We start from the raw sequence: 142,883 nt of genomic DNA on the forward strand, positions 1-142,883 counted from the left end.
CAGGAGGTTTTTTTTTTTTTCTTTTTCTTTTTTTTTTTCTTTTTTCTTTTTTTTTTTTTTTTATTAATTGTTGATCTTAGCCTGCACGGTTGGTGTTCTGTTCAGGAAATGGTCTCCTATGTCAATTCATTCAAGGCTATTTTCCCACTTTCTCTTCTATCAAGTTTAGTGTATCTGGATTTATGTTGAGGTCTCTGATCCACTTGGACTTGAGTTTTGTGCAGGGTGATAGACATGGATCTATTAGCATTCTGCTACATGCAGACTTCCAGTAAGCCAGCGCCATTTGTCAAGGATGGTTTCTTTTTTCCATTGTGTGGTTTTGGCTTCTTTGTCAAAAATCAAGGGTCCATAGGTGTGTAGATTTACTTCTGGGTCTTTTATTGGATTCCATTGACCAACTTCTCTGTTTTTAATGCCAGTACCATGCAGTTTTTATTACTATTTCTCTATAGTACAGCTCGAAATCAGGGATAGTAATACCTCCAGAAGTTGTTTTACTGTACAGGATTGTTTTAGGTATCCCGGGTTTTATGTTTTGTTTTGTTTTTTTATGAATTTGAGTATTGTTTTTTCAGGGTCTGTAAAGAATTGTGTTGGAACTTTGATGGGAATTGCAGTGAATCTATAGATTGCTTTTGATAAGATGGGCATTTTTACTATGCTAATCCTACCATTCCATGAGCATGACTATTCGTTTTCTGACATCTTCTTCAATTTCTTGTTTTACAGGTCTTTCACTTCCTTGGTTATGGTTACATCAAGAAAATTTATATTTATTTGTGTCAGCCCAATACCACCACCAAATAGGAAACTAAGAATTCTTTCCGCTGCATGTGTATCATCTCTTCACTGTCACCATGTCAGGAAAGGTGAAGTCCAGCTGTTGGAGCCAAGGCAGTCTCTACTCATACTGGTTCTGCTTATTTGTGGAAAAATCTTAGTGTCTCAGAAGCCAGCTCTCTTCCTTTAATGCCTCTGAACTTCAGTCCTCTGCGTGAATATTGGGATCAGGTTGGTGCAGCTCTTAGAAAACCCTCAGGAGTTTTACACGGAGTGACACTCTGTTTGGCACTGTGGTACCCTTCCCAGCCTTCTCATTTATTGGCACAGTGTGGTTTTACTTGGCTAGTGTGAGATATACATTTGACAGTTTTCTTGCAGCTTTTTGTTAGATTTGGGGATCTCACCATGTTGTGGCAACTGCACGGGTTAAGATGGCTGGTGTGTGAGCCTGCTACTAACGTAACTAAAACCCTGGTGGACTCTATTGGTACAATTAGATGGACAATGTTGGTGTAACATGTGACTCAGCTGGCCTGCCTTTAGTATCCTCTGAAAACAAACCCATCTGAAGGCAGAAACTGTGAATTGTACCACCCCACGCGCGCGCGGCGCTCTCTCTCCCTCCTTTTCCCACAATAAACCATCTTTATACTAAATATGTTTCAGTGGCATAGTCATCATTATTACATAGACAATCATACTAAATATGTTTCAGTGGCATAGTTAATCATCAACTGCATGCAAAGACCGTTTTCTAGAATACTGTCAGTTTTTCTTTCTCTCTCTTCGATCTTCCTACTTTTCCCCCTCCCCCTCTCTGACCCTTCCATCTTCCTTCTTTTCTTCCTTTCCTCTGTCCCTTCCCTTTACCTCTCTTGTTTTGTCCCCTTTCCCCATCTCTCTTTTCTTATTTTTCTTTTTATTATTCCATTGGCTAGAATCACAGAATGGAATTTACTAGATGCATTGATAAATGATAGCTCTAAGAATTGTTTATATTTTGGGTAATTTTAAAGTGATAAATTAGACATTTGCATTTCTGAGATAAATGCACTTTAATGAGTGTGTGGTGGCATTGGCTTGGAATTACCCCTAGTTCCTGAGAGACTGGGCAGGGAGAGTTGAAAGTTTAAGGCAATTGACACTGTAATGCCCTAAACAAACAGAACAGCTACAAGCTACCAATACATTACAGTTGTTTTTTGCATCTTGCGGTGTTTTGTAGTGCTAACTACCTGGCCAGGATCCTGTAGATGGCCATACTGTTGACATAAGGTAAGAGCTTAAAGGAAACAATGCCTAAGAAATCAGGTGTTGCCTCTTCCTCTTGCCCTGTTGGGACTGTGGCTTTGTGCTTTGTTCTGTAGTTGCTTTAGGACTTTCTTTCCTCTGCAAAGCGTTGGTCTTATCACCTCTTCAGTTCTCTAAGACCATTAGAACAGAGCCCTGAAGAGGCCAGGTAGCCACCAAGCCCCCTCCCATCCCCAACCCCTTCTCCCTGCCCCCCCCCCCCGCCCCAACCCCTCTCTCCTGACTAGGACCATGGCCAAGGCTCAGTTACTGTCAAGGCTCACTTTATTGGAAAGGAATCCCAGTATCCTGGGGTGCAGACACATGGCCACTGAGGAATGCAGCCTGACAGTCCAGAGAGAGCCATGATGTGTCTGGGGAACATTCTCTCTCCCCAGGCACAGGGTTTATTGGCTCTGCAGGCGTTACCTGTCCAACTGGAAAAACCAGTGCTGCTGCCAGGGTCTGGGTAACCACTGGACAAAAGTGCCTCCAGGTGCGGGTAGTGAGCAGAGACACTGGATGGCCCAATAAACAGATTGGACCCGCTGCATTCCGAAGCAGGTAGAAGGATGGGAAGATCCTTGGGGAAAAGAAGGAGTCTCAGACTCCACAGCCTCCCTTACACTCTCCCAGATAGATGCCTCCGGACCTGGAGGAAGTCAGGACTCACTGTCCCATTTTCCACGCCCCTGTCCCCTGTCCCCGCTGCCTCCTATTCAGCTGCCCTTCTTCACAGGTTCCAAGTAGATCAATCAGGTCGTCTTCTTCTGGTAAACCTACCCCTGGTCAGCACTTTCTCTGGGGCATGGAAGTAATGTCAAGCATGTGAATCCCCAACAGCTCCCAACAGAGTCACCTGGAGACATGGGGTCACCTCGAGGATGCCTGACAGGCATCGGCTTGCTGGTCCATCTCCAAGTAAGGAGGGGCCATCATGGCCTCTACATCCACACCTGGACAGCATGGTCCCCTGCTTACCCGGTTTAATGACACCAAAGGAGATATGGTGGACACGATCTGGTCAAGACCCTGAGCTAGCGACTCTGATGCTACATTCATCTCAGGCCTCTTCTGGACCACAGTGATGTCAACATCTATCTCCATTGCTGTTTCAAGAATCCAATAAAAGTAAATAATTATTTTATTATAATAAAATATATCTTGTTATATAACGAGCATATGGCTTGGTTGGTAGAAGTGTTTACCTGGAACACCTGAAACCTTGGGTTCTATGCCCGCCATCATGTAAGCCAAGTGCAGTGGCAACAGGTGTGATCCCAGCACTTAGAAGGTAAAAGGCAGAAGGAGTTCAAAGTTATCCCTGGATAGATAGGCCATCCTGGGCTATATGTACCTTTTCTCAAAAAGGAGAGGTGATGGGTGGCTCACCAGATGAACCTGAGTTTGACCCCAGAATCCATACTGGAGAATTGACTCCATAGAATTGCCCTTTGACCTCGAAACCCATGCTGTGGGATGTGTAACCATGTGCACACATCTTAAGCATACTGAAAATGATAAATTAAAGTATGCACATACTATTAACTCCCCCTTCTAACACCCATAGTATTTTTGTTATCTTTGTGTAGGGGGATGAACAAGAACCAACATGGCCTAGTTACATTTATTCATCTTCTAAACTCTGCTCTGATAAAATGGAGCTTAGTTAACATCCTTGGAGGAAATTACATTAGCCTGGTGTCTTTGTTACTGCTCTATTGCTGCGACAAAACTCTATGATCAAGGCAATTTATTAAAGGAAGCATTTAATGTTGGGGCTCAGTGCTCCAGAGGGCCAGAATCTGTCATCATCATGGTGGGGAGTATGGTAGTGAGCAAGCAAGCATGATGCTGGAATAGTAAAAAGCTTACATTTGGGACAAAAACCATGAGGTGGGGGGGGGGAGAGACAGAGAGACAGAGAGACAGAGACAGAGACAGAGACAGAGACAGAGACATGAGAGAGACAGAGGGGGGAGAGACAAAGAGACAGACAGAGAGACAGAGACAGAGACAGGAGAGAGAGAGAGGGGAGAGAGAGAGACAGAGACAGAGACAGAGACATGAGAGACACAGAGAGAAGCAGAGACAGAAAAATAGAGACAGAGAGAGAATCACTAACCAGGCTTTTGAAGTCTTAAAGCCTCCTTCCTAGTGACATACTTCTAAGGCCACACCTTCTAATCCTTCCCAAACAGTTTTACCAGATGGGAACTGAGTATGTACAAATATATACATAAGTATACAGGCTCAAATATATGAGCCTATGGAAGCCTTTCTCATTCAAAGCATTGCAAATTATTAGTCAAGGAAATGCCCCACACTTTCCCAACGGCCAACATGATAGAGACAAACCCTCAGTTGAGCTCCCTCTTCCCGGGTGACACTGGCTTGTGCCAAGCTGACAGAAACTACAGCACAGACCCTGACAACAGCAACACAGGAGGAAATGTTGACTTGGCTCATGACTTCAGGTTACATCTCATCACTGTGGAGAAAGTGGAAGCACAAGGAACTTAAGCAGCTGGTCACATCTATGGTCAAGAACACAGAAAGTGAGGACATACTTGCTCATGTTCAACTTGATCTCTTTTTTAATTAATTAACTTTCTTGAGGTAGGGTCTCTCTATGTAATTTTAGCTGGCTTCGAACTCACAGAGATCCATCTGCCTCTGCCTCCCTAGTGCTAGTATTAAAGGCATATACTATCACGTCTGGCTTTTTTTTTTTTTTAATGTGTAAGAGTATTTTGCTTGCACGTATGTCTGAGCATCTCATGTAGTAACCCTGGTGCCCAAAGAGGTAAGAAGAAAGAGTTGGATCCCCAGGAACTGGAGATATGGGTGCTTGTAAGCCATCACACAGGTGCTGGGAATCCAACCTGAGTCCTCTGTAAGAGCAGCGACGTCTCTTAAGTGATGAGACATCTCTTCAGCACAAGTTTCTCTGCTCTTAAACAGTTCTGGATTTCTACCCTACAGAATGTTGCTGCCCTTAATGAGTGGATCTTTCCACTTCAATTAACATAATCATGCAACAGGCACTGTGGACCTGAAGCGAGTTTGGGGGGGCGGGGGCGTGCATCTTCTGCTTGCACCTGGGATCGAGCTCCTCTGTTTACAATGAACCGATTGAGACTGACTGGAGGCATTTCACACACATACTCATGAATATGCATGCATGCATATACATAGCACACCACCTACTTAGATGCTTACACACACACACACACACACACACACACACCTTCTGTATGAAACTTTGAGTGCAATGATGCTTTCCTCTGTTTGTTAGATGAAGCTCAGGACAGGATGGGTTTCAGTTTTTCTTTGCAAGTCAGCTGTTTTCCTGTGTTAATCCTGAATTTCAGTCTCCAGTGCCCGCTCTGCAGCCACATTAGCAAAGGCCCTGCTTGGCCAGTGATCCTTTCAGTGCTGTTTCAGAGGAAACAGAAAACGCTCCACTCTTGAGACAGTCTGAAGACTGGTATCTCTAGAGGGGAGGCAAGGGGGTTACATGGGTTTTTTTTTTTGTTGTTTCTTCTTTGGACTCCCCAGCAGCCAGACTTCTGTGCTCAGAGCTTACGAGGATGGCTGTCACTACTGATGTCATCATCTCTCTCATCTTAGGGATCCCAGGTCCTCACTGGTCCCTCTGGCTTCACTGGGCACCTTTAAGCCTTCTCTTCTCTCTCCTCACCCACCGTTGAGGAATGCTGTTGCCCAGGGCCCCTCCGGCATTAATGAGCTATTTCTGCTGGCCTTCCATCCTGAGGTTTCTGCCAACCTTCCCTCACAGGCCTCCCTGAGCTCTGTTTATGGCCACAGCCCGCCTGGGTGGTTCACTCAAGGCCGGGCTTCGAGCAGCATAACCTGCTGATGACTCCCAGCCTCTCTCTCTGTTCCTGACCTCCACTCAATCCTGGAAAGCCCCATGGCATGGAAAATTTAACATACCCAAGAAAAAGGCCTGAATCTCTTTTTTTTTTCCATCTGTGCTGCCATTTGTCTTGTCAAACGAAGATGCAGAGATAAGATGGGTCTCTGTTTTAGTTAGGGTTTAATATTGATGTGATGAGCCACCATAAACAAAAAGCAAGTTGGGAGGAAAGAGTTTATTTGGCTTACACTTCCAAATCACTTTTCATCATCAAGATGAAGATGAATCAGGACAAGAACTCAATCAGGGCAGGAACCTAGAGGCAGAAGCTGATGCAGAGTCCGAGGAGGAGTGTTGCTTATTGGCTTTCTCATGGCTTGTTCAGCCCGCTTTCTTATAGAACTCAGGACCACCTGCCCAGGGCTGGCCACACCCACAATGGGCTGGGTCCTCCCACATCAATCACTAATTAAGAAAATGCCTTACAGGCTTTGTTTATAGCCTGATCTTTTGAGGCATTCTCAGTTGAGGCTCCCTCTTCTCCATTGACTCTAGCCTGTGTCAAGTTGACATAAAACCAGCCTACGCAGTAGCACAGTCTGGTAGAAAGAACGTACACTTGGGAATGAAGGATGGTATTGCAGGCCTCAACATGTGTTTCAGGGAGGGAGGAGGGACAGATGCTTATGTGTCCCAGAGAAAAAAAATGTGCAGGGGTCAGGGGTGGGGAGATTTGGGAGCTTCATTGGCAAGTGCTTGAGGAGTGTTTGGGTTCTGACTGGTGAGCATAGGCCACCCTATGGAGTCAGCTCTATGGAGTCAGACGTGTGTATAGTCCACAGGCTCGCTAACAGTCACATGGACAGGTGTTCAGAGGCAAACAGCCTCACAGATAAAGCAGGCTGCTTTATCAGATTGACCTGGAGGACAGTTTCTGGGAGGTTCATTGGTGATCTGAGTTTTGTGGGACCTCTTTCTCCAGCCCACCCATTTCCAGACAGAATGACAGGAATGGCTGATATAACATCTGTAGTTAACTGAAAACCCCTTCCTCCAGCTGTGCAACCTAAAATCTGCCAAGATGTTCTCTTTCCTTTTAGCCACAATGTGCCCTGCAACAGTTCACTTTCACCCACCATGTTCTGTTCCTGTTTGGATGCACTTGGAAGCGAGGAAAGTGAATGTCTGGCTCTCTCTTGTTCTCTATAATTTATTTTTTAAATTTTTAAAAATTACATTTATTTATTTATTGTGATGTGTGTGTATGCACACAGATGTGTGTGTGATTGTGTGTGTATAGGTGTGTGTGTTTGTGTGTGTATAGGTGTGTGTGTATGTGTGTGTATAGGTGTGTGTGTGTTTGTGTGTGTGCATGCACAGGTGTGTGTGCATGCATTCGCACAGGTAGGTGTGTGTGTGTGTGTGTGTGTGTGTGTGTGTGTGTGTGTGTGCAGTCAAAGGACAACTTGCAGACATTTGCTCTCTCCTTCATGTAGGTCCTGAGGATTGAACTCAGGTCTTCAGGCGTGGTAGAGAGCACTTTTACCCACTGAGGCAGTGAGCAACTTTATATACTGAGCCATCTTGCCAGTCCCCCCCCTCCCCTTGCCACACACACAATTCATTCTTAATAGAACAGAGTTCTGCAGACTGTGGGGTTTCTCTGTTCTCATCCAACAAAACACAATCAAAAATATTCATGGATCTTCCCACCCCTGAGGGACAATTCTTTCTTTGAGGGGCACCTATTGCTTGCCGTGGCCTATACTTAGTCTGAGTTTCTTTTGTTTTTCAACACTTAGCACTCTTTGGCTCACATGATTATTGTTTGTTTCTGCTGTCTCTGTTGCAACAGGAGAAAGGTGTTTGCCCTTTCTGAATTAGCAGCACAGATGGGCGGAGCTGGTATAGGTGTAGGGATGTGGGGTTCCTGCCAGCATCTTCTTAAGGATTAGGAACTAAGGAAATCAGGAGGTACCTCCTGGAAAGCAGTGACACCTCACTTGCTGGGCAGTGGCTTCTGAGCCCCATAATTCATCTGTGGAAGACACGGGCCACCTAGACCATCATGCAGAGTGTCGGGCTTTGGCTGGGCCCTGGTATCTTTGGGGACAGCTCAGGACACAGTGGTGTGCTAACTCCAGGAAGAGCCGGCATTCTATGTCTAAAGGAAGCTGGCTGTCCCTGCCCTTCCCAGAGAAGCAGCTGGGAACCTGATTATAATGTCAAGTCCCCTGGTTTTAAGCAGCTAGCTCAATGGTTTTTAAAATGCCTACTTTCAGCAAAACATGTACATCACTTCACCCATTACGACCAACTGAGAGTTTGGGTCTAGATCAATATCAAGATGATTGATGGAGAGAACTTGGTTCAGAGGTAAAACATTGGCGTAGTATGTATAGAGCCCTGGGGTCCATGTCTAACACTGCAACTATATTTTGTATGAAAATAACACACAAATGTTGATTCTTTTAATTCTTAATTATTCATACTTTTATTTTCTCGGTTGTTTTGGTGGTACTGGGACTTGAGCCTATGGATTCATACATTATATATAAGCACTGAGCCACTGAGCTGTATCCCAGACCCCCGCCCCAATTTTGGTTTGTTGAAACAAGATATTTGTAGGTAGCTCAGGCTGGCTTCTAACACTCAACATTTTTCAGTTGTGTGTTAGATTTCTTTTGTTGTTGTTTTGTTTTTGTTTTTGTTTTCAGGTTCTATGGAGTTACAACCTCACATGATCTTCATTCAGTGATTTGGTCTGGCTGCAAGAGACCGGTTTGCGTGTGTAGTTGGCACGTGCAGCCCTGTGAAGGCTAACCTCACACGGTAAGTCGGCAGGGTGCAAGATACCCAGGTGGGCAACTAGCACTTGCTTCTCGGAGAGGCTAGTATCAAAACAAAATGAAGGAGAGCAGATTTATGCTCAGATTTTTCCACATTCTAGGTTGAAAAACTGAAGGTGGAAGAAGTTTAGGTTGGGTTTTATTATTCTCTGTTCCTGAGTATGCCTGGCTCTTTTCCCATCAGTTGTAGACTGGACTCTACACTGTCTGTTCTCTGGTCCCGGGTCTCTGAGCTATGTTACAAGCGTCCTCTCTCTCTAGCTTGCAGACTATCTCCAAAGGCATGAGCCGATTCTTGATAGTTAGCCTCTTAAATATTTCCTCCTGGTTCCGTTTCTCTGAAGAAAAGATATCCAAGGGGTGTAGGGTGAACACCTTCCACAAGAGAGCTGAGCACACATGCTAGCTGTGTGCAGGTAGACATTAGGGGTCGTGGCAGGATGCCCCAGACACAGTGTCAAAACGGAAGTGAGTTATCCCAGAGACCTGGCTTATGTGCAGGAGAATGGGCCCTCTGGAGCCCACGTGGGCAGCAGTGACTCAACTGGTAAAGGGTTCCTGAGAAAATCCCCTCCAGACTTGATGACAGGAGTCAGTTCTCTCCTACCACGGGGCTTCTAGGAACCGAGCTCCAGGTCTTGGCCTTGGCAGCACGTGCTCAGCCATTTCTCACTTAGTTTAAGCCTGGAGGCTTACTTTGCCATTGAAAAGGCTTTCAGGATGAGCCAATCTGAAGTAAAGTTGGAGTTTTATATGAAGAGACTTTTTTTAGGGTGGGAGTGTTTGCCTAGCATATATGAATCTCTGGAATCCCCAGCATCACATTAAAAAAAAATGAAGATGAAGAAGAAGAAAAAAAAAAAAGAAAGGAAAAGTGGGGTGCACACCTATAATAACCTATAAGGAAGTAGAGGCCGGAAGATAAGAAGTTCAAGGTTACAGACTGGCATAGTGGCACATGCCTTTAATCCCATCACTCAGGAGGCAGAAACAGGTCGGGTTCTGAGTTAGAGGCCAGTCTGGTCTACAGAGTAAGTTCCAAGAGAGCTGGGGCCACACAGAGAAACCCTATCTCAAAAAAAAAAAAAAAAAAAAAAAAAAAAAAAAAAAAGAAATTCAAAGTCACCCTGGGTAGTGTGAGAGCCTATCTGAGACATTGGGGTGGGGATGGGGGTGGGAGTAGGGAGGAGAGGGAGCACCCTTAGGGAAAAGGACAATAAAGAATGGGTGTGGCCTTATATCGAGACACTAGTCCAAGGTGTCCGTCCCCATGAAAAACTGTACCTACCAGGAAAGTGGGTCAGAGGGGAGGACACCCTATTGAGACTTTAGGTGTGAGAAGCCTGGGAGAATGAGGAAATAGAAGGATCCAGTGGGTCTTGGAAAACTACAGACGGATGGACAGGACATTCTCCACCGTTAAGTGGAGAAGGAGATCTGACTTTCACACAAACTCTGGTGCCCTATATTTGACCATGTCCCTTGGATGGAGACGCCTGGTGGAACTCAGAGGAAGGATAATAGGTCACCGAGGAGAGACTTGATACCCTATGCACATATACAGGGGGAGGAGGTCCCCCTCAGTCACAGACATAGGGGGGAGTGGGGGGGGGGAAGCGGGAGGAATGGGAGGATACAAGGGATGGGCTAACAACTGAGATGTAATATGAATAAATTAATTAAAAAAAAAGATTGGGTGTGGCTCCTTGGAGAAAGTCAAGCTTCAGAGTTTTTACGGCAGTCATATAGACAAATTTAATGACTTCTGGAGTTACACCTCAAAGGGTTGCTAAGGAAGTTAAGTGAGATAATGTGGCTTCTGCGGTGCCTTGGTTACAACTGAAGCCTTTGTGGTAAAACTCTAGGTCACAAGGTTGCACAGAAGTCAAGACATTTCGAGAAGAAAACAAAAGTTTATGGTCTTGTTTGTGAGAGTCCCAGAAAACAAAAAAGCAAACAAACTAGGTTTATATCTGGGAAAGGAATAAGGAATGTTTCAGACCTTAAGCATGGTTTGTTGCTATTTTTATCTTCTTACTTGAAAAACCTTCCTATAAAAGAACCTTCAACTGGAGACTGAAATATTCACAGCAGATGTCAAGTGTGCTGAGATCCATCACACCCTGGAGGAGGGAGCTTCTCTTTCCTCTCTTTCTATCCTACCTCAAGTTCACCAAGCCTAGGGATGATCTCTTCCAGACATACTTTACAGACACAGGTGCTAAGCACCTTTCCAGAAAGGGCTGGGGAAGAATGGGAAGGAAAGTGTCCCAGAAATGCCCGGAAGAGCTCACAGGGTTAAAGCAACGTGTGTGTGTGTGTGTGTGTGTGTGTGTGTGTGTGTGTGTGTGTGTGTGTGTTGTGGATGCAACCAGGGTTTTAGGGCAACAATACTTCATGAGTGCCTGACACTAAAGTGGGAAAATGCTCTCGTATCTTTTTGGGGTGGAATATTTAAATTGACACAACAGATCTACAGAAGAAAAATCATTTTAATCCACGTGGGCATGAAGAGGAGTCCTGCAAAACTCCATAAGAGTCTCAGCTTCCAATGCCCTTCTTGCTCCGCACACCCTTGGTCCCAGCTCGTGGAAGGCAGAGTTAGGCCAGCCTGGTCTATGTAACAAGTTCTAGGACAGCCAGGCCTACACAGCAGGGCCTTATCTCAAACTATACAAATCAATCTGAGACTGTGAGATTGTCCTGAGGACCTAGGCTTATACTCTACCAGGTGCTGCTGAGAAGTAGAGATTTGTTTCTTGGGTGGGCTGTGAAGGCAGACTATGGGGCTCCGTGGACGCAAAAGGGGAGGGATTAGGGGAAAAAACCTGGTAGATAAAAGTTGCCATAAATCAGCTCTCTTCCTTGTACAGACGCCTTCTACAAAGAGACCGGTTGGTTTTTTGTTTGTTTGTTTGTTTGTTGGTTGGTTGGTTGGTTTGTTGTTTTTTGTTATCGTTATTTTGTTTGGTTTTGTAGTTGCGAACTGCCCCCTATAAATGGGACAGCGTTTCGGGTTCCTCCAGTGTCAACTGCAGTTTCAAAAAACCACCAGCTCTTTGCTGCTTGGAATGACTGCGCTCCTCTCCTTAGTCTTTGAAGTGCTTCTGCCTCCTCACCTCTGCCCCTCCTTCCAGAGGAGGACTTTGGTAGCTGCAAGGAGGCGGGGCGGGGGAGGGGGGCGGGTCCGGACCAAAGGGATTTTCTTCAGCAGGAAAGCCTGAGCACTCGAAGGAGGGTCCTTAAACCCAGGAACGGAAACACCTAAGCTTAAGGGGTGATGTTGCCAACTAGGTCCTGGCACAGAGACCGTCTTCAAGTCCCCAGCCCAGAGCCTGCCGGGGCTGGAAATGTAGCAGGTCCTGGCCTTCCAAGGGACAGGGTTAGCGTTCCCTTGCATCTCCCTCCTTCAATCATACTGCAGTCCGAGGACTGCGTCGCACTGGGACCCTGGTGTTCCCATGGGTCTGGGCCTTGAGGGTACGCTGCTCCGGAGTCGGGGCCAAGGAAATGCCTGGAGTCCGGTCAGGTCTCTCCGAGTAGGGGAGGAGCGCGCTTTGGGCTTCCCTCTGGGGAAACTCCTCCTCCTTCCTCTGGACAGCCGCTCCTGGCCGTTCCCTCCTCCTGGCCGAGGTGACCTGGCACCTGCGTTTAGGGGTGTCTCCCTGGCTCCTAGGACGCCGCCTCCAGAGATTTAAGCGAGCGTTACTTGGGGCGGACGAGGAAGCCAAGAGCTCCGGCACAGGCGGAGAGGGGAGGGGAGCGCAACAGGTGAGAGGCGCGCGGGACAAGCTCGGAGACCCGGCATCGGGTACCTGCCTGGAAGGGGAAATGGGGCTGACCTGGGTGTCTGCTCCAAGGTGCCAGGCTGGGGCGTCTAGAATACAATGCGTTAGGCGAGGCCAGGGCGCTACAGGTGCGACTGTCTGGGGACTGAAAGGCCTTGGCGCAGGTTCCGGTGACTAGGAGGGGGTCCCCCCAGCGACCCTGATCCCATGGCGTGCAGCTGAGGGAGACCCCAGGGAGACTCCGTAGATTCGTGATTTGTCTAGTGGTCCGGCCGGCCCCTGACTAATGGCTTGGAGAAGGAGAGTCACTTGGGATGGGGAAGCAGGCCTTTTGGCTCTCACACCTTCCTAGGACGCAGATGCAGAGAGAGGTTCGTCCACAGTTCTCTTTGTTTTGTGAAAATCTCGGCGATCCGGCTGGTTACCTGAACTCCTTCCGTTCCCTGGTCCCTACCGAGATGGAGAGAAACTGGAAACTGGCTGAGATGCCGAGGACCGATACAGGCGGCGCTGCAGGGCCCTAGGGACCCTGGCAAGACGCGAACTGTCGGCCACCTGGGGGGAGGGAGTGCTCCAGAGGTCCCGTGCGGTGAACCCGGGGCGGTGTTGCAAGCCTGGCAGCATTGGCTCTGAACATTCGCTGGAAAGGGCCTTGGAGGAGCTGGCCTGGAGGAGAAGGCCGGGCTGCCAGGGGCGAACTGTCAACTGGGAAGAAGGCTGGCCACCTGGGCACGTGGGTGGGACTTGAGATGGTTGGCAGGGTAAGCCAACGTGCTAGCTAGGCAGTGAGGAACCGTGAGCTCAGTTGAAGAAATGAACTGTCCCACGGCTTGAAAGTTTTGTATGTTCATGCCCCAGATGGCTTATGGGTGGGCTTTTGATTGCTGGGAGCCCAGGCTTGTCACGGTCACTCCTAATTCAGTCCACAGAGCGCACAGGCTTCTGGTGGCTTGTTCCCAGGAGGGGAAAGCCCTAGGCAAACCAGGAAAGCAGGGACCCCACAGGTGTTGAGCTTGCAGACCTTGCATGCCAAAGCTTACCTTAGTCCAGGGGCTAAGAAAAGCCGCCTAGCGTTGGCTCATTCAGCTCCAGCCGGCAAGAGCCAGGCACTGTGGAAAGTTCCAAAGGGCAGACCACTTACAAGGTGTTGTGAAAATCCAAAGTGAGGTGGGGTTTGTTTACCTGGTTTGGGAGGAGGGGAAGAGCTTCTCCGGAGGGTGAGGTGAGGGTAATAGCAGCTTCCTTCATCTTAGGAAAGCTGGGCAGTTTCACTGGGGACCTTGGGACTGAAAGATACCTGGCTGCTAAGCTGCTGCAGTGGTGGATGCGCTACGGAAGAGGTGCTTGGGGACCTTTCCCCAGTGATCTTATTGGTCACTTGATGTTAGAATGAAAACTCAAAAGCCAGGTGAGATTTTTTTCTTTAATTCCAGAACTTGGGAGGCAGAAGCAAGCACATGTGGCACTCTGTGATTCCAGGCTACCCAGGGAGACCTTGCATAAAGATAGACGGAAAGAAGGAAGGAAGGAAGGAAGGGGAAAAAACCTGAAGAGTGTCACTTAAACATGAGACAAAGTGCAAGAACTTGGGGGGGGGGTGTTCTCATGGTTAGGACCCGTTTTGGAGGGCTGGGACTCGTGTCTCAGTCTTTGGTCTTTTTAGGGGTCCCTGGCCTGTGTCCTCAGCTCATTCCCCCCTCCCCTCCCCCCAGCAAGCATAAGCCCAGGCATACACCAATCACACCTTTAAGGTCAGCTTTCCAGCAGCAAGGTCTTGGAGTCAAGTGCCTTGGCAGTGGCACTGTAGTCTTTAGAGGAGGAAGTTTGACCAGAGCATAGTGAGTTCTTTATAACCTGTTTTTACCTCAGCTGCAGGAAGGCTGATGCAAAGGTTAGGTAGCTTGTCTGGTGCCTCTATGGGATGAGAGGGGCAGAATCAGGAGAGAGCGCAGGCTGGCTGCCTCAGTAGGTCAGTGCTGTAAGCTGACGCTCTGGGTTACAGGGTCACTGAGCGGCAGCGCAGCTGTCTTGCAGGTGATGAAACCTGGATGTGTGAAGCATGCTATTCCAGGACCATCTTCTTTATTGCCCAATGGACTTCTCCCAGCGAGGAGCCCCGCCTGGGGCCAGGAGCTACCATAAAACAGAAACCAAGGAGCTAGTTAACTATATCACTCTTTCCGTTGAAGTATTGAGGGAGCCTAGGAAGGCTTGAGGGAGGAGGCTTTCATTGCCCTTATCAGGAGTACTCGCTGCAGGAGTTTTTGAAAGCTCTGAAGAAAGTTCTGCAGAACTTCTGGGAACTCCTGGTCAGTTCAAGCAATGGGCATTAAGGGGAGGGAAAAAACCGGGCAGTGATGGCACACACCTTTAATCCCAGCACTCGAGGAGGCAGAGGCAGGTGGATGGCTGTGAGTTCGAGGCCAGCCTGGTCTACAAAGTTAGTCCAGGACAGCCAAAGCTACACAGAGAAACCCTGTATCGAAACCAAGATGAGACTTGATAGCATATGACCATATAGTGGGGGAGGAGGTCCCCCTTGGTCATAGACCTCATAGACCTAGGAGAGGGGAATAGGGTGAAAGCGGGAGGGAGGGAGGGAGGAATGGGAGGATACAAGTGATGGGATAACAATTGAGTTGTAATCTGAATAAATTAATAAAATTAAAATAAAAAAAAAGAAAAACCAAGAGAGAAAAGAAAAAAAGAAGAAGAAGAAAAAAGGAAAGGTGACTGGTCAATTGAGCTGCTGGTCAGTTTGGGTTCCTGAAAGACTGGAAACTGGTTCTGCTGGTGGCAAGGGCAAAGGAAACATCTGGGCATAGGCAGAGGAGTTCCCAGGGAGCTACACACCTTCATGGAAGCTGTCCCATCCACCACTCTCTCCTAGTTGCTCCCCTAGCTGTCCGTAAGGCTAAAGTCACTAAGCCTTACTTGTCCAGGCTCCTTCCTCACTTTCTGGAAAACTCCCCAGGGGCCCTCCCAAGCTGTCCCCAGAACCAGCTCAGGGACCTTCGATGAGTGGAGTTCAGGAGTACCACGATCCTAAGAGCTGAGAACTGCAAAGGCTGACTTGGGGAGCCTTTATGTGCAGCCCCCAAATATAGTGGACCTGGTCATAAAGATGAGTGCTTTCATGTGTACCTCATTCCAGGGGTAACTACGGTCCAAACCTGCCTGTGGATTCTTGGGGAGAACATGATGGTTAAAGTCTTATCTGATCACAGTGGCCGTTCTAAAGGATGACCCCTGGGGTAGGACTGGGGTTCTGGGAGGAAGTAGAGCTGGGCCTAGGGCTGTGTTCTCCCAGCAGGTGATTGGCAGGAGAAAGAGACAGGAACACATGGGGCATCTTGGACAATGCAGCTCTTGGAAGGAAAATCCATGCAGGGTACTGGTGGGCATGTGTATTGTCAGGCACCCACATTGTGCACAAGGTGGACTTTGAAGAGGTCGGGGAGGGGGGGGCAGAGATTCTCCCGGTTCTCAGCAGAGGCCATGGGGAAAGGGAGGAAGTCTGCAGGCCTTGCTTGTGTACACAGGTGAGCCATCAGGCATAGGGGGCGGGGGGGGGGGGCAGGGAATGGGCTCAAGAGGTCGCGTATGATAACAAACACCTAGTGTGTGAAAGGCAGCAGTGGCTTGTGGCTGTGGCAAATCACACAAGGACAGTGGGTGGATGGAAGGCTGTGACTGAAGAACAAAGCGATGACATGGCAGTATTTCCAAGTTAGCTGAATGGGCAGATGAAACAAGTTGGCATTATTATTGTTTGTTTGCCCAAGGTACACCCTTGCTTTGCAAGGGGCACCTAGGCAGGTGGCTCAGAGCTCTTACCTGAGTTCACCTAGGATTTGAACGATCTGACCTCCAGCACACAGGAGACAGGTTTCTAGAGACTGCAAATTTGAAGGTCTTTCTACACAGAACTCTGAGAAGTGTTCAGGTTCACTGCGGACCATACATTATAATGAATCATCAGTGGCTTTTCTGGCCTAGAGCTAGTACGTAGTCATTTTTGTTCTGGAATATTCTGGATCTTGAGATTTGAGGACTTTGCAGTTTCCTAGCAGCTCCCATCCATCCTCAGCTAAACTTTGGTGGGAAACTTGGTTTCCCTGTGCTCAGTCAAAGTGTGTCTTCTGGCTGATTCTGACCCTTAATCCTGAGGCCAGCCTCTGGGTCTGCATGGCCTGAGTTAGGTCACGTCTCCACGGAGAAGTAGCATAAATACTGCAAGGCTAAGCCTGGTCTCTATCATATTGAGCTTGAAGTTGGAGAACACACTTTCACTCAATCTTTACAACACCCCGTTTATTACTCATTATCCTCATTAAACAGAGTGTCCTGGGCAAGGCCTTTCCCCTGCCGTGACCTGAGGCCTTTCTCCATGACCTGGTCTTAGATGTACACTCAGCTGTAGGTACCTATACTCTATGAGGCCACACACTGTGCCCGACTTGTGAAGCTGGTAATGTCCTGGTGTGGGCTTCCCATCCTGGCTGTTCAATGTTATCTTATGTACGTATCCTCTAGAATTTAAAAAAAAATGTGGCATGTATTTGTGCATATGTGTGTCTGTGTGCATGTGTGTGTGTTTGTGACTGTATGTAAGACTCTCTCTATCTCTCTCTCTCTCTCTCTCTCTCTCTCTGTGTGTGTGTGTATTTGTGTGTGTGTGTACTTGAGAGCCTCTGGTCTGTGTGTATATATGCATGTCTCTGTGTGAGGTGTGTGTGTGTATCTGTGTGCATGTGTGTGTCTTAGTATATGTCTCTATGTATATCTGTGTCCCTATGTGTATGGGTGTGTGTGCATGTGTATGCATGTGTGTGCATATGCATTTCTGTGTGCCTCTGTGTGTATGTTTCTGTATGTATGTGTGTCTGTGTGTGGTTTCTTTCAAATTTGCTTCTCTGTTGCTGTGATTAAGCAAATAAAAAACACCATGAACAAAACAACTTCAGAAGAAGAGGGTTTATTTCAGCTTATAGTTTACAGTCCACCATCCAGGGAATTTAGGGTAGAAACATGGAGGCAGGAACTGAAGCAGAGACCGTGAGGAACTTTGCTTTGTGTCTTGTTCCACATGGCTTGCTCAGCCCAAGGGTGACATTGTCCATGGTGGGCTGGGTCCTTCCACTACAAACATCTGTCCTCAGAGACTTGCCTGTGGGATGGACAGTCTGATGGAGGGATTTTCTCAGCTGAGGTTCCTTCTTCCCAGATGACCCTAGCTTGTCTCAAATCGACAAAAATTAAATAGCACAAGCATGTATGTGTGCCTGCACATTTACACACACACACACACACACACACACACACACACACACACACACACACACACAAATATAGTTGTACCTACACATGGATATATTTTTGGTATAGTACAAAGGTAGATTTAAAAAAAATTAGGGTAATTTCCACCCTAAAAAGCTTCTAATCTCCTTGGGACAACAAGGCATTCATAGGGAAAAAAACTCAGATGATGTGGGCCTTCCTCTTCGGAGGTGTTAGTTTCCAGAGCTGGCAGTCCAACAAGCCAGGCCCAGCCACCCCTCTCCAATACACCAGTGAAAGAGACAAGTCATAGCAAAGAACAGAGAAAGGAGATTTATCCAGTGTGGCCACATTGGGAGGAGGAACAAATAAAGGGGTCCTGTGACCCCCAAGTCCATGTTGGGAGTCCTTGCATGAAATCTGTGTTTAAATAGAGGACAGGAAGTGTGGATAAAACCATCCTGGTCAAGATACTGTCTCACATAGCCGAGCCCGCATTGTCTCAGAACTGTGTGAACTCTCTTCCTGGGAAGCAAGTCCCTCTGGCTGGACTAGGCATCAGCCTTTTCCTCCTCCACATTGGGGTTCCTGAGAAGCTCTGGGTTTTTGGAGACAGTGTTTCTCTATGTAGTCCTGGGTGTCCTGGAACTTACTTTGTAGAGCAGGCTGGCCCCGAACTCAGAGATCTGGCTGCCTCTGCCTCCTGAGTGCTGGACTAAAGACATGCACCACCACTCCCAGCTCTGAGGAACTCAATTCTTCCAGGTCCATTGTTTAGATAGTCTAATAGGACAAGTGTCTCTGTTTAAATATCTTCTCCCCTGCCCGGGCAGTGTCCCCATGCCCAGTACCTGTTCATGCTGAATGTCTCAGACCTCCACCCTATTACTACTATTGACCAGCTTCCTCCTGACAGTGCACCGTGTCCTTAAGAGCCATGTTTCTCTTTAGCGTGTTTACTGGCTACACAGCGCGGTGACAGAGTTGGAGCAAATACATAGATTCTGGGCATGCCTTCCCATGTTTAGCAGCTCGAACAGTACCTGGCACTCATGAAAGAGCCAGCACATGTGAGGTGGTGTGTGATGACGTCAGGGGACTTCAGTTATTTGGAGCTATCTCACACTTTTGAACGTAGGCCAGTATCAATGAGCCTGTCCCCATTTGCAGAAGAAAGGACTACAAGGCAGTTTTGTTTGGGAAAGGGTGTTTTTTACGTCACGGGAGGAGACTGGACTGCACAGCGTTGTCTCGTTGCGTGACAGCTTGGCAGGTGACTCATAGCTCACACTACTACATAACACCAGGGTGCTGTGCTCCACTCAGGTGGAGTAGGCAAGGCTGCCATCCTAGGACCCTTAGGAGCCTTGTCTGCATGTGCTTTCTTGACCCTTAAAGGACAGTTCCTGGAAGTGCTTCCTTTATGGCTGGCTTTCCAGGGTCAGAGGCAAGCATCAGGGTTCTCTAAATGACAGGATAGACCTCTTGTTTGGCTCATCTCCTTTCAGTCAGTGCATAGTGGTCACAGCCACATGTGACATGGAAACCCCTGTTTAGAAGATGACCAGGATTGAATTGATTCCCTGGCGTTTTGTTTTGTTTTGTTTGTTTGTTTGTTTGTTTGTTTTGACACACCTTTGCTAATCTTACCTAGCTTGGGCATCTCTCTTCTTATTCTTTTTGGAAAGCTTAGGTTGCGCCCCGCCTCCCAAGTTCATGGCAGCTGAGCTGGGCCCTCTTTATATTTCTGGCTCCCATGTTTTGTGGGTCATGAGATCCCTGGGCAAGATTAGGGGATGTCTGCTGGCTTCTGCTTCCGACGGTGTTCCCTTGACAATTTACGGCTGTGCGTGCTCCTGGCTTCTTCCTTGAGTGAATTTCGAGCACCTAGTCATCACTCCTCTCAGAGGGCTCCCAAGCTGGGAAAGCTGCCAATGGATTGAATTTTCATTTCCTGAAACTTCAACCAAGCCCTTAATTGATGTTCCGGATCAACAAGGTAGAAAGGACTCTGAAGAGTGAGAGCCAGTGCAGCTAGGCTCTTCTGGAAGGATGCTGGGACAGGGAGGGGCCTGGCTAGAAGTTATGGAGGGAGGCAGGGTGCACCAGGTGGATGTTCAGGCTTAGAGCCTGTTATTTACAAAGCGGCAGTACAAAAGACACCCGTGGGCGACAATCGCAGCATTTTTAACAGGCTTAGGTGTTTCCCCTTACGTTTTAAATGGTGATTCTCCTACCCTGTACATTACTCAGCTTCCTTCTTAGACCCAGAAAGCCTTTGACTTTAATCTTAGAAAAATCTAGACTCTCGCAACATGACTTGCTTCTCCTATTTGTTTGATCTATAACTGAGGAAATGAATGACCTGGTGTATTTTTACTGTAATGTTCAGTGCTCAAAGCTGTAATCATCTTTCTTCCCTGCAGGTTGTTGGTTTGGGGGCTTCTTGTGTTTAGTGATCCAAGTAGTAGCCTTGCTCAGGAGTTGAACGGGTGCCGCTTTGCTGCCTTCAGAGACACTGAGCTTTGAGAGCAGGTGAATTTCTTTTTCATTAGCTTGGAAGAATTTACCAGTCTGCAAATGTCCCCAGTTCCTGTCAGCAGTCTTTAGAATTGCTTCTTTGGTGGTGTTTGGGATCATATCCATGGTCCCCTGTGTGACTGGCAAGGACTCTGTCATCAAGCTATGTCCCTAGGTAAAATTAGTTTTATTTGACTACGACTAAGGTAACGCTGCGTACCAACACCAATCATGTTACTGTAACTTTACTCAATGCTTCTCTTTTCTGTCTTGCTAGAGAACTGAGGCATAGGACCCTCCCAGATCACAGCTAGGAAGAGACTGAATCTAGGTTGGGACCCAAGTTCCCCCTAAAGCCTAGTCCTCAGCGTCACAGCTTCTGCTTATGCAGTGCTGCCTAGTGCTTTCTCTGAACCTGTGTGTCAGGCTTTTGTGTGTGTTTGTCTAGTGTAGTATATATATGCGTATATGTTCATGTGTGTATAGGTGTGCACACACATGTGTGCATGTACGGAGAGGTGGATGCTGGGTATCTTCCTCAGTCTCTTCCCACTTTCATTGAGATAGAATATTTTACTGATCCTGGAGCTCACTGAGTGGGCAAGAGTATCTACCCATGTCCTAGGGATCCTCCTGGCTCTGCCTCCCTCACACTAGGATTACAGGTGGGCCCCTCCATGCCCAGGCTTTTCTGGGGATCTGGGATCCAAACTCAGGTCCTCATGCCTGCTCAGCAAGGACTTTGCCCATTGATCATCTCCCTAGCATTGAATATCTGGACCTTATTGGTGAAAGGGGCTTATTGTGACGTTCGAACTCCTTCCAGCCCTCCCTGGCACATCATCTGGTGAACAGGTGACTCCCCAAGATGGCTTCTTAGAATAGTCTTGAAAGGAGTGAATCAAAGCCCTCATCAAGAGAATATCAGTGAAAAGGTAATGCAACAACCCCCACTACAACCCCAACTAAAGCAAGGTGAGGACTAACAGATCCGGGGGCATCTCAGCTGATGGGTGGACCAGACAGGGAGCCAACGGTGAAGAGACTGCTTGGATTCTCAATGCAGCAAGAGAGAATGGGAGCAGAATGTCAGTAAGAGAGGAGATGGGTGGGAGGGACCTGGCTGGCCTGACGGGACAGGGTTCGTGCGGAAGGCAGGCCAGGCTCACCAGGTGTCCTGTGAGGGTGGCAGAGAACCAGGAATCTGCTCAGGTAGTGAAGGGGAGATTCTTAGTAAACTGATTTGTTAAGGTTTCACTAAACCACATTTCACAGAGGTCCTGAAGCTTGATAAAAGAGTCTGTCCTGTAGAGGACAATGATGGGAAAGCCGGCTTCCTTCTGTAAGGGACTTTATGCTGATGGCATCTCTGGTTGCTATTGACTTTTCACACATGGCTACGTATGAAATGACTCAGGGACTTCTTTTCATAGCCACACATCGTCGAGTTGGTCAGAGTACTTAGTTTGGCATTGTTTTCTGTCAGGGTTTGGGATAGCAAACAGATTGGGGGTGGATGTGTAGATCTTGCCCCCTTTCTTCCTTGTGATGAATAGCTGACAGAGCAAACTACAGAAAGAAGAATTTATTAGGGATCACTGCTCAGGAAATACATCCATCATGGCTGGAAAGATGTGGCCCAGGACCAGCTCTTGTCTGCAGTGGTGGGAGCATGAAGCTGCTTGCTGACATCTTAGTACATCAGGAAGCAGGACCTCTAGCCAGAAGTAGAGCCAAGGAGTAGAACTTGCCTGTAGGCCCCAAGTCCCATGCCTATGTTCCAAAGGCTCTATCTATATGCCTTTCCAAAACAGCATCACTAGCTGGAATGCCGTTCGCACCCAAACTATAACAATGTGTTATAAGGACACGTTATTTACTGAGGCTCAGGAAACCCTGTGAGGCTTTATGTAGAAGAGTCAAATGCAACCCGGCTCTGGCGTTCAGTTGTAGGCTACCAGTTCTGTGCAGGTGTCTGCGTGAGCACACCTGTAGAATTCTGTGGAAGGTGTGTCTGATCTAGTCAGGGGCTCCTCTGCTTTTCCCATCTCTGAAAGAGCCCCCCCCTTCTGTGAACATTTGCAGTGAGCCTCATCTTAGCAAATGTGTCCACCATGGTACCCGCTTTGCAGAGATAGAAGCTGAGATGTCAGTTATTTGTCTAAAGATGCTTCTGGGAAGGGACACAGGCAGGACATCAGGTCTTTTCTTTCCTGGCATGCAGTTGCCCTCTGTGAGGTGGCACAGGGTTTTGTTGTTTCTTTTTGGTGGATCTTGAATGTTTTTACCCCATGAACCTTCCTTTTGGTAGATTGTAACTTGGAGGAGCCATTACTGGCAACACCCCCCACCCCAGAACCATATAAGCACTGACAGGCTTGGAGTCCTAGACTCAGCCCTGGGTGCTCCTCTGTAGGCAAGGCTCTCTGCCTGTTTCCATTCCTTCAAAGCCAGGCAGGATCTCCTGGCCACAGTAGTTAAACTTGTGTCCCAGTTCCACTCACAAGCTTCTTTGTACTCCAGAAGAGGACATTGGAGCGCATGGCATAAACATACCAGGAATAAAGAAAGACACAGGAAGACGTAGGGTGAAGTGAAGGCTCAACGCTGGACGGAACGGCAGCTTGCTCTGGTGCAATGTGACTTTCCCCCAGAGACTTCCAAAGCTACAGTGCACTGAAACACTACTGTGTGTGCTTCTTTCCTGTAGGTCACCTGGAAGAAGCCAGATACTCCCCTCCTCAAGCCAGATACTCCCCTCCTCATGCTGCTGCCACAGCCAGGATGGCATTGAACTCAGTAAGTGGTTAATTCTTAACATCTCTGGCCTTTTCTTTGTTCCTTCATCCCTCTGGTATCTCCCACAGGTGTCCATTGGTAATTTTAAAAGCCCTGTGTAGAAACAGGTGGCCCTTTGGACGTCGTTCAAGGTGTTTGTATTAGTCCCAGTTCTTTTGTTGTGAAGAGACACTGTGACTATGGCAACTCTTATAAGCAAAAACATTTCATTGGGGACCTGCTCACAGTTTCAAAGTTTGTTATCATCTTGGTAGGGAGTATGGTGACATGCTTCCGGAGCAGTAGCTGAAAGTTCTCTATTCTGGTCTATGGGAAGCCCATCCCCCATGATGCACTTCATCCCCAAGACCATACCTTCCAATCCTTCTAATCCTTTCAAAGAGTTCCATTCAAACACAGGAGCCTACGAGGACATCCTTATTAAAAGCATGACAGTTATGTTGGAAAGGGTGAGGTGGGGATGGAGCCCAGTATGGCACAGAGTGTCTGGAAAGCCAGCACTGCTGGGCAGAAGCTGGGACTGGTACATTGTGTGTGCTCCCGTCCTCCTTCAAGGGCAGTGGGCATGGATACCAGAGAGGCAGGATGGAGCAGAGAGTACCAGTTTAGGGATGAATGTCTGTGCTGTGCCTGTCTATCAATAACTGGGGGTCAGCCACACCTGAATAAGGCATAGGGCAGTCCATTCCTGCGGGGCGCCCACTACCCAGGGCAATAAAAGCAGCTGTCTTTGTCATCCTCAAGCCTGACCAGTCCATCTTACACACACACACACACACACACACACACACACACACACACACACACGTCACCAGTGTGCCATTTTCTGAGTCGCTGGTACTTAGTTTTTTTCCAGGACAAAGTGCTAAGTGTGTCTTGACATTTCCTGCGGGGAGGGGAGCACATTCTTAGGTGGTTTGGGTCTGGGCCAGGCACTCACCTGATTTTGGAATCTGGAGCTGTCTGTCTAGCTGAGGGAAGGCTTTCACTGTCCCACCACCCACTCTGGCTTCAAACCACAGTCTTTGGACTTTTGAAGGAGAGTGCTAGTGAATTATTAAGCACAGATTACTAACCTTGGAGGGTTCATGCTGCCCTGCTTAAAATCCTCAACCTTTAGGCCAGCAAGACAGTTCTATAACGGAAGAGATGACTTGTATTCAATCTTTCGGACCCACAGGCTGAGAGGAGACAACTGATTCTCACAAGTTATCTTCTGATCCCTGTTTAAACACATGTGCAATGTACACAATAAATAAATCAGTTTTAAAAATCTGAACATTTAGTGGTCCCTACTGAGGATACCTGTTTCCGGTGGATGGTTTCTCTGTCATTCCTGAGGCCCAGGAGAGAGCCTGAGCAGAAAAGGGGCTGGAGAAGTTTTGGGTAAGGAACATTATTAGACATGGATGGGAGTCACTGGGCCTCTAGGAGGGGTCCAGCCACTGAGGGAATGAGGAGAGCGGAAATAGGAATGCCAAGCTATGAAGCCCTGAGGGACTGAAAGGAGTGTGACTTGGGAGTGCAGCCCGGGGAAGGCCCCGTGAAATGGGCTAAGGGAAAGGATTGACATCCTAGCAGAGGGTCCTGTCTTTCACATTGACACAGCACATGTTTTGACCACCAAGTTCCTCTGAAAGGTCACCTGCACCCTCAGCACCAAGTCACACACTTTATAGGGATGCTTACACTTGAGCTAACAACCCCCTGGTGAGAGCAAATGGGTACATGCCTGCCAACTACAGCTGCATAAGGGAAATGGCCCAGGGAGAGAATGGTCAAAGAAGACTGCATCTTGGACTTGCTACTTCTAGAAGTTTCTCAGCTCAGCTGAAAAGTGTGTATTTACCACACTTGAGGCTGCACACCGGATCTGAATGGGGGGGGATCTCTTCAGCAGATGAGCTATTCTGAACTTTGACATCAGCCTAGCCATGATGTCATACCTCATGGCTCACAGAGGAGGAACCAGAGCAATGGGATTCTAGCTCAGTAACTTTTGACCCCAAACTTGTATACATTTTTTTCTTTAATTTTTTTTCCCTACAGAATCTCAATTATCACTCACCTTTTCTTTCAAGAACAAATAATGTCTTATGGAAATAAAAATTAATGCTGATTTTCTAAGCCTTTAGGGTGAGTGAGAGCTGTAACTGATGTCTCTCCTTTTCTCGTTGTTTAGGGGCCACCTCCCGGAATTGGACCTTACTATGAGAACCATGGGTACCAGTCTGACCACATCTATCCTCCGAGGCCACCTGTGGCTCCCAATGGCTACAACTTGTATCCGGCCCCGTGCTACCCATCCTCAGTGCCCCAATATATCCCGAGGGTTACAACACAAGCCTCAACACCTGTCATCCACACACAGCCCATGTCCTCAGGGACACTGTGCACCTCAAGTAAGACTCTTTAGGACTGTGCCACAAGGGACGACAATTTCTGCCTGCTATTGCGGTCTCTTGTTTTTTTTTTTTTTTCACCTTGTCACTAACTGCATTGACAATAGGGCTAGTATTTCCTACCTGCCTTCTACTCTTTGCCTGGTCAGTGAAATGGGCACTAGATTCACCTGTCTTTTACAGGAAGAGACCTTCCTCTCCCCTTGGCTTTTGATGTAGCACCACTGTGTGCTTGCCTAGCTCAGCTGGACTTTTAGGACAAAGTTTCTCAGTCTCTTCTTTCCTCTGTGCTTACAGATGTGTTGTCTTGAACCAATAGTGAGCTCTCAAGGTTGGGAGTGAGCTGTCTTCATTGTTATTGATATGCTCAGAATACAGAGGGTTCAATATTAAGGTACCTCCTGTGACTAGCCAGAGACCTGTCACCACCCTCTTGCCTCTGCAGGTACTTGCCCCCGCAGAAGGGTATTTATCCCTAATGAGGGGGTTTCTTCCCTTCCGGGACCTGCCCATATACTTCCTAAGGGAGCACAGCTGCCCCTCCCACAGCACAATTGCTTTCCCACTCCTGGTCACCTCTCTTATGTTCAGCAGATACCCTGGGAACAGCACAGAAATGAGGTGTCTCCTCCCTAGTCCTGCAACCCCAGAACAGTGCTGAAGATTGAATATAGAAACCAAGTCTTGTAACCTCTCCTTTGGTCCTTTCATTCATTCTTTCTTTCTTTTCTTTTCTTTTTTAAAGATTTACTTATTATGTATTTAGTGCACTGCTTGCATGTACACCCGCAGGCTGGAAGAGGGCATTAGATCACATTATAGATAGTTGTCAGCCACCATGTGGTTGCTGGGAATTGAACTCAGAACCTCTTGGAAGAGCAATCAGTACTCTTAACCTCTGAGCCATCTCTCCAGCCCCTGGCCCTTTCACTCAATGGATTTACTCTCTCTCCGCAGCCCCGTGTTCCTCCACTTTTTAATTAGGCTGTTCTCAGTGTTTCTCCCTGGTGTGAAGGGCAACAGTGGCTCTACTGATGAGCTATTTTTCAGATTTATTTTTACTTATGTGTGTGAGAGCACGTGTGTGCATTACATGTGTGCAGGCGCCTATGGAGGCTGGAAGGTGTTGGATCCTCCAGAGCTAGAGTCGCAGGTACTGCAGGTGTTTGTAAACCACTCCACATGAGTGCTGGGAACTGAACTCGGATCCTCTGGAAGAGCAGTAGACATTCCTAACTGATGGACATCTCTCCAGATGCACATAAGCTTTTTAATGGATAGTTTCTGCTTTATGAAATGAGCACCTGTCTGTGCGTGTATCATGAAGTGAGTTCTGTGGCCTCCCATCACTTCATCTGCAATCATTGATCGGCCTTAGGCCTCCGGAATCTGTACTATTCCTTTCTGCCTCTCCTGCTGCCCCCATCCTATTTAGGTCCCACCACTTGAGCCTCTTCATGGCTCTTCTGTCCTTTGCCCTGCTCCTACCTCTATTCTCTGGCCCTCTTCCCTGTCTCTATGAACCCCTTTAATCTTAGCCCTGTCAGGCTCAGCTGGGTGAGACACAGAACACCTGGCCTTCATTCACCACAGTGGCTAGAAAAAAGCCAGGGCAAAGCCCCATGTTAGGCTGCACCTCCAAAGAGACTGTTTCCCGTCAGTGGCCAGCCCAGTAGGCAGAGGGTCCTGTTGTGCCCTACCAAATGCTCTTACCTTCCAAGGGAGCAATCAGGAAGTGACAGACATGGGAAGAGGAATGTGTTAGCTTTCTATCAGTTGCCTGTATATAGGAAGGGTACACACTAGGGTGTGATTTCTCACTGTAAACATGCACTGTAAAACCTCTGGCTGTGCTTTGATGACCAGGATTTCAGACTGGAGTCTTGGGCTTCCCACCATTAGCCTGCTAGACGTACAGACTGATGCCATGTCCCATGGACTGGGAAGTAATTTTATTTTATTATTTTAATTTTTATTGCACTCACTTTGACAAAGTTTTTAAAATCACATTACTGGGGTTGGAGTAATGGCTCAGCGGTAAAGAGCACAAGCCGTTCTCACAGAGCACCTGGGTTCCTCTACAACTCTAGCTGGAAGGGATCCAAGGCCATCTTCTGGCCTCTGAGAGTGTACATGCATGCACAGGCACACGCGCGCGCACACACACACACACAAAGAAAAATGAAAAAGAGAGAACATGCTGTTGGCATGTAAGACATCAAAACATCTACATTTTTTTTCTAGAATGATCTTAAGCTCTGAGCCCAGGTCCCGCGTTGTGTTGGCAACACTCGTTCAGAGGTCAGGAGTGTAAGGACGTTCTGCTTTGGATTCATCTGTTTGTTTTAGCAACTGTCATGGAGCTCTCCCATTTGAGTGGCAGTGCGTGCACCTGCAAGAGTTTCTTTGAAGAATTCAAAGTCAACAGTCTTGTGGTGCAGAGATGCTGTAGGGCTGAGTCAACACAAATAAGGATGGATGTATACGAACAGTGGCCCAAGACTGAACCCTGCGAGTCTATGATATGCAGACCACAGCTGGTGACAAATTCCTGTTCAGAGGTGAAACTGGGGCTTATTGGTGCAGATATGGTACTGAGCAAACCAGCCAGATTGTGATTCCGCACATGCCCGGACCAGATGTGAAGGGCACCTGATTTAATCTCCCTTACTCACCAGCCAGGTTACTGATTTAGTGTTTGTTTTTTTGCCCCTGCTGAGCTAGGCTCCTGAACATGCCTGGCAAATGTTTACCTCTGAGCCACATGGCCAGCTTTAAGCAAGTTATTTTATCTCAGATACAATGGCATGCTTTGTTGCCCTAAGAGGTAATTCATCAGGCGAACCATCAGGAATTTCTCCTGTGGGTTTCTTGGTGGCTCCACCCTGGTGCCTGAAGGCACAGTCACCCCTCACTGCATTTTGATAAAATCACTGCCTGGTGAGGTTTTCAGACCTGGGCCTCCCCTGTGAGGCTGTGGGGAGTACACGTTGCCCACTTTACCACAGAAGCACAATCCCTGTTGATGGGTTGAGGACCAGTCCCCAGGAACTCTTTGAAAGCTCTTTATACCATTAGCAGGATGCAATAACAGAACCAGAACCATGTGAAAGCAAGCCTTCCGGTTCTAAGCAAATCAGCTTGAGCCTTTTAGATCCAGAGCCCAATCTGACCGTGCCGTGCTGTCTTCTGAAGCACAGTGCTTGCAGCCGGGTCCCCTGGCCTGAAGACACTCTCTAGCCTGGGAGGGTCAGCTTCAGTGATATTTCCCCTGCCCTGTACTCCATCATCTCTGTCTTTCTTCCAAGGGAAGCTCCAGTGGCTGGGACTTCACCTGGAGGGGGAGTTGCTGGGAGTTACCAGGCCCTCACTGTCAGAGGCCAGACTGCAGACCCTGCAGGGTCCCTTTTCTGATATCTGGCTCTTTCTTCTGAACCTTGATGCTACTTTTTTGGCTCAAACCTCTGCCCAGCAGAGCTGCCCCTCTTTGTTATGGCTACAAATCAGTGAGCTGTTGGAAAATAATTCTCTAAAATATTTTATTCTTAGCTGAATTTTTATTTTATGAGTGCCTGCACATACGTCTGTGTACCGTGCACATGCAGTGCCCACAGAGGGTAGCAGAGTGCACTGGGTCCCTTGGAGCTGGAGCCAAGGGCGGTTGAGAGTTACCAAGTGTGTCCTGGGAACTGCACCCGGGTCATCTGCAAGCATAACAAGTACCCTTAACGACTGAGCCATCTCTCCTTTGTTTTCGTCCGTCTGTCTGTTTGTTTTTAACATGTATTTGTTTGTGGGCGAGACACCACAGAGTCCCCTGTTGGATTTGATTTATCCCTCTCCTCCCACCATGTAGGTTCTGGGGACCAAACTTAGGTCATCGGGGTTGGCAGTAAATGTTTCACCCTGCCAAGCCATCTTGCCAACCTCACTGTGGCAACTGAATGCCTCAATTTATACACTTTAGCTTAAGTCCTCGTCATTGTAATTACTGAAAGTGTAGGTAGCAGTGAGTGGCTAGTGGCTGTCCAAACCCACAGGGCTAATTCAGCAGCTTTGGGAAGGGCAGGTGATCTGCCAGGAGCTCCCCTGGCAGCCCCATGATGCTTTGGGGGACAGCATCCTATGACTCATCCTTGTTACTTCTGAAACCAGGCAGCTCTCCTCTGTGAGATTTTTTTTTTTTTAATGTGAACGTTGGCCTTCTTTCAAGACCCTTCCTGAAGTGTCCTGTTGTTTTAAGAGTTTAGTTTTGCAGGACTTCATTTCAAATGGGAGCTTCGGCTTCCACTTTCCCAAGTGATGAAGAATCCCAAATGGTGACCTTAGTGTTCAAACTGACATTTGTACATGTGTGGGCAGCACTGTTTCTTGGGGGTGGGTGTAGCTCAGTGGTAGAGCATGTGCCTAGCATGATTGAGGCTCTGGGCTCGATCCTTAGCAGCACAAAAACAAATGAATAAATCAGCGGTTTTCCCCCCTTTCCTTATGTGGTATGTAAATGGCCCCACATACAGCAGCTAAACTAGGAATTTTTTTCAATTTCATGGCAGTGTGAAACTATACTCGTAAAATCACTCTATTTCTCAGTTTCAGTGTGGTATTCAATGAGGTGCATGCAGAACCTGGTGTCTTATTATGAACAGGGTTCTAGGTGGGTGGCTTTCCCAGCTGTAGGTCATGCAAGGGTTCCTAAGCGAGATTAAGCTGGGCTGGTGGCTATGTGTGTAGCAAGTGCCCTTTGGACTTGGACTTCTGATCGCCTACCCTTCCTGCTTCTCCTCCTCATCTCTGGTGTTTTGGGATAGGACCTTGTGTATTCCAGGCTAGCCTTAAGCTCCTGTCCCTGTCTTCCTCATCTCCTGAGTACTGGGATTATAGGCAGGCACGTGCAGTCATGCCCAGCTTGGCTTGTGACATTTTCAAGTTGAGTGACTCTGTGGGATGCTGAAGGGCATCAGTACTCTAAGCATGATGGGAGGACCCTCTTCTCACAGCACTGACCTGAGCAACCCTCTCTTCTGCAGAGACTAAGAAATCGCTGTATCTTGCCCTCACCCTGGGCACTGTCCTCGCAGGTGCTGCAGTGGCTGCTGGTTTGCTTTGGAGGTTCTGTAAGTTGTGGGCTGGGTGCTGCCGCTGTGTGCACGGCTGTGACCGTGATGCTTCTCCCCAGGCTGGAGGAGCCGCCTGATGCCTCCCAACTTTGTTTTCCTTGTGGGCAAAGCTGCTCCTGCTTCCTCTAACCTGTGGCTTGTGGAAATCCTAAATTAGTCCTGTCACCCAAGTACCAAGCCATGCTGCACCCTGCTGAGCTTCTGAAATTAAGCGAGACGGGTCATGTTCAAGGAGGCGTAGGCATAGCCCGACCCTTGTATTTCACCGCACAGCTGTGGTGACCTTGGCTGGCAGTCCCCCTCCCCCGGGCCACATCTTATAATTGAAACCTCTGTTCTTGCCCTTGTGCTGGGGTGATGCAGACTCATGGACACCCCATGGCTCCTGAGGCCCACTGGATGGCAAAGAGGAGGTGTGAGAGCTCCCCATACCCACGGGTCCTCCCTGTTGGCTCTGCAGAAAGCAGTGCCCAATCCTAGCACTCTCTCTCTCTCTCTCTCTCTCTCTCTCTCTCTCTCTCTCTCTCTCTCTCTCTCCCTCCCTCCCTCCCTCCCTCCCTTCCTCCCCCCCCCCCGTGTGTGTGTGTGTGTGTGTGTGTGTGTGTGTGTGTGTATGTGTGACAATGGCATGCCCCTTCCTTATGAGATGTGTTTTCTCCTGCTCACTGGGCTTGAGGGTGAATGACAAGGCCCCTGTGTGGGCTCAGCAGTTCCTTGAACGCTCAGCCTGACGAGTTTTTCTTCCTTTCTCCCGATCCAATGCCAGGGGATAGCAAGTGCTCTGCGTCGGAGATGGAGTGTGGGTCTTTGGGCATCTGCATCAGCCCTTCTCTCTGGTGTGATGGGATATCACATTGCCCCAACGGAGAGGATGAGAACCGGTGTGGTGAGTTGGCTCTGGCTGAGCAAGCGCTGGGCTGTGTATGTCGTCTGGCCACAAAGCAGCAGCTGGGGGACAGCCAGGCAGGTGCTGAGCGTTGGCTCATGGTTATGTCTCTGGCCCTGCACCACACAGAGTTGATGGGGAGGTGACAAAGCCAGCAAGGACACATGCTCCCGACTACTGTTGGACACCAGTTAGAACAAAGTTAGGGTGCACTATGCTGGGTTTTAAATGAGCTGCCTTTAAGGTCTTTTCCACGGTGACATCAGTGAACAAGTGTATGTGCTTTTTTTTCTTTCTTTTGATTATTAATAACTGACAAGCTAAGCTTGTGTTACATTTATCATGGCATCACCTTCCCTGCCATACACACAGTGAGTAAAAAATATTTTTTAATTTTAAAAATAAAAATGCAAAAGTAAAACTTCAAAGAAATGTTGCCTTGTGCCTGTATCATTAAAAAGCCGGACGTAACAAGTGCTAGTGAGGACGAAGAGAGAAGGGAGCCTCTGAAATTGTCAGTAGGGATGTAATACATCTAGCAGGTAACGCAAAGCAGTACGAAGGCTTCTTGAAACCACTAAAACAGAGTTATCACATGAGCAAACAACCCAGCTTTTAGAAACCACCCTGAGAACCCATCGGTTAGTGCACGTGTGACGAAATGTGGTCCGTGTGCTCGATTTTTGAATCTGGCTTAAGGGACAGTCAGGAGGCTGGGCCCAAGAAAGATACCTGAGGAGCAGTGCTGCGCTTATATTCTTGTTTTGTTGTTTGTTTTTGTTTTTGTTTTTGTTTTTGTTTTGTTTTGTTTTTGGTTTTTTGAGACAAGGTCTCTCTGTGTAGCCTTGGCTGTCCTAGACTCCCTTTGTAGACCAGGCTGGCTTCGAACTCATAGTGATCTGCCTGCCTCTGCCTCTCAAGTGCTGGGTTTAAAGGCGTGCGCCACCACACCCAGCTCATATTCTGAACCTGACCTTTTGACGACCTGGCACTGCAGGCCAAGCCTGGCGTTTGCCGCATGTTGAAGGGATGGTGAGGTGACAGACCCTCTGTGTCCCTGGCTCTGCAGTAGACAGTGAGCTGCTGCCTTGCCACCTGAAACGGCAGCTGTCGTGTCTTGCTCTTCCTCCTTCCTCGGCAGTCGTGGCCCAAGCACTGCCCGAGGCCAGGGCCCCTGTGGCTCCTCTCTGACTTCTTGTTAAGCGCAGCTGCTTCCCAACCCAGGAGCCCCATTCTTCTAAACGGGAAGTTCATATTGTTGTCAGACTCTCCCCAGAGGTCTCCCGGGCTTTGCCGTTTCCGTCAAGTGGTCTCCAGTCCTGGTTGTCCAGAGTGGGTTTTGTATATTCTAGGCTGCTTTCTGCTGAGTTCTCACCTCCATAGCCCTGTGTGAATTAGATTCTGTGGTGTTGGTCCTGGCTTGGATACGGTCCCAGGAAGGAGCGCTGGCCCCTGGGGCCCAGCTGTTGGCCCACTTGAGTGGACTGATGCCTGTTGTGTGCCCCCTGGTTCTTCAGCAGCTGCGTACTGATTGCTCCTGGCTTATGATGACTTCTTCCCTTTCTTTGGGCTACAGCAAGCGTCTTAGGTAAAGAGGGCAGTGTCTGCGTTGAGAATGGCTAAGGTGCCATGCACAGCACGTGTTCCTGTTTCTGTATGTGTGTGAGCAATAACCTTTCTTTCGCTTTTATTGCAACACTGGGTGGAATCCGGGCCACACAAATGGCAGCCAGGCATTCTACCACTACCCTACATTCCCACGCATACTTTTTTTTTTTTTGAGGCAAGGTCTCACAGTCACCCAGGCTGGTCTTACGTCAGGATTCACCACCTTCTAAGGGCTAGATTTCACAAGTGTGCCCCAGTGTCCTGGCATCCAGAGGGTCTCTCTCCAGGTTTAAGTTGTACTTACTCAGATGTTTTAACGGTTAATGTACCCAAAGCATAGATGAAAATCTAAGAAGGGCAAAGGATCTACAGTAAAAATAATCTTAGTGCTAGCCAGGTATTACGGCACACGCCTTTAGTCTCAGCACTTGGGAGGCAGAGGCAGGCAGATCTGTGAGTTCAAGGCCAGCCTGGTTTACATAGTGAGTTACAGGACAGACAGAGCTACATAATGAGACCCTATCTCAAAAAATAATAATCTGGATTCTACTGGCATACCAAACCCACATCACCCAGACCATATACACATGCACACATAATACGCTATACACATACTACATCATATGTCACGTATTCACATGCTAATTTATACCACATAGGCAACATACACAGTCTACATAAACATCACTCACCACATGCACACTCATATATACATGTATGTGTATCAGATAGACACAGCATACTCTGACACATGAACAATCCCCATCACTGCACATACACATATGTATACACATATAAGGCATGCACACATGTATACTCACATATTCACAAAAACTGCATATTTATACCTGTCTGCATACCTCCTTGGGTGTCTGCTTTGAGATTCTCTTTGAAACAAAGCCATTTCATTTTTCATGGGGATCTGAGCCCAAGTCCTTTGTCCACAAGGCTCATGGCTGAGCAGCCCACTTGTGTTGAAATGGTGCTATCACTGGTCACTTTCTGGTGGTCAATCCCTCCTTGTGCCCAGGATGCAATGCTTAGGTTGTGAGTAGACAGTAGGAGGCCTTCTTAGGAGTTGAGTTGCTGGGAAGGCGTTTCTGTGTTTGAGGCTTGAGTTTGTGCAGTTTGCAGTTCTCATATAGAAGGGCAGATGACCTGGTGTGGTGTGTGTCCCATTTAGCATACTTTCACTCGCTCACTCATGTCTGCATTTAAATGTGACAAGTCTAAAAATTTGCATGGAATCTAGGTGTGGTGGTCCCAGCACTTAGGAGGCAGAAGCAGACAGATCACTGTGAGTTTGAGGCCAGGCTTGTCTACAACGCAAGTTCCAGTATAACCAGGGCTACACAGAGAAACCCTGTCTTGGAAAAACAAAATCCAACAAACAAACAAGGGGCACGTGCATGGGGCTTTCTCCCCAAGGTAGGGTGTGTTCAAGCATGCACGGAGCATCAGAGCCCACCAGTCCCTGGATCATCTGACTGGTTTCACTGAGTCTTTCTCAAAACTGTCAGAAGAAAAACTGAAGAACTGTGATGTGACTGTGGTCAACAGCCCTGTGATAAGTGTCTGAGAGTCACTGATGGAGCCAACCCTAAGAGCCTAGAGAAAGAACCTAGCACAAGGGAGGGAGGCAAGCCTCTCGGTTGGTAGTGGCGACATTTTGTTAACCAAATCGTCACCTTGGACACCACAAACATACACTTTTACTTATCATTTATAGCTCTATAAAGACTTGGAAAAAAAATCTAACATTAAAAAAAAAAATCATCTCCCTGGGAGCCCGTTCCCAATGCGCTGCCTCCCTTTTCCCTCCTCGTCGGTGCTGGAAGGCAGCCAGGAGAGAGGACAGCCAACTTTCACATCTCTGTCCTTACCCCCCTGCATGCAGGCAGTTCCATCACTAGCTGTGGAAAACAGTTTCAGCAGCATTTAAGCACTTTAATCTTGAAAGCACCATTAGGCCTGCAGAGAAAGGCCACCCTGCCTCCAGAAATCACCCATTAACACAACACAACACTGGTCACTGGACCTTGTCCCTCCCTGGGAGCCAGAACTGTGAGTTTATCTTGAATTTATCTTCCCCTGCTGTGACCATATGGGTTTTGATATCTCTGGCTGTGTACTTAACACCCAGCATTCCCTGCCCTAAGCCTCCTGCGCCCACACATTCCTCTTCCTGCAGCCTCAGATCTTTGGCTGTCTCCATAGCTTAGCTTTCCTAGAATGTTCTGGGACGTGCAGACCTTTTGGATTGTCTTTGCTCTTTTTGCAATATATGGTTGGGATTTTCGCGGGGCTCTTCATGGATTTATGGTTTCTTTTGGGTACTGAGTGACATCCTATTGCCCAGCTTATAGCACAGTTTTATCTAGTCACGAAACACACATGCTCTGTGATGTCACTCACCCCCCAGTTGGGCCACAGAGTGTTCACTCTCTGGGAGGGGACCTTAGGGTGGTCAGGCTATTTGTCCAATGAGTCAAGGCAGGGTAGAGGAGAGAAATTAGTTAAGGCTAGCCAGATCCTGTTGTTTCCTCTGATCACATAGCCCTGTTCATGTGCTTTTAAACTCTGCAGAAGGGTTATGATGCAGGATGTGTCTTGGCAGCGGAGTCTCTGGTGTGGCACTGTTTTACTAGGTTCTTCTAGTGAACTCCTCACCCCTTGGGTGACCCACCAGTTACCTAGGAGTCTGCTCCGCGTTGGCCACGCTCACCGTTCTACCCTCTGACTAGTCCTTTGAATGCTGGGCTATGCAAATCTCTCTGAGGACAAGATCTGAGTAAGGAAGAGCCTAGCTGCATTTAAATGGGTTCACTCTTTAAGTGAAAGAGCTGATGTCTTTTCAAGCAAAACGTAGACAGACAGTTCAGCATTCATGTACTGATGCTGGGGCTCTTGTCAGGGCCCTGGGTGCTCTGCCAGGGTCTAGGATATAGATGTGAGAGCAATTTGTTCAAAATGAGACCCTGATGGGGACTTGGTTTTGCTCTGTATTTTATTCATTTTTTTAATAAGTGAGCTATCATTTATAGCCTCAAAATTGGTTTTCTTGGGGGCAGTATTTGTTTGTTTGTTTGTTTTGAGACAGGGTTTCTCTGTGTAACAGCTCTGGCTGTCCTAGACTTGCTTTGTAGACCAGGCTGGCCTCCAGAAAGGAGTGTGCCACCACACCCTGCTCAGTCAAAACTGTCCTTGATGAATGTCTGAGCCGTGGTTTTTATACATTTGAACATGAGCAGCCCCCAATATAGTTAGTTGAGGAGTATGCTTGATAAGGTCCTTCTGTCTGCCTTGGTCTGGTCCTAAGAAATTACTAATATCCATGCTTTTGCAAATTAAAAACATTTAGAAAAGTATATGTATATGTGTTTCTGAGACATATGCCACATGAGTGCAGTGTCCCAGGAGGCTAGAACAAGAGGGCATAAGATCCGTAGAGCTGCAGTTCCAGGCTGTTTTAAGCCAACCAACATGGGTGCTGAGAACTGAACTTGGGTCCTCTACAAGGGCAGTATGTGTACTCTTAGTGGCCAAATCATCTCTCCAGCCCTCTCTAGCCTAGAAATGTCATATGCTTGAGGTTGCCTAATCTGTGGGCCGCTGTGATTTTATTTCAGTTTGTGTCATGCTTAAAAGGCCCATTCATGTAGTGGCTCCTGTCAGAGCTTTGTTCCCACTGACAGCTGAATGACTTTCCATTATGTCACTTTGTTGGGGCATATTTCCACCCATGGTGGTCCATGTGTCAATCCATGGTAGTCACTAGTAGGTCATGGGCCATTGTGAAGAATTTATGTCTGAATATCAATTTGGAATTCTTTTAGGATTATTATTATTATTATTGTTATTATTATTATTATTATTATTATTATTATTATTATTATTATTGCAGTGGAGATGCCGGGAAGTGAACCTGGACCTCATACATACAAAGCATGCTCTCTACCACTGAGCTACATCCCCACACTTCTAGAATTATTTTTTTTAAATATATTTTTTAAAATTTTTAATTTATGTGCTTTGGTGTAGGGGTGTCAGATCTCAGAGTGACAGACAGCTGTGAGCTGCCATGTGGGTGCTGGGAATTGAACCCAGATCCTTTGGAAGAGCAGGCAGTGCTCTTAAACACTGAGCCATCTCTCCAGCCCCTAGAATTCTTTTATTTGAGGAAACAGGGATTTATGGCTCCTCTTTGTGTGCAGCCATGGCCTTAGGAAGAAGCTGTGGGCACACGGGTAGTGTGCGGGTAGAACAGCACCTGGAGTTAAGGATTCATAGAGCATCTTTCTCCTCGTACAGTTCGCCTCTATGGACCGAGTTTCACCCTCCAAGTTTACTCATCTCAGAGGAAAGCCTGGTACCCTGTGTGCCAGGATGATTGGAATGAGAGCTACGGCAGAGCAGCGTGTGAAGACATGGGCTACAAGTGAGTATGGTGCCCCAGGAGGGACACAATGCTATCACAATGACTCTGACAGTAGACATGTAAAGACCCATCTCTCCAGCTCTCTGTATGGACCAGGCACTGGATGCTGCAGACACTTGTCACCTTCCAAAAAATGGCTCCTGCCACCAGAGGGCAACCTCAACACCCCGACACTGTTGACCTAGGCTCCCTGTCTTTCCTGGCTACTTGGGAATGTTCATGTAGTGCTGGGGTGCTGGGAGGAGAGACACAGGATAAGGGCAACGTGGCTTCCTGTCCTTGGAGTGTGTCAGATGAGCTGAGCCTTTGTTCTGTTCACTGTAGGTGGGAGCCACTGAAGGCTTTGGGCATGGAGGAGACCCAAGCAGAGTCGCACTTAAGAATTGCTTTCTGCTGGGCGCTAGTGGTGCACGCCTTTGATCCCAGAACCCAGGAGGCAAAGGCAGGTAGATTTTGGAATTTGAGGCCAGCCTGGCCTACAGAGTGAGTTCCAGGACAGCTAGGGCCACACAGAGAGACATGCTCAAAATAACAACAACAAAAAAGAAAGGAAGGAAGGAAGGAAGGAAAGAAAGAAAGAAAGAAAGAAAGAAAGAAAGGATTTCCTCCTTTGTGCAGCAACCAGGGACTGTGGGCAGGACTGACAAGGAATATCTTACTTCCTGGCCAGTGGTTCCAGCATTGCCTGTGTCTTCTGCTATAAGAAAATTTGAAGCTGGATACTTTGTGGGGAATGGGGTTTATTTTAGCCCACCACTCTAGAAGAAATCTGAGATCATGTGTTGGCTTCTGGTGCAGGCCTAGTGCTGTTGCACCTCATGGTAAGAAAAGTGGGAGCGCTGATGAGCATCTGAGGGGACTGGATCTGCACAGGACGACCTACTCTTCAGAGACTTAAGTCAACCCCTTCGTGGCAGTGGAGTTGCTGTGACACAAATGTTACTTAAAGTCACCATTGCCTCAACAACTACTGAATCAGTGTGGATTTGGAGCAGATGGATCAGGTCCAAATTATGGCTCTTGTGAAGACTGGCAGGCCTTATGCCCAGGAAAAGAGTTATGGCTTTAATGAGGATTTCTCTGCCACCCTATGGAACTGGGTGGCTTAGTGGGTTAAGTGCCTATGCAAAAGCTAGCCACGGAGGCAAACTGTAACCTGAGTAGTGGAAGGCAGAGACAGGAGGATCTTTGGGGCTTGCTGGCTAGTCGGCTTAACTGAACTGATGAGAGCCAGATTCAGTGAGAGACCCAGGCTCAAAGTTTAAGGTAGAGGGGACAAGAAAGATGGCTCAGCCGTTCAGGACACCAGCTCCTCTTCCAGAGAAACTGAGTTCAATCCCCAGCACCTACATGGTAACTCCAGTTCCATCTGGCCTCTGAGAACACTAAGCATAAGTATAATGCATAGACATATATGCAGTCAGGCACACATGTAAAATATAACAAAATACTTTTTTAAATACAAAAAATAAGGTGGAGAGCCATTGAGGAAGGTGCTCTGTGTTGACATCTGGTCTCCACACACACAAATATCATCTTGTGACTCAGAGTTTTTGGGTACACAGGGATACTCCTGTATCCAGAACCGGTGGGGATTTTATCATGGGGCCGACTAACATCTGCACACTTTATCAGGCAGTGTGTAATCAGGTACCCTTAGCATCCTGTTGTCCCAGCTCACCCTGGGTCTGAAACAGTGTTGATGGAAGACTCTAAACTTCCAAATCAAGGTTTCTGCGTTGCACAATGGTTTTCACGTGGCATGGCTGAATTTGAATTTGGGTTTTGGTTTTTAGAGCACTCAGGTGTCCCTTCTACTGCAGCCATCAACCAAGGGTGGCTTTATAATGTGGAGAGTGCTCTCTGAACTGATACGCCTGAAGAATTATTTTCAGTAGTATTTTCTGTCTTTTTTTCCAGGAACAATTTTTACTCTAGCCAAGGCATACCAGACAGCAGTGGAGCAACGAGCTTTATGAAGCTGAACGTGAGTGCAGGCAACATCGACCTCTATAAAAAGCTCTACCACAGGTATGGAGGGCTCCGCTGACTTGCAGAGTTTGAGAAGGACGAGGAGGAGAGCCCACAGACACTGCCATCCTGCGTTCATTCCTCTAGACTGTATTCTGGGTGGGGAGTGAGCTCCACACGGGGTGGAGGTTAGCAACCTTGAGTTTACTCTTAGCAACTGTGCCATTTTGCCATTTTGGTTTCACTCTCTACTGTCTGGCCTGCTGTCAGTAATGGCTAACACTGTGAAGTGAGGTTAGACTTTTGTCGTTTTTGTTTGTTTGTTTTTTATTCTCCGGACACTGGGAGGTATATGTACTGTGCTAGGCTATGTGTTGGTTGGCTTTTTGTTACTATAACAAAATGCCTGGAGCAAGCTGCTTTATAAAGAAAAGGGTTTTGGTTTTGCTTTTGCTTTGTTGACTCATGCTTTTAGAGACATATGGCATGGCATGGCTCTCACAGGGTCCCAGAGCCACATCTTAGTATGTCAGGAACATTAAGCTCTGGGTCGCCTCTGTTTTTGTTCTTATGAAGCCACCAGAAGTCTTTCACAGAGACTCCCCGATCTCATGACTTAATTTCATGGAGCCCCACCTCTGAGCATCACAGTTATGTCAAGGCTCTGTTCTCTCTCTCAGTACCATGGACATAGACTCTGGGGCCTAGTCTCTGGCATAAACTCAGAGGGACAAACTGTATGGCACTGTCGCATTGGGCACCAGGAGTCCAAGAGACTTTCTGGCCTTTGACTTTAACCCATGACTGGCAATGAAAGGATGCCATATGAGCAATGTTTTGTTTGAACCCTGGTGGGAATGGCTAGTTTAATAAACATTTGCAGTACCCTAACCACAGATCATAGGGTTTATGGGTGAGCTGTTGGGAGTTTGGAGGCGACATAGACCACCAACCATCATTTGTGCATGCATGACATTTCAGGGCCATTGCTCTTCTCTGGATGTTTTTGATATTGGGGCCCCATGATGTCTTTGTGCAGAGACTTCTCCCAGATTTTCATTGCTCCTCCCCGGGTGCCTCCGCTGCCTCTAGGGCCAGCTGTCAGGTACTGCCTGTGAGAGCTGGAGAACTGATCACTCGCTCCACCTCTCTACTGAGTCACTTGTTTTCCTGGTGGCCACCAACCAGCATGGCTTGTCTTAGTGCCCTGCCAGGTGTTCCATCCAGAGAGCAGGGCTTAGCACAGACGGCACAGTGCTTTTTGTGAGTTGAGTGGCTCTTGTCGGCAAGTGTGGAAGAAGAGAGGGGGTGCAGGCTGCTGGTGCAGAAGGGGGCACAGCAGAGAGGGGTAGCCTCAGGCTGCCAGCCTAGGTGAGGGCCTTCACAACTGCAGAAGTGGCTGACAGGAAGCTATTGTCTACTATTGGGCTTCTTAAACTTGTGACCTCTTTTCACCTGAGAAAAATTCATGTGACCCCAGGCATACAGGACTATAAGATAGGTATACACACAAATCAAATGTTTGCTGGTAACAAGTCATAAAGAAATTTATCTTCAAACAGTTCCTCTGTGTACATATGATTTAAAGACTAAAACGAACGTGTAAACTAATGAGATGGACACATTTGTTTGTGTAGCACAATATAACTTAAAAAGATGCAAATTCACTTACATACACAGGTGCCTGCATTCTGCAATTAAACATGAATGTTTTATACACAGAAATGAGGCATCTCAGTAACATTATACAGCTCAATGCACATAAAAGTCTAGTATCTCAAGCGAGGCATTTGCGGAGGCATTCACTGGTGCATACGGCCTGACTGTGTGTGCAGTACAAAGTACCCATGGTCTGTGTTCAGAGCCAAGGCTTTAGTGACACCATAGGACGCAGAAGCACCGTCTTTGCAATGCTCCCTTCTTGGGGCTTCTCCCTGGTAGCCAGGACAGGTGATGGTATAATGGTAGCTCCTCATTTGGGGTTTGGAAAAGTCCCCATTCAATGTGTGCATGGGTATCAATGAGGTGGGCTGCTCCGTGTGAGGCTACCTGTCCAGGTTGCCTCGTGGGACATCAGGGTTTGGGAAATCAGCTGTTCCCACAGAACCATACCTGGCAGTTGATGCCATCAGGGCACAGGGCTGTGGCCTCTTCTCTGCACCAGGACAATGTCTATAGGACAAATGCACTGACTGTTTTTTTCTCATGCTCAGCATGATGTTTGACTCCCAACTTGGTCCCTGGCAAAGTATTCATTGTGTTGTCATCTGTGGTTTCCATGTATAGCCATCTAGGGAAATCAGAAGTTTCCAGACCACTTTCTGATGACACTAGTGGATAGCTGTTCATTTGTTTGTTACAGAGTCTTGCTATGTAGCCCAGACTGGCTCTGGAATGGTGATCTTCCTGCCTCAGACTCTTCAGCATTGACATTTTAGGTGTTTGCCATGATACCCAAGACTCAGTTGTTGTCAGACTCAGTTACTGCCTCCTTCTGCTGGCCTAGGCCTAGTCCCGGAAGCTTCGAGCCTCCATACAATCTAACCTAGGCCTAGAACATTATCAGACTCTGAGACTTACTGCTTAATGAGCTCACCCTTACTTGTTCTTTCTGAGCTCTGGGCTGGCTGGTTTAACTCAGCTGTTTTGACTCAAACTCTTCTCACAGCTGACTTATTCAATCTGGCTTCTCTTTGAGCCCTGAATTGCTCTGCTTGGCCTCAAACTAACTCAGTGATCTGCTCTAATCTTCTGGCTTCTTCTCATTTTTCTGGCTTGTTCCACCTTTTGCAACCCATCTGTCTGTTACTGTCCTAGCAAAAACTGCCTCTTAAGTAGTTTCCTTTTCCTCTCTCTTCTTGTGAGAGTTGGGTGTGTCCTGTTGTGTCAAATCTTCTCTGATTCATCACCTTTTCTGCCACTCAGTTCAACACCACTTTCAAACATGGGTGCTTCCTTCTCTATAAATGAACTTTACCTTCATTTGGGTTAGAGGTGTGTACCTCCACACCTGGACCTAAGCTTTTAGTTACCTGATACTTGTTGCATACGAGGCAGATCTGTTTGCACCGTCTCCTGGATTAAAGGCGTGCTTGTATTCCAGCCAGATCACATATACCTAGGTCTTTGGATGTGATCTCTTGCCAGAACAGCCATGTTCTGAATTAACAATCTCTACACCCTGCCCCCACCCCGCCCCCCCTGCCGAGCTGTCTCTCTGGCTCTTAGGTATACTTTCTATGCCTACATTGAAGGCCATTACATAGCATGACTATGGTTTGACTTCACATGTGCTTTAGCGTAAAATTTCCCACCAGAGGTATCCTGTAGGGGCTCCAAAGGTTTAAGAATTGGCACACCACAGATCAGCGGTCATTCTGAATTATTATCTTATTCTACCTGCTGGGAAATGACAGAGAGAGGGTGAGCATCATGCCCAAGGTTGTGTATCTGGATTTGAGCCTGGTACTCTGTGCCCACTATTTGCCACTGTCTCCATGTAGGCTTAGTCATAACAGTAGGATCCTTAGTGGTAGACAGGAGGCAACGCCAGGAGAAGACACTGCTGTCTCTCCCTGCTGTGGTAACCAGAGTTCCTTCTTTCCAGTGACTCCTGTTCATCCCGTATGGTGGTTTCTTTACGCTGTATAGGTGAGTACTTCCCAACGGTGCTTTTCTATGCTTCTGAGTAGGATCCAGTTTGTGGCTTTGGGACGTTTCTGGGTCTTGGGATATGGTGAGGGCAGGCATCCAGGAGCCGGCTGGCATGTGCCTGGAAGCCTCTCGCTCGTGCTGTGATCTCTATTTTGGAATTCTGCTGCACTGTAGTGTCTACTGAGGACAGGTGATGGCTGGACACTGACAGGCCTTGGTTTAAGTGCCACTATGAGGGAGGGGCCTTAGCAGCTCCTTCTCCATGAAGGAGGGATGGTTAGCAAGCTGTGTGTGAACCCGAAGCTTTTGCAGCAGTGACCAGGCCCAGGCCAAAGCCAGAGCTGCATCATGCAACTCTCTCTCTCTCTCTCCCCCTCTGTGTGTGTGTGTGTGTGTGTGTGTGTGTGTGTGTGTGTGTGTGAACTGCTCATGGGCCCCACACTAGGTAAATATAGATGGCCAGCCTAGACGTGGGACTTGAAGCCCACCTTTTATCAAAGAAGCTCTGAGACTCCTTAAGGTCCCCAGTAGGTATTGCACAGCCAAGAGAAAAGCATTGCTGTTAGCCCTTTCCCTGTGCCTCATGGGTATTTAGTCACTCAGAGAGGTACAGCTGTGGCAGTTAGAGAGTGCTCCCAGAAGTCCTGCCTCACACTGTGCTGAGATGCGCCAGGCCCGCTCAGTTAGGACCCCATGGTAGCCACTAGCTTGGGGACCTTCCAGCACATCACGTAGTCTCCAACATTTACTTGGCATCTCTCCACTGAGAACTTGCCCCACACCTGTGAAGTCTCTAGAGTTCCCCCTTCAGGCCAGCAGGGGCTGCTCAGCCTGGAGTAGATCTCCCTCAGTGTGAAACAACTGGTCAGAAAAGAACCCTCTGTTTCTTATTTCCTGGGGGCTCAGCCTTCATTCACCCCAGTTGCCCCTCACTAACCTCTTTGCTCAGCCCCCGCCTCCTCACTCACCTCACACATGACGTCACCTCCCTCTCATCTCACCTTTGTACCACCTGCTGAACCCCTCACTCACCTCACCCACCTTCAGCGCCATCTACCTCCCTCTTCTTTGCTTAGGAGTCTGGGGATGAGGAGCCTGTTACCCAGTACCTGCCCAATCCTGGCAGAGATCTGACGGAATCAGGTAGCAATAAGAATTAGCCAGTGCTCCAGCCAGGGAAAGAGTAGCCCCTGGGCACCTAGGACAGCTCTACCCAGCCACTTGCTTATTCAGAGGCAGCAACTGTCACCTTCCAATGGCCCCCCACAGCCTGGTGAGGCCAAGGAAAGGCAGCTGAGTGCGGCGCATATGGTTGCCTTTGTGCTGGGCCTGGTGTCTTCTGCTCTGTTGGCTGTCACCTGACATGTGCTTGTCGCCCTCAGAGTGCGGGATTCGCTCAGGGAGACGCCAGAACAGGATTGTGGGTGGATCGAATGCCTCGCCGGGAGACTGGCCCTGGCAGGTCAGCCTGCATGTCCAAGGCATCCATGTCTGCGGAGGCTCCATCATCACCCCGGAGTGGATTGTGACGGCCGCCCACTGTGTGGAAGAGTATGTCTGCATCCCGTGAGGTCTAGCATAGTAGGGTGGAGTCACATGGCCCAGACTTCTGGGTTTAGAGTGTGGCTCTGCCACCGTGTGACCTGCACCACGCTGTGTGGAAGCTCCCATGTGATCCACGGTGATCCACCTGCCTCTGCCTCCCGAGTGCTGGGATTAAAGGCGTGCGCCACCACGCCCGGCTTTCTTTTTCTTTTTTTAAAAAACTAATTTATTCAGATTGCGTCCGGGTTGTTATCCCCTCACTTGTATCTTCCCGTTACTCCCTCCCTACCACTTTCACCCTTTCCCCTCCCCTAGGTCTGTGACAGAAGGAGACCCTCCCCTCCCCCACCATATGATCACAGCCTATCAGGTCTCATTCGGATAACCTGCTTCCCCTTCCTCTGAGTGTCACCAGGCCTCCCCACCAAGGGGAAGTGGTCAAATAGAGGGCATCAGAGTTCATGTCAGAGACAGTCCCCACTCTCCCCACAACCGTGGAGAGCGAGCTGTCCATTGGCTAGATCTGAATAGAGGTTAGCATATGTATTTTAAAGCCTGTAAAGGGAGCACCTCATATCTGTAGTCCTGAGTTTCCGTGTGTGGTCACTCTGTCTTTCAGACCCCTCAGCAGCCCGAGATACTGGACTGCGTTCGCGGGGATTTTAAGACAGTCTTTCATGTTCTACGGAAGCAGACACCAGGTAGAAAAAGTGATTTCCCATCCAAATTACGACTCCAAGACCAAGAATAACGACATCGCTCTCATGAAGCTGCAGACGCCTCTGGCTTTTAACGGTATGTGAGTCTGGGCCCACTAGAGGGCAGTAGAATCCCTCAGTTGTGCTGGTCAGAGGCTTCAAACATTGTTCAGTGTCCCAGTGGGACAACATTCTCTCCATCTTAGGCCATCTGGTTGATAATTTGTAAAGATTACTGCTTTAAAAAACATCTAAATTACTTTTAAGCTTTTATTTTATGTGTATGGGTGTATGTGTACACTTGCCTACAAGTGCACCACTTGTGTGCCTGTTGCCCACAGAGGCCAGACGAAGCTGTCCACATTCCCTGGGACAGTTGTGAGCTGTCATGTGAGTGCTGGAATTAAACATGGGTCCCCTGAAAGAGCAACCAGTGCTCCTAACCACTGAGCCATCTCGCCCAGGACAACTGATTTTCTTTTCTTTTCTTTCTTTCTTTTTATTTTTAACGAGTATATTCTGAAAGCAAGATATGTTAAAATTGAACAATATAGACCATTAGCTTTTTTTAATGTGTGCTTTCTCCAATATTTTATAAACATAAAGGAATCACAGAAATGGTATTATGTGTTTTAAAAAGGACTTTAATAAGTTTGTCCATTAAAGAATAATCTGTTTGCGAGATAGTTCCCTTTTCAAAAATTGTATTTTAAAATTTGAGGTTTTGATAACGTATACAATATATTTTGATGGTGGGAGAGGGTGCCATGTGGTTTAGGCTGCTCCTGCCTCTGCCTCCTGAGTGCTGGGCTTACAGGCGTGTGCCACCACGCCCGGCTCGGCCATGCCTGGTTTTATGAGGGATAGAATCCAGGGCTTCGTGCATGCTGAGTCCTTTCCTTAGCTTCTTAGCACCCTCTCTCTAGTCCACACAGTAACATGGAGTGGTCTAGAGTCTATAGATGAGGACAGATCTCTCCTCCCCTGCAGTGCGTGCATTCAAGCTGGGGAGCAAGTCACACACTAAATAATAGCACATCACAAGTCCTTTCTGCCCCCCTGTCACATGAAGGCCTGCATGCTGGGTTTCAGAAGCAGAACCAGCTCCAGATACGAGCAGCAAATGTGCAGAGGATCTGCCTCACTTGCCAAGAAGCAGGGCCTGCCGGGTGGGCATGGGAGGTCCAGGACTCGTGGGAACCTGGATCCCTGGGCAGGGAACGTGCGTGGGACAGCCAGGGAGACGCCCACAAAGACCCTCTAGGCCTGGGTAACTCACCTTTTTGCTATTCTTTAAACAGATTTAGTGAAACCTGTGTGTCTGCCAAACCCCGGCATAACGCTGGACCTATCCCAAGAGTGCTGGATTTCAGGGTGGGGGGCCACCTATGAGAAAGGTGAGGCTTTGGGTCGCGGCACAGGGTGGCCTGTTGGTTTGCACAGTGGGACCTCTTCATTTAAATCTCAGCTCCATTATTCAGTGGCTGTTGACTTTGGACAATGTGCCTAAGCTATGTACCTTGCTTCCTCCGTGCCCCCCCACCCCCAATTGAATAACGGAAACGTTACCTTAGCCTTACCTAGCACACAGGAAGAGGGCTTGGTATTGTGGTGGACTGAGGGAGTATACGACTTACTTTCTCATCCCTGTGACAAAATTCTTGGCAGAAGTAACTCAAGGGAAGAAGTACTTATTGTTTGCACTTTGACAGTGCGGCCAGCAGTGTGGGCAAGCATGGTGTTGGAAGCATGAGATGGCAGCTCACGTATATATTGTTAGGGTGCAGAAAGAGAGAGGTGGATGCTGATGCTTAGCCCACTTTCTCCTTTTTATTCAGCGGGGGACCCAGCCCATGGACTGGTGCCACCCATCTTGCGAGCATTTTCCCTCATAGACACACTCAGAAGTTTGTCTCCTAGATAGTTCTAGATCCTTCCTGCCAATCAATGTTAACCATTACAGGGAGGGAGGAGGGGAGAGAGGTGTGTGATCGTCTCGTCTCCTTGGAGTGTGGGCTTCTTGAGGAAGATGCCCACAAGAGCTATTGACTGGAGCCTCTTTTGTTAGGGAAGACCTCGGACGTGCTGAATGCTGCCATGGTGCGCTTGATCGAACACACCAAATGTAACAGTAAATACATATACAACAACCTTATCACACCAGCCATGATCTGTGCCGGCTTCCTGCAGGGCTTTGTCGACTCTTGCCAGGTAACTGTGAGTTTTTAGTTCAGCCTTTGAGTGTGAGGCATGGGGTTCTACTGGTACCAGAGATGCCTCCCAGGAACACTGGGTCAGCTGGGCGCAACTGTGGGGAGGGATGGGAGGCCGCTAGCAGCATTTATACCTCTGGCAGAAGCCAGAACTATACACACACTATGGTCTCCAGAGAAGCTTTTGTTTGGCACAAGTGTTGGTATAGTAGTTAAGCTGTGTTCTGCCATGCATTTGCTAACAGCTAGCTGGCACGGACCAAGGTCATCTTTTGGGTGGTCTCTGTGACCGTTGGCCTCCTGCTGTGGAGACAGACCCACACCTGCCCTCACATATCCGGAGACTGTGTCCTTTCTGCATGGCTCGTGGTGGCAGCTGTGTTTTTAGTGTGCCTCTCTCTCCTCAGTAACCTGCTGTGTTCCCCCAGGGAGACAGTGGAGGGCCACTGGTTACCTTGAAGAATGGCATCTGGTGGCTGATTGGTGACACGAGCTGGGGCTCAGGATGTGCCAAGGCATACAGGCCTGGAGTATACGGCAATGTGACAGTATTTACAGACTGGATCTACCAACAAATGAGGGTAATGTCCTTGCTTCCTGGGCTGTCCATCTCCTCAGGCCTCAGGTCTGGGAAGAGTGCATGTTGGCAGGAAGCAGACACTTCCATGGCCTGAGCTGCTTCTGGAGTACCTTTCACGCCTCTGTTCCAGACCGCCCCAACCCCAACCCCAACCCCTCTGATTTCCCAATCCTTCTATACGCCTTGTCTGAGCCTGTGGTGGGTGCTGTACACGTTGGGGGAGGGGCACTGTCAACCTCCCTGGCCATCCTGCCAGTGCTGATGGCAGAACTGGACTTATAGAACCCTCTTGGCTCTGCATTTTAGTGCAGGGTCAGCAGGGTCAGGCACCCACGCAGCTTTCACCCACTTACATACGTGGGTGACGGAATAGTCCAAATGACAGTCTTCCTCAAATGAGGTCTCTTGAGGGGCATTACTTTTATGTTCAGCAGGTGAGGGGTGGCTAGAGATCTCAAGTTCACTACTTAGGTCCAGGGGAGGTTGCACAGCGAGGGGGAAGCCTAGGAGTTCCCGTGAGCCTGCCCTCCTGCCTCATCAACACAACCTGGTGGGGCCCCAGCTGCTTCCATGCCAGGGGTCAGAATGATGGTGTGCTTAAGCATGGACTCATGGGAGAAGTTTCTACAGAAGGAGAATGTCTCCTGCCATCTGCCTGATAAAGAGGGGCTGGGACGGGGCCTCATCATGACACCTGACCATGCCTAATGCAAGTGACACCTGGGCTCAGGGTGTCACATCTCTGGAGGGGAAGTCCTCTCCTGGCAGAGGAAGAGTTGGGAATAAGCTGGACTATGCTGAGGGGCGCGAAAAAGAGGTTAGGGGGAGGGGCAGCCACTCAGCATGACCTTGAGGAAGGAGACCGCTGAGTAGGAGGGGACACCGCAGGCAAGAGGGGAGGACCTCATGAGTGACATCTCAAGGGAGAGCCAGGCCCGAGCCAAGCAGGGAAGAGGCCCACGTGCTTCTGTGCCTGTGGCCTGAGCTCCGCCTGCAGAAGTCTGTGCAGCCTGGGCTCAGACTCTGGCTCTCTCACGTCATTAGGGGGAAAAGACAGCTTTGTCAGTCTTTGGTGAGTAACCTCATCTCTTCTTCCTGTTTGCACAGGCGAACAGCTAATCCAAGTGGCCTTTGTCCTGACTACCTTTGTCTTCAACACTCTTCTGCAAGAAAATCGAGGGGCCGATTTTTTTGACTCCCTGTGCACAATGTACTTTTTGAGATGATTCAAAGGGCATTTTACTTTTATTAAACCATGACTCGTCTGACTGTGCTACATGGTCCTGCGGGGGCTTCAGTGCCCCACACCCCCAGGCCACTTCTGCAGCTCCCTTCCAGAAGGGATGACCGGATCCTGATGGGTTTGGCCACACAGGGCCAAATGCAAAAGAGAGTGACGCTCTCCTGCTAGGACTCCGTTTTGGCTCGTGCTCAGGCCTCTTTTTGATAAGTAAAGAACTGTGACCTCTGATAGCCTGAGAAAGCAGGGAGACCAGGCAGGGGCTTGGGCCCAGGGACAGACACCTTGAGAGAGAGCTACCTGTCTCCTGTGGCCTAGCTCTGCTGTGCAGTTTGGGCTGGTCCATAGTATAATGACTTCATCAACAGCCTGGGTAGTCATGGCTGGGAGGAAAGGGCTTGCTCTTCTGCATGTTGACATGACACTCAGTTCCGGGGGTCACCTGGCCTTTGACAGGCTGAGGGCCTACGCAGAGCCCTCAGAGAAAGAAGCTAATGTCAGCATGTCCCCCTTGCCCACCTGTCCCTTGGGTGAGCTCTACCTGGTGTCGTTCAGTCTGGTTCTTGGCTCTCTGCCACTGTTTCTATCAGCCTTTCAGAGACTAAAATTTACTTCTTAGCCTTGGCAACAGGCAGGGCCTGGAACCCGATGGAGTCTGTGTATTTCAGCTAGACACCTAGGGCCTGAGGGACATAGAATCAGGGACTCGTGGCTCCAGTCCCCTTGCTTCTGGGTCACGTTTCTTCTCTTACTACCTCACTGCACCTGGAGAACGAGCCTGAATGAATGTCTGCAGTTCACCTGCATTTGGACTGTGCGATGGTGCCTCAGACGTTAGGCCTCTTCCTGATGGCTAGGTTGTTCTGTAGACTGGCGATGGGATTAAGTTCCTAGCTTGGGACAAAGATGAAAAAGGAGAGGTCATTGTCCTCTGCCTCTTCTGGCCCTGGGTGTAACCATGCCAGAGCTACTAAATATGAAGTAGGAGTGTCTTACCTGTGGTGCGGCTCTGCCCCCTTCCTTCTGCCTGTTCCTCCAGAAGGCATTGGATGGGGCATAGCTGAGATTCCACCTTTGCTGAGGAGGGCCTCTCACTCAGGCACTCCATATGCAGAAAACTTCCTCATGCTTCCTCTGGGAGCAGCATCCTAGATACTTTCTCAGGTGCAATGCTGTGAGGTACCTACGTCCATATGAGATGTGCAAGCACCTTGAAGTGTGAGAACACGCCCTCCTCAGCTCTCCCTGTCTGTGCTGTTTGTTGGTTGTTTCCTGCTTTGCGTCTGCTCTGAGCTGTAAGATTCCACTGTGAAATATATGAATAAAGTATATAATTTTTTTCATTATTTATCGACTCTGTAGTTGTGCCCCAGGGTCAGGGCCAAGCTACAGTTCCTAGCTTGGTAAGGATGCTCTCAGAAGACTAGCCCAGTTAACACTAGATGAATTTTAATCCAGCAACATGGCTGCTTGGCTAGGGAGTCACATCCAAAGAACTAGGTCTGAGTGATCTGGCTGGAATGCAGGCACTCCTTTAGTACACACTTTTAAGAGGCAGCCATGTTTGAAAGTTCCATTTAATTGAGGGGCAGGCAAAGTGAGGCATCAGTGAAAGCTTTAACAGAAGGAGTCAGAGAAGGATACTCAACTTCCACAAGTATATCACAGGAAATGGTGGTACTTAAGAGCTGAGCAGGGAAATTCAGTCGGTTGGAAGGCAGTTCTGTCAGCACAGCGAATGCAGTGCAGGGGACTTGAGTCCCTTTGTGAGTTCATGCAGTTCATTTCAGGGCAGTGGAGGCAGAAAAGGCAGAAAGCGAAAAGGAGCCAGATTAGAACAAATTGACAGCCAGGTGCGGTGGCGTACAATGTTAATCCCAGCACTCAGAGAGGCAGAGACGGGTGGATGGCTGTGAGTTTGAGGCCAGCCTGGTCTACCAAGTGAGTCCAGGATAGCCAAGGCTACACAGAGAAACCCTGTCTCAAAAAATACAAAAGGAAAAGAAGAAGGAGAAGAAGAAGAAGAAGAAGAAGAAGAACAACAACAACAACAACAACAACAACAACAACAACAACAACAACAACTTGCTAGAGTTAGTTTGAGGCCAAGCAGAACAGTTCAGTGAGAAGCTGAGAGAAACAAGGCTGAATCAGCCAGCTTGGGGAGGAGTTTGACCCAAAACAGCTGAGTTGAACCAGCCAGCCAGAGTTCAGAAAGAATTAGAAAGGGTGAGTTTTCAGCAGTAAGCTTCCAAGACAAAAATTACATCAGGCAAATAAAAGTTACTCTTACACTGGCAGGCCCTGGTTGGCCACTGTGTTGGACACAATCTTCCAATGGCTCCTGAAAGAGCTTTATCAGCTCCCCAACACAGCCTCCAAAGTCAGACTCCAAGAAACACCATTACCAACACACTTCACCCCAGCCCCTCCTTAGTCCTCCCTCACAACCCCTTGGCCCTGGAAAGCAGAACAGGCTCCTGGTAAAGCTTGTTAATGTCCACTATCCTGTGCAGACCCTCAGCTCTGGAGACACAGCTCCCGGCTGCCACATCCTCAGGCAACCTGACCTAGACAGAGTCCAGCATCTATACCCTGTGGCTTTCTTCCAAAGTCACAGATGGTTCATGGTGACATTGTTCACTCCTCTTCCCTGCAGTTGGCACTATGAACAGGGAAAGGGTGGATGTGGTCTTCTGCATAACAGCTGAAAGCCACTCTGCTTGGAGTTCTAGCACTTGTGTGTTTTGGCTGTGACACCATTTCCCGGTCTTGTGTTACCTTCCACTAGGGCCTTATGTATCCCAGAATAGCCTCAAACTGTGTGTATATATATATATATATGTCTATATTAGATAGATAGATAGGTAGATAGATAGGTAGATGATAGACAGATACATAGATACATAGATGATAGATACATAGAGATAGATGATAGATAGATAGATAGATAGATAGATAGATAGATAGATAGATACATAGATATGTAGATGAGGACTAGAATCACAGTCATGTGTCACTGGGGAGGGAACCCAGAGCGTCCTGGGTGTTAGGCAAGCACTCTACCAACCCCATATTTACCATACTGTGAGGTTCCCCATCATTGAACCTACATCTGTCAGCCTCATAGCTCAGTCTCAACAAACCTTCCCTATCGTGTTCCCATTATCTGCTTCTGCCTTCTTGACCTGAGGATTTGAATCACTGTTCAGGGCTGTACAAGAGCACACAAAAAGCCAATTTAGAGCAGCACATGGCCATGAGAAGGACTTGTCTCACACTGTGTGCTAGAACAGCTGCTGGACACCACTGGTGCACGTCCACTCAGAGATGCAGATTTCTGCCTTGGGGTTACTACTAACCTTTAGCAAGAGAAATTCACAAACCAGACATTGGGGACAGTAAAACACTACAGTGCCTTAATGTGTTCCTATGGGCAAAGAAGCTGAGATACTCTCTTTCTTCATGCTGGGAAATTTCATCTTAGGTTGGTTTCATTTGTGCATGGAGCTTACTTCACTTGAAAGATTAAGCCAAAAGCAACAATATGTGGGAAATACTGATTGATGTTCATGTAAACAACACTATTAATTTTCTGAGTGTAAATTTATACAGCCTCTCATTAGAGCAAAACTCAGCACTAGCAGCTTCTCAAAGCTCAGCAAGAAGCGGAATCTAGCCTTGAAATGACCACTTGTTGGCTGAGTTTGGGGATGACAGTCCAGCCTCAAGATCATGTCCCTAGGGTTCTCCCCTGATCTGGGTCCCTGATTCCAAAGTTATCTTCCATTCAGGCCAAGGCTGTGATTCCAGAGGCTCATGTGCCTGGTACAGCTCTCCAGTCACAGTGCAGAGGGGAGACTATCTGGTGTGCCATGGCCCAGGCTCACTTGGGTGGGTGCAGTGTTTGACAACAGGGCTGCTGGCTCACCCCAAATGTAATGGTGGTGCTTGAGGCCCAACAAGCTGAAACACGGAAGCACCCTCAGTGAGAACAAAGGGCACACATCACTGACACAGCTCCCTGCCTGGCCTGGATCCCAGGCCCAGTTCCGTGGGAGAATAGAGGAAACTGATGAGCCAGCACCCCAGATGTGTTCCTCTGAGACTTATTATTACTTGGTATTGGGTCACATTCACATCAACGTCCCTCCATGAGACCAAGCTTGCAGTGGGGGTCAGCTGATTGGCTGGTAGCAAATATCTGCTCCACTTGACACGGGTTTATAGAAAGCAGAAGGCTCTCCTCGTTGAGAACATTGGGTCCACAAGGCCTTTGAAACAGAGTTCATGTGGCTCCCCATCGCACGACATGGGTTGAGCTCCTGCAGCTTGGCAGCCCCAGTGTCCTGAGAAGCTGAGGCACTCTACTGCACTGCTCACGCCTCTCTAGGCCGCCTCTGGCTCCCTTACTACACCAAACACCCCCACTCTATACTATTCACCGAGGCCTATTCCATAATAGTCACCTTCCTGGCTTGAGTGTCCATAGGAGGATGAGATGGAAGTGCTAGGATAATGTCAGGCAGGTGGTATACAGCAGGTGACATTAGACAGGGCATGGCTGTCCTCCAGGAGGCACTGGTGAGCTTTGGCCTGAGCCTGGCCTCTCCCAGTGCTAGAATCTTCTTAGAGGGGACCACAGCACTGACTCTGGGTTCTGAATACAGGGACAGAGTCTGGACACGTGTTCTTATGGAACATCTTCCTGGTTTTGGGGAGAACCGCAGCCAGCAGGCTATCTCCCCACAAACTTCCTTCTTCAGAGCATAGACTCTTGAGTGCATGTTCTAGAACTTCCCAAAGTCAGTGGTGGTAGTTTTGGAGGTCAGAAGACATGTAGGATGGGCTCTGTTTGGGAGGGCACAGGGTGGCTGGTCAACTCTGCCCAGCTTGCACCTGAGAGTGGGCTATGTAGCTGCTCCACCCCAGGGAGCAGGAAGCTCTTGACTCAGTCAGTTTTCTTAAAGTCTATAAAAGGGACCATGTTTCCCAGGTCCATCATGTGTCTTGAAGACTGTCTCTGGGATCCTGTTTCTCCCTGTGCTTGCTGGGGGCATCTTCTGTCTGGGTCTGGGACTCCTGGTATTGTGGTGCTTCCGTGGACCTGGGGTCAAGGCCACCATTGAGCATCTGTCCCCAACCACTGCTGTAACCTGTACCCAATTCTCCTCTCCTTGAGGTCAAGAAGTACTATGTGTATTTGGAGCTGGGTTCTAGGAGAGTTAGTCTGAGAGTGAGGCTTGTATCCACTCACCTCCCTGTCATAGAGGGACTCTGTAGCTCTCCTGCGGGGAGAGTATGGTTCCCTAGCTGACCTGGCTCCACTCTGGGTTTCTGCACTAGAACTGGGCATGCAGAGCCTCCCACAGCTTTTGCTCACACTGAGACGGCTTTGCATTCCCTGCAGCCCAGTGCCCATGTGCACACAGAAAGCAAGTGTACCATAGTTTATCTTTCCATGCTTGTCTTCATTTGCTGCAGTCCCTAGGAAGAAAACTCACTTTGGTCCCCAATTCCTGAGGGGATTGGCTGTAGTGACCCATTGTTTCCCAATATCCCTCCAACCCATGCAGTGCTCTGCAATTCTTTCCTACAATACAAAGTGACACATAGACTCTGGTGCCCCATATTTACGACCTCCCCTTGGTGGGGAGCCCTGGAGGCACTCAAAGAAAGAATAAGCAGGCTACCAAGCTGAGACTTGATAGCCTATGACCATAAAGTGGCGGAGGAGGGCCCCCTCAGACATAGACCTAGGGGAGGGGAATAAGGTGAAAGTGGGAGGGAGGGAAGAATGGGAGGATACAAGTGATGGGATAACAATTGAGTTGTAATCTGAATAAATTAATTAAAAATAAATAAATAAATGAAACAAACTGACTCAGAAAAAACTGGTTTATTAGGAATATAGTAGGCAGCTGCCAAGGCCATGTCTCACCTGTTTGTCAACACTTGCTCCTGATAGGATGCACAAGAGCAGGGCACTGAAAAGTAGGTGGTAAAGTGGAAATGTGCTGAGGGTGAGTTCATTGTCCTGTCAGGAAAGGGGCATCATCTCTTCATCTTCTTCCTGTGTTTGGAGAGCCTCTTCCTCTTTCTCGGCTATGATGAGCAGACAGCTCCCCTTCACATCTGAATGCTACACCAGTACCAACCAGGTCATGGGGTAAAGGGTGGTGGCACAGCTACCAGGAAAGGCAGGAGCCCTTCTGTCCCTGAATCAGTGTCCAGGAGACGTGGGGAAGGATGGAGCCAGCTTAACCAGGGAATTTGGCCAGCCTGCGGCGAGCCTGGGACAGCCTTGCCAGTCGCTCCTTCAGGAATTTCCTCTTCTCACTGGTGTCACTGTGTTCCTTAAGGAGCCAGCTGCAGGAATCCTTGTCCTGCAGCAGCTGAAGCATGCTCTTCTGCAGCTGCTCAGCAAACATCTTCAGGATGAAGTACTGGATGATCAAGGGAATGTGGCTGGAGATGCGGTTATGAGCCTCCTAGAAGGAGAGACAGGAAAGGCTTCAGGGAGAGGCACAGGAAACCTGAGCTTACCATGTCACCTGTGAGCAGTGAGATCCTGGCAGGTGCAGGCCTCCCAGCAGGGAAGCAGGGCTAGGCAGAGTCCTAATGAGCTGCCTGAAGGAAGTCAGTCTGCACCTGCTCTATCCTCCCCCCTAGCTGTCAGCCGGGTTCTCCCATCCTGAGACGGGGGCTCGCTCCCTCTGTAATATGGCACATGCAGATGGTTTCCCAAGCCCCTCTGGTACTCATTTTCCTTTTTCAAGATACAAGTATCCCATGACCAGAGCCCTCTGGAGATGGTAAATAGATGTGTCACAAGACACCAGAGTGAGAAGGTGCCAGACAAGTGATGAGCACCTGGTTACAGTTTAACACAAACCTCGAGTCATGGCAGGACATGGACTCTGTGTTCTCTGACCCTAGGCAGCGGGGGTGTGGCCTGTCTCCAAATGGCCATGGGAAGGAGTGAGGTGCAGAGATGGGGGCGCATAGAAGGCACAGAGGCCCCAGATATCCAGTCATGGGTGCCTTGGTTGGGAATAGAGCCTTGACTAAAAGGAAGTGATGATGTGTGCAGACAAACGTCCCCGATTCACACTATGACATGGAGAGACATTGAGGACAGTACACTCTGAGACACAAGGCAGACAGGAAGGGTAAGAATTCTACTATCCCACTCACTGAGGTCCCTGGAGTTGTCTGAGTCCCAGAGACAGACAGCAAACCTAATCTCTACAGGTGCATGGGCATAGGGACCAGGGCCCATGGGGTGGTCCACATGACCAGGCTGGCTTTCTATCTGCCAGTGATTAGGACAGAGGTCTGCACACTAGAAGGTCACCATGACTTCCCCTGTGTGGATGATTCCAGGTCCCTGTGGCTCTGACTGGGGAGGACCTCTGTGCCTGGGTTACATGATGTGCGCCCCACGAACAGGTGTCAGGACCTGGCTTCCACTTGGAGAGAGCATGGCATCCCAGCACTGTGCCAAGGGCCCCACACTCCGTTCCTCGTGCTCAGGACAGAGAAGCCAAGCCTTATACAGAAGAACACTGATATTCTGAGAGTCTAAGTCATGCAGTTGGGGTCACAAGAACCATGAAGGGCAGATGTCTGTGGCTCTTAGACACCTGTTCATCTGAGTGAATATGACCACTTCCCAGAGGCTCACCTAGAGCTGTCCTGAAGCCTCCAGGCAAACTCAAACCCTACACAGAGAGACACACAGAAACAAAGGAAACAAACAACCTGAAACCCAGTTCCAATGTATTCACACAAGTACCTGGCGGTAGGCATTCAGATGTTGGAAGATCTCAGCCATGGATGAGTTCTGCAAGTCTTGGGACTGAGAGGGACGGGAGTGTCTGTGCTTTGCATTCTTCTCCTCCTCAGCCTCCTCCTCTCTGATCTTCTGCAAGGCTCCCCTGTAAATTTGGTCCTGGCAGTAGATGATCTGCTCCATCTGGAAGTGCAGTAGGATACTCTTCTCTGCTTCCTTTTCTTGCTCTAATCTGATATCTTCAAGTTTGGACTGCAAGGAAAGAGAAATGCAGCCAGCAGTCATCAAGGGATGCTTAGCATGGAGTAAGAACACAGGACACTCACAGGCCCTCAAGCATCTGGGCACCAGGCAGAAACAAAAGCAGTCGTGACCTGGGAGTGTCCCTGCACCTGCTTGCTTGGCTCATCTCTGCAGAGGTCACCTGACCTGAGGTGCAAACCAGGGTAAGCCTGAGCCAGGTGTGAGAGCGGCTTCTGCAGAAGTGAGTCTTCAGAGTCAACTTGAGGGGTTTATTTTTAGAGATTAGGTTATTTAGTGTGTGTGTGTGTGTGTGTGTGTGTGTGTGTGTGTGTGTGTGTGTGTCTGTCTGTCTGTGCATGTGTGTTGCATGTATGTACATACTATATTCATGCAAGTTCTTACAGAGGCCCGAAGAAGGTGCTGGATCCCCTGAAACTGGGGTTACAAATGATTGGAACCACTGGTGGGTGCTGGGAACTGTCCTCTAATGTCCTCTAAAGAGCAGTAAGCATTCTGAACCACCGAGCCATCTCTACAACTCATGGATAGGTTTACAATCAATCAGGAGACTCTTCCCTGAGTGTGCGTGAGAAGGTGACAACCCAGTCTATTGTGGACAGTGCTGTCCTACAGTCTGGGCTTCTGAACATCAGTATTCATCTGCTTTCTGAACAGAGCGATGCGAACAGCTGCCTCGCATTCCTACTGCGCTGTCTTCCTGGCCACTTTGGACTGTACCCCTCAAATCCTGAGCCCAAATAAACCCATTCTAAGTCATTCTTATCAGGCATTTGGTCACAAGAAGGAGAGAAGTAAGGAATACACCCAGGCGAGGGCTGAGGACCTGTGTGGACTCCCATCTCTGCCCCAGCCACTCTCACAGCTCTTTTAGCAGCTTTGACATCTGCAGTAAGGAGGCAGCTTCTACCAGAGAATATGCAGAGAGGAGGGGCTCACTTAGGTCGCTCATCTCCTCTGGGCCTCATGTCCTGGGCTTTCCTGACAGCCACAGAGGACAGACTTCACCTAGAATGTACCCTGAAAGGACCATTGCAGGGCTCAGTCTATGTAAAGCTCAGCGCCCTGTGTGTCCCCAGATGCACCTCCCCATTTGCCACACCTTCCAGGGAGACCTAATTGCTCCCATTTTGGGTACATAGGCCCACCAGACATCCCAGCTGTCACCCAGGCTGGAGAATGATGAAGCCAGGGGCCACCTGGAGGGCCTGTCTGCCCGGGCAGCGGCTGAGTTTCTTAGCCATGCCAGTCCCTGTGGAGGCAGAGGCATTATCCTCTTTGCTGTTGTTCCCCTTGAAACAGACACAGTTTCACACTTAGCACCCTCATTGTTAGAATCCAGCAGGCACTGCTAACCTGGCCCTGAGAACCCAGCAGCTCTTTTCCCTCCACCCCACAGAATGTCTGCTATCCCACTGAGCCAACACGCTTCCACATGCCTGGATTTCCCAGAGGGAAACATGTTTTTAAGATACATCACGTATATCAAAGGATACCCAAAGGCTACTGATTGCTATCTGGTCATTTTCAGTGGCCACATTCCCATACCCTGCCCCCTTTTCCTTCTGCCTTGTGGGGTATAAGAGAGCCTGGCTGCCAAGGTTCTAAAACCTTTTTCCTTCCTCAGAGACTTCTTGAGAAGAGACCCTGAGTCTGTTCTCTGAGCTTGGTTCCTCTTCAGACTGCAGATAGGGTGTCTGTAGTCCTGGGGCCTGGTTTTCCTTAGAGACACTGGTATATCATCTGTCTGTCTGTGTGTCTGTCCATCTGCCTGTCTGTCCAAGGCACTAATAATTCGTAATAAAAGTCTTACTCCTCACAATTTACCTCAATGTCCCACCTTGAGCCCCACATCTGACGTCTTTCACTCAGTGTCTTCCTGAACAAGGGCCTGTGAGCCTCTCTCACAGAGAGCTCACTGGTAGATGTCAACGTTCATCTCTGAGTCCTCCCTCCCTTCGCCCTCCTCTCCCCGCTCTGAGTCCTCCCTCCCTTCGCCCTCCTCTCCCTGCCTTGAGTCCTCCCTCCCTTCGCCCTCCTCCTCCCGCCCTGAGTTCTCCCTCCCTTCTCCCTCCTCTACCCGCCCTGAGTCCTCCCTCCCTTCGCCCTCCTCTACCCGCCCTGACTCCTCCCTCTCTTTGCCCTCCTCTACCCGCCCTGAGTTCTCCCTCCCTTCTCCCTCCTCTACCCGCTCTGAGTCCTCCCTCCCTTCGCCCTCCTCTTCCTGCCTTGAGTCCTCCCTCCCTTTGCCCTCCTCCTCCAGTCCTGAGTTCTCCTTCCCTTCTCCCTCCTCTCCCCGCCCTGACTCCTCCCTCCCTTTGCCCTCCTCTCCCCGCCCTGACTCCTCCCTCCCTTTGCCCTCCTCTACCCGCCCTGAGTCCTCCCTCCCTTCGCTGTCCTCCCCCCCCCCCGCACTGAGTCCTCCCTCCCTTCGTCCTCCTCTCCCCGCCCCCACCTTAGCCAGACAGCACCAGTAGCCTCATCAAAAGATTCAACCTGGAGCTTAAGCCTTTTCCAAGCCACCACAGAAAAGGAGGAATAAGTCTCAGTCTGAAACACCGATTATCTACTGTCCAGTTCACTATGCTTCAAAAAGAACACATGGTTTTACCTTGGTAGTTCTGTGGAGATTAAAAAACTCCTGGAAATTGTTTTCAGAAACACTGGAAAAGGCGACTCGTACCATTTCTGATTGAAGGGAGAATAAACAGTTGAACGTGGTAAGGGGTAAGATGTATTCACTCTACCTAATGCAAAACCAGGGCAGGGGTGAGGGTGTGGGTGCTCTCCTGTTCTCTCCCTCCTTCACTCTCCCTGCCCAAAGAGGAGGAAAGTATACACCGGCTTCCAGAGAAATATATGTATTACTAGAAAAGTGTGGTCATCATCCTGCCTGAAGGACTCCAGCTGTGCTCTTTACAGGCCCTAAGGGCCTAGGACGTCACATGACCCTGCCCTCTGACAGAAAATCCCTGGACCCACAGGGTCAGAATGGATCGAGTTCAATTCTGAGACCAACACAGTGGCATCTGGAGCACAGAAAACCTGCCCCCTCCCTAGAACCAGCCCAAGGCCAGCTCTGAGGTGCAGCACTGCCTTTATCTCCATCCCAGAAATAAAGTGGCTGAGACAAGAGCATTCCTCTGTGACCCCCCTGTAGAGCACTCAGCAGTGACCCTATGTAGCACTGCTCAGTGACTATGCACAGCACTCACCAGTGACCTTGTGCAGCATCTCTATCGCTGGCTCCTCCAGGTCTTTGATCTGCTTTCTTATAATGTTCTCAAATGTCTTGTAGTTCACAAACCCTGGCAGCTCTCGGCCACGATACTGCTTTTCAAATGTGTAGACTTCTTTGTATAAAGTATCATAACCTACAACAGGCAGTTACAACAGGTTGATTTATAAAGCACCTTGCAGATTTTTCTAAACAAACCCATTCTGATATTTCTCAATTTACCAAAATAAAGTGAAGCCAATAAATGTCTGCAAATTGAATATTCAAGGGTTACATGGAAGAATGCAACCTCATTGACACTCCCTTCAGTTGAGACAAAAGGACAAAAGGCCTCACAGAGCCAGAGACCTTGGCAGAATGCATCAGGTGGGAAGCAGAGGAAGACAGGGCCTCAAAAAGTCCTAGAGTGTGCTGGTCTATGAACCCTGGTGCATTTCCACCAAAGAAGAAGGGTCAGAGCACATGGCTCATAGGCCCTGTGGCCCCTAGACAGCATCATGAGCTGGGTGGGAGAAGATCTCCCATCAGCAATGGGTGACAGGGCACATAGGCACCTGGATGTCCCCAGTGTGGTTGGACCCCTGTTCATGAGTCAAAACACTTAGTCCCTCACCGCTGTCCTGGAAGTGGGCAGCCGACTCAGATGGGCCCTGCTTTCTCTGTGATGAACTGGCTGCTTTTGTTGTTGTTTAATCATTTTATATGTATGCATGTTTTCCCTGTGGGTATGTCTGTGCACAGTTTGCATACAGTGCCTGTACAGGCCAGAGCAGAGCATTAGGTCTCCTGGGATTGGAGTTGCAGATCGATGTGTAAGTCACCATGTGGGTGATGAGGATCAAACCTAGATCCTCTGGAAGACCCGCCAGTGCTCTTAACCACTGAGCCATCCATCACTCCAGCCCCCAAAGAATGTTTTAAATAATAATAATAAAGCTTAAACAAGACTTCAGTACATCCAGAGAGTTGTAAGTCAAGCTCTACAGTCTAATCCTTGGTTCCTGACTCCTGGGACCACTCTTCTCAGCAGCAGGTGGTGCCTCCCTTTCTCCCCTCTCCAGTGCTGCAGCTGGTGCTCGGCCTTCTGTCTGCATCGTGTGTACATTCTGTGTGTTTCTGACATGGAGTTACAGGACACAGGGCCCTGTGACATGGTTTCCACTCACGTTTCTGTCAGTAAGACTAAACTTGTACCTTTTGTCTCCATTCCTTCTGTGCCTTTCCATGGGTTAAAATACTCCACTGAATGATGCTAAGGACTGAATTGCCTCCCTCAAAATCCTTGTGCTGGGGTCCTAACCACCCAGCACCTCAGGGTGGGACTATTAGCAGATGCGGTTTTTAATGAATTTGCTGAGTATAAAGGAGTCTGTTAGGGTGATCTCCAGTCAACTGCATCTTGTGCCCTTACAGGGATGGACAGGACAAAAACACCCTGAGTAGAAGACTTGTGAAGACATGGGAGAAGATGTCAGGTTCAAGGCAAAAGAACTTGTTTGTTGTCTATTTCCTGTAGACCTCTTTCCATTTCCTCCTGGGGGTGGAGGAGGACAGCGTGTGTTCATCTCTCCCAGGGGTCACTGCTGTGATCCACAGCGACTGCACCATGTCACATTCCCCATCAGTGCACCAGGGCTTTCTTTTTTGTTGCCTCTTCTCCAGCACTTGCCAGTGTCTGTCTTTCTGGTTCTAATTTCCCTCTGGGTTGAGACAGGAATTATCCTTGTGTTTTCACTGGCATCTCTGATGGCCATTGGTCATGCGTTTTTCAAATGTTTTGTTAGTCATTTGTATACCTCCATTTTTGGAATGTCTCTTACGGTCCCTTCCCCTCTTCTAATTAGATCCTGTTCTCCTATCTTGGAGTTGTAATGTTGCTTCATGTTCTGTTCTTTAGGCCCTCCTCTCTCAGATGTAGTGGCAGACACTTCTGAGCTTTTGAACTAGGACAGTAGCTCTTCCAAGGAGTGAGGACACATTGCAGAGCCTACAGTGGTCAGCCTCAGCTGTCTGGACTTAGTAGTGGTGAGCACAGCAGAAATGGTAGGCACAGCGGGGACATGAAGATTCACATCTTTAAATAGTGTCAAATCAGTCTCTCTACAAAGGTACATTTCACCCACCCTGGCCGCCGGCCACACTGTCCTCTGGGGTCAAAAGCATTCTATGTGTGGCTGTAGGAGACAGAACTAACTCTATGGCTTCATCCAGCCCATTCAAGGCAGGCAAAGGTCCATGGAATCCCCATCAATCCACCACCATGGTAGCACTGATATGTGATCAATGAATGGACAGGTACCACTTCCCTCCAAGATTAAAACTCTCCATTTTGGAGAGAGGCTCCTTAAGGCACAGGATGTAACTAGGGAGGTTAAAAAATAGGATAATCCTAAAGGATGTAAAACACTATGTCCTCCTGCAAAGCTCCTTAAACTCAGGAAGTAAATAATTCCATAACCTTAGGAGGTCCCTGAAACTGATAAGATTCACTAGGCCTCTTTCTCAAGTGTATACAAACAGTAGCGACTGCTGAGAGTCACTCTCACTTAAGTTGGGCTGCCTGGAAGAAGCAAAGACAAGTCAAGCTGCCTGACAGAGGCACAGACTAGTTTAACCACTCAGAAAGGACACTCTCCAACCCATTAAGCTGTCTGCAGACTGTGCAGTGTGCTCCAGATTTCATGGGCCATCACCCATGCTGGGCTGGGCTTTGTGGATACAGCTGTCTTTGAGTCATTTCTGTGCCTGTGATCACACATACTCCTATAAGTGAACCCAATAAAACTCTTTGGTTCACCAGGCCAGGCATCAGTAGTATACGCACTTTGGTTTGTTGTCAGTTCCCTATCTGATGTCTTATCCAAGTTCACAAGGGGAACTTCATTCCTAGTGTACGGGCATTGAAAGGTGATCCTTTAAGAGGTGACCAGGACACGAAAGCCCCATCCTCACAGAGCGATGTGTAGCCTCAGAACAGGAGCTACAGAGGGATCTGGTTCTCATTTTTCTCATATGAGGGTCAGACTATATGACGGACTCTTGGAGGCAGAAATGGAGCCCTCTCTAGATGCCTTATTTCTGGTGCATTTACTTGGGACTTATTAGATCTGTGAGTGTTGGACTACTATTGTCTGTAGCAATGAAGAGGAAGACTGTTGAGAATGGCAACACGGATTGAACAAGATACTCACCTTGTTGGAAATTCTTTTTGATCTCTTTACACCACAACAAGAACTCTTTTCGGAGTTTGTTGAATAGGCGGCATTGTCCCTCCCCCACATTCTCTTCTCCTAGTACCAGGGCACTGATGTCATGGTTGAAAGCGTTGATTTTCTGTCAAGGAAAAAAACCATCAATATGAGCAGAGATCTTTCAAGCTGGGGATCAAGGTAATGAAAGGAAAGGTGTGTCCTGAAGGTAGGAGAGCCACCTTGTCCTCATGGGCCCATCAGACCATATGGAGAAGGGGCTTTTGCAGCTGGAAATACCCCCCCTTCCCTTTTCCCTTTGGGATCATCAGGGAGAGCTCCTCTCTCAGTGTGGATGAAAGAAAAGGGTCCCCCCAGCTCCACACTGCATCAGCCATGGCCTCTGTCCTGACTCCATTTTAACACTAATGGGGAGATGCAGCCCCAACAGCTTGGGAGCGTGAGATCTGAAGCGCACCGGACAGAGGTCCCTGTGTAGAGGGATGCCCTCGTCATCATGCCGGGCACCATGGTCAATGCTCATATCGCTCAGGATGATGGGCAATGCTCACTTCTATCAGGAAGATGGTCTTCCCACTCTCATCTTCTGGTATGTCTGTGCCGTACTTCTGCAGCTCGTCACTTGTACTCTGGTAACACTTCTTTATTTGGTTTTCTAACAAAGGCAGAGTTTTCTGAATCGTGAAGACATGAACGAGACATGAAAATATAGACTGGAATGCAAAGGCGTCCCCAGGCCTACGCCACAAGGTCACCACGGCACGTGGGGGGCAACAGCCTGAAGTCCTGAGACGATTCTCCCAGGTGGAGAACTAAGGAGATTTGAGGTGCAGACTCCACCAGGTCAGGGAAAAGTGAACATGGCTTCTGTCTGAAGAGCTTATCTTGAACTCAGGCTCATGATCAAGTCTGGAATGAGGAGCTCATAGCCATGCTGCCCAGAACCTAAGGGTCACAGCAGCTGGAACCAGCACACAGCCTCCCGATGCCACAGTCACTAACTCCCAGACACAACATGTCTACACAAAGACATCTTGACCACCTTGTGTGCCCAGGACTGCCCAGACCTGGTTCAGCTTGAGGAACACACAGCCGCCCCAGCTTACACAGATGTGTGAGATGAGCTCCGTGGTCAGTCTCTCTGCCAGGCAGGGCACTGTGGCCTTCCCATCCTCCAGAAGAATTCTGAGGAAACAAGAGAGATATGGGGTCCCATCAGACCAGGGCAGAAAAGAAGTTTGGAGCCTGCTCTGGGGTTGTCAGGGCCAATTAGGGTACTGTCAGTGCATGAGTACCTTGAGGTTGGAATCATGGGGTACTCAGAGATACTGTCAGTGCGTGGGTACCTTGAAGTTGGAATCATGGGGTACTGAGAGATACTGTCAGTGCGTGGGTACCTTGAGGTTGGATGCATGGGGTCCTGAGAGATACTGTCAGTGCATTGGTACCTTGAGGTTGGAATCATGGGGTACTCAGAGATACTGTCAGTGCATGGGTACCTTGAGGTTGGAATCATGGGGTACTCAGAGATACTGTCAGTGCGTGGGTACCTTGAGGTTGGATGCATGGGGTACTGAGAGATACTGTCAGTGTATGGGTACCTTGAGGTTGGATGCATGGGGTCCTGAGAGATACTGTCAGTGCATTGGTACCTTGAGGTTGGAATCATGGGGTACTCAGAGATACTGTCAGTGCGTGGGTACCTTGAGGTTGGAATCATGGGGTACTGAGAGATACTGTCAGTGTGTGGGTACCTTGAGGTTGGATGCATGGGGTACTCAGAGATACTGTCAGTGCATGAGTACCTTGAGGTTGGATGCATGGGGTACTGAGAGATACTGTCAGTGCGTGGGTACCTTGAGGTTGGCCTCATGGGGTACTCAGAGATACTGTCAGTGCATGGGTACCTTGAGGTTGGATGCATGGGGTGCTGAGAGATACTGTCAGTGTATGGGTACCTTGAGGTTGGATACATGGGGTACTCAGAGATACTGTCAGTGCATGGGTACCTTGAGGTTGGATGCATGGGGTGCTGAGAGATACTGTCAGTGCGTGGGTACCTTGAGGTTGGCCTCATGGGGTGCTGAGAGATACTGTCAGTGCGTGGGTACCTTGAGGTTGGATACATGGGGTACTCAGAGATACTGTCAGTGCATGGGTACCTTGAGGTTGGAATCATGGGGTGCTGAGAGATACTGTCAGTGCGTGGGTACCTTGAGGTTGGCCTCATGGGGTGCTGAGAGATACTGTCAGTGCGTGGGTACCTTGAGGTTGTCCTCATGGGGTACTCAGAGATACTGTCCGTGCGTGGGTACCTTGAGGTTGGATACATGGGGTACTCAGAGATACTGTCAGTGCGTGGGTACCTTGAAGTTGAATGCCCGGGGTACTGAGAGATGGGTTTGTAGAATGATGCAGAGGAAGCAGCTCGGATAGTTCCGTAGTACGCCACCATGATTCCCTCAGCTCATGTAATAGAGTAAAATCTGCTCTCCAAAATCATGTATACACAACTACAGGTATGTTCTCATACCATACACACATCTTGTCATGTGTGATACACATGAATACACACACACACACACACACACACACACACACACACACACACACACACGCATGCACTCCTCAACAAGCATACAACACATCTTTCTATATGTGAAACGTGAGTAAACACACACACACTTACATATGATGGAGTAACTTACACAGATTGTATCCACTGGATAGGAAGGTGTGTTCCTGTATTTTCTAGTTTTAATTGCTTTGCAGTGCCAAGTGTTGGCAGGACATAAGGTATGGAGATTTCTATAGCCCACCATACCTGTTTTCTACATGTAAATGTTTCACGTCAAAAACATGACTCTCTAACATTATCATTCTAAAAACCAAGCTGTTGTCAGGGAGGTCACAGCCATCAATCTGGCCAAAAAACAACACCATATGCATAGGGCATAATCCTGCTGCTGGTTGGTTCAGAGTGAGTAACTGGGGAACCTGTAGCACTATGCTAGGAGCTTTTTCTGTATGAGAAAGGAATGTGGCTTTTGATGAACAATTAGCTGGAGGCTGGAGCCGGGTCAAAGGGAGATCAGGAGCAGGCGGGGAGGTGGAGGCTCAGGATAGAGACACAGTGACAGGAAACGGGGGTTGAGTCCGGATGGCTAGCTGAGGCACTGCCCCAGAAAACAGGCGAATGGCCATGTACTAGGCAGACATCTGTGTCTTTGTTATTAAACCCCAAACAGCAGGCCCTAAAGCACTGCAATGTACATGTATAATACATATTAGTTTACACGCCCTTCCATGTAGGCTACACATATGAATACACACATAGACATGCATAATACACAGGAATATAAACAATACATACAGATTCAGGATTTATACAAGTTTACTAACATACATTTGCATATGTGTGAGGAACAAGTGAAGTGGGAGACACACCCTAGTGCAAGAAAGGGTTTAAGCCATGAACTCTTAGAAGCATGAAGCTGTACTATTCGGTGCTACCAAACTCCATGTTCACACAGTACCGTGTAATGCCTCAGGATATAAGACACCAGGGAATTAGAACTCTTCCTGCTTGTAAGTGACATCTTTCTCTCACTGTGGGTCCAGTTTCTATACTGGTCAATTCATTTAAACAGACAAACAAGCAAACAAACAAACTGTGGTAAAAATAGAAACAATGGAAACTTGTTTTCTTTGGGGCTTTTTGAAACAGGGTCTCTACATAGCTCTGGCTGTCTTGGAACTCACTATGTAGACTAAGCTGCCCTCTAGCTCATAGAGATCCATCTGCCTCTGCCTCTTAAGTGATGGGATTAAAGGCTTGCACATAATGAAAACTTTGAAAAGCCAGAAGAGCCTGGAAAGATGCATTTCAGGTTCTCAGAGAGCACAACTGTCTACTCAGACTATTATACCCAGCAAAACTATCTATTAAAATTGATGGAGAAATAAAAACTTCCATGATAAAACCTGATTTAAGGAATTTATGGCTGCTAATCCAGCTTTACAGAGGATCCTGCAAGAAATACTGTGATCTGAAGAGAAGGATAAATATACCCAAGAACTTATGGGGAATAAACAGGCAACGTCACTATAGTTTCTCAAAAGCGCTCAAAGAACATCATAAAACCAACAACAAGGCCAGGCATGGTGGTACACAGATCCCTGTGAGTTCATGAGCAGCCTGGTCTACATTGTCAAACCAGGACAGCCAGGGCTACATAGTGAAACCCTTTCTCAGAATACAAAGAACAAACAAACAAACAAACAAAGCCAGTGACAGGAATTAACACACACCCATCAACAATAACTCCGAAAATTAAGTCTCAGTTCCCCAACAAAGACAGACTAGGATTTTGGATCTGAAAATATAATCTCATCTCTTGCTGCTTTCAGAAAACACAGCTTACTCAGAATGATAGAAATGACCTCAGGATAAGGGTAGAAAAGCAATTGGCCTAAGATGCAAGCAGGTTAGATATTCTACTATCTGATAAAGTAGACTTCAACCTAAAACCAATTAAGGAGATAAAGAGGGGCATTTTGTATTTACCAAAGGAATGATCTACCAAGGGGATACTGCAATCTTCAACATCTAGATACCAAAAACAAGCCTACCAATTTCATTTTAAAATGTTATTAACTGTAAAACCACAGATTGAATAATACTCTAATAGTGAGAGACTTCAATCTGCAACGTGCATGAATAGACAGGTTGTATGAACGAGAGTTAAGCAAAGAAACATGACACTTAAATGATGTCAGAAATCAAATGCAGATTTGCCTGGTGATGCACTCCTGAGGAGACAGAGGCAGGCAGATCTCTGTGAGTCAGAGGCCAGCTTGGTCAACATAGTGGATTCCATAATAGCAAATGGACTTATTTAGAGAGAGAGAGAAAGAGAGAGGAGAGAGAAGAAATACACATATATACAAGGAATACACATATATACATTCCTCTCAGCAGCCAATGGAACTTTCTCCAAAAGTATCACCCATTAGAACACCAATCAAGTCTCAACAAACACAGGAAATTGAAATAACATCCTACATTCAATTTGACCACAACAGAATGAAGCTGTGTATCAACAGCAATAATGACTACTGACAATACAGAGGCTCAAGGACACTATTCAACACACTACTGAATAAGGGTTGCATTAGGAACAAATGTGGAAATTTAAAAATTTCAAGAATTTTCTTGGGGGTGGTGGCCCATGTCTTTAATTGCAGCATTTGGAGCCAGGGATAGGGAGAGTTCAAGGCCAGTCTGGTCCATAAAGTTTCAGGACAGTCAAGCTTACAAAGAGAAACCATGTTTTGCAATTCCAAAATAAGTAAATAAAGGAATCAATCAATAAATAAAATTTTAAATCTAAGAGTTGAATGAAAGTGAAAACATAACACATACTAATCTACAAGACAGAGTGAAGGCAGTTCTCACAGGAGTATTTACAGCATAATAGCATCCAAAATATCACAAGTTAATAACTTCCTGATGCACCTGGAAGCCATGGAAAACCAGGAGCAAAAAGTACTCCAAACAGTAGATTGGAAGAGAGAATCAACATCAGTAAAATAAAACTGAAAAAAAAAAAGCTACAATGAATCAATAAAATGAGCAGTTCATTCTTTGAAAAATTAAACAAGATTGACAAATCCTTGGCTTGTTTATTTATTTATTTATTTATTTATTTATTTATTTATTTTTGGCTATTTGAACAGGGTTTCTTTGTGTAGCTTTGGCTGTCCTAGAATCACTTTGTAGACCAGGCTGGCCTCCAACTCACAGAGATCTGCCTGCCTCTGCCTCCAAAGTGCTGGAATTACAGGCTTGCACTATCGCACCCAGTTCTCCTTGGCCTAATCAACCAAAAGAAAGAGAGTTAGATGACCCAAATTAATAAAATCAGAAATGAAAGAGCCCTTGCCACAGACTCAGGTGGCATGCAGAAACTGGTTAAGGATGTACTGACTTTAAACACTATACTCCCTGAAACTGCAAAGCCTAAAAGCATGGAAGAAATCTCAGATGCACACAACATAGCAAATTTAAGATTAGATGAAATAAACAGTTTAGACAGATCCCTAACCACGAATGAGATTGACGCAGTAATAACTCTACCAGGACCAGATGGATTCACTGCAGATGTCTACCAGACATTCAAGAAATCACACTGTTAAAAAGAAATCCAGCACTGTTAAACTTTTCCATGAAAAAGAAAGAAAAGACTAGCTTTCAAACTGTTCTTTATGAAGCCAGTATGACCATGATACACAAACCAGATAAAACAAAACAAAAAGAGAAAGTTACAGACCGCTCTCATGGATGAAGAAATATGCAAAAGTTCTCAATAAAATACTGTCAGGGAAACTTAAACTCATAAAAAGTACCATTCCTCACATTCATTCCAGAGATGTAGGGATGAGTCAACATATGTAAATCACTTCATATTATCCATCACACAGAGAACTAAAAGACAAATCCCACAATCGTTTCATTAGACAAAGGAAAAGCCTTTGACAAAAATCTAAAATTCTTTCCTTTACAAAAGTCATGAAGAAGCTGGGGATGGAGATGGCAAACCTCACTCTAATAAAAACTATATAAAAAAACCTATAGCCAACATTGTACTAAGTGGAGGAAAACCAAACAGCTCCCATTAAGATTAGGACAGCCTTTTCTTTTCAACGAGAATGCTCCTGCAGTAGGGAGTTCAAAGGATTTTGGTGAGATTTTCAGCCATCAGCAGCAGGTGCATTTGGAAGCTCAGCTCTTCTTACCCGTGTCTACTGCTGTATTGCATCAAACATGGGCCCAGCTTAGTTTTCTGTAGACATTGAACAGTTGTCCCAGCCATGGGTGCTAAGCTGACACCTAACACGGCTGAGTGCTGCTTTTCTGACATGTCAAAGACATGGTCACATTCTGGGTCTCCTCCTTTTCCTCTGCTCTGCTCTAATTGTGACTCTGGTCCCTGAGCACATTTAACTGTAGCACCTTGGCAGGTCCCTTCCTCTTTTCCCCTACTTCCTACTCTTTGAGAACTACTGTGTGCATTTTGCCTTCCTTCAGGAACATTCTACAGTGATTCCAGGATGGAGTTGTCCTCAGGTTGTTGCACAAACACCCCTCATGCCACCTCTGCTCTTGATCAGCAGTTCTCACGGCATGGGACGGACAGTGCAGTGGAGGTACCTGAAGTGCGGGTGTTCGCTGAAGAAGGCTTGCTCCTTCTGCAGGGCCTCAGCTAGGCTCAGCTTCTCCTGGATGTCCTGCTGGCCCCTGCACTTGACTATCATGTAGCCCTTCTTCAGGTGGCACACCAGGTTCCGCACCACATCAATGACCTTGTCTTCAGTACCTCTGTCCACCAGATCGGGCTTGGTCAAGATCCCTGAAGGACAGACGTTGAACTCAGAGGACACACACTGCCACCAAGATAGCAGGAAGAAGTGTGGCTCTCACTGGCCACCATCAACCCATCCTTGACTAAGGCACACAGGGCAGATGCAAAATCCATGCAAGACGGAACACCCCCCCCACACACACACATGTGCAGGGGCTCATGTGAGGACTGTGGAGCCGCTCTATGAGCTGCAGACTCCTCCCCAGCATCTCTCCATGGCCACCACCCAGGGAGACACGAAGTTCATCCTTTCACTCGTGTGGCCCTTATCATGGCCCCTAAGCTAGTGAATCTCAGCATATATGGCTTCCTCCTCATGTTTGCTCTCCTCTGACTCCTCATGCCCCTTCTACCAGAGAGCCAAGATGAGGGGGCCCTATTCCCTCAGTGGGATCCTGAATGTGCACTGAGATTAATCCACTTGATCCAGGGAATGTGTCCCACTGGTACCCACTCTTCTCACCTATGGTCCTGTCCCCCTCAGGGTCCACCTCCTGAGCCATGCTCAGGGCCTCCGTGGTGGCAATGTCCACATTGCTGGGGACCACCACAAGGTTGATGGTCTCCTGTTTTTGGATGTAAGTCTTGATGAGTCTCTTGATCTGTGAAAAATGAGATAGTGACTCAAATATGGAGACAGGATCAAGAGTGAGATGATCCAGAGCATCCATTCGTTTCAGGCCCTGGCTTCCATGGACTATACATGTCTCTAGTGGATTGTAGGCATCCAGTCTCACCCTGCCTCTGCAAGGTCTCTCTTACACACAACCCCGGATATACTCCAGTGCCCCAGCAGCGCAGTGCATGTCAGAGCAGAGTCTAACAACCCTGGATATACTCCAGTGCCCCAGCAGCTCAGTACGTGTCAGAGAAGAGTCTGGAGTCTCACCTGGCGTCCTATGTCTGCAGGCTGGTTGCCTACAGCCACCCTGGTAATCCCAGGCAGATCGATCAGAGTCAGGTCTGGAACGTGCGGGGAGCTGATATCCAGGCTAATGAGCTTATCACTGATACCCAGCCCTACCCCAGCATTGAAGAACTGACCTGGAAAGGAGGAGAGAGACAGCTGGTCAAGCTTGGCGAGGTGGGATAGTAAGGCTAGAAGTCAGGTGAAAGGGATCTTACTCCAGAGAACTCTGGGAAAGCCTTGGCTATGCAGTGACCACACAGGCCCCTGTAGTGAAAAGATAGGTTGGTCCTCTGGTTATATTTGGAGCTTCTAGACTCTTTGGAGGTGGAATGACACTAGAGGAAGAGGATTACCGGAGCAGGTCCATATGTCCTATTTCTGTCCCCTTCCTGTGACATATGCTTTCTGTCTGTTATCACTTCTCTCTGTCATAATAATGGTCTTCCCAGGATCATACGGAAAGGTGACCATGGACTGTCGATGCTGCCCCCGACCAGCAGGAAAGACACCAACACCGGGAACTCTTCTTGCTGCAGTTTATTCAGGAACCTGGACTACCGGAGTGACCCCGGGAAAAGCTCCCACAGAACCTTTATAGTGTGCCTGGTCCTATCAGAGACTGCCACGTTGTCGCTCTTGGTTGGTGCATTCGGATCACGCCACCTCACGCTATGCCTTGTTCGTATCATGCCACCTCACACTATGCCTTCAGGCATGTGCATAAGGGGCTTGCTCAAAGGCTCACTGCGCATGCGCATAAGGGGTGCATTGCACATGCGCATAAGGGATGCATTGCGCTGGGGAAGCAGCAGGGGGCACTGCTATCTGTGGCTCTCCACAATGGACAAAACCCTCTGAATCCAGGAGAGGAAGTAAGTCCTCCTGTAAATCATTCTGAGAGGACCTGTGCCACAGCTGCGGAGAAGGAAGGCAAAGCCTCTTCTGTCCAGTGGTTCTGGGTGACAGGAGGTTTGAAGAGGTTTCATTTTCTGTGCTGGAACAAGGTCCTGACAGAATGACTCAACACTTTCCCCCTAACTCTAGGTGCAGTGGTAACAGGCAGTCAGAGAGTAAGGGACAAACAGGACACTGACCTTTGTTGATGGCCTCTTCTACCTGTGAGGGATCAGAGAGCTCCACTTCAATGTCCTCATAGCTGATCTTGCCTCGCCACTCCTTTCCCTCATCCAGTTTCTTCAGTTTCAGCACCAGAGGGCATCTGGTGACAATACCTATGAGAGCACATCCATGTTAACGCAGTGCTCTGCTGCACATAGCCCCATATGCTCCACACCTTAGACTAAAGGTGTTCACACCTGCACACACTCATCTGCAGAAACACTGGGAATGGAAACACCTGGCCTCATTTGGACACCACGCATCCAGAGTGACCTCAGGCCTATCTTCTGGGAACAGGAACCCAGGGCATGTTTATGCATTGGGGGTAAAGCTACCAACTAGTTCAGTCTGGTAGCTAAGGAACCTTGAGGAGAATTCCTCCTACTGTGGACCCTCAGCTCCATGGGGAGCTTGGAGGAAACTTTAACCTATCACACATCTTCTTCTAGCCCCTATACATCCTGGTCACTGTGTCCCACAGGCCACCTCATCACACCCCTGTCATGATCTCCTTCCCTCGCCTGCCTTGTCCATGGCATTTTTCCTGGGTCCCTGAACCACATTGGCTTTGACCTCTTCCTGAATACTCAATGACCGCCTCAGCCATAGTGCTTAAGTGGCAACACTAGCCTGGACACCTGCTTCCTCTCTGAAGGGAGCAGTCACCTCAAGGGAAGGGGCTAGGGACCTGACCACTGAGTCAGAGCTTTTTCAAACTGCAGCTTTCAAGTCACCCTGAAGATGTTGTACAGTGGGAAAGTGCGATGGACTGAAAGCTGCCTCACGGCAGCACACATGCTCAGCACCAACACCTGCAGTCACTGTGGGATACAGAAGTAAAAGGAGTAACTTAGGCCCATGGAGGGCGTGGCTGGATCCCTAACCATGAGAGTGGGACCCTTGTGAGAGGAGGCAGAAACTGCAAGACTGCACAGAAGAAAGCCAAGGAGGAAGACCTCACAAGAAGCTACACCTCAGTCTTCATCTTGCTGTGTACCCAGACCTGGGCGGGGTCTGTTTCTATCTTTGAAGCCCCAGGTCCACAGCCTAGCAAGGCAATAAGCACTGAGCTCTCACCACTGCCTCTGGGGAGGGCTACTCCCGACAGTGCTTCCAGCACAGAGCTCTTCCCTGAGCTCTGGTCCCCGATGACAGCTATGGCAGGCAGGGCCAGGTCCTGCTCCACTCCCATGGCCCGCAGGGAGTCGATGAGGTCGATGCAGGGCCGCACCTTTTCCTCGTACTGCCTGCTGAGGCTGTTAAGAGACTCCTAGATGAGGGTAAAGCAAGAGTGAGGTCATGATCCACAGGAAATGCTCCAGCAAAGCCAATATATATACATACATACGCGTACACACACACACACACACACACACACACACACACACACACACACACACACACGTATTTCTTCAAAGGCTTCCTGTGGGCTTACTGGCCTGTGTCCCTGGACCACAGCCTTGCTTAGTCTCCTCCCTGTTTGGCAAGTTTTTCCCATCACTAATTCCAGTCCCTGGAACTCATCTTCCCCAGTGCTTCAGACTCCAGCCTTTTAACCTTTAACCCTTGCTTTAACCACAGCCTCTGTCATCACTGTGACTTGATTGGGTAGCTTGCAGGTATCAGCCTGGGCCAATCTCTGCTTACTGCCTACTGAGATCCAGGGCCCACCTCCTGAATGGCAACCATAACCCAAACACTGAAGAAAGTCAGCAGGCATCAGGTGCAGGACACACACTGTGCATCTTTACTAAGGGCTTCTAACCCTATAAACGCCTCTCTAGCCAAACTTGGACAGGAACTCAGTCCCTACCTGCTTGAAGTTGTGCTGAGGGACCATAGATAGCCTGTCTCCTGGACAGAAGCGGCTATCTGCTCCCAAAGCATGTGGGTGTGAATGCCATGAGTCTAGATATGAAACACTGCCCAAGGGCCTTCACCTGAGTGTTTGGTCCCATATCCAGCTGGTTGCTCGTGGGAGGTGGTGGGGTTGGATTAATGGGGGACTACTGGGAGGGTAGAGATCACTGGCCCCATGGCTTTGAAAGGAACTTAGAGCCCAGCCCTTCCTCTACCTCTCTTTTCTCTCCCAGCCATTAGGCATCAGCACTGTAGAATAATGGCACCCAGTGGGCATGGGCCTCTGAAACTGTGATGTGTAGGGAACTAGGCCACAGCAACAAAAAGCTGACTGATGCGTTGGTCTGAGTTCCTTCTGTCCCCTCACTGCAGGATTATAGCCTGGCAGGAAGGACACACACTGAGATTCGGGACATGGAGAGACAGTAAGCAGCCCTTCTCATTGCCTGTGACATTTGACACTGTTGTTAATACTGATTTTAAAAGTGTTAAGCTTTCCAGAGACAGGCAGCCCAATGTCTCAAACAGGGAAGGACAACACAGTCCTTAGTACCAACTCAGCTGCACTGATGCGCTGAGGATCCCAGCGTGGGGATGGAAACCCACTGATGGAGGGAGGGAGACTCTCCCAAGGTCAGATAGTGACAGGGTCAGACTAGGACCACGCTGACAGGACTCTGACCAGAGACCTGGTTTGGTTCTCAGCAGCATTGGATCCCAACTCTATGAAAAGAGACACCAAGGGGCTCCTTCCAGGAGGGAATCTCAGTGAGTCCTAACAGGGCTGTATGGGCAGGGACAGCAGAGCACCGCTCAGGGTGTGCCAGTCCCCAATGATACCACCTTCTCAGACCAAGATGGCATCTCAAACACATTCAGTGAAGGATCAGGGGAAGGGGGGCATTGGTCTCATCTTGGCCCAAGCAAAGTAAACAGTAGAAACGCATGTGCATCCTGCCCAAGGTAGGTCACCATCTCCAGGCGGGTATGAGGTAAAATAGCAGCCCTCAGATGGACATGGCCATACCTGGTTTCTTTCTTCTGGGCTGATCTCTCCATTGGGCAGTGGGTCACTGGTTGAGGTGACTGAAGCAGGGTGCCTGTTTTCTTCTGTGCTAAGAACCATTGTCTATATCTTCTTCCAACTGGGCACCCTATTGAAGATGAGGACTGGGAAGATCCTGGGCAGATACATTTCTCTGACATCCTCTGTTAGCCTTTCCCTCATGGCACCAAATGCAGGCTTCTGTCTGCACTCCAAAGCCTGCCCCTGGGTCACCTGGCTTCCTCCCACCCTTCACAGGAGGCCTCCATCTGCTTTCCAATGGGCTCCTGGCCCCACAGCTGGGGATCTGGCACTTCTTGTCTAGGCCTTAGCCCCAGACCCCAGAGGCCTTGGAACTCCACCCTCTCCTGCTGCCTTCCAGAAGAGATACTGCAGTTTATGGAGCTGCTTTAGAGTGCTCCTAGATTCAGCTGAGGGAGACCTACTCTGTCTACCTCAGTAGCCCCACCTGTGCTGTCAGGGATCCCCTTACTTTAATACAAGGAGCCAGGAAGTATCCCCTTAGCCCTGAGCTATGGGATGTGCCCTAGTCCTGGGTGATACTCACCAGTCTCCTCCTCAGTGACAGAGTGCCTGGCTTTCTGTGCCCCAGTGTCTTTAAAAAGTGCTGGCCTCGCCCCTTTTCGGGGGAATTGAAACTTAGGGAAATGATGTAAGCCCTGAACTTGCCAAACTGCATACCCAAACTGAGCTGAGAAACGAAACTCATCCTTAGAGGCCCTTGGCTGCGTCCTGAGGTTTGGAAATTGGCAGAATTTTGAGCTCAACTCACCGAACCAGTTCAGGGAACTGTCTGATTTCCCCCAAGTGCAGCCCAGCTCTGTGCTGCACCTTGTGCTCTGACAGCCTTACCTCCTCTCAGATAAACACAGCCTAGAGTACCCTCTTCCTTTCAGTGAGCCATTCCTGCTGTACCAGGATTCCCACGGGCTGTGCTGGTGGCAGTAGGTCCCCTGTGGTACTTACCCCAAACTCAGTCCCTATGGCCTCCTTCTTTCCTTTGGTTTGCCCCCTTCAGGACTTCCTGTTCTGTTAGCCTCTGATTTGTCCTGGTTGAAGATGAGCAGACATGGTGGCCTTCTATGTGACTTCTATGGGTATGCACACTGGCACCACCTAGGAACAGTCATTGCCCCCAAAGAACCCACTGGTTCCCCACTTCCACTCCCTCATGTTAGGTCAGTCCCTGACAACTAACCCCCCCCCCCAAAAAAAAAACCTGCTGTGATGAAAGTGCCAGCCTGTACCAGACATTGTCCCAGCTGCAGTCCAGGGGTCCCATGGCCTGCATGGAACCAAATCCCTATTATGAAAGGGAAGGGACATTAAAGTCCCTTTGCTATGCAGAGAAATCCCATGAAGGGAGGGCTTTAAGCAAACCATCCCAGGAATCACTGAGGCACCCTGACAGTCCTTCTGGGAACCTTGTGACGGCAGGTTGTGAGGGCTGAGAACACTCACTGCTCCTGCAGGCCTGGTGATAGTGACAGTGTTATAAAAATATAGATGCCACATAACAGATCTGGTACAAAGAGGTTTATTTGAGGGGGACAGGAAGAGAGGTGGGAAGAAGAAGGGGGTACCAGAAGAGACCTAGAAGGAGCCATATTATAGATTAATAACATTAACAAAAACAAGAATAAGCATAATCTAAGGCAGTGAGTTTTACCCTTTTGAGAGTGAAAGTAGAGCATAATAACCAAGTTTTAATGTAAACAAATGAGTGACTCCTTGGAATCACCCATTTTTCAGAGTCAGCAATACAATAGAACATTATAAAACAACTTTAAAATTACATTTGAATTAGTTATATAAAATTCATTTTCCAGGAAGCTTAGAGGTGAGCCCTTAGCACAGGCAGCTGATAGCAGAAGAAATAGCATTGATCCAGTCATACATCCAAGAACTAGTAAAGACATATATAGTTAGACATCTATTTTAAATTAGCTTGTTCATCTGAATAGACCTTTAAGACCTTATAGGTTTACCATCATATAAAGAATATTTTGAACCAGGGTTGAAATATATGTATATGTTGTAAAAATACAACTTTGAATTTCTTTGAAAATCCATACCAATTTAAAATGAGACTTGTTGATTTCTTAGTCTAAAAAGAGATAAAATAATAAGCAGAGAGTTCATTAGGACAAAGAAATTTTTACCATTGTTGCTTTATATCACATGGCCAGCTTAAGATGGTAGAGTCACATGGCAGGTTGTAAACCATGTGGCTGGCATATACATGCACATACAACAGTTGAACCTAGATTTTAAGGATCATATCCAATGAACAAACACAATGAGCAAATTACACAAATTCTTAAATAAGAGTTCACAGTATACTCTTAAGATATAGCTTTCTTTTGAGAGGAGAATGTAAAGAAATTAGAGAGAGAAGATTTTTAAGAGTTGGGAAGTATAGCCTTAGAGCTCAGAGCCTTTGGGGGCGGGGTAGAGCAGAGTTTTAGATATCTGGGAATCATTTGTCTTTGATTGGTTTGGGCTTTTAATGAGCCCAGGCTTTTGTAATAGAGTTAAAGAGGCAGGAAGGGAAGAACAAGTGCTTTTGTAATTCCTGCAAACCAGCTGCAGGAGGGGAAGGGGTGAGCCAGCACAAGCTGGTCCACATGGGAAGAAAGCCACATGGAGGAACTGGACTAAGTAGAATTTAGGAAGATGTTCACAGACTAATGGTTCACACGCACCTCAGGAGTGGTCAGACTACAGCGTGGGCTGGAGTAGCTGGTGGCGGGAGCAGGTGTGCATTGTAGCCATAGTCCCATCCAGCTTTGACCCACTGTATACTTAAGTTACATAGTGGTGAGGCCAAGAATTCTGGGGGCACTGCTTGACAAAGTTCCAGTGCCCCAGCAACCAGGTGTCCTTAAGGCCTGCCTGACAAAGTTCTGGTGCCTGGAGGCCTCGGATTAACCCTTTACTGTGGAAGTTCCTGTTAGAGGCTCCTCTCCAAGGCCTAGAATTGAAAATTAGTAAAAGCTGATACTAATAAAAACTAATAAAGTCATTGGTGATTCCCTGGGAAAATACAGCTATGCAGAAAATTGAGTCTTTTATAACTTATTCAGATTCATTGTTAGAGTATTAATAAATGAGTTTGTTAAGTGATTTTTAGAGGATTTTAGAAGAATTAATAAAAAAGAAAATTTTAGGGAAGCTTTGAAAGCTGACAAACTATAATTAAGATCATTAGGTCTTTATGCTCAGCTTTGGAAACTAAGAACTAGCTCAGAAAGAAAAGAGATTCTGACCATGCCATTACCAATAGACCTTGGTGCCTACCTAAAAGCAAAAGAAAACAGTTTTTAAATTCTAATGTTCCTTCACAGGATTATAGTAAAAATAGAAATTGCATTGAGGTAAAAGTTCATGATGAGGTTAAAGGAAGACATTGTAAACAGTCCTAAAATCCTAAGTTTTCTATTCTTTACAAAACTACAGTAAAGTTAGAAATCGTATTGATACAGGAGTTCAAGACAAAGTCACAGAGACAGGCATGTTGTCTCAGTGAACGACCTGCCCTTCTGAGTAAATGTGATAGGCCAGGACTTTCCTGATGTTATGGAAAGATAAAAGGACAAGCTGCTTCCAAGTAAAAAGGCTACATAATATTTTTAAATGATAGCTTTATTTTAAATAATAGGAAAAGAAAGGATTAACTAAGGGTCAGGAAGACAAGTTTAGGGTATCAGCTGGAGGGACTGATCTTTGATCTATTAACTATATGCCAACTTAAAATCAAATACAGTCGCTTTGTTTAATACCTTTTGTAACCTCAAGGTTTTACGATACCAATCTTAAGGAAGAAAGTTTTAAGTTAAAAGAAAACTGATTTTATCCTAAAGTTAATTTTTAGTTCTCAGGAAATTTGCTTGCTTTGCTCCCCTTGTTCCTATACACTTACGTAACCAAAAAGATTTCAAGCTGTGTAATCAGTGATTAAAGTTTTTAAGGAAATGATTTTGTGTATAAATAAAGCTTTAAAGGAGACTCAGGTTGTCAGAGCAGGTAAAGCCACTAAGGTGTCCTTTCTGTTCCCTTCTCTCATCAAAAGAATTGAATGCTGTCCTGTGTCTGATTCGTTCTTCCTTCTTCCCTCTTGTCGCTCTTACATACACTCTTCTGGCCCGACTCTCATCCAGACCTCGACTCCGGCAACATAGCAACGGAGAGAGAGATCAGAGAGAAAGAGACAGGACTTTGAGAAAAGAGAAGTGGGGACTAGGGAATCACTTTCCATTTACCTGATCTCTGGCAGTAATTTTAAAAGTCCTGTATAATATTGTGGTCTAAAGTGCCATTAAATGGCCATCTAGCTCTGTTGTCTAAGGGACACTGAGGCCAAGTTTGGTTGTAGACACGTGTAAGCTTAGAAGCCCTTTAAGTGGGAGTTAGGCGTAGGGATCTGAAATTCTCCAGAAGGTATCCCACAGGGGGACCTGGATTAACAGATGAATGGACTGATCCCATGGTCGACAGTAGGACTCAGGCATCCCAACAGTGAAGTTTGACTCAAGGAACTTTGGGAAATCTGTTTTAGCAGCTCAGCAGCCTATGGTCAGAGACCAAGGGCAGGATTGCTCAGGCAGGAATGTAGTGACTGGGGTAGCTGGAGAGTGGGCCCTCCAATAGGCAGATGGGGAAATAGGGTTGCAGCGGTGTGATGTCAACCCATGGGGGTGGGAGAGGGTTGGAACACGAGTGCTAGGAGAGCCTAATCTGAGTCTTGGCACCAAATGTTATAATGTACAAATATAGAGCCATGAGAATGGAGACAGACAGACAGACAAATAGACAATGAGAGAGCATAGGAGAAGAGACAGGGGAGGAAGGAAATAGAGAGACAGAGAGACAGAGAGACAGAGAGACAGAGAGACAGAGAGACAGAGAGAGACAGAGAGAGAGAGAGAGAGAGAGAGAGAGAGAGAGAGAGAGAGAGAGAGAGAGAGAGAGAGAGAGCGAGAGAGCGCTCGGGCAGGATGTCAGGCAGGTCTTTTATCAACTGCACCTGGAGGCAGTTGATGACATCAGAGGTTGCTAGGCAACCTAGAAGCAGGCTGGTGGGAATTCCTGACAGGTCCTGGCGTTCATGGAAAGTGGAGAGGCCTGAGCCCCGCTGCACCTTGCCCTAATTTTCACAGCAGAGTCCTGCTCTGCAGAGAATATTCCTCAGCTCAGGGCAGTAGCAGGGGGTGGGGGGTGGGGGGATAAGTGCCTCTTCCCCTTCAGAGCCCAGGGATTTTTCTTGCTGCAGCTCTCTGCCTAAGCTGCCTGTCCTGGGAACTGGCAGGACAGACACCAGGCTCAACTTATGTCCCCTCCTTGGGCCCCAGGCTGAAGGCAGGGTCAGTGGCTAGTGCTGGTGGCTCTTGTAAGTGGGATCAAGCATGGTTTCTGTGGCTCAGGAAGGCATGGAGGATGAGGAAGGCAGGTTCAGTGACCGCAGGCGTCTCCAGTGCTGTGCTGTTTATTGCTTGGCATCCCCTTGTTCCTTCTCCTTCCTGTTCCTCCCCCTCCCTCTTGCATTTCCCAGGCACCTCAGTCTTGGGTTTCAGTTTCGTTTCTCTTTGGCTCCTAGAGATGCAAATCAGTTCTGCACTGGAGAAATAGACTATGGTGCAGGACTCAGGCCCCAAAAAGGGAGTGGGGGAAAAGACTCTGGGATCAGCGGGTAGTGGCTTAGAAAGGTGGCAATGCCTGGCGTAAGGGGTTAATGAGTGATCAGGGAGCAGTGCTTGGAGGAGACTCAGGAAGGAGTACAAAGGAACCTTGGACAGAGGGGAAAGATCTGGGCTGGACTGGGGTCAGTGGCTGGCCTTGGGGTTGGCAGGATAAGGACCTGTCTAGGCTGCCAGTCTCCCTGTACTCTGGCTAACATCCGACAGAAACAGTTTTACTGATGCCTGTTAGGAGACAGTTGCTTGAGTCTCAGATACCAGAAGAACTAAAATTGGATTTCAGGGTTATCGGGGCAAAGGTTAAGAAATAGGCCTACAGGAGATAATCTGGCCAGCTGCAAAGAGCAGCCCCACTAGAGATAGCGGTGCCTAGTGACTGACCTGAAGGGTCCCACCAGAGAGTTGATAAGAGACCCGGTTTTATGGCCACATTCCTTCCTGCCCACTGGAGATAGGGTTAAGAAGAAACCAGACACTTCTTTGGACAAGGTATCGAACAAAGAAAGCTAAGCCATGGGTGGTCTCGGAGCCCTTTTCTGTAGCTTGTCACTTTAGACATTAGGCCTCCTTTATGTTACTCAACCAATAGATGCTTGCCAGGCTAGAACCCTCCTGCTTTGATGCCCTGGGAAAGGTAGGAACCTGTAAATTTACCTTCAGCTCAGAGATTTAGGCTCTTTCTGGATGCTACTGTATTGGTGTCTGGTCAGAGCGTGTCTCAAGTCAATTAAAGGTACTCATGTATACTGCATCGGTATTGAGTCCTGGTGGTCGTTTTGGGGGCATCTCACGATCTGGGTACAGCAAGGCCAGCCATCTCAGGAACAGCTAATATCTTACCAACAGGGACAAAACTGAGTTCATGTTCCTAGGCTCTGGAACCAATTCCTTTCCTACTTATTGAGCTGTTTCAACATTGAGATGTTGTCTATTAACCAGGAAAGGATGTAAAAAGGAAAGCTGCCATTTATCCTGCCACCTAAACTAAGGCACACAAGTCGTAAACATGTTGCCTTCTTGAGTTAATTGACTACTTCCAGTTTTTTCACTCCTTTGTTCTTTTATCATTTTGAATTCTGGGGCCAAAGTCCAGAAGGGGATCTGACTGTAAAAGCTGAAACCAGATGACCTGGGTAAGGACCAGTCACCAATATTTACTTCCCTGCTCAATCCCTTGTGTCAAAATACGATTGGAGAATGCTACAGCCCACCTGTGCCCCCTCACTTTGTGTTTCCATCTTTTAAAAATGCTGTCCTTCAACTGAAAAATGAATAAAGAAAATGTGGTACATTTACACAATAGAATTAAAAACAAGGAAATCATGAATTTTTCAGGCAAATGGATGAAACTAGAAAAGATCATCCTGAGTGAGGTAACCCAGATCCAGAAAGACACACATGGTATGTGCTCCCTTATAAGTCATATAGTACAGGATAAACATACAATTCACGGACTTAAAGAAGATAACTAACAAGGAAGACTCAAAGGAGGTTGATTAAATCTTAATCAGAAGGGGAAATAGAATAGATAGCAGAAGCTGTTAAAGAGAGGGAGCAGGGTAGGAGAGGGAGTGCAGAGAGAAATGAGTGTGGAGAGCAGACCTTGGAGAGTGAGGGAGAGAGGACAGAGGGCCCAGAGAGAGTGAGAAGAAGAAACCACAGGCAGAGGCATCTCTGTAACAAGCTGGAGACCTAGGACAGGATAGACTTCTGGAGGGATGGGTGTGTGTGTGTGTGGGTGTGTGTGTGTGAATCTAGCTGAGACTCCTAGCAGCAGGGGTCATGGAGACTGAAGAGGACATCCTCTAACTAGACAGACTCCTAGTGGAGGGAGGGGAACAACAACCCACCCACAAAAACTTCAACCCAAAATTTACCTACAAGATGTGCAGGGATAAAGATAGAGCAGAGATTGAGGGAATGTCCAACCAGTGCCTGGCCCAACCCGAGACCCACCCCACGGGAGAGAGCCAACCCCTGACACTATTAATGATACTGTGCTATGCTTGCAGACAGGAGCCTAGCATATCTGTCCTCTGAGGGGCTACACCTAGCAGTGGATCCATAAAGACACAGGGGTCACAGCCAAACATTGGGCAAAGCATCAAGCATAGGGAGCCTTGTGGAAAAGTGGGGGGAGGATAGAAGGACCTGGAGGTGGCAGGAGCTCCACAAGAGACCAACAGACCCAACTAACCAGGACCTAGAAGGACTTGTAAAGACTGAAGCAACAACTGAGGATCACGCAGAGACTGGACCTAGGCCGCCCCCTACACAGGTGTAGCAGGTCGGCAGCTCAGGCTTCATGTAGGTCTCCTAGTAAGGAGAGCGGGGGCTGTCTCTGACACGAGCTTGGTTGCCTGCTTTTTGATCACTCTCTACTGGTAGGGCTGCCTGGATAGGACACAGGAGAAAAGGATGCCATCAGTCCTGATAGGATTTAATGAGCTAAGTGGGTAGAGGGGGCTCCCCTTTTCTAAGGAATGTGGGAGGGGAAAGGGAGAGGAAGGGTGGGACCGGGAGGAGAAGGGGGGGATATGATTGGGATGTGAAGTGAATAAACGAATGAATGAATGAATATATATAACCACAAACATGCTGTACAGCCTCCCTTCATGAACATGGTAAAAATTAAAAAATAAAAATAAAACTAGCCACCTCCCTGCACTGAGAGTAAAACTTTCACTTTAAATTTCTGTCTTGAACTCAGGAATTTAAGTTTTATTCCTTCTCAAGTCTCTGAGGGGCATTGAAGACAAGATAGTATAGTTTTACAACCAAGTTTAACTGATTAAGGGACAAGATCGTTTTAGACCAAGATAAAGAAGTAAGCTATTAGAGTTGAGATAGGATAAATACTGAATGGCATTCAGAAATTTAGACCCAACAAGACAGGAAAAACCACTTACTTCAAACTAGACAAATGCAAATGGCCAAGTCACTATGAATGTAACATGTATAGAACTCATTATTCTCATGATTGTCACATGGTTCTCCCTGCTGTATGTAGTTTGTTTTATACATGTGTAATAAAATAATAAAAGTATTAAGTTAAAAAAAAAAGAAAAAAATTCTGTCTCGAAGTGAGTTTTCTTGGACTCTCCCCATACCCAACAATGCCTAGCCTATAAGGACTACAGAGTAGCTCCAGCCTAGACCTTGAAATCTCAGTCCTTAGTCTGTGCGGAGGTGTCACAGTGCTGGGAGCATACTGCAAGAAGACCCTACCTAACCCCCAGCTCCAGAGTAAAAGACCAGGATATACATGAGCACAGAGAAAAGACAGGGACCAAGTCCTAGCTAGTGGTGTCACAAGAAGGCGGCTGGAGTTTTGTTTCTGATTATCATCAGTGGAAATGGGTCTGTGTCTTAGAAACTCTCCTCCAAGCTTACACCCACTCTGGCTCACCTGCTCCACTCTGCAGAGCACCTAACCTAGTTTCCCTTCTTTTCTATGTCTCCTGTGTGGACCAGTCTGCTGTCCATTTCTCAGATGCTGCCTGAACATAGATGCCACTTTAGTGCCCTGCACAGCCCAGTACCACCTGTCCTTCTGCCCCTCAGGTGCACAACAGAGGCTAGTGAGAAGACCCAACAGGTAAATGCACTTACTACCAAGCCTGCCAACCTGAGTACGATCCCTGAGACCACATGGTAGAAGGAGAAAGCAGTCTCCCAAAGTCTTTTCCCACAGATGCCCCATGTTCATCCATAGGCACAGGACAAAAAGGGTGACTGGGTTCTGGCGACTACCAAGCAGAAGAGTTGGAAAACAGCACTTTCCTTCTCCTCCTCCTCTTCCTTACGTCAGGGTCTCACAGTATAGCTCAAGCTGGCCTGGAATTCACATTGTAGTCTAGGCTAGCCTCAAACTCACTGCAATCTTCCAGCCTTGGCTTCCTAGTTAGCTCTCTCCCTGACTCATGATTACAGATGACGCCATGAGCGCTCAGCTATTTCTTTACCCTACCATCATGGCCTGACAACATAGCCAAATTAAACACTTTCCTTTATAAGTTGCCTTGGCCATAGTGTGTTATTACAGCAATAGAAGAAAGGAACCTAGCCAAGGCTACACCTGAAGGCGTGGCCCAGTTCTTTATCCTCTAGAGAGGTTCTAAGATCACCAGGTGAGCAACAAAAACAGTGTTGTAAGAGCAAGTGCTCCAAGCCTCCAAGGCACAAGAACCCCCTCCTCAGTGCTGGGGCCAAGCAGCAATGGCATCCATCACAACACAAATGCAGTGAGAGCCACATAACAAGGTGGTGTAACATGAGTGAAGGTGCTGTCAATGCTTTTGAGTTTCCTCCGACCGGGTAAGGTCTGTAGGAGGTGACAGAGGGCCTTGCACAGAGGCAGGACTGACAGCGAATCCATACCCTACAGGAAGTTAAGAGCCAAACGTGAGGTGACCAAGGATGTTGGCTAAGGCCCCATTTATTCCCCAGAAGATGATGGCGGGAACGGGGGTATTCCAAGAAACAGTGGGGTAAGGACACACTCTGAAGAGCTGTGGGGACCACATAGTGAGAGTGTAACCCTGCTCAGCAGCCAGCAGGCAGTTTCCGCCCACCACCCAGTTTCCCCTGTAATGACCCCCACTGCTTGCTTTCCTGGCTTGAGAACACCTTCACTGTAAGATTCACTGTAACTACCAATGTCTTATTGGTTTATAACAAACTGCAGATCCACATCAACACTTTCCCTCACAGCTGGACTTCAAGGGAGCCGACTTTGGGATATCCCAGCTGTGTGTATCTGTACAAAACACGTTTATTGAGGCCCAGGCATGGCTATCTCAGTCCTTTGGGTATGCATCCTTCGATCTGGATCTCTGCTGGCCAGCCCGAGTATCTGTTCTTGGACTGATCCGAGTGGTTGATCTAAGTGAGGGGAAGAAAAGGGCGTCATTTATCCATGAAGCTCATCAAAAAACTACTGCATCTGTATCTGCTGTGAGCAAACTCACGTGAGCAGGAGTCTCACAGTGGCGTTTTCTCCAGCCCAAGTTTAGCTTAGAATTCTTCTCAGCACCCCCCTTTCCTCTCCCATCCATTCTCCTGTTGTTTCTTCCTTCCTTCCTTCCTGGCTGCCCTCCTTCCATCGCTTTCTCCTCCCTTCCTTTCCTTTCTTCAGTTTCTTTGCTTAAAGGGGTCTTATTATTCTGTCTAGTCCAACCTGGCCTGGAACTCACAGTGATCCTCCTGCCTCAGCCTTCTAAGTGATAAGATTACAGAGCTGAACTACCACACCCAGCCTTAATGTATTTCCCAATGGTAGCGAAGTGCTCCTCTAGAACTTTCCCGAAGCGTGGGGCTTGGCCTACACTGCGGCTTGGTAGGGTAGCCAAGAACCCATGAGAAGCAGCTACTGCAATATGAACTGGCTCCAGATTCTGTGTAATTCTGATCCACTTAAATCTGCATTTGGAGAGCATTGCCATGGGGACAGCACACTCTCCAGCTCTCACCTGTTGGAACAGGGCCATGAAGTCCAGACACCACACAAGCAGTTTTCAGAGTGTCTTAGCATCTGTCACTCAGCAAACACGCTTGCACTGGACTAGGCATTATAACTCCATACATTTTCAGTTCTTTCACAGGCAATGGAACGTTCCAGACTAGTGCCTTTTCTTACACCACAGCTTCACTGAAACGTCATTCACATACCACAAAACTCACCTGCCGACAACCCAGTGTTTAGCATGTTCCCAGTGCATGCAAGTGTCACTACAATAAGACAGACACTGCCATCACCTGAATGAGGGGCCACATACGCTGCAGCAGTCATTGCTCCCCTTCTGCACCCCAAGCAGCCACCAGCCTACTTCCTGTCCCTCTGAAACCGTTCATTCCAGAAATCATGTACAACAGTGGAATTGCACAATATGTGGCTTCTGCTTTTGCTGGTACCACTCAGCACAACATTTTCAAGTCTCGCCCGTGCAGTCGCTTATGTCCGAGTTCCATCTCTGGGAAGGCTGCAGAGTTCCCTTCCACAGTCACCCTATGTGGACACTGCCCTCCTGCTGGGAGAGCACTGCCATGTGGACCTGTGCCCAGTCCCCAGTGCAGGCGTGCTTACAAGGAAGCTTGCTGGGCTACGAGTAACTGTCCCTTTCATTTGGTAGAAACTTCCAGGATGTTCCCCAAGGAGTCTGACTTGTTTTATGTCTCTCCCAGCCACGTGAGAATTCCAATCTTTCTACGCGCACTCTTTGATACTTAGTTGTGTTGCTTCATGTTATGATTACAACCACTACAGTGAGTCCGTGGCTCCATCTCACTGTGGTCTGAGCTGGGTTTGTTCTGATGACTCTGGCTACTAAGCATCTGTCCACTGGTTTATCATCAGTTGGTGTACACATCTGTCCACGAGTTTATCATCGGTCGGTGTACACATCTTCATTGAAGAAGCATCAGTGCAAAGGTTTTGGCCATTTTTAATTGGATTGTCTTTTTACCCGTTGAGTTATAAGAGTTCTTCATATATATTGGACATATCTGTTATTTGCAAACATTTTCTCCTATAATTATTCTGGTTCCCCGCCCCTCCCACTTCGTTGTTGTTGTTTGAGACAGGATCTCAAGTAGCCCATGCTGGCCTTGAACTCAAAGGTGATCAAGAATAACCTTGAGTTCCTGATTGTCCTACCTTCTGAGCACTGAGATGGCAGGCACGTGTCACTGTGCCTGGGTCCTTTCTTTCCTCATTTGTCCTTTGAAACAGAAAACTTTGTAATTTTGAAGCTGAATGTTTTATCTCTTTCCTTTTGCTGTAATGCTGCATTCTCCCAGAAGTCCCTGCGTGGCCCAGGACAGCAATGATTTCTGCCTGTTTTGCTATCCTGCCGAAAGAGCTTGACAGTTTTATTTTGGCCACGTTTAGGAGCTTGATCCATTCTGCGTTGTTGTATATGGTATGTGGCAGGGATCCAAATCCATTTTCTGCCTATGTGTCATTGGGTTTTCCATGCACACTTTACTAAAGAAACTATTCACCCCTGAGGAGACGGCCTTGGATCACTAGGTGAGATCGTCTGGTCAGGTATGAGGGAAACCTCGCAGGCTCTGGAACCCTAGCTCTACTCACTCACTTGTGCCTGTCCTCACAAAGCGCCATGTGTTCTGATGACTGCAGCTTTGGAATAGGTTCTGAAATTAGGAGACCTAAGTCTTCCTCCCCGAGCCTACTTTGGTGTGTCTTTATCCCTTTCCTGCTGGTGAGGACCTGAGGCACAGAGGGGTGAAATAGCTTGCCCAAGGACACAGAGAGAGATGTCTGTTCTGTGGCATGGGTTACTTGGGATGAAGGGAATCCTGAGTTCACTCTCAGAGAGTGCCCCAGAAGCCAACGCAAGTGGGCTGCCTCCCCACCACACAGCTACTGGTACCAAAGGACAGACTGACAGGAAAACTGAAGCTTGTATAAAACCACGTGTGCCCAGGAAACCAAGCCCTGAAGCCCTGTCTCTCCTCAATGCCTGTGGGTGTAGGGAGGCACCCGGCAGAGCCTCCTCCCTTAGGTCACCGTGAGGCCTCCACTACCCACAGGTATTCAGACACCACAGGGCTAGCTTTCTGTGTGCAAACTAACTGGGAGTCATGGTGAAAACATGCCCTGACTAGACGACCTGACCATGGCCTCCAAGTTCCTCAGTTTCAGATGAGGGCATCCCAGAAAGTCCAGGACCTCTGGAGCTAGTAACAGTGACCTGGGTGTCACTTCCTTCCGGGAGAGGCCATGCCAACAAGAGGAGGCCCAGCTGTTCCCGGTTGCTGCTCTCTTCTTTAAACCACGGTTCCAGATGGTGGGAGCAAAGTCTCAGGTTGACTCATGTGACCTGGTTTAACCCTGGAGAAAGGTCAAGCTCTGACCTCTAGGAATTCTAGCTAAGTGGAAAGGTGGCCTTGTTAGAGCTGTGGGCCCTGGTGGTGCAGTCAGTCTCCTTCTCTTCAGACCCACTCATGTCTGTCAAAAAGAACTGGGGCAATGGTCCCCAGAGGAATCAACCTCGCGTAGCTATGCAGCACCACCCACCAGCTGGGTTGTTTACAGGAGACGTGCGCTAAGTCAACCTCTCTCACTTCCCTCTTTTCTCTTTTGATAAATGGAGACACCAAGTCAGAGGTGACTCCTCCGAGGACGGCAATCAGCCAAAGCCGCTCTATCCGGTGCCTATTTTGTCCTTACCATATTAGAAGTGGTTCGTTATAAAACCGCCTCAGGCAGCCCCTCTGAGATTGTGTGATTGCTAGCCCCACAGGAGGGACTAAAGAAGGCTGGCTGCCCAAAGCAAACAGTGGCCGCTAGTGACTGGAACCAATCCCAGCATCCCAGCTGCAGGCTGTGGTGAGACTGAAGGGGTCTGGGATGGAACCCATGGGAGAGGCTGGCCAATGTTGTATGTGTGAGTGACTGTTGACGGGACGCCTTTACACACCACAGCCCTGTCTGAGGAGGAATGGGGACACCCACTCACTTTTTCTCTCTCGATGTCTGAAGGGAGCTCAAAGCCTTTTGCTGCAACAAATACCCAGCTTGACCTGAACTTCATGTTCTTAACTTCTTTGCTTCCAAGGGCTTCTATGGCATCCTTCGCTTGGGCCTGCAGTCTGGGGCAAAGGAGAACGCATGAGAAGGTGTGTGTGTGTGCGTGTGCGTGTGTATGATGTGTGTGCATGGGTGTGTATATTTGTGTATGTGTGTGTATATTAGTGTATGTGTATGTATGTATGTGTATATTAGTGATGTGTGTGTATGTTTGTATATGTGTGTATGTGTATGTGCGTGTATGTGTGTATGTGTGTGTATGTGTGTATATGTGTATGTATGTATGTGTATATTAGTGATGTGTGTCTATGTTTGTATATGTGTGTATGTGTATGTGCGTGTATGTGTGTCTGTCTGTGTGTGTGTGTGTGTGTGTGTGTGTAAGCATAGGGGGCAGAACTGGCTGGCTGGCTGGCTGTCCTGCCCGTGTCCCATTGTTTGTCCTGAATGGACGCCCACTAAGCCCAGGTTCTCACCTCCAGCGCAGCATGCCTTACTGGTGGGCATAGGGCCACATCTGGGAGTCCTTTGCACTTTGTTTTGAGCCCAGTGACCTCTCAGTTATGAAAGGTCAAACGTTTCACCACTCTGACAGCCAGCATCACTCTCACACCCAGGTCTCTCCTGCTTCCACGCAGTCAGCCCAGCACGAGCAGTTGGAGGAAGAAAGCAAACATCAAAAGCTTTCCTTTTCATGCTCGAGAAGGGTTCACTGAGGGAGCAGGGGGGCTGCAGAGGGGAGAAATGAGAGGTGCAGGTGCTCCCAGGCAAGGAGCTCGACCTCTGAACACACACTCTGAACTAGTGGGATGCATTTGGAGAGTCAATGACTTACATAAGTACTCCTAGTGAACAGGTGTGTGTGTGTGTGTGTGTGTGTGTGTGTGTGTGTGTGTGTGTGTGTGTGTGTGTGTGAATGTGGCCACATGTGCACAGGCATGTGAGCTTATGTGTGTATGAACTTCTGTATACAAAAAAGGCAGGTGTGTTTGAGAAAGTGTGTGTGCAGAGGCATTGTGTGTGAGCACATGAATGTGTGTGCCCGGTGTGTGTGTGCCCTCGTGCAGATGTGGGACTTGCTTCTGCACTTGCCTAGTCCATTTCCTCCCTTCCCTTGTGGAAACATCTCGCTCCTTGGATTCCTGTCCCTCTAGGGATCCTGCCGGGTCCTGGGGCCTTACCCTCCTCCTGGCTGGCTGCTCTTGCCCCATGCGGATAACGACACGCACTCACCTGGAGCTCCCGTCATCATGGGTCACCATGAACAGCAGGGATTTCTCGGGGGTGTCCTGAATGAACTTGGCCATGGGCCCAGAGTTATCTGTGGGGTCAAGAATGGAGAGTAGCTCAGAGTCTTCTCAGTGAGTGAGGCTCCCACCCTGGCTGGAGGCTCCGTCCTTTGCCCTCTGCTCCCAAATCCTGTCTCAGGGACACAGTTAGTTCCTTGGCTACCTCCTCAGGCGTGATGTCAGGGGCTTCATGGGACGCTGTCTTAGGGAAGCCCTGGGGACGTGGACAACTTTGTAGCAGGTACTCAGGGTACAGCAAACATCCAAAGATGGAAACAAGGAAAGTCATACAGAAAGCCCTGAGTAAATTAAACCCTGAATCTAGAGTTAGCCAATCCCGGCTCCAAGCCCAGCTTCTGCAAGCTGGCCGCCTCGGCCAAGGGAGCGCCACATGGGTCCCAAGCATGCGATGTCCTAGAGCACAGTGCTCAGAATTGTGACAGAACCTACATACGAGATAAACACAGGCCAAGGAAACTTTCTGCTGCTTCCTCAAGCCATGCTTCAGTTTCCCCATACGGGGTCTACACAGTCTAGTCTTCGCTCCAACCGGAAAAGACTTCTCTTACCGCCTTCGTACATATCAAAGTACTTCGTTGCTATCACCTTTCCCGTCTCATCTGAAAGTAAAAGAAACGGCTTTTTAAGAGAAAGCTCGAAGGTCCCAGAGTCACTGGTAGTCCTAGCACCCCTTTGGGGGCACATCTCTTCTAAGTGACCCTGGAGGAAATGGGACTGGAGGGACTGGTTGTGTGGTGGGATTATTCTTCCAAGTCTTAGCCAGAGCGGCTCCATCTTGTGGTCTTCTGCATGCTGCTGCAAAACAGGCTGTCCTTCCCAGGGGCTGCAAACTGTACTTCCCATGGCCGGACAGTGTTTTTCTGAAACTGGAACCCTCATAAGAGCCATGTCAGAGCACACAGAGACATGGGTCTTGATCTTGGTTTTTGCACCCCAGTTTGTGTGAGCCTGTGGCCAGTGACGTCTGCCTCTTCAGCACTGTGTGGCAGGCTGGAACAAAGTTGCTTAACTCTCTGTAGCCCACAAGCCTATAAAATAGGGCCTTGGCTATATTGTAGAGGTATAAGTAATAAAACCAAGCATGGTACTGGAACCAAAGCATGTGTCAATCAATGGATCAAAAAATAAGAGCCAAATGACTGTGCATAATTGCAGCCCTCTGGTAGTTGGCAAAGAGTCTGTACTGTAGAAAAGACAACACCAGAGGATTGGGAAGTGGCTGTATAAGGCTGTGAGTCATCCAGGCTGCAGCGAATAACCCAGAGAAATTCATTTATGTCACCAGCCCACACTGGTTGGACTTTTTGTCTGACCTATCTGCTCCTTCCTTATTTGGAGTGCATAGAACTTTCTACTTCTCTCAGGAAAGCCATGCAGCAACAGGCTGTTCTCCAAGGAGCACCTCCATCAGGGAGGAGGTGCCTGGCCACTTTTCTAGGACGTTCTGGTCTGCGTCAGGTATAGGATCCTAATGCCTCTCTCCTTTCTCCTCTGATCCATCAGAGCCTCCCAGACCTTCCACGTCACACTAGGTGTCTGAGGGGTCATCTGACTAAGGGTGCTTTGTCCTGCCTGATAGCCCTGCAGGCACTGGCCTTGCAGTTGGCTGCTTCCTGCATGACTTCCTGTTTTCCAACCCACTGTGGTTCTTACTGCAAGGGATCCCTAAAAACGCTAAGATCCCAGAGGAGGCTGACGCACCTGCACAGGTTCCCACGGCCCACAGCAGACAGATGGAACTGGTCAGTGCTGCCCTCTACTTGGTCCCCAGAACCCAAGAGCAAAAGAATCCAGGGCCAGCGTTTGTGTGGATCTGAGCTTTGTGTCCTCAATTGCAAAGTTTCTTTCAGATTCAATTTTTGTTTGTTTTGTTGTCGTTGAACCATAAATGGTTTGTAGAGTATGATTTCTAAACAATTGTATCATTTTAGAATTCATTACAGTGTAGACCTAGCTATGGGAAACACGAAAAACCATGGTCTTGGCCTGGGGAGACAGCAGATAAGATGCTTGAAGAACTGGGTTCAAATGCCAAGGACTCATGTCTGTAATCCCAGTGTTCCTCTATGGAGAGGAGGAGAGTGGAGAATCAGGGGACAGCTAGTCTGGTGTGCACAACGGCACAAAACCAAAGAGACTCAAAGAAGAGATCTCAAAGAAAGGGTGAGGACTGAATAATTAATAAAACGTAAGTAATTTAATTTGAAAAACAGAACTTACATCTGAGGTTGTTCCTTGATCGCCACATATACTGTGATATACGTGTGCCCACACTCATATGAGTACACACACACACACACACACACACACACACACACACACACACAGACACTGATGTTTAAAAGAGACATCAAGGTCTTGTGGAAATTCTATTTCAGGCTTTGGGGGAATTTTTGAGAAACAGCTGTGCAACTTACAGTTAACGATAGCAATGTTTATCCCTCTTGCCACATTCCCAATCTTCTCTCCTAATAACCTAAAAAGTGAGTGAGAGTCAGTCAAGGGGCTTGTAGATAGGCAGGATGAGCAGCCCTCCCTCACCTGCAGCCCTCCCTCACCTGCAGCCCTCCCTCACCTGCAGCCCTCCCTCACCCGCAGCCCTCCCTCACCTGCAACCCTCCCTCACCTGCAGCCCTCCCTCACCTGCAGCCCTCCCTCACCTGCAGCCCTCCCTCACCCGCAGCCCTCCCTCACCTGCAGCCCTCCCTCACCCGCAGCCCTCCCTCACCCGCAGCCCTCCCTCACCCGCAGCCCTCCCTCACCCGCAGCCCTCCCTCACCCGCAGCCCTCCCTCACCTGCAGCCCTCCCTCACCTGCAGCCCTCCCTCACCTGCAGCCCTCCCTCACCTGCAGCCCTCCCTCACCTGCAGCCCTCCCTGACCTGCCCTGCAGCCCTCCCTCACCTGCAGCCCTCCCTCACCTGCAGCCCTCCCTCAACTGCAGCCTTCCCTCACCTGCAGCCCTCCCTCACCTGCAGCCCTCCCTCACCAGCAATCCTCCCTCACCTGCAGCCCTCCCTCACCTGCAGCCCTCCCTCACCTGCAGCCCTCCCTCACCTGCCCTGCAGCCCTCCCTCACCTGCAGCCCTCCCTCACCTGCAGCCCTCCCTCACCTGCCCTGCAGCCCTCCCTCACCTGCAGCCCTCCCTCACCTACAGCCCTCCCTCACCTGCCCTGCAGCCCTCCCTCAACTGCAGCCCTCCCTCACCTGCAGCCCTCCCTCACCTGCAGCCCTCCCTCACCTGCAGTTCTTCCTCACCTGCAGCCCTCCCTCACCTGCAGCCCTCCCTCACCTGCAGCCCTCCCTCACCTGCAGCCCTCTCTCACCTGCAGCCCTCCCTCACCTGCAGCCCTCCCTCACCTGCAGCCCTCCCTCACCTGCAGCCCTCCCTCACCTGCAGCCCTCCCTCACCTGCAGCCCTCCCTCACCTGCAGCCCTCCCTCACCTGCAGCCCTCCCTCACCTGCAGCCCTCCCTCACCTGCAGCCCTCCCTCACCTGCAGTTCTCCCTCACCTGCAGCCCTCCCTCACCTGCAGCCCTCCCTCACCTGCAGCCCTCCCTCACCTGCAGCCCTCCCTCACCCGCAGCCCTCCCTCACCCGCAGCCCTCCCTCACCTGCAGCCCTCCCTCACCTGCAGCCTTCCCTCACCTGCAGTTCTTCCTCACCTGCAGCCCTCCCTCACCTGCAGCCCTCCCTCACCTGCAGCCCTCCCTCACCCGCAGCCCTCCCTCACCTACAGCCCTCCCTCACCTGCAGCCCTCCCTCACCTGCAGCCCTCCCTCACCTACAGCCCTCCCTCACCAGCAGCCCTCCCTCACCTGCAGCCTTCCCTCACCAGCCTTCTGTGCTCAGGGCTTTGACACTCCTTCTCCTTCCTGCTGCCCCTCCCACAAGTATTCAGTGGCTGAGACTGCTCCTCCAGACTACTCCACTCTTGCTCTAGAAACTGCAGGGTTCAGACTCCGTTCCTAGGTGCCTGAAAGCTGCACTTCATGTTACAGTCTGGACCAAAGGCCAGACAGGAAGTTTCTTCACCAAGGCTTTTGCACTGAGTCCCTCTCAGCCCCTGAGAATCCATGCCTGGTCTCACAGACGTGAGGGAGGATGGCAGCTTCACTCCAAGCTGGGCTTCCTCACATCCCTGCTTCCTTCTCCCTGGGTTTGCACTTCCTTCCCGTCAGGACCCACAGGCTTTGCCTGCCTCTTAGTCATCCTGTCACCCACCCACCAAACCCAACCCTTAACAAGCATTTTATATTGAACCACTTAACTTTTTGCTTTTCTTTTAAAAAATACTTTGATTTTTAATAGGTTTACAGTCTGTGCACAGGAGTGCAGTGCTAGAGGAGGTCAGAGGACAGCACAGGACCCCTGGAGCTGGAGTTAAAGGCAGCTCTGAGCTGCCTAACATGAGTGTTAGGAACTGAAGTCAGACCCTCAAGAGGAGCAGTGTGTGCTTTTAACCACTGAGACATCTTTCCAGCCCATTTTCACTTGCCAATTAAAGAAAATGAAATGTCAGCATCATATTCAATTTTAATTCGACCTTTGTGCCCTAAATCCAGGCAGACTAAAGTATTTCCTAGAGATGATAACTGTCATTGGAGGTCACAGGAATATCGTGTGTGCATGTGTTTGGGGTGTGTGAATTATATGTTCATGTATGTAGTATGTCTGCATGTAGCCATGTGTCTGCAAATGTGCACAGTGTGTTGTGTATGTGGTATATATACAAGTTGTATGTGAGCACATTTCTGCATGTATGCCCACATGCATTGTGTCTGCATTTGCACGTGTACAGATGTGCATATGTGTATAAACATGCCTGAGCACATGTTGTATGTTTACAATTATGTCGTGTTATGGACGTTTGCTGAGGTTAGCATCCATGACTCAGTGGCATCATGAAGAGAATCTGCAGTTTGCCTTCATGTAAAAGTTATAAGATGAATAACAAGTGCTTTAATGTTCTGCCTCTGACATGTTTAATCGGAGGCCTCCAGGAACCTCAAGGCCCCGTGCTTTTTAAGTGTTAGAGCATAACTATAGGTGCCCAAAAATGAAGCAATGAAGGACTTTGATTCTCAGTGGTGAAAAGCTGGGTAGCCCTAACTCTCCCCCGCTCCCACTCAGGAAGGCAGGAGATGAGGAGAAGCACGTTTTAAAAATGATCTGCTGAAATAAAAGAGAGCCCTAAAATGTAGCCACAGACTTCCCAAGCCAACAACTGACTGAAGACAGACATTGCAGCAATGAGTCTAACATTAAGGGAGAATTTTGCCCTTGCAGGAACATTTACTGGTTCCAGAAGGGAGCTTGGAGAAGTCAACAGAACTCTGATAACTATCGAGGCCCTAGGGACAAAAATAAGGGCAGACTGAGGGCCAAATCAAATCTCTCAGATCTTCTTGAGTTAGAGTCACAAAGGGCTGGATAAAAAAAGACAAAAATCAGAATTTGTGGCCTTTAGCACCTTTTTTTTTAATTGAATTAGGCAATCCAGAAAATGGTAGCGTTTAAAATGTGTTTGTGCCAGACCAGGGCATGGCTCAGTGGTAGAGTGTTCTGGTTGGGGTGTACCAGGTCCAAGGATCAATTCCCAGTATCAGTAAAAAAAGCAAAACAAAACCACATAAACAAAATGTGTCTGTGTCACCCTGATCTGCCAATAGCTCCAGGTCCCTGGAAACAGCACGTGACTGAGGAATGCCTCCTGCCAGTTCTTGTGTTGGGAGCTCAGTCCCATCATAAGTGATGCTGAGATGCTGAAAGAGGCTGTGGAAATCCCTGGAGGAGGGTCAACTGTCCTCACAGCGTCAAATGCTCTTAAAGTATGTTGATTCCCCAGAGAGCAATTGTAAAAGGGCAAGCCTGACTGCTGAGCACCTCTGGCTTGCTTCTCACCATGCAATCTCTGTGTTTGCTCAAGCTACTGTGAAGTCACCTGCTACAGGAGGCAGAGCCATGCTCTTGACAAGCCTGTGCTTTGAGTCAGGGTTCTTTTCTACCACAAACAATCCAGCTTCTGGCATTCATTACAGTGATGAAAAACTGATTAGTGGGTGTCTCTTGCTGCTATTTTTTTAAAAAGAAATTCTCTGATGTATATCTGGGCACCCTGGCAGAAGAAGCTTAACACACAAGGAAAAAAGTCAACAAAAGCAAGAGCCAACTGAGCCAGCAGACAACAGCGACAGACTCACAGGAGCTCTGAGATAGCAGCACTTAATGCATTCAAAACAAGTGGGGAGAACAGAAAAATCTCAATTTGAAGTAAAAAAAATTGGCAAGCTCACTTGGAAAAAAAGAAATGAGTATAAAGACTAAAATGACATGGTAATATAAAAACAGTAGCTGATCTCTGGTTTTAAGGGTAGAGGAGAAACAGTAGAAGAGACGATTGCTGACCAAAACCAGAACAGAGCAAAACAAACAAACAAAACACTGTTCTGAGTAAAAGATAGAGAAAGAAATTTGACAAATACAAAATAGACTGTGGGGTGTCTGGAATAGAGAAATAAGGTTCAATAAAAACCAGAGGATGAGCTGAGCCCCAACATCCATTGCTCCTAAGTGACGGAATGTGGCTCCTCGCTTCAGAATCCCGCCACCGCGACTTCCTACCATGATGCACTGCACCCTCAAACTGTGAGCCAAGATAAATCATTTCTCATTTGAGTCGCTTCGGTTCAAGTATTTCAACAAGCAATGGAGAAAGAAACAGGAAATTTGTCTGACACAATGAGGACTTTTTAAATAATACTTATTTAAGAAATCCCAAAAGACCTACATAGGATAAAACAAGACCCCAGGGTAGTGGAGACAAAAGAAGAGTAAAAACATCTTAAAGGTGACTTGAAAAGCCCTGAGCACATCAAGACCTGGGTCTGAGTCCCCACTTGCACCCCACTAAAGGATCTGAGTTCCCACCGTGCACCCCACTAAAGGAGCTGAGTGTCCACCTTGCACCCCACTAAAGGAGCTATCTCTCTAGAGGCGCAAAGGCTTCAACTACGAAGGTCGGCATCACCAGCTACTGAGCAGAGCTGTGCTCAAAACTGCTAGGACCCTTTCCAGAAGGGGTGATTTAGAGAGCCCTGTGTTTCTACCAAGTAACTGTATTTGTAGTTAGGATCTCACAGAGAAATGTGCAAGTCTGGGTGGCTTCACTGGTGAATTATGTGGAGCTACTGTCAAAAGAGACCATGAAAATCCAACCAAGGACACAGACGGCCCTCAGAGACCCTCGTCACCATTCCCCATGGACACAGCTGTTGTTCTTATGCCCCTCCCCCAACACACACACACACACACACACACACACACACACACACACACACACACATGATCTTCAGCCTTGTCGGAGGTTAAGAACACACAGGCGCTGCCTAAGAGGAAGGAGTGCGGACACAGCCAAGCAAACACTCCTGATACACAGTACTTACAGCTCGTCCTCAAAGCAGATCTTGGCATACTTGTCTAGGCCACCGCCACTGAGCAGCCGGTAGGCATAGGTGTCCGGAGGACATGGGGCCCAGTGGTCACATTTTTGCCTTTTGGGGGCAGGGGCTGTAAAGACAAGAACAGGACAATCACAGTCCCTCCTCAGAGATGCTTGCTCCACAGGCTCCACAGCTCCACAATCCAGGGCCAATCCCCAGTGTGTGTGTGTGTGGGGGGGGGAGAACCCTAGAAGCAAAGCTGGTTCAGAGGTTAAGAGCACTGTCTGCTCTCCTAGAGGTCCTCAATTCCAGGCAACAACATGGTGGTTCATGACCATCTAAGATGAGATCTGGTGCCCTCTTCTGGTGCGAGGGCATACATAAAGGCAAAATAATGTATATGTAATAAATAAATAAGGCTTTTTTTTTTTAAAGAAGAAAAAGATTGAAAGAATATTGAAATGTTTCCTTGGGCTTCAGAGCTGGCTCACTGGCTGCTCTTGCAGAGAATCAACCAGAGTTCAATTCCTAGCACCCAGGTGGCAGCTCACAACTGTAACCCCATTTCTAGGGGATCCAATGCCCTCTGTGGCCCCATGGCGCATAGACATTTTATACAGGCAAAATATCCACACTAACAATAAACTACCCAAGAAAAACTGAGGAAACCATCTAATTTATAGTTGCTGTAACAGTAAAGTACTTGAGGAAGTCCTCAAGACCTAGCTATTCCACTTCTTGGAATATACCCAGAAGATGCTCCAGCACACAACAAAAAAATTTGCTCAACCATGTTCATAGCAGCTTTATTCATAATAGCCAGATCATGGAAACAGCCTAAGTGTCCATCAGTAGAAGAATGGATAAAGAAACTGTGGTACATATACACTATGGAATACTATTCAGCTATTAAAAACAAGGAATTCCCGAAATTTGTGGATAAATGGATTGAGCTAGAAATGATCATAATGAGTGAGTTAACCCAGAAGCAGAAAGACTCAAATGGTATATACTCACTTATATCTGCATATTAGCCCAAGGGGCATGTCCCACGAAAGCCTTCACTTACCAGGAAACTCAGACAGAGGGGAGGACATTCTAGTGGGACTCTAGATGAGAGAAACATGGGAGAATGGCAAAGTAGAAGGATCCCGAGGGTTCTAGAAACCTACAAGTAGAACATTATGATAGGCAGATTTGGGCACAGGGGTCCCGCTCAAACTAAGGCACCAGCCAAGGACAATACAGGCCGTAAAACTTTAAACCCCTACCCAGATCTAGCCAATGGTCAGAACATTCTCCACAGTAGAGTGGAGAGTGGGATATGACTTTCTCACATACTCTGGTGCCTCACCTTTGACCATGTCCCCTGGAGGGGGAGGCCTGGTGACACTCAGAGGAAGGACAGCAGGTTACCAAGAAGAGATTTGATACCCTATGAGCATATACAGGGGGAGGTAATCCCCCTCAGGAACAGTCATAGGGGAGGGGAATAAGGGAAAAATGGGAGGGAGGGAAGAATGGGAGGATACAAGGGATGGGATAACCATTGAGATGTAACAAGAATAAATTAATAAAAAAAGGAAAAATAAATAAATAAATAAAAATAATAATAATTAAAAAAAACAGTAAAATACTTGGGAACAAATTCAACCAAGGAAATAGATGCCCTATATACTGTAAAATGTATAATAGAAACAGAAGATAGTTTTAAGTAGCATAGCCAATTTGTGAATTAGAATAATTAATATCCTGAAAACATTCATGCTTCCCAAAGTAATCCCAGTGTCATTATTCACAGAAATAGAAAGTTTATGGAGGGCTGGCATGATGGCTCAGCGGAATGGGTACCTACTGTCAAACCCAATGACCTGGGCTCACTCCCTGCAACCACATGGTAGAAAGTAAGAACTGACTTCCGTAAGATCTTCTCTGACCTCCACACAAGTGCTCCACACACAGGCATATACATACACAATCAATCAACCAGTAAAATGAAAAACAGAAATCTTATATGGGACCACAGAAAACAAAACAAAACCAAAAACAACAACAACAACAACAAAACATCCCAAACATCCAAAGAAATCTAGAAGTAGTATGTAAATTGTATTACAAAGCTAGAGCAATCATAACAGCATGCTACTGTCATTAAAGCAAACCAATGCAACAGGAGAGAGAACCCAGAAATAACACCCCACACCCACATTTAGTCTTTCCATTTTTGGCAGACATGCATTGACACAGAGAATAAATGGTGTTACAAACTAGACATTCCCATACAGATGGGTAAAGCCAAGTTATCTCACATCTTACACAGCCATGGGGGTTCAAAATGGATCAAAGACTTGGGTATAAAAGCAGAAACTATAAAACAGGGGGAAATGTTGGGTCATGTTGGCCAGGCGATGACTTTTCAAAAATGACCTCAAAAGCACAGAGGCACAGGCAACAAAGAAGAAATTAGACAGAGCAAAGAAAGAGACAACCAATAAAACAGAAAACAGTTCTGGACTAGTCCTTGGATATAGGACTGAGGTCTAAAGTACACAAAGAGCCCAAGCACTTAAATGACAAGTGAGGTTTTAAACCTGATTTTTAAATGGGCAAAGGGGTGGCCAAGATGAAATCCAAATCCTAATCCTGCATCGATCTTCCCGGGTATTTCGAAAGGTGATGAGGTCAGAGTGTCAGTGAGAACCTGTATATTCCTGTGTTCAGTACGGCGGGCTTACGGCACGGAATGTGATGCATGGGAACAAGAGAATACTACCCAGCCTTGAACAGGACACATAATCCTGTCACTTTGGGAAAACTGGGGGGACATCCTGCTAAATGAAACAAGCCAAGCGTAGAAAGGCAAATACCACAAAAGCTCACTCACACCTGTAGTCTAAAGAAATGAGACTCAAAGAACAGAGCAGAATAGTCGCCATCAGAGTCTGGGCAGGTCAAAGAGTGGGGAGGGGGTGGGGAGACTCGAACAACTTTGCTGAAGAATACATGTGAATCAGATCTGAGCTTGTTAGATCAAGAGATTGGCCATGAGACGTAGTTAATGACACGTGTATTATACAATTGAAAATTGCTACCGGAGCCACCTTCAAGTAAAGCCATTTCTAGTTAAATTATTTGCTGTTGAGGTCCAATTACCCAACCCACAGAGTCTGTGCAGATCAGAATGTCACACTGTACCCACACGTACATACAGATTTTATGCTTAAGTTTTGTTTGTTTTTGTTTGTTTGTTCTGGCTTTTGCTGTTGTTGTTTTTCGAGTCAGGGTTTCTGTGTGTGTAGCCCTGGCTGTCCTGGAACTCACATCGGAGACCAGACTGGCCTTGAACTCATAGAGATCCAAATGCCCCTGCCGCCCAAGTGCTGGGATTGAAGGCATGTGTCACCACACACAGGTTTTATGCTTGAATTTTAAAATTAATCAGTCTATTGAAAAGAGCCATTCAGGCCAGTAGAGAGCTCAGCAAGAGAAAGAAACTTAGTGCCAAGCTTGAGGACTTGAGTTTGACTCCCAAGAGGTGGAAAAAATCAATTCTCAAAAGTTGACCTCTCCATCTCTGTCCCAGCACATACACATGTATGTATGAAGGTAATGCTTCTTTTAAAAGGACAGGAGCCATGATGGGGTGAACAGTATTGTCCCTGGAAGAATCTGTTGGAACAGGTAAAGGTTCAGAAAGCTACCATCTTGCCCAGTGTGCTGCTGTGTCCCTGATGGACATGGCCTAAGACATGGCTTCTTCGTGACCACAGTCCTTTGTCCCCAAAAGAAGAAAATGAAAGAGATGGCTTCCTCTCCCTCAGGCTGGTCTGAGCTCCTCTTTGCCTGCCCTTTGCCTCTTGGGCTCAGTCAAGCCACACCCAGCATCCCTGCAGTGTCTTCTTGTGTTTCGTTAACTCTAGTGCCCAATCATATCGCAGCACCTCCACAGAGGGCAGTGCTGGTAGCTGCTCTGTTTTAACATGTGCTGAAGGCAAGGGGAGCTGTTAGGCTGATCTGTGTGTACCCGAGCACATGAGGTCAGAAACAGGAGAGCACCAGGGGTGGAGCTGGGGTGCAGGTCAGCAGCACCACACACACAGAACAAGCTGGGGTGCCCATCCACTGTGAAGAGAAAGAAGGGGACAACAGGAGGATCCTGGGACCAGCGACAGTGCTCTAGTCAGCTTCTACTAATTCTCTTCCTACAGGTTTTGATAGTTTTTTAGACAAAAAAAAAATCCTATAAATTTTCACGCTTGAGAAGGAATCTTTACTATATGCAACCATGTCCTTCTGGATTTTTCCATGCACACAAAAAGCATCTGCAAAGTCAAAAATATGGATTAAACACATTTTAAACAGCATGTTGTGCTAATCCTATGCTTCAAGTACAATACGTAATGTGGGCCTCTTGTCAAGCTCCAGAGGACTGATTTTAAATCCAACTGTTCAACTCTTAATACAAAAAGATGCTGCGTATACATTATATTTCCAGTATTTCTAGAGATTTTTTAATACTCCAGTGTACTTAACAACTTAAACTCTCTCTCTCTCACTCTCTCTCTCTCTCTCTCTCTCTCTCTCTCTCTCTCTCTCTCTCTCTCTCCCTGTGTGTGTGTGTGTGTTGCATACCTATGGGCGTCCTGCTGGTAAACACGCCCGCACATGCATACACAGAGGTCAGAGAATGGTGCCAGGTGTCTACTGTGCTCTGCCATGTCTCTTTAACACAGGGCTCACATACAGGGCCAGAAGCTTGCTGCTTTGGCACTGCTAAGTGGCCAATGAGCTTCCAGGATCCACCTGTCTCTGCAATTCTGGGGCTACAGACATGTGCAGCTGTGCTCAGCTTTTTATGTGAGTGCTGGAGATTTGAACTCAGGTCCTCATGCTTGCATAGGAAGCACTCTTACCACTTAGCCATGTTCCCAGCACCTGGTCAACAATCTCCAAGGTTTAATAATGATACTCATTATTATATGCTTGTGAAAACGCATGGAACAGAATATCTTTAAATGCAATGAACATACTGTTTAAAAGAAGTGGGTGCTTTCTGGCTTCCGGTTTTGCGATGTTTACACGTATAAACTCAGTTTAGAGAGATGGTTCCTCACATGGGAGGACAGTGACAGTTCTCAGCAGGTGTGTTGGCCTCCTAAGTGTGTTGGAGGGAGGTCTAACTGCACTTTCTAATGCTAATTTTAGTGCCTTGAGATCTGATTACCATCCTGTCATGAGCATTGTTATGAGTGTTGAACTATCTCCAATAACCCTGTAATGATTAAGAAAGGTCCCAAATTATCCCTGATTGGCTAAATAAAGATGCAGAAGCCTATGATTGGGTAGAAAAGAGGTAGGCGGAGTTTTAGGTTTAGTTTGTGGGATTGGGGGTCCAGAGAAGAGAGGAGAAAGAAGGGATGCAGCAGGCAGCAGGAGGCAGGGAAGCCAGGGAGAGAGGAGTCACCATAAGGCCAGGAGGAACACACTGAAGGAGGAAAGGCCGCCCCGGGAGTCATCAGATTGGCAAGTGATTGATTTTTATGTGGGTTTTAAAGGTACTCGGATTAGGGTGGCTCAGAATCTGCCCAGCATAGTGCTTACAGTTTAAAAATAAATCATAATCTCTCTGTGTCAGTCACTGGTGAACTAGCTGATTGAAGAAAACTGTTGCTGTAATAATTTACTGTGCTATTTAATGGAGAAAGAATAATTCGTCTTTTTACAACACCTGTGGACAGTGCTGTGCCTTACACACTTGGCCTGTGGCTCAAGACAAACACCTCCCCATTCCTGACACCCTTGTAGCCATAGTGTTGGGCACAGCGTCTCCTCCACTGCCTGTGCAGTGGGCATGAGCCCGTGCATAAACACTGTGTGTGCCCACAAATGTGCTGTGGTTATTGGCGGGCAGGGAAGGCACCCTAACCCTAATGGTTGTTCAAAGGGAAGCCCTGTGGGCATCATACACTTGTCAGGTTGCAGAGGACAGGCACTTAAGACAACGGCAGTGTGGCTGATTGCACTACAAGAGGCAGTAAAGGGAACCACAAAAGGTAGATTCAGCTGGTTATAAATCCAGGTGCAAAATATAAACAAGCAATTTGGATCTGACGGCCCTGCAAAGACCTCCTGGAAGTGAGAAAGGCAGCAGCAGCCCGATTGTTCCAGGAGCTTGGCTCTGCAAGCCCCAAAACATTCAGAGAGCAGCAAGAAGTTAAATTAGTCATTAGAACTCAGAGTAACAGGGAATTAACAAGGAAGCAAAAGAACATTTCTTTCCCCAGCTGTAAAGAAGGTTTTTAACATAATCAGCATGTTTTACAATCTAACCGTGCCTGCAGGGCTGTGTTAGCAAACACATCAATTAGGTAACAGTTCTAATGCGTATAGATACACACGAGTCAAGACCTTCCTGTGTAGCACTGGGTGGCCTGGAACTTGCTATGTAGACCAGGCTGATCTTGAATTCAGGTTGATATCTCTGCCTTCCTCTCTGCTGGGATTAAATGTGTGAGCCACCACACCTGCTTGAATACTGTAAACAGGGAGCTAGCATGGGGGAGGGCTCCAGCCTGCCTCTCAAGACAATGGAGTCTTCAGGACTCCAAACGAACTCATGAAAAATTCCTTTTCATCCCACATGTCCTCTCTGAGGCCAAGTTAATCAAAATAAATGCAGGTTCTTGGACTCAACCCTAGACCCATGAACTTTTTAATTTCCTGGTTGGGGGGGAGGGGTCCAGGAATCTGTCTTTCAGGGAAAACCCCTGGCTTGTGTACGCTGGTTTTCCTCCTCCCCCTGGAAATGACAGTGATAACCCTGAGGGTTTAAGAGGAATACTAAAAAGTCACTGGAAAACTGGGTTATAAGATTCTTACAGTGTGTGGCAGAGACACCACCAGCAGGGCTTCCTGCTTACATGGCAACAGCTGTCCCACCGTGGCCATCACCATCATGAGACTGTGCAATCAGAACTGGCCACCCAAAGTGTTCTGTTGCATGCCAGCCAGTGGTAAGTGTGGCCCATGCCCGAGTGCAGTGGAGGTCAGGGAACAACGCTGTCTGAGGCACAGACCTCTGTACACTGAGGGGTTGGGAGAGACAAGGAGGATGGGATCCCGTGGCCTTGCATAGGCAGTGCCACTGTGGCCTTTGTTAAACAACTTTGGGCTAAGGTCAGGAGAACATGAGGGAGAAAAGGGGCATGTTTATTCAAAACTCCATAGCCACTCTTCCTCCTCATGGACACAGGAAAAAAATCTGAAATTTTAAATGGTAACACACACACACACACACACACACACACACACCTGAAAGCATATCAGAACAGGAGAAACCAACATTTAAAGACACCTCGGTGCCCCTCAGCAGCTCCTCCAGAAAGCTTTCCATGTAATGGATATGTGATCAGAGAAGACCTGGTGTAGTCAGGGTGGTACAGCCCTAGATACAAATGAATTAACCGAAAAAGAAAATTTACCAACACCCATTTCCTTCTAAGATAACACATTCCTTCCTGGCATGACTGTTGTAAAATAAAACGGATATGGAGAAATAGAGAGCATACTGTGACTCAGTGAGACGTCATCAGCAAACTAAAAGACAGGCTGCCAGCAGGTACCATGTCCACACCGACCTGGGTCTCACGTGGTGTGGAAAGCTGAGGCTAAAGCCTGGAATCATCCGCCTTCACTATTCTTCTACCTTATTTGTGTGGCAGAGACCCTCAATCCAACTGCAAAGCTAGGAGAGTGGCTAGTCTCCACAGCCGGCTCACTAAGACCCCTGTCTCTGCATTCCAAGGCTTGAATTAGGGGCAGGTGCCACACCCACCCAGCATTTACATGGCTTCTGGGGATCCAAACTCTGACCCACACTTTTTGTCAAGAGCTTTGACTGCTGAGTCATCTGTCTATGGCACCCCACCCCCACCCCCACCCCCACCCAAAAGGCCATTTCTCTAATGCCTGCTCAGTCACTTCCACCTCCCAGGGCAAGACTCCAGGACAGCAGTCCTTTAGGAAAAAACAAAACCAAACCTCCAGAATTAAGACACCAGACCTGTGTGATATCCATGGAAGAAAGCTGAGACTGGCTGGGAAAGGATAAAGGATAGTTCATTGAGGCTGTAGGTTGCCATGGCTGTGCAGACTCCAGACTGGTCCCTGGCATGATCAGTGGCATGTGCCTCAGGATGCTGTGAAGCCTTTAAGTGGACATCTGCAGAGTCCTTCTTGCTCTCCCCTCCCCCTCCTCCACATCCGGCCGCCGCCTACCTGTGGTACTCACCTTTGAGGACAGGTCTCTCTCCTATGCTCCGGATGCTGTAGAGAGTGCTGGAGAGGGGCACGTCGGGAATGAGCTCCGCAAGCAGGTACCCAGAATACCAGGCGCACAGGGAGGAGAAAATAAACACTAGTGCCTTGAAAGTGCCTAGAGACAGATGACAAGAGTTCCCAGAGATGACAAACTGTCACCATGGACACCCAGACATTCCCCTCTCCAGCTTATCACCTGACCCATGTCTGGTGCCCAGACTCCTGGGAAGGCAGCTTTTGGTGAAAGGAAGTGGCATGTGAGGGTCCCCACAGACTGTGGAGTGGAAGGCAGACAGTGCAGGTGGACAGGGAGTGCTTTCTGCCACAGACAGCTGTACAGATGCTGCCCCGGGTCTCAGAACCGCCTGACATTTGTTCTGTTCATAGACGGTGTGGGTCTGAGGAGCAGACACCACCCGTGGCCTCTGGGAGACAGGCTCAGCCTTGAGCTTGCTCCTGGGGTGGGAATCGAATCTTTAGAGGGTAATCTTAATCTGTTCTGTTGTTGTTAGTGCAGTTTGTTTGTTTTTTTTAAATCATGGCATTTCCCTGTTTAAAATAATAATAATAATAATAAAATGGCATCAAGGTTCCCTGAGTATGTGCAGTGGATAACTGCTGAAGTCCCACACTTGTATTATAGCCTCGGAAAGATCCTCAGAGACACCCAAGGTCCCTGAGAGTAGGAGGGCCCTATAGACCTTTGTATGCTTGCTTGCTTACTATCAAAATCGCCTAGCTACAAGAAGCCACAGATGATGTGCACTTGTAATTCCTTAGGAAGGCAATTTCTAACTCTTCGGTGGCACAAACCTGGTTCATCTATAAGAAATGGAAAGAGAAAAGGAGGATGGGAGGAGGAACAAGGAGGAAAGGGTAGAGCTAGGCAGGAAAGGGGCTGCAGGAGATGGAGGAGTCGCAGGGACACCCCCAATCTACAGCTTGTCAGCCACAAGTACAAGAGGACCTCAGACTTGCCAGAGTGTTTTCTCCCTGCCCAAAGCTCCAAAGAGAGGTCAGCACAGTGGTCAGGATAGCTCTGAGGCCCGTGAAGAGAAGACATGTGATCTGAGTGAAAAATGCCTTGTGTGTGTGTTGTGTGTGTTAGAGCTGAGTCCCCTTGCAGTTTGGGAAGGCTATGCATGCTTCAGAAGAGAACCTTGCTGGAGGAAGTACGTCACCTTGGGGCGGGCTCTGAGATGTTACAGCCCACCCTACTTCCTGTTTCTCTCTCCTCTCCCCTTCCCTCCTCATGTCTGCTTCCTGACTGATACCAGGCCTTTCCACATGGTGGACTCTGTCTACTCTGGAACTGTGGACAGTATGTTCTGGAACATTCTTTGGAGTAGATTGTGTGCCAGGGCAGCTGCAGAATATGTGCAAAGGCAGGGACAGACCTTTACATACTGGTAATGTCTGGACAATTTCATCCTAGTGCTTATCCAAAAAAAGAAAATTGAGCCAGGTGTGGTGGCACACACCTTTAATCCCATCACTCGGGGAGGCGGAGCAGGAAGGTCTCTATGAGTTCAAGGCCAGCCTGGTCTACAAAGTCCAGGAAATGAGCCCAGGACATCCAAGGCTACACAGAAAAACCCTGTCTCGACCCCTACCGCCCCCCAAAAGGAAATTGGCAAATGAAAAGACATTCAGAGGGTCTTCCAGACTCCCACACATGAGAGACTCTGAGCAGCAGCAGCTGTGCTAGTTTTGGAACAGGTAAGGAACAGAGTAACAGAACAAATGTGGGGAATCTGATGAAGAAGAAAACGGAGCGTGTGTGAAAAGCCAGGCACCCTCCCGGGGATGGCTCCACTTCCTGGCAGGACTGCCTGTGGGTAAGCAATGAGCTCCCGCTGGGACTCTCATCAGGACTCTGTACTTTGGGTAGAAGGTACAGTCTGGCTCACTGCAGTGACATGAGACTGGCTAGACGAGGGCAAAATTAAGAGCCAAGACCATTCATTCTAGGGTAGACAGCTGGAGCCAGGATCATTTGGGGGACCAGTCTACCAAAGGAAGAAAAGGAGCTGGGGGCCAGGCATATTAAAAAACCCACACTGATGTGGCCTGGCAGAGACCTTCAATCCAACTGCAAAGCTAGGAGAGTGGCTAGTCTCCACAGCCGGCTCACTAAGACCCCTGTCTCTGCATTCCAAGGCTTGAATTAGGGGCAGGTACCACACCCACCCAGCATTTACATGGCTTCTGGGGATCCAAACTCTGACCCACACTTTTTGTCAAGAGCTTTGACTGCTGAGTCATCTGTCTATGGCACCCCACCCCCACCCCCACCCCCACCCCCACCCAAAAGGCCATTTCTCTAATGCCTGCTCAGTCACTTCCACCTCCCAGGGCAAGACTCCAGGACAGCAGTCCTTTAGGAAAAAACAAAACCAAACCTCCAGAATTAAGACACCAGACCTGTGTGATATCCATGGAAGAAAGCTGAGACTGGCTGGGAAAGGATAAAGGATAGTTCATTGAGGCTGTAGGTTGCCATGGCTGTGCAGACTCCAGACTGGTCCCTGGCATGATCAGTGGCATGTGCCTCAGGATGCTGTGAAGCCGTTAAGGGGACATCATACCTTGGGCTGCCATGACAAAGTACTGCACACCAAGAGTGCCAATAGAAACACTTTTTCATGACAGTAGATGCTGGGGGGCCAAAAATCAAGGCATCCCAGGGCCAGCTCCTTCTGCCTCCCACCTCAGCTTGGAGATGATATCTTCTCCCTGTGTCCTCAGTGGTCATCCCTCTGCGTGCATCTGCGGCCTGACCACCTTTTCTTGAAAAACAATTCTGTTATCTTAGGCTATAACCTATGAGCTCATTTGCACTCCTTTGAAGACTTTAAATCCAGTCCCATTCTGAGGTCCTGATGGATAGAACTCCAGCACAAAAATCTGGGTACAATTCGGCCCCTACTATAGCACCAGGAAGCCTCTATGCATAGGAGACCTGCAGCAGTTCCTGTCCCTGGGCAGACAGACGCAGGCAGGCTGTCAAGACAGTGACAGGAAACCCCAGTCTACAACTTTGTCAGGTCAGTGTCCGGATGAGAGTCCAAGCTGGAGCTCATTCCTTATCTACACACAGTCCTGTCAGGGCGTGGAGCCATCCCTGGGAGGTGTCTGGCTTTTCATATATGCTCCGTTTTCTTCTTCATAAGATTCCCCACATTCGTTCTGTTACTCTCTGTTCTTTACTCCCTCTAAAACCAGCACAACAGCACTAATAGCAGCAAAGACTTGGCACCTAAGCTGAACACTGGGCAGGGGCTTCTGGAAAGTGGGAGCCCAGAGACTCTGGGAAAAATGGCTCCCAGCACCCTGGGCTGGTGACTGCTCTGGTGGGAAGAGATCCAGCAGCTCCAGAGGTAAGGGAGAGAGAACAGAGTCCAGCAGCTCTCCTGTGGTTCTGTAACCAGAGCCCAGCCTTTCCTTATTTAGTGATAAAGCCATTAACTTGAGTAAGCACCTAAGCACCTTTGGTCCATTGCTACACAGCAAAGCCTGAAGGTAAAGGCCAGCACATGGCTCCAGGAGGCTGTAAGTTGCTTCAAAGTACTTTGTCCTCAGAGATGTGTGTTCTGGGCAAGTGTAAGCCCCTGTGTGTGTGCATGTGCATATGTGCGTGCACGCATGTCTTCTAGCCTTATTCTCACTGTCAGATGTGCAGGGTGTCTGAAGCCTGGCCTTTTAACTGGCGAGTCACCAAGAAAGCAATCCTAAGACCATCCAAGGCTATACACAGGACCTTAGGGGCTCACCTCTCTCCCATACCCAGGGGCTGCCAATCACCACTAACCCTCCCAAACTGAACTACTTTAGGTGTCCCAAGCACAGTGAGGCTGAACAGCACCCACATTTCTGTGCTGAAGTTCTGTCTGTCAGGTCCTCAGAATGAAACAGGATTTGAAGAAGGGTCATCTTTAAAGAGACAGGTAAGTTTAAAATGACATCATCTGGAAAGACCCTGACCTAGCTGGCTGTGTGTGTTTTCAAGAAAAGGTGGTATGGCACAGACACCCTTGGAGGGAGACCATTGGTCTTGCTAATGGGCGCCCTTCAATCTGAGTCAGTGAAGCTGTCTGTAGTGCTTGCCAACATTCATCCAAGGCCCTGGCTGCACCCAGGCCTTTTGGCCAGGAAGGCTCAGGGTGAAGGGCCATCTTTGGGGACTCAGCTGTCTGTGGTGCCCAATGGGTCCCCTGCCCTCTCCACTGAGGCTTTTTAGTCAAGAGGTGCCGCCACTACCCACCTTGCCAACACCCCAGCTGAGGAAGAAGAAACCCACCAGCAGGCCCCATGGGGACATTATCCTGGCAGTGTCCCAGGCCCAGTGAGAACAACTCTGAGGCTAGACAGATGAGCCAATGACAAGTCTACTCCGAGCACACTGCCAAACCCTTAGCTCGCCAAGGGAAGTAATACAGCCCCTCCTCTTACCATCACACCTACAGGCGTAGGAGGCGGGGCTGTGTGCAACAGTGAAATAAGGACCACATCGCTGTTGTGTGAGTCATGAGGGCTGTGTGGAAAATGGCACACAGCCATTTGTGAGAGAAAGCAACTGGTTAACTTCTAGCTTTCCTCTACATGCAGCGAGGGGGGAAAATGATATTCTAATCATACTGTACGGGGACAGCGAAACCATTCTTCCAAAAACACTTAGGATAAAAAAAGCCAGTAGAGGGCTGTGCTCTACGTTCATTGCTCAGGACATGGTCTGACATGTTCGGAGAGACGTCACTGTGCCAAGATCACAGGGCGACAGTACAACATCATGCTGACCTGGTTCACACAGACGCACGTGTGCATGCTCCTCTCCACCCGCCTACCCTCCGGGACACCAGGTCAGTACTGATGCTCACGCAGAAGCCCGATGGGGAAGTCAAAGGCACTTCCTCTTTCTCAGCCTGCCAAATTTGCGCCCACCTGCAGGGGCTGCCAAGGCGGTTGCCCTCAGGGGAATAACAGAACTCTGTCCACAGAAGGCAGGCTCTGAGAGACTAGGGGCTGAGGAAAACAGCGAGCTTTCTTCCCCCTTAAACATCTCCCCAAGTCTCTTACCAATGCCAAATACTCTGAGAAAAATAGAAACTGGCTTGTGAGAGAGGGCTTGGTGCTGTCAAGAGCACATCTTAAATCAGGGTTCCCACATCTAACTCCCCCAAGTAAACCCTAAAAAGGGCTGTCTCACTGTCCTCCTCACTTTCCATAGAGTCCTAAACTGGGTAGCTTGAACCTTAGCCAGCAGCCAACCCCCACCCAACTGTCCTGGCTCTAGGCCTCCCACTCAGGAAGGCCAGTCCCCAGGGACAAAGCCATCTTGGTCACCCATGCCTGACCTCACCTCAGCTGGCAGCACACTGTAGTTAGTAGAGTATACACAACACACACAGCCCACCCCCACCCCACCCTTGTTGGGTAAGAGAAAGAGATGGTGGGAGGGGAAGCCCCACCCTTTGCACCCCAGATTTTTGTTCCCACCAAGATCCCAGGTCTCACAAGAGGTGACCCCGGGCAGATCCTTCACCCTCTGCCTCAGCCTGGCAGTTAAGGAGGGGAAGGGGAGATGCCCCCTCCATCCAGGCAGAAGCAAGTCTAGCTGCACTGGCACTCACCTGCAGCAACTGGACGCATCTTCTGGGAACTGCTCTCCTCCTACCCAGCTCTTGCCTGCAATTCCCGGGGCCTGTGGAGGCTGGCCTACCTGCCTAGCTGCATGTAGAAAGGGACCGCCCTTAGGGCAAGCAGACAAGGGCGGGCCAGTAACCAGCAAATGGGAGGACCCATGGGCCAGGAACGTTCAAGGGGCAACCGGCAAGCTGGCAGATGTGGGTGGGGCTGCACAGCTGGTAGCACCCTGGAGCTCCACGTTCATTTGAGAAGCAGGAGGCATTTCTTGTCCTGCTCACCTGGGGCTACGGATGACCAGAGGCCACAGCCATTGTAAACAAAGAGAGCACAGCAGAGTTTACAGCTAAGGGAACACAAGATGTGCTTGAACAATACCATCCCTGACCTTAATTTAACATTTCACAAGAGGAAATGGCTGCAAAGTATAGACTGGCTCAAGCTTTGTGAGCAGAGTCCCAGAGTAAAGCTGCTGCTCCAAATTTCAAGGCTCTATATTGTCTCCAAAGTAGTCACACTGCCCACTTGCTGTTGATGTGGCCCAGCGCGGTGTCGACCCCTTACCTTCACCTTTACTGATTAGACGATTACTTTGGGAAAATGGGGTAAGAGAGAGCTCCAGGCTCCTTGGGACATGTGTATGTGAGAATATGGGGCACGGAAACGGCGTCAGGTGGATGGGTGAAGCCCTCCTAGGATGTTGCCCCACTCACTCATCTACCTGAGTAGAGTAGGCACAATGCCCTCTCACTGTCCTAGGTAGATGCTCATTAGACCCGCCCATCAGGTTTTCACAGAACTTTGGACTCTATAGTCACAGTGGTTGCAAGTCACTAAGGGAAGTTGAAGCTCCAAGAGCAGATGACCACCCCAGTCCAGCTGCTGCAGGGACTCAAGTCCACCTCTAGCCCTCCTCTTCCAAGGAGCCCAAACACTTGAGTCACACAACACAAGATGGCCTGGCATATGGGCGACATCCCTCTACAGTGTTCTGGAAGAGAAAGGAGAAGTGTTGGCCATGACATGACGGTTAGTGCTGAATATAAACTGGACGGGATCCAGGTTCACCTAGGAGACAAACCTCTGGGCCTGCGTTTGAGAGATTTTTTCTAGGTTATTTAGTCAGAATAGGAGAGTCCACCCTGGATGTGGGTGGCATCATTCCATGGTCTACGACCCTGACCTGAATAAAACAGAAAAAGTGTGCTGAGCACCAGTGTTCACCTCCCTCCTCTTATTCCTGACTCAAATGCGACTGACCTCCCTCTCCTGCCACCGGGACTCCATCATGATGGACTGAGCTACAGCAAACCCTTCCAGAAGTTGCTCTTGTCACAGTGTGCTCATGTGACCCTCTGTTTGTCTCATCCGAGGAGACAGAGGACACAGCCTGCTCTCGCCTGCTGCCGTCCTCCCAAATCAGACAGACTTCTTCCTGAGGACTCAAGTGTCCCAGCGCTGGGCTGAGAACAATACCTATACACTATGACCACATACTTATTGCTCTGTAGCACCAAAGCCAATCTCCACTTCTGCTCAACAGGGACTTAAAATGGCAAATGTGCAACTCTATCATTATTGCAGTTTCATCTACCAAGAATCTCACCGTCATCTTCCTCTCACTTGCATTCAGAGATGGGGCTTTTATCTATACGTTTGTTTTCATGTATTATGGTTATGGTTAAGAGCACATAAAGATTATGTTCTCAGCCTTTTGTTCTAGTGTTATGGGTATATGTGCATGCCTGGATGATTTTATGTGCACCCTATGTGTGTAGGAGCCCTCAGAGGTCAGAAGAAGACATTAAGTCTCCTAGAGCTGGAGTTATGGATGGTTATGGGGCTCTGGGAACTGAACCAGCATCATCTGTGAAAGCAGCCAGTTGCCCTTACCTGCAGAGCTGTCTTGCCAGCATACTCATACTTTACAACAGCTGAGTTTATATTGTTGAGCTGCAGAAATTGTCATTGCTCAGAGATAAAACTATACCTATGCAAAGCCCTGCACTTGTGTGTTCCGCGGTGCTCCATCTCTCTTCTCTTCCTCTTTCTCCTCCCCTCTTGTTCTCTAACACCAAGGGATATGCGACCCACAGCTGGGTCTTTCCTCCTTTAAGTTGACTCACTCGGGTGTTTTGGCACAGTGATGATGAATATTGGCAAGCACGGTGCTTAGGCCTACCATTACCTATGTAAGAGTCCCTTGTCCTCTAAGGCTTTTGAGGCATCCAGACACTTGGCTGCGTTGGAGGTGCATTTCAATCATTCTCAGCTAGCCAGCTATTAGGGAAACAAAAGGCTCTCCATGCCCTTGGAGTTGCAGCATAGTGGAAGGGCTGACTCCATGAAACTCTTGCAAGCCTGGAGATACACTAATGTCTGGGGTCAGGGAGGGGGGACCCCAGACAGAGAAGCCCAGTGAGAGGCTTTGTCTGTTCTAACGAGGGGGTCAAACGCCTTTTAACACCAGACACTGCTTTTCCCCAGAGAAATGTCTCTCCCGAGCCTCTGGCATTTGAATTGAACCGCTGGTTCCTGTCTGGAGAGGTTTAGGAGGTTGAGCGGTTCTGGGGGAAGCATGTTCTTGGCAGTGGCTTTGAGAGTGCCATTTCCACTTTGCCCTCTCTGTTTTGTGCTTGTACCTTAGGATGGGAACTCTAAGTTTCTGTTCCAGCTCTATGCCCGTGCCTGCTGCCTCTGCTCTGCCATCATGGACGCTAACCCTCTCAAACTCACCTAAATAGACCCTTCCTTCCATAAGTTACCTCAGTCATGGTGTTTTATCACAGCAACAAAAACTAACTAATAAACAAAAGTGTCCGGCGGGATCCACAGATTTGGGTTGTTTCAGTCCTTCCACTGTGACTGGGGACATTTATGTGGAATGTAAAAGCAAACCATCTGGACCGTAACAGTTCCAAACAGCTGTGGATCAGCACTACGTCAGCTTCGAATAGGGCATGGAAGGTGCCTGTGTGCATGGGGTGACAGTCATGGACTTGAAAACACAGAAGCAAAAGCTAGACTCTAGAGAAAGCTGAGCAAGGCATCAACTCAGAGGCTGCAGGAGACCCTGACCACACGAGCACCGTAAGCCAGTGCTGCGGAGCACGCTCTCTCTCTCCTACATAGGTACTGTAGTCCCCAGAGCACTAGAGACCGCTGGCCACTCCTTCTTTTTGTCATTTAGGCAGCTAAAATGCACTGAATCTGTTACTAGCCCAAGGCCATTTAGTGGGAGGGCAGGCCTCTAAAGTCTTGGTCTCTTGAGGGAGTGTCCCAGGACTCTGTGATGCACTTCAGGAGTTCTCTCTGAAGAGGAATCCAAGCCAAGGTTCATCATTAGGTCCTCACGAGACAAGGGACGCTCCACTCCCTTCTGACCCTTCTTTACTTGAGCTGCTGAGCAACTGATATTCTCTCTCTCTCTCTCTCTCTCTCTCTCTCTCTCTCTCTCTCTCTCTCTCTCTCTCTCTCTCTCTCCTCTGCCTTAACCTCGTCCTGAGAGCTGGAGCCCTTCCCTGCTGAATGCAGTGTGTATGAGGCACAGAAAACATCCAGCATCAACACTTGGGCTCTTTCCCTCTGCTGTTGGCTTTTATTTATAGTTGTTTGTTTGGTTGCTTGCTTATTTTCAGTTTTTTGAGACAGGGGTTTTCTGTGTAGCCCTGGGGGTCCTGGAACTCACTCTGTAGATCAGGCTGGTTTTAAACTCAGGGATCCTCTCCTGCCTCTGCCTCCCCAGTTCTGGGATTAAAGGCTTGTGCCACCACCACCCAGCTCTTAATATCTTTAAAATCCGCCCCCCTCTCTCTCTCTGTGTGTGTGTGTGTGTGTGTGTGTGTGTGTGCATGTGTGTGCCATGGTCCATGTACAAGGTCAGAGGACAATCTTTCTATTTTGGTTCTTGCTTTGCAGTAACATAAGCCAGGCTAACAAGCCTCAAATTTCTAGGGATTCTCCTGTCTACGCCTGGGACTGAATCTCAGGTCATGAGGCGTGTGAGGCACATACTATTACCCACTAAGCCATCTCCCCAGCCCTAGGCCACTCTTTATAATGAAACTCTTGTGTGCCTCAGGGTCTGAAATCAAAAAGGATAAATGAGCAAGTTAGATGAACAGGGCCCAGAGGTCTTCAATGTGCAGCTGGCTGGCCTTTGGTGAGCTGTCGAACACCTAATCCTGGATCCTGCTTACTGGGGACCACGTCAGAAGAGGCCGTATTGACTGAGAGGGATCCTGGAGCAGTGCCGTGTACAGAAGAGATCCTCTACGAACAGCCACTAACTTCAGTCGGTCAGTTTGTCTCTTACTGTCAGAAAAATGAACTTTAGCACAGATTTATAAAAATATCATGTTAGGAACTAGGTCAGAGATGTCATCACCATGACAAGCAATCGAGGGGGTCTAGACATCAAAGACTTGTCCCGGGTCACAGTGTCAGGGATTTTGGTCCATGTTGCTGACTTCTGTTTGGGGGACGGTGATGAGTATGTGACAGTACACCACCAGGCATGGCATGCAGGAGCAAAGCTAGTCCCCTCCTAGCAGCCATGAACCAGAGAACAGAACCAGAAGGAGCCAGTGACAAGATTTACTTCTCAAAGGCGGACTCCCCATGGACCCACTTACTGCCCAGTCCCCACCACTTCCTTCCAGATTCTGATCCCATTGGCTAACACTGACTACTTCAGGGTCCTCATTACCTAATTGTATCTGGAAACTTCTTGAGAAATATGCAGAAGTGTGCTTTACTGTTCCCCTAGGCACTTCCCCCTCCATTAAAACTGACACTGGGCACCCACCATCGCAAGGGGCCATGGGAGACAAACTGTGTGACACGGTGGTGTTAAAATTAGGGATGCCTGTCATTAGGCTCATGTGTTTGAACACTTGGTCACTAGTTGAAGGCACTGTGTTAGCTAGGGTCTTTAGGACACCATGACCAATAGTAACTTGAGGAAAGGGTTTAGCTAACCTCACTGCTTTGTAAGTACATCTCTGAGGGAAGACTGGGCAGGGATTCAAGGAAGGAACCTGGAGGTAGACGCTGATGCAGAGGTCATGGAGGAGCGCTGCTCGCTGGCTTTGCTCTTGTGGCTTGTTCAACCTGCTTTCATGTACAACCCAGGCCACCCATAGTCGGTGCCGTAGTGGGCTGAGCTCTCCCACATCAACCACTGTGTAAGAAAATGCCCTAAGGTTTGCCTAAAATGGGACATTATGGTGGCCTTTCCTCAACTGAGGGTCTCTCCTTTTAGATGACTCTAGCTGTGTCAAGAAGACACAGGTGCTGTTTGGGGGAGGCTATGACGCCTTTAGGAGGTGCAGCCTCGCTTAGGGACCTCACTGAGGGAGAGCTTTGAGGGTTTATAGCCACACCCCACTTCCTCTTCTTACTCTGCTTCGTGTATGAGAAGAGGTGCCATCAGCCAACTCCGGCTTCCGCAGGCATGCCCTTCTTTTCCACCGTTCCGGACTCCAGCGCCCTGGAACTCAAGTTGGTTTGAGTCATGGCAGCAACAGGAAAGTAGCCAACACACTTGGCTTGGAGTATTACCAAAAAAAACCATGTTTCTCACAGGTAATCCTTATAGCCAGAAAACAAAAGTATCTCAGGAAACAAAAACTGCTTCTGGAAGTCTACAGGATTCCTAAGCTGCGCATCGGGCGAGTCTGACACACTGGTAATCTAATTAGCAAAGAGCCGCAGGAACCGCTCCACATACAAGAAACGCAAAGGACAGAGGCAGACGGATTCAATCTCAACAGGCCGAGACTCCTGCACTACATCAGCAAGGGGCCTCAACCTTCCCATGAGATGAAAGTTAGACACATTTAGAGAGGCCAGAGAGCCACATAAGTGGCTACCAGGAAGTTATAGCTGTGTGTGTGTGTATGTGTGTGTGTGTGTGTGTGTGTGTGCGCGCGCGCGCGCGCGCGCGCGCCTGCCTTAACTGGAAGCAGAGTAGGCTATTTTTGATACGCAGACATATTGTTTCTGCAAGTGGAGTTGAACCATCAGGCCAGAGGCAGGCAATTCTTCATGACTAGGGTCTATACTCAACACAACCCGACTCAGTTCTCATGACCTGAGGCTATTAGCCAGCACTAGACACTCCAGAACCTAACCATCAGGTCAGGCGCCCAGGCCTGGGTCTCAGCAGGCGACTTCAGGCCCGGTTCCTATCTTTCTCCCTGCAGAAAGAGGCGGCCAGCAACAGTTGCTCTGCCAGGACACAGCTCCCAGAAGACTTCACATCAGTAACCACAGAGGCTGCGACTGAGTATCTCAGATATGAAAGAATTGGAACGCTTGTGACTGAAGAAAGGCAGCTGAGGACTCCCCACAGGCCCTGCCTTCCATCACCTCAGCAATGTCTCCTGCTGTGACCCCACTTCTTCATTCTTAGGTTGCCACCTCTCTGCTACCATCTTTCCCTTGAATGAGAACCTCACATGCCGCCCAGTGCTTTCAAGAAAAGACATTTGGATACTGCCTGGAGTTGCTCACTCCAGCTCTGTGGAAGGTTCTGCAGTCCCCGCCCTCCCTGGTGCTCCAGTTAAGGTCCTAATCTGCCCTTAGGCTTCCAACAGGAGCGCAGATAAGAACCAGGGCACAGCATCCACCTTATCTGGGTTAAGGGCGCAAGAGGGTGAAGAAGGGCGCCGGGACCCACGCAGTGAGAATTATCAGAGGAGGCGGACACCCCTCATAAGCATGCCTGGCTTGGGGAAAGCCCTGGCTAGGCCCAGGGGTGCTTGGAGCTCCTTATAGCAACCCTCCCATGACCTGCATCCACCTCCTCTACTGGGACCCTTGGTCCTCACCACTTCTGTGGCTCCAGCCTCCACGGACCCAGGTCAGGCGCGTCCCAGCCATGTGCCCAGGCTAGCTGGCTCGGCAGCATTCCGCCCTGTGTTCCTGTAGCCCCACAGCGCCCCCTGTCCTTCCGCATGCTCTGCGCAGCCTTTTCTGCCTTAAAGCTCCGAGGATATACCGTGGTGGCGCATGCCTTTAATTCCAGCACTCAGCAGGCAGAGGCAGGCGGATCACTGTGAGTTCAAGGCCAGCCTGGTCTACAAAGCGAGTCCAGGACAGCCAAGGCTACACAGAGAAACTCTGTCTCGAAAAACCAAAAAAAAAAAAAAAAAGCTCCGAGGACACCAAGGGAGGCCTGCACTATGGGGACCCCTTGATGAGACCTGTGCAACCTGTAGGGATATGTTATGTCCTGGTGGCCGCCAGGCTCTCAGGGAGGTTAATCGGGCCTGTGAGACTTCACTCAGTAGGGAACCCCACAGAGAAGCAGCCTTAGAGTCGGAGAAGCCATAAGAAATCCCCCACTCCTGACTTTGAGGTTATGTGTTGGTCATCTGGGGCCTACAAGGCCCCTTTGGTACTCCAGAAACTACAGCCCACTACTAACTGCTTGCTCAAGCCAGGCTCTTGTCCCTTCTGATGTCCTGGGGCCTCTTGTATTTAGGAGTCAAGGCTGAAGGCACTTTTATATTAAATTCTGTATGCTAATGTTTCAGGGAAATGCAGGCAGCATCTCTGTCCCAAGCAGGACACCACTTTCATGGCCTTGTTATAAAGTGAGACTTAAGAACAGCTTAAGTACACCTGCACATCTGTGGCCTCCGGAATCTGGATTTCTCTATACGACACCCAGGGATCCAGAGTCCACCTGGAATAAACTCCTCATCCCTGCAGGAACTGGGAAGCCAGAGGATTAGGAGTTCAAGGTCATCTTCTGCCACATAGTGAGTTCAGGGCCAGCCTGGCAGCCGGGGCTACTTGCACTATGCATGCCTCCACCAGAGCAGAACGCCGGGTTCTTTAGGCTGCTCCACATTGGGATCAGTGTTAGCAGAACTGTGCATTGCAAGGCTGTAGGTCAGATTGAAAGTTCTCTAACCCTGTCTGCCCCTCAGGCTCAGACTGTGATGCAAGTGTGCGCAAGTGGAGAAGCAGAGGCTGACATCTGATAGCTTCCTCTATTACTCCTCTATGTTTTGAGACAAGGTCTCTCACTGAACCCAGAGCTCACCGTTGCTGGCCAGCAAGCCTCTGAGATCTCCTTGCCCCCTTCCTCCCCAGCACTGATTTCACAAAAGTGGCTTTAAATAGGTGCTGGGGATCCTAGCTCTGGTCTCCATGGCTGTGCAACAAGTACTTTATAGCCCCATCTCCCCAGCCCCTCTGGCCCATGATTGCTGCCACCAGAGTCCACACTGGCGGTGGCTGTTGCTCTTAGCGGATTCTGCCACTGCGCTAAAGGATGAAGTCAAAAGAGCAAGATCAAGACTTAGCCCAGGAAGGACCCATCCCTGTGTGAGAACTCAGCCCAGGGGGCTCCAATGTGTAGGCAGAGTGAGGCTCCAGTCAGTCAGCATGGAGGGTGTTGACACCTGCATATTGGCTTGTTCTTTCCTGTGGGGCCCTTCTATGTGCAGGAGGCTGCCAAGCAGTAATCCAATCTCTATTCACTTGACGGCGAGTGCCACTGCCTTGTCGTCCCAGGTGGAGCACTCCTGAGGTAACAATAGGAGTGGAAAAGGAAGGACCTTTCTGACTCTAAAACAGCCAAGGGAGAGGCCTGACACCAGCTCAACCTGGCACTCTTAGAACGGCAAGCCACTTGCCGACAGCCGACCCACAGCGCGGCTTTAACTGGAACCCTGGGGATTCGAGCGCTGTGAACACATGAAGATCACCATTGCTGACATTGTCAGATGTCAGGGGGAAGGGGACCTAGAAAGGCCCTGTGCGTTGTCGGGACCGGAAGACTCTTCAGAGCTGGGTGGGAGGGTTATAGAGACCTAAGTTGGGCACAGCTTGAGAGGATGAGGCAGGGCAGAGAATTCTCATGACAAGCATTAGTGGTTGCCCTCAAAGGGAACTAGAGCAGTGAGCTGGCTGCTGTCGCAGAGTGGCCTCCTGCTCTCTGAGCCTCACAACCAACTTCCATGCCAGCTGTGTAGGATAAGTGTAATAAGGAAATAATAGACAGGCCACAGCTCTCAGAATTCAGGTGAGGTGTCTTCATGACACAGGGCAGGGGGGGACAGAGGCCCTGTCTAGTGACGGCTGCCACTCTGTTTTCTGGAGGCACCAGAAGAGCAGTTCCCTCTGTGGAAGGTGACACTGTGACAGGGCAGGCAGTGGGGACAGTGTGGGAATGGGCTAATGAGATGATAAGTGGGGACCATGGGCCCGGAAGGGTATCTGTCCCAGCCACACCTTGCATCTCAGAACTCTCCCATTTTCTGCCTTTCGTTTCTCCACAGCACCTCACACTGTGCCAAACCTTCATTGTTTCCTTGTTCTTGTTCTCAAATCCCTGAGATTTGCGTCTTTGGCTCAGAATCCCTGGTACCTGGTCCAGGCTTCAGACCCAACGCTCTCCACAAATATTTGTGGTGTGACTGAAAGAAGTTAGCAAACAGGCCAAGAATCCGGTTTCTTTTAATGATAAACAGAGGAACCACCTCTTTTTTTTCCTTCCCCCTCTTGACTGTTGATTTAGTGCCAACTTACCTGCTTTTCCAGGAGTGACTCTGGATTTCCCTGGTAGGAATGGGAGGGGGAGTGCCTCAGTGATCCCGTAGCTGGGCCTCCATCCTATTAGCTGAATCCGTTCTCTTCCAAAAAGGGCTGGCTTCCTCTGGTCTGTGACCCCATAGCAGCAGCCTCTGCTCATGAAGCAAATGATACTTAGAACAACAACAAGACAAACAAACAAACAAAACCCTTGTAAATAAAATAAGCAGATGCCTCACAGGTCACCAGATGTTTAACTGACAGTTTTAAAATAGCAAGTGACCACCTGTGGATGCTCTCTGCCTAGAAAAGCATCCAAGAAGGCACTGAGCTGATGTAGCCTGAATCAGGGGTGCTGCATGCTGAGCTGGCCAAGGCCTTACAGGAAAGGGCAGTCAAAGCAAGGGTAGAGCTAGCTCACCCCCTGAGCAGCTCTCCAGTGCTACACAAATGACCTAAACATAGATTGGACATTGCAGTGGTGCTGAGTGATGTCAGGGGGCTCTGTTCTCCATCACCTGTGACTGATGCAAGTCATTTCCCAGCATGACTTAGAACTGGTTCTGTCCAGATTGGAGTGATAGCCTAATGACTTCCCTATACACCTCCTGCATCACATCCACGTCAGACCAAACACTTCTTATGACATGGGTGGAGCAATATGACAGCCCACAGCAGCTGGACCAGGCCCATTCTCAAATCATCCCAGCTCAGACCCAGGCTTGCTGGTGGTGAAGTGGTGGTCACTCCCAAGCCTGCACATAGCACTAGACTCCAGGAGACCTAAAGACAGGAGGGTGGCAGGTGTGTAGTAAGAGAGCTGGAGTCAGGTAAGACCATGGTGCTTCAGTTCGGGGGTCTCCTCCTGCACACTGAGGCTGCTAAGGCAAGTGCTTGTGTCAGAGAGCTATCAAGGCGGGGATAAACGGGAAGCCAATTCATGAATTCAAAAGACAGACCAATGATACAAGATAAGTGAGAGTGGAAAGTTTTGAACTGTTGAGAAAGCAGAAGAAATTAAGAACCAATGCAGAGCAGGGCAGGGAGATATCAGAAGGACTCTGGTCCCAGCCGCCTGTGTAAAGCCGTGCAACAAGGCAGACAATGAAGCATACATACCACAGGGAGTGAGGGAGAGAGGGTAGATAGGCTGCCCTAAGGGAAAGACTGCACACCCACCCAAGCACCAGACCACAGACCCTGTAAACCAGCCTACTCTACACCAGGAAGAAACCCTCGATTCCAAATGCTGGACATGCTGTAGCCAGGATCAAACTCTGTTACCATGCACCTGTAATTGTGGGGTTTCCTCCCTACACCCCAGTTCCTGAAATAACTTTGAGAGCTTTATTACTTTATGGATAAATGGCTAGGCCATAAGCATTAGCTCATTCTCGTTTATTTATTCTATGTGTGCCACATGGCTGGTTGCCGCACCTCAGTTTCATGTGTCCTTCACCCTCAGAGTCCGTGGGCAAATCTCCCTCTGACTCAATCCCAGAGTTCATCTCTCTCTACCAGAACTCCCACTTCCTATTTCCTGCCTCAGCTAATAGGCCGTCAGCCTTTCATTGACAGGCAATGCTTCTCTACAGTACACGAGGAATTCTCTCTACAAAATCAGAATAAGAGGGTATTTCTGCTCCACAGGGTCAAAAACCTGTATAAACTCCTTGGTGTCTAAGGAACTAAGCAGGCAAATCAGATTACGTTTTTAGAAGATAGTGAGACATGCCAGAATGTATGAAATTCGATTAAATCCATGCTCATAGCAACACAAGAGAGGAGAGGGCTCCCTTCCCGTTAATAATAGGAATAAAAACCAGAGGCTGAAGAAGAAATGCTTGCTGCTCTTCCAGAGAATATTGAGGTGTTCTGAGCACCCATATCAGACACCTCACAAATGCCTGTAACTACAGCTCCAGGGGATCCAACACCTCTCTTCTGGTTTCCACAAGAGCAAGGCACACGCTCCTGACCACACATCTGGCCAACTGTGAGTTGGCTTTTCTGGTAAAAAGTCACCATCTGGCATATCCTCAGCCAGCTTGGTGGCAGACGTGCCCCCCGAGTCTTCTGACATCGCCAGCTATATACCAAGCCCAGTTGCTACCCTCAGCATAGTGAGTTCTCATTGGATGGCAGGCCCAGCGAGCCAAGTGTTTGAGAAAGAAGACTGTGGTCCTAGCTTTGTGCACAAACAAAATTGGATTATTTGGGGGAAGTTGGCTCCCTGTAATGATGTTTTAGTTTAATGGGCTTCTGCAGTTGTTTGGAGACACACATGTGGAAAGGAAAAATAAAAATGGCTACTGTGGCCTCAAAGGAAGGCCTGTGCTTCTGGGAACCTATAGAAGTGGCCAGAATTTAAATCATAACAGGATTTTGCCACACAGAAGATGTTAGAGTCCAATGTGTGCCGCCAGGGTTCAGGGTTAGTGAAGGACTAGTCACATCCTCGTGCTAGAATGAAGTATCTTCCAAGCCCATCATTTTTTGGGATTTCTAGGGCAGTGTCCCAGCAGCCAGGATTATTCTTGCCCTAGTTCAGGGTCTGTTCGTGTAATAGACGCCATGACCTAAAGCAACTTGGGAGGGAAAGGGTTAATTAGCTGACAGGCCCTGATCACAGTCACTGAGGCAAGAAACTCAAGGCAGGAAGAAGGATCTGGAAGCAGAAGCTGAAGCAGACGCAATGGAGGGATGCTGCTGCTTACTTGCTTTCTCTCCATGGCTCACTCAGATTGCCCTATACAGGAAAGTCAATCCAACTACATGGCTGCTCTGTTAAGGCATCACATCCAAAGGCCTTCTAGGCCTATGTGATCTGGCCAGAATGCAGACACACCCTGGGTTACATTATAATCTGGCTGGAATACAGACATGCCCTCACGACACACTTTTAATCCCTAAAAATGAAAGCAAGGTTAGTTTATAGGAGGAAGCAGCCGTGTTTGAAAGTGATGTCTAATTGAGGGGCAGACAAAGTGATGAATCAGAGAAAGGTCTGACAGAATGGGTCAGAGATAGGATGTGCCCAGCTATCAGAGAGAGAGAGAGAGAGAGAGAGAGAGAGAGGGAGGGAGGGAAGGAGGGAGGGAGAGAGAGAGAGAGAGAGAGAGAGAGAGGAGAGAGAGAGAGAGGAGAGAGAGAGGGAGGGAGGGAGGGAGGGAGGGAGAGAGAGAGAGAGAGAGAGAGAGAGAGAGAGAGAGAGAGGGAGAGAGAGAGAATTGAAGGGAGAGAAAGGCGTGTGTGTGTGTGTGTGTGTGTGTGTGTGTGTGTGTGTGTAGCAGTTTTTACGAGACAGTTTTACAGGTGCTGAGAGAACAAGCTAGACACAGGTGAAAACAGAGCAAGCAAGAGAATGAGAAGGAGCCAGAAGATTAACACATATTGCAAGGATTAGTTTGAGGTCAAGAAAAGCAATTCAGTCAGAAGCCTAGAGTTTGAATCTATCAGCTTGGAGAGGAATTTGGTCCAGAATGGGTGAGTTGGATCAACCAGCAAGAGTTCAGAAAGAGCTAGAAATGGTGAGCTTTCAGCAGTAAGTCTCAGAGGCTGAAACATTCTAGGTGTAGGTTAGAAGACAGAGGCTGAAGCTGAAGCAGAAGATTAGATTGTATGGAGACTAGAAGCTTCCAGAACTAGGCCCAGCCATAGTCAGAACAGAGAAAGAAATGTTCTTGGCTCACTCCACGCCGTGAACTCATACAGCTTGGGTATGGCTTTCATCTCATCTATCATCTGAGGAAAGAAAAATGTTCACAATGTCCAAAGGCCGTGATCAAGATTTTTCTGGACCCATCATTGTCTTAACTCCAACCTTCCCTGCCAGGTAGCTGAAAAGTTATCAGAATTCAATAAAATTTATCCTTCCTCTGGCTGTTTTCTTCTTCCAGCATGGAATTATTGAAGAAATTCCAGTTTCTTGATATTCATTGTCTCAATGTCTGATGTCACAAAGGAGAGGCACTAGTCTTTTGGTTTTTGTTTGTTTGTGTTTTGTTTTTTTGTTTGTTTGTTTGTTTGTTTGTTTTTTGAGACAGGGTTTCTCTGTGTAGCCTTGGCTGTCCTGGACTCACTTTGTAGACCAGGCTGGCTTCGAACTCACAGCGATCCGCCTGTCTCAGTCTCCCGAGTGCTGGGATTAAAGGCGTGTGCCACCATGGCACTAGTGTATCTTTAGAGTGATATGACCAAAAGCAATTTGGAGAGGAAAGGATTTATTTGACTTATTTGTGATTATAGTCCATCAATGAAGGAAGCCAAGACAGGAAGACAAGCAGGAAACCAAAGCAGAAACCAAGTTGCTTACTTAGTTAGCTTTCTTATTCAATCCAGGTTTACTTGCCTAGGGATGGTGCTGCCCATGGCAGGCTGGGCATTGCCACATCAATCATTAATCAAGAAAATATCTCATCCAGCAGTGGTGATTCATGCTTTTAATTTTAGCACTTGGGAGGCAAAGGCCGACAGGTCTCAAAATTTGACGCTATCTGGTTTACAGAGTAAGTTCCTGGCTTAGACAGATAAGTTATGTCTCAAAAACCAAAAGAAGAAAAAGGATAGAGGAGGGGGAGGAGGAGGGGGAGGGGGAGGAGGAAGAAGGAAAAGAAGAAGAAAAGAAGAAGAAGAAGAAGAAGAAGAAGAAGAAGAAGAAGAAGAAGAAGAAGAAAAAGAAGAAGAAGAAGAAGAAGAAGAAGAAGAAGAAGAAGATGAAGAAAAAGAAAAAGAAGATCATCTCTTACAGACATGACCACAGACTAATCTGACCAAAACAATTCTTTTGTGTGTGTTTATAGTGTATCTCTGGCTGTCCTGAACTCACTTTGCAGACCAGGCTTACCTTGAACTCCAAGATCCACCTGCCTCTGCCTCCCAAGTGCTTAGATTAAAGGTGTGTGCCACTGTGCCCAACAGCAAAACAACTCTTCCTCAGTGACTCTAGGTAATGTCACCTCTCTTGGATTTTACTTTCTTGTTTTCTCCACAAGCATCTTACCAGATGATGCTCCCACCACACCATGAGACTCGCCGCCCAGGGACCAGGTACCCTCAGCATATTCAGAGCACAACTGGGCTCACTCTTTCTTCCTCAGTGCTTCTCTCTGAAGAAACCAATGCTTTCAGTAGCCCTGGGACTTGGGTCTGGGGAGAGGAAGCAGCCTCCTCTAAGCAGATAGAACACTTGACAGCACCCCGACCCCTAGTTCTCAGGCCCAGTGTGAGGCAGCTGTTAGAGGGGGGCGTGTCTAAACCACATTCACTACCTCAGGCCTGTCAGGGGTCTGCTACAAGACTCAGGGTTTGTCCCTGGCAAGTTCTAGAGTGAGACTGCTGGTCAGGGTTAGGGAGCCTGTGGCAAAGCTCTGTTTATGGTCTTAGAGAATGTGACATTCTGATGAGCAGGTATATAAAAGAGCTTTGTCACTGAACACTTGAATCTAAATCCTTGCATCTCCCTGTGTAGGGCATTCACGCTGGGACTGCAGAGTCAGTCAGTACCGGAAGCATGGTGCCCCAAAGTGTACCCCGAATTCAAGCTCAGGGCAAACACTCTCTTGCAACACTATCTGAGAAGGTCATAAGAGTTTACCTGGGTTGGGCTGGAGAGATGGCTCAGTGGTTAGGAGCACTGACTCCTCTTCCAGAGGTCCTGAGTTCAATTCCCAGCAACCACATGGCGGCTCACAACCATCTATAATGTGATCTGATGCTCTCTTCTGGCCTGCATGGCTACAAGCAGGCAGAGCACTGTATACATAATAAATAAATAAGTAAATGGATAAATAAATAAATATTAAAATAAAAAGTTTACCTGGGTCTGAGAATCACTCTCTAAAATATATTATTAATGAAGACTTCAGAATGGTGCCTGATAGCTGGCATCTTATGAGCCTTTGTTGTAAGAGATGGACATAGCCCCGTGCCACTTAACAATGTTTAAGGAACATGTCATTCTGCTTAGATAGCTAAGTTTCTTCTGAGATTCTGGACAGAAATAACAGATAGGGAGGAGCAATTTCCCTGAGCACAGGCATGCTGCAGTTCCAGAGGCTCACCAGATAAGCATCTAATGACAAAGGTTCACCATCCTGTGATCTCAGAGTAGCGATTTATTGCTGCGTGTGCAAAACATGGCTTATTCTCTGGACCTAGAGGCATTCAGGAACCACCACTGCAGCCCCTGAGCCCTGGTGTTGGAACACTCAGCTCATTGATCGTCGGTGGCTCCTGGGGTCTTCTACTTGCCGTCCTTTTAGTCTGGGCTTGCCTTGAGCTTTTGGTTCTCTGAAGCCTCTTGTCCTCCATACTCACACAGTTCAAGCTGCAGGATCTGCCCTCCAGGACTTTATTTTGTTTTTGTTTTTGTTTTTCGAGACAGGGTCTCTCTGTGTTAGCCTTGGTTATCCTGGACTCGCTTTGTAGACCAGGCTGGCCTCAAACTCACAGTGATCTGCCTGCCTCTGCCTCCCGAGTGCTGGGATTAAAGGCGTGCAACACCACAGCCCGGCTTTAAAGTTTTTAGCTGTACCTTAACTTTGCAACCCAGAGCTCCAGGTTTGGCCCTCAGCTCAAGATGGCTCTAGAATACTTATCTACCTCTCCATCTTGGATCCTAGGATAACAGTGTTATCATTAAAACTAACTAGAGTGAAATGCAGCAGATCTGATAGAGAGAGATTTATTTGAGGCAAGGGAAGGGGAGAGGGTTTAGGGCCTGAGTGGGGCATGAAGGTAGAAAGAGACAGAGACAGACAGTCAGGGAGAGAGAGAAAGAAAAAGGGGGCAACCTTAGAGAGAGTGCGAGAGAGAGAGAGAGAGAGAGAGAGAGGGAGAGAGAGAGAGAGAGGGAGAGAGAGAGGGAGAGAGAGAGGGAGAGAGAGAGAGAGTCCTTTTTGTATCTGGTGCTTCTCACAATTCCCTGGTAGCCAACAGCAGATGATAATGTCAGAAGTTCCTAAGCAACCTAGAGGCAGATCAGATCGGCTAGCAGGCTAACAGATCAGCTTGGGAACTAACATTCCTCCCATTTCCTATAATAAAAAAAATGAGGAGCTATGGAGGGGTGGCAGGAATGAGGACTTCAGACTGTGTCTCATGTAGGGCAAGTGAACATATATAAATGTAGGTTCATTGGAAGCAGCTCTTGGCTGCCATGCAAGGAGAAAGAGATGGGGTGGGGGGAAGGGAGCGGGAGGGGGAGAGCAAGAGCAACAAAACGTCTGGATTATATGGGGAAGGGGAAGGAAAAACCCTTGCACTGGAAATTTCAGGGTAGAGAGTGGGCTAGGCCAGTCATGTCCTGCAGCAGATCAGGACGGAGGAGTGCTGGGAAGACCTGGAGTTGTTTGTCCTGGGTCTGAAAGCACATCACCAAACAGGCCTTCGGGTCATGCTGACTCTGGGATTGACTAATTGGCCATTTCCTTGTTGTAAAGACCTCTACTGGGCTGAAGCTAGCTATTCATGAAACCAGCCCAGACTTCTTAATGAAGTCAACCAGTGGGCAAAGAGAGCATCCTGAAGGAGGCCTTCCTTGAGCCTTCAAGTATGCTGCTCCGCTAACCTAAAAGGAGTGCCAGGCAAGCTGCCTACAGAGCTAGAAAGGAGGTGAGAGAGACTCTTCACTGCACTGCTCCCCGTCCCACCAATTGCTGGCCTTACATGAAGCCAAATGTGGACAACCCCCCACCACCACACTCACACTCTGCCCCCCCCAATAAGGGCCAATCAGATTTTGCATAAGGGTCAATCAGATCTTGCATTGCACCCATTACTAACTCTCTGCTGAGTCACTGGGGAAACGTCCTCCTGGTTTGAATTAGAATAGCTGCAGGGGAAACAGTAACATCCAGGTTGTCTTTTCTGAAGTGGTCAGGACAGGAGGAGGTCTCCTGGGCCAGGAGCAGAGGCTATGAAGCTCTTTGTGGCTGGAATGCAGTTTCCTTAAAGTATCTATGAGGTGTTCAAAACAACCAGGTGGCCATGGTGGAACACTGGACTGTCACCAAAAGGGGAAGCCGCCCCACCCCCCACCCCATAGGAAGCAGGAGAAAAATTTGCCTGCTGTCTATCAGAGTTATCTTTAACCCCCGCAATGGAAAAGTTAACACTAGTGGCTGCTTACAATGAGGAACCTGTGTTCAGCACTGATATTCTCATCTTTATTAACCCCTAACTCCCCATACAGGGATGAGTTCATGGGCATGTCTCAGATAGATAGTTAATCATGTGCTTTACAGAGATACTCACAAAAGCTAAGATAGCTTTGCTGTCTCCATGGATGGTGGAACCTGGTGAGCCATGTGTGGTCCGTCCTTAACCAAAATGACACATGTGCTAAAGGCTCAGAACCGTTTCAAATTCACTCTCTCCACTTCCTGTTTGTGGTTTAAGATGTGAGCCCTCAGCTTGAGTTGCCATGTCTTCCGGCTGTCCTGCCTTTCCTACCATGACAGTGATGGCCTATCACCCTTCTGGAATTGCTATTACAGCAATAGAAAAATGGCTAATATGCCTGTGCATGGGTGGGGGAGCCTGTGGATCTGAGACAGTGCTCAGCTGTGAACATCTTACCTCACAGAGCATGTCCGCTATGCTGATCCACAAACCATGCTGTACCTCAAAACTGTTCCTGCCCAGGCATCTGTAGCCTTCCAACACACAGGAACTTATCAGCTACCCTGAAGGCAAATCTTTGCTGTGTGTCCAATGTCACCACTTCTCTACTCAGACATGACAGTGGCCATCACAATCTCATAAACTCAGTAACTCCCCCAAAATGGGACACGGGTTGTTGTCAACCCTTATGAGGCACCCTAGACAGAGTTTCTCTGTGTAGATCAGGTTGGCCTCAAACTCACAGCTATCCGCCTGCCTCTGCCTCCCAAGCGCTGGGACTAAAGCAGTGTGCCACCATGCCCGGCTGGCTTCCCACATTTAAATTATCACTCAAAGAACATACTGCCTGGAGCTACCTCATATTCAAGTTCTTTTGTCCTCTGCATACAGAGCACCAAATTACACCAAATACCATCTTACTAACCCAAAATAGCCAACAGTCGACCCTCACACTCCAACAGCAGAACAGAACTATGACCCACCTAGCCCTCCAGCTGCAGGCCTCCCCCACACATCTGTAGAGCCTGGAGAGGTGCAAGTCCTGGCTTGAGGAGATCAGCTCACTTACAGAAGCCATGGATCCCTGTAGGCTGCACACAGGAGTCTCCTCAGTGCTGAAGACTGGATCTGTTGGAAGCTTTCCTAAGCTTCTTGGTTTGAGATTATGTTGTTGAGAAATCTCTCCACATTAGAAACATGAGGCAGGGCCACAAGAGGGAGACAAAGGTGTTCCCCTGGTGTGGAGTAAGATCGTTTCCAGGAAGCTGATACTGGTGCGCAGGCGCGCACCTGCACACACACACACACACACACACACACACACACACACACACACACACACACAGAGAGAGAGATAGAGAGAGAGAGAGAGAGAGAGAGAGAGAGAGAGAGACAGAGACAGAGACACACACACACACACACACACACACACACACACACACACAGAGAGAGAGAGAGAGAGAGAGAGAGAGAGAGAGATTTTCCTAGATGGCTAATTAAATCTAATAGAAGTAGCTTTTTCACTAGGCCCCTCCAGGTGGCCCTGCCCTTCCTCAGTGGCCCTGGATGTACTGGAGCTGGCCCTCTGGTGCCAGGACTGCGTTCTGCCTCCAGCTGTCCTATCTCTTACCATGGAGCAGAGGTTTGGGTAGAGTCTCCCTGAAGCCCTAATCCAGCACTGGACCCTACTGTCCAGGCTTCAACTCTTCCCCATAACCATAGCATAGGGCTGACAACTGGATCTAATTTCTAGAATACTAAGTCTTTTGTTTGTCGTTTTATTTTGTTTTTCAAGACAGGGGTCCCAAACTCTCTTTGTAAATCAGGCTGGCCTCAAACTCACAGTCATCTGCCTACCTCTGCCTCCTTGAGTGCTGGGATTAAAGGCGTGCGCCACCACGCCCAGGTGAAAACATCATAGAGCAGATGAAGGGAATGCGCCCCGCAGGCATGCGGTCTCAGAGTGGAGTATGGCAACCAAGCATATGTCCTTACACAATGCCCAAGTGTAAAGCCCAAGTCATGAAACTTCACAGACTACCAGAGACCGGTCAGATGCAATGTACACAGAGTCTTTTTTGTTGATCTTGCTCCGGAGCAAGGACCATCCATTCCCCAGAGGCTGAGGAAGGTGGGCAGCCTTGCCTCCTTCAAATACTAGGTTTTTAAAGGCAGAAACCACAAGTGGGACTTTCCCAGCCTTGGCATCACATAATTGGGTAAGGGGCATAGGAGAAACTGGCTTTATTGATAAGATACAGGAAGGGGAGCTTTGAGTCATGCTGCAGGGGGGCTCTTACCTGGACATTTTATCTGCTGTAGCTGTTACACTGCGGGGTCTCCCACACAACTGGGGAAGGGGAAGCTGCCCTAATCTGATAAGGTGAGCTTTCATTTGGATATCAGGGAAGTGAGGCCCTCATCTAGCTCCCAGGAAAGTTGACTTCAAGCTGATTGATCATAGGGCAGGGAGGGGGCTTCTGCTCAGGGAAGCTAGCCCTTGTCCAATTCCCACACAAGTATGCTCACTCTCAACCGTGTGCCCTGCACAATCAGCACCATGGACACTAGGACCCAAAGCTCTGTGTGGCACAGCTGTGTGTTCCCATCCAAAGGACCATGGGCCCAAAGTCATGGCTTACCATTGCCTGACTCTGGGTTCGACTAACCTGCTTTGTGTTTGATGAGGCTGAGTGTCCCTAGAGACCTGATTTGAAAAAACGCAAAGCGAGCTGGGTGTGGTGGCACAAGCCTTTAATCCCAGCACTCCAGGGGCAGAGGCTGAGTTTGAGTCCAGCCTGGTCTATAGAGTGAGCACTAGGACAGCCAGGGCTGTTACACAGAGAAACCCTATCTTAGGTAAAAGAAAAAAGAAAAAAAGGAAAGAAAAAGAAAAAAAGAAAGAAGGCTGCAGAGTGATAACAGAAGAATATAGGACTAGTTCCTGATATCATATAGGGCTTAGCCAAGATTATTTCTTATAGCCTGGGAATTAGGACTGGCCACGGTGACCTGGGTAACACAGTTTTTACCCTTCATCAGTCCCTCTGAACTTCAGTGTTCACCTGTAGATGCTACCTGGACAGGGGTGCTATGCATTCTGGTACCACCAGAGGGCAACCACAGAAAACCAGCCTGAAGTTCATAACTGGAGTTCACAACTGGTTTACCTTCAATTCTAGAATGAGAAAAAGTCTCACCTCACCACACAGAACCAGTGTTCTTAAGCAGAGCAGGAAATGCATCTGTCACAGAGAATAAACAGTCTTCAAGGCAAATGGAAGGCGAAAAGCCAGAGAGGCCACTTCATGTCCTTGCAAACAAACACAGGAAGACAACATTGACACAAAGCTGAGTTAACCTCAATGACTATCACTATGAAAGCCAAAGGGTGAGCAGGTGTTGGGGACAATAGGCCATATGGCCAATGTTCAGCCATCTTGTCCAAGTCTGCACCTTTAAGTCTCTGTCTTTTCCAGAGCTTGCCTTTCACCAGAAACTAGCTGACCCTGTTGTGGGTCAGCAGTTAGACTAAAGACAGATAGGGATGGAGCGACCCTGTTGTGAGTCAACAGCCAAAGACAGATAAGGATAGAGCGACCCTTGTTGTGAGTCAGCAGTTAGACTAAAGACAGATAGAGATGGAGCGACCCTGTTGTGAGTCAGCAGTTAGACTAAAGTTAGATGAAGACAAAGCAAGATACCCTGTGTGGCAGGACATTATGACCCTGCCTAGAATTCCCTATGTTTTAAGAAAAGCTTGCAGTTGGGTTGCTATAGCAATATGCTTCTCTGCCTTCTGACTTATAAAAGCTGCTGCCTGACTAATAAAGTTTGAGAGTTTGATCAATCAGACTTGCTCTCCTTCTTTGTGTCTTGCATTCTCAACAGAGGACCTTCCTCCCGAGTTTTAGTCGAACCCCGCGGGTTGGGTCAAGCAGGCTTCATCATCATGTATGAACTGAACTTGCAGGAAAAGCTCCACCTTTTTGAAGATCTTGCAGATGATTGACTGACAAAAACTTCACTATCGTGGATCATGGAAATGCTGCAAATTAAAAAGCAAAATTTTCTCAGACAACCTTTAGCCCTCTGAAAGCCTTTTATTGCCCACCCTACGTCTTACCTAACAGTCTTGTGACTCTTGGGTAAAATTCCTGGAATGTATTAACACACAGGGCCACTAGCATCTACCCATGCAAAATCTACGAAAATCCTCAGACATAAAGCAGAGATGCCTCGCTTGCTATAACCCGCTTATTCAATGTCCCTGCCAATGCCATTGGTAAATATATCCAGTACATGACTTTCTTTGCTCAGTGACAATTTCACAGTAGAATATGTCATTTAAGACACTCCAAGAGATTTTTTTCCAAGATGGCGGCGAGTGGTGTGGACCTTATTTAGATGCCAGAGAAATAAAGGCAGAAAATTGGGCTTATTTCTTAAGCAGGAACACCAAGCTCCCCACGCCACTACAGTAGGAGAAACCATAGTGCGCCAGGAACAAAATAGGGACAAACTTGTACACTCCCAAACACGGAGAAAAAGAACGAACCTCCTGGGGAGCAGAGCATCTGCCGCAGCGGCGGAGGCAGCAGCGGCGGGAGCTGCAGCAATAGCGACAGCACAGAGACAGCGATATCGGTGGCTGCTGTGGCACCAGCAACATCGGTGGCGCTGACTGAGGTAGGCCGCGGGAAACAAAACACCTATAGTGGATATTGGCTGGAGGGATTCCCGAGATCAGCAGCGAGAAGTGGCAAGCACCAGGGACTACAAGGGTCTGTGAGCAGCAACGGGGGTGGGTGAGGGGGGTTGACAGAGAGTGGACCAGCACCTTGTTTCAGTGGAGGCCTACAACCAGCAGGGAGAAAGAGAAAGTTAGACTGCTGGACAGATCAATACACCAAAACAGAGGGGCCTGTCCACAGAGCAAAAGATCAACAAAACAGAAGTCACACAGCATCTGACATCCAAAACACCAATTCATTGTGTAGTGAATCCCTCAGAGGAGACAAGCAGCCAGAGGAGCCCTATAAAACCACAGAATCCAGGTGGCAGAGCTCAAACAAATATAGACACAGGAAGGCAGAGTCTGAGAACCCAGTATAGAAAGCAGCACCCTATCAAAGGTACTCACCCCTGAGAACATCAGCTCAGAAAGCCCAAGCCTTGTAAGCAGATGCCTAAAGGAAAGAGTAAGAGGTCTGATAACAAAAATCAAGACATTATGGCTCTACCAGAAACCCCAGAAACCAACAGATACCCTACTATGGCAGAGTCACAGGAAGATGACCTCAAAACTATGCTTATACAGCTATTTGAGAACTATAAAGAGGAAATGAATAGATCCTTCCAGGAATTCCAGGATAGCACAAACAAATGATTACAAGCCATCCAGTAGAAACAAGAAATCACAAGCAAACAGGTGAAGGAATTAAATAAAACAATTCAAGACAAGAAAACAGAACTAGACAATATTAAAAAATCACAAATAGAAAAAAAAAGTGAAATGGAACAATTAAAAAAGGAAGCCAGAATCCAACAGACAAGTATAACTAACAGAATCCAACACATGGAAGAGAGAATCTCAGGTGCTGAAGATACAATAGAAGAAATTGATACATCTCTCAAAGAGAATCTTAAAACATAAAAATTAGTGACACAAAGCATCCAAGAAATCAAGGACACCATGAGAAGGCGTAACCTCAGGATTATAGGAGTTGATGAAAAAGGAAGATGCAAAGTCCCAAGGACCAGGGAATGTCTTCAAGAAAATAATACAAGAAAACTTCTCCCATCTACAGAAAGAGATACCCTTGAACATACAAGAGGCCTACAGAGCACCAAATACACTAGACTAGAAAAAAAATTCATCCTGGCACATAATAATCAAAACACTAAACCTGCCGAATAAAGAAAAGATACTAAAGGCTACAAGAGAGAAAGGCAAAATAACATATAATGGTAGACCCATCAGAATTATAGCTGACTTTTCAACAGAAAGCCAGAAGAGCCTGGACTGAGATTATGCAGACTCTAAGAGATAACAGATGCAAACCTAGGCTACTATATCCAGCAAAGCTTTCAATCAACATAGATGGAGAAAACGAGATATTCTATGACAAAACCAAATTTAAACAGTATTAAACACCAACCCCACTCTACAGAAAATAGTAGAAGGAAAACATCATCAAAACAAGAGCAGCCACACCCAAGAAAGTGCAGCATACAGATAATCACACGTCAGCAGAACCAAAACAGACACTGCCACACGCAATCACCACTAACTCCACAATAAAAGGATCCAATAACCATTGGTCAATAATATCTGTCAACATCAATGGCTTAAACTCCCCAGTAAAAAAGGCACAGACTAACAAAATGGATGCAAAAACAAGATCCTTCAATATGTTGCATTCAAGAAACACATCTCATCAAAAAAGATAGACATTACCTGAGAATAAAGGGCTGGAAATTTTTTTCAAGCAAATGGTCTCAGGAATCAAGTGGGAGTAGCCATTTTAATATCTGACAAAATAGACTTTCAATTAAAATTGATCAAGAAAGATTGAGAATGACACTTTGTCCTAATCAAAGGAAAAATTCACCAAAAGGACATCACCATCCTAAATATCTATGACCCAAATATTAGGGCACTTGTATTTGTAAAAGAAATACTTTTAAAGTTTAAATCACTCATTGATGCCAACACAATAATAGTGGGAGACCTCAACACCCCACTATCACCAATGGACAGATCCTCAAGGAAGAAATTAAATAGAGAAATAATCGAGCTAACAGAGGTCATGAATCAAATGGACCCAACAGACATTCACAGAACTTTTTACCCCAATAGAAAAGATTATACTTTCTTCTCTGCAGCACATGGAACCTTCTCCAAAATAGACCATATAATTGGTCACAAAACAAGCCTCAATAGATACAAAAAAATTCAAATAATCCCTTGCTTCCTATCAGACCACCATAGCCTAAAGCTGAGCATCAACAACAATAAAAATAACAAAAAGCCTACAAACACATAGAAACTGAACAATCTTCTACTAGATGACAAATGGGTCAGGGATGAAATAAAGAAAGAAATCAAAGACTTTCTAGAGTTTAATGAAAATGAAGGCACAACATATCCAAACCTTTGGGACACAATGAAAGCAGTACTAAGAGGAAAATTCATAGCACTAGGTGCCTTCACAAAGAAACTGGAGACATTGCATATAAGCAACTTAATGGAACACCTGAAAACTCTTGAAAAAAAAAAGAAACAGACTCACCCAAGAGAAGTGGACGGTTGGAAATAATCAAGCTCAGGGCTGAAATCAATAAGGTAGAAACAAGGAAAACAATAGAAAGAATCAAGAAACCAAGAGCTGGTTCTTTGAGAAAATCAACAAAATAGACAAACCCTTAGCCAAACTCACTAAAAGGCAAAGGGAGAGTACACAAATTAACAAAATCAGAAACAAAAAGGGAGAAATAACAACAGATACCGAGGAAATCCAAAGAATCATTAGGTCTTACTTCAAAAGCCTATATACCACAAAATCTGAAAATCTCAAGGATATGGACAATTTCCTTGATAAATTCCCCTTTCCAAAGTTAAATCAAGATCAAGCAAACAAATTAAACAGTCCTATATCCCCTAAGGAAAGAGAAGCAGTCATCAAAAGTCTCCCAACCAAAAAGAGTCTTGGGCCAGATGGATTCAGTGCAGAATTCTAACAAACCTTCAAAGAAGAACTAATACCAATACTCCTCAAATTATTCCATAAAATAGAAGCAGAAGGAACTCTACCAAACTCATTCTATGAAGCCACAATCACCTTAGTACCTAAGCCACACAAAAACCCAACAAAGTAGGAGAATTTTAGACCAATCTCCCTTATGAACATAGATGCAAAAATATTCAATAAAATTCTTGCAAACTGAATACAAGATCATATCAAAAATCTCATTCATCATGACCAAGTAGGTTTCATACCAGGCATGCAGGGGTGATCCAATATAAGGAAATCTATCAATGTAATTAATCATATAAACAAACTGAAGGAAAAGAATCACATGATCATCTCTTTAGATGCAGAAAAGGCATTCAACAAAATCAAACACCCTTTCATGTTAAAAGTCTTAGAGAGATCAGGGATATAAGGCACATACCTAAACCTAGTAAAGGCAATATACAAAAAACCTATAGCCAACATCAAGCTAAATGGTAAGAAATTTAAGTCAATCCCAATGAATTCAGGGACCTGACAAGGCTGCCCTCTTTCCAGTGCTCTTTAATATAGTACTTGAAGTCCTAGCTAGAGCAATAAGACAGCTAAAGGAGATCAAGGGGATTCATATAGGAAAGGAAGAAGCTAAGGTTTCACTATTTGCAGATGATATGATAATATACATCAGTGATCCCCGAAAGTCAACCAAAGAACTCCTACAGCTGATAGACAGCTTCAGCAAAGTGGCAGGATACAAAATTAACATGAAAAAACTCAGTAGCCTTCCTGTATACAGAAGACAAAAGGACAGAGAAAGAAATTAGGGAAACCACTCCCTTTATAATAGCCTCAAACAATATAAAATATCTGGGTATAAATCTAACCAAACAAGTAAAAGACCTTTATGAAAAAAACTTCAAGTCTCTACAGAGAGAAATTGAAGAGGATATAAGAAAATGGAAAGATCTCCCATGCTCATGGATTGGGAGAATCAACATAGTAAAAAATAGCCATCCTACCAAAAGCAATCTACAGATTTAATGCAATCCCTATCAAAATACCCATACAATGTTTTACAGAACTGGAAAGATGAATCCTCAATTTCATCTGGAAAAACAAAAACCCAAAATAGCTAAATCAGTCTTATATAATAAAAGATCTACTGAAGGAATCTCCATCCCTGATCTCAAGCTGTACTATAGAGCAACAGTAATAAAACCAGCATGGTACTGGTATAGAAATAGGCCAGTTGACCAATGGAACTGAACTGAGGACCCAGATATACATCCACACACATATGGCCATTTGATTTTTGACAAAGAAGCCAAAACAATACAATGGAAAAAAGAAAGCATCTTCAACAAATGGTGCTGGTCCAACTGGATGTCTACATGTAAAAAATGCAAATAGATCCATATTTATCACCCTGCATGAAACTAAAGTCCAAGTGGATTAAAGATCTCAACATAAAACCAGACACACTAAATCTGTTAGAAGAAAAAGTGGGTAAGACCCTAGAACTCATTGGCACAGGAGACAAATTCCTGAACAAAACACCAACAGCTCAGGCTCTAAGATCAACAATTAATAAATGAGACCTTATGAGGCTGAGAAGCTTCTGCAAGGCAGAAGACACTGTCAGCAGAACAAAGTGACAGGCCAAAGACTGGGAAAAAAATCTTTACCAATCCTACATATGACAAAGGGCTGATATCTAAAGTATATAAAGAACTCAAGAAATTAAACAGTACTGAACCAAACAACCCAATTTAAAAAATGAGCTACAGAACTAAACAGAGAAGTCTCAAAAGAGGAATATCGAATGGCTGAGAAACACTTAAAGAAATGCTCAACATCCCTACTCATCAGGGAAATGCAAATCAAAACGACCTTGGGATTCCATCTTACAGCTATCCAATCAGTGAAGATCAATAACTCGAATGACAACACATGCTGGAGAGGACGTGGTGAAAGGGGACACTTCTCCACTGCTGGTGGGAGTGCAGACTTGTTCACCCACTCTGGAAAGGAATATGGCGCTTTCTCAGAAAATTGGGAATATCTCTACCCCAAGACCCAGCTATACCACTCCTGGGCATAGACCCGAAAGATGCCCCATCATGCAACAAAGACATCTGTGCAACTATGTTCATAGCAGCCTTATTCATAATAGCCAGAACCTGGAAACAACCAAGACGTCCCTCAATTGAAGAATGGATTAAAAAACTGTGGTACATCTACACAATGGAATACTATTCAGCTATTAAGAACGAGGAAATCTTGAGTTTTGCTGGCAAATGGATGGAATTAGAAATGATCATCCTGGCTGGGCAGTGGTGGCGCACGCCTTTAATCCCAGCACTCGGGAGGCAGAGGCAGGTGGATCGCTGTGAGTTCGAGGCCAGCCTGGTCTACAAAGTGAGTCCAGGACACTCAAGGCTACACAGAGAGACCATGTCTCGAAAAACCAAAAAAAAAAAAAAAAAAAAAAAAAAAAAAAAATAGAAGTGATCATCCTAAGCGAGATAACCCAGACCCAAAAAGACATGCATGGTATATACTCACTCATATGTGGATTTTAAACCAACATAGACAGCCTAGGAGAGATTCCTCCCAGCAGGATATAGGGACAATTACAGAGATTTAAAGCTGGACACTGGACCGAGTCCCGAGTGTGTAGGGTGGGCCAATCAGGCCACAGAGGAAGAGGTCATATATAGTACAGCAGATAGTAGATAAACTAAGGTCAGATGCTAGGGGAGGAGAGCTCCCCTATCTAAGGACTAGGACAGGGGGGAAAGGGGATGAGAGAGGGGATGGGATCGGGGGTAGATGAGGGAGGGGGTGAGATCAGGAGGGGAGGAGAGAGGGGGCCACAATTGGGATATAAAGAGCTCAAGCTACAGAACAAGCAGGTGATTTATACTCCTAATCCCACTACATGGGAAGAGTTCTGAGACTGGCAGAAATATAAATGTATAGGCACAGAGAGGCCTCATGTGGACCACAGATTCTCTGTGACTTAGTATTAGAGGCCACCACTAGTAAAGCAAGGAGGAAGATTTGCAAATGCCTTACGTCGACCCATGCAATGACCAGAAAACTAGCTTTAATTGTTCCGGGCATTCTGCACACCTCATACAATTATAATGTTAGGACTGTATAATGCTTGTGAGAAATTATGTTTTCAGAACAAATTAACCAGCTGGATCAGACTTGACAGGACTCATTCCTCCCAGCACAATGGACACTGACATCCTGCATCCCCCTAGTTCCAGCCCCGGATGACTGTTGCTTTTACTCATCAGCATTGGACAGCTTCCTGGACAACATTGTAGAAAATTTCTGATCCAATTTGAACCACCATTGCAATCTCCTACTAAGCCTGGAATCTCTCAACATTTATAAACCGAACCACAAATGCAATCACTAGAGGACTTAACCATTCCCTCCAATTTTGGGGGGCCCACTCCAAGGTATTATGTGCCCCAATTGAACCTGAAGAAACCTTAAGAGAATGATGCCCCATTTCCTCAAAGAGGGGGTTGTACAGGTTGCTGTTTGTTCACTTGATCTACAAATGCTTATTCTCATCGGGAGGTGGTCATAAGTCATTATTGGTCTTATACAGAGAAAAAATTAGGGGAAATGCAGGAACATCTCTCTCTGCCTTTATCTTACATATGTAGGCAAGGAGATGGGAGCTGAAAAGAAAGAAAGGGAAATTTAGGAACATAGAGGGAGGACAGAAAAAAAGCTAGATGATTGAACCTACTCCTTCACTCAAGGCTTTAATTGTTACTTATAATGAAGGTTATGTCTAAGTCATGGCTATAGAATTTAGTATATTGATACAAATCATGGGCATGTCAAATACTTGGCAGATTTTAACACAAGAATATATAACCTAAGTCTAACAGATAGATATGACTCTATCAATACGTGAGGTAAAATAGTTGAATAAGGTCTTCAAAAGCCTCAGAGACATACAGAATATGGCATTTAAAGCTGTTCTTACAATCCTAAATTTCTTTGACAACAAGACAAGTTAACTCCTGACAACACCCAGCTGACCTCAAA

General features: G+C 47.9%; 3 protein-coding genes across 7 annotated transcripts; 1 reads left to right on the forward strand and 2 right to left on the reverse strand.

The window, feature by feature from the left end:
• The first annotated feature begins 12,473 nt into the window (after positions 1-12,473).
• Positions 12,474-50,893, forward strand: TMPRSS2 (transmembrane serine protease 2). 4 transcript variants are annotated; one of them, XM_084800416.1, is made up of 14 exons: positions 12,474-12,579; positions 23,107-23,195; positions 25,378-25,597; positions 30,625-30,711; positions 31,481-31,600; positions 37,520-37,646; positions 39,567-39,677; positions 43,225-43,268; positions 44,654-44,822; positions 45,436-45,611; positions 46,816-46,911; positions 47,583-47,725; positions 48,156-48,308; positions 49,415-50,893. In XM_084800416.1, exons 2-14 carry the CDS (start codon positions 23,181-23,183, stop codon positions 49,424-49,426), a joined length of 1,473 nt encoding a protein of 490 aa, XP_084656542.1. In that variant the 5' UTR covers positions 12,474-12,579; positions 23,107-23,180; the 3' UTR covers positions 49,427-50,893. The 4 variants fall into 4 exon arrangements, with proteins under 4 accessions (XP_084656542.1, XP_084656541.1, XP_084656540.1 ...); XM_084800414.1 differs by lacking the exon at positions 12,474-12,579 and adding an exon at positions 13,856-14,004; XM_084800417.1 differs by lacking the exon at positions 12,474-12,579 and adding an exon at positions 15,314-15,332.
• A 4,538-nt stretch (positions 50,894-55,431) lies between these two features.
• LOC311609083 (interferon-induced GTP-binding protein Mx2) lies at positions 55,432-77,100 on the reverse strand. 2 transcript variants are annotated; one of them, XM_084801816.1, is made up of 14 exons: positions 76,977-77,100; positions 76,391-76,517; positions 74,581-74,773; positions 73,479-73,616; positions 72,364-72,518; positions 71,938-72,076; positions 71,264-71,462; positions 65,157-65,235; positions 64,602-64,724; positions 64,033-64,174; positions 60,819-60,977; positions 60,215-60,291; positions 57,346-57,594; positions 55,432-56,038 (listed from the first exon to the last, which is right to left on the reverse strand). In XM_084801816.1, the coding sequence occupies exons 2-14, from the start codon at positions 76,487-76,489 to the stop codon at positions 55,808-55,810; spliced, it is 1,983 nt and encodes a 660-aa protein (XP_084657942.1). In that variant the 5' UTR covers positions 76,490-76,517; positions 76,977-77,100; the 3' UTR covers positions 55,432-55,807. The 2 variants fall into 2 exon arrangements, with proteins under 2 accessions (XP_084657942.1, XP_084657943.1); XM_084801817.1 differs by having other exon boundaries at positions 76,391-76,544; positions 76,977-76,998.
• Positions 77,101-86,547: 9,447 nt separating this feature from the next.
• Positions 86,548-113,494, reverse strand: FAM3B (FAM3 metabolism regulating signaling molecule B). Its single transcript, XM_084802502.1, has 8 exons — positions 113,382-113,494; positions 107,723-107,866; positions 99,436-99,559; positions 94,407-94,465; positions 92,538-92,588; positions 91,913-92,000; positions 90,609-90,741; positions 86,548-87,009 (listed from the first exon to the last, which is right to left on the reverse strand). The coding sequence occupies exons 1-8, from the start codon at positions 113,398-113,400 to the stop codon at positions 86,920-86,922; spliced, it is 708 nt and encodes a 235-aa protein (XP_084658628.1). The 5' UTR covers positions 113,401-113,494; the 3' UTR covers positions 86,548-86,919.
• Between the last annotated feature and the right edge of the window lie 29,389 nt (positions 113,495-142,883).

This window comes from Acomys minous (assembly GCF_964271855.1).
Source record: "Acomys minous genome assembly, chromosome: 11".
Taxonomy (NCBI): Eukaryota; Metazoa; Chordata; class Mammalia; order Rodentia; family Muridae; genus Acomys; species Acomys minous.

Bases quoted from the DNA above. Each gene is read 5' to 3' on its own strand.
- FAM3B (XM_084802502.1), bottom strand. The intron at 99,560-107,722 runs GTGAGTACCACA...TTGTCTTTACAG, and splicing joins AGAGAGACCTGTCCTCAAAG to CCCCTGCCCCCAAAAGGCAA. The intron at 87,010-90,608 runs GTGAGTGGGTGT...CCCCTCACTTAG, and splicing joins CAGACATCGAGAGAGAAAAA to ATCAACCACTCGGATCAGTC.
- TMPRSS2 (XM_084800414.1), top strand. The intron at 23,196-25,377 runs GTAAGTGGTTAA...CTCGTTGTTTAG, and splicing joins CCAGGATGGCATTGAACTCA to GGGCCACCTCCCGGAATTGG. The intron at 30,712-31,480 runs GTAAGTTGTGGG...ATCCAATGCCAG, and splicing joins TGGTTTGCTTTGGAGGTTCT to GGGATAGCAAGTGCTCTGCG.
- LOC311609083 (XM_084801816.1), bottom strand. From the start codon at position 76,489: ATGGTTCTTAGCACAGAAGAAAACAGGCACCCTGCTTCAGTCACCTCA. The intron at 73,617-74,580 runs GTGAGAGCTCAG...GTGCTCTCATAG, and splicing joins AGCCCTCCCCAGAGGCAGTG to GTATTGTCACCAGATGCCCT. The intron at 60,978-64,032 runs GTGAGTATCTTG...TGCCTGTTGTAG, and splicing joins CAAAAAGAATTTCCAACAAG to GTTATGATACTTTATACAAA.